We start from the raw sequence: 144,179 nt of genomic DNA on the forward strand, positions 1-144,179 counted from the left end.
GAAAGTAGTGTCCCCTTTTGAATTAGAACAAGATGCCCTTTTTTGGCAGACACAGTTCCACCAGTGTGCAGCTTGGCAGGTGGTTGGCACCTTTATGTGAGAAAGAAGCAGCCCCTTCCTCCAGATGGAACCAAATTCAAGTGGGCATGTGTAGCTTGTTGAAGACAAGGCAACCTGGACGTTAGCCCCTCCTTCTCCTCCTCATGTGGAAGCAGGGTGCAGATCACAATTTGCTAATCCACGCCAGGTAGCCCCCCCGCCCCACGACTGAGTAGTAAGGCTGGGATTTGATTCTATGCTGTCTGAATCCTTATGAACTGAATAGTAACTGAAGAGACTACACTTCTCACCACAACAAATTCCGGTCCTTAGCAATACATAAAAATAACCTGTGCTTTCCTGTGTTTTATACAAGGGGCATGTATGAGAGCTACAGAATGATAAGACTTAGTAAATGTAGAATATAAATGTCTTAGCACAATAACTAAGAAAATGCCAGGAACGCTATGTTAACCAGTGTGATGAAAATATGTCACGTGGTCTATAAAACCAGTGTATGGTGCCCCATGGTCACATTAATGTACACAGCTATGATTTAATAATAAAATAAAATTAAAAAAAGATAAGAGCACTCACCACTCAGGCACCAGGTGACAGGTCACTCGGCAGAACAAGGCTGACCGTCACAGAGTTTCAGACCCTTTGTTGTTCTTTTTCTCAATCAGATATTTCTAAAGTCATATTCATAACACATATTGACTGTTGGTTTGAAACAGGGTATAAAAGGGATCCTGAGGTTGAATTACACATCATGAGAAGCATGATGATTGTGCAAATAAAGCTCAAGACGGTCTTCATCCACGTCCACCGGCAGCATCAATCGGAACAGAATGCTTACCTAACTCACACAGCTGGTATTCCAAAACGAATGTTCAAAAGAGAAGCTTTTATTAAGAACTCTGGAAACTCAGCAGTGAAGAAACAAAAAATTTGATTAGAAAATAGAGCAAAGGCACAAAGAAGAGATGATTCACTGAACAGGAGATACCGGTGGCAGATGAGCTCATGGAAACATGTTTCACATCATTAGCTGGGGGGGAAATGCAAATTAAAGCCATAAAGAGAGTTCATCATACAGAAATGGATAAAATAAAAAAACAGTGGTAACACCAAATGCTGGGAAGGATGCAGAGAAACTGGACTGCTCATACGTCGCTGATGGGAATGTAAAATGGTATAGCCACTCTGGAAAACAGTTTGACAGTTCTTATAAATTAAACATATACTCACCATAGAGCCCTGCCACGGCCACATGGGCCATTATGTCAGAGGAATGAAAACTTATGTCCCTATGAAAACCCATACATGAATGTTCCTATCGATAGAAGTTTTATTTATATCAGCTCCAAACTGGGAATCACCCAAGTTTTCCTCGGTGAATGAATGGCTAAGCAAACTGTGATACATCCATACCAGGGGGTGTTAGTCTATAATGAAAAGGGAAGCAACTATTGAAACACTTGACAAGGTGAATGAATCCTAAGAGGATTATGTTGAGTGAGACAAAGCTGGTCTCAAAAGGTTCTATAAGGTAAGGCTCCATTTATCCAACGCTCTTGAAGTAAAACTGTAGAGATGGAGGTCCGATGGGGGATCACCAAAGGTGAGGGATTTGGTGGGGGCAGCTGTAAAGAGGGAACCTCTAGGAGCCTTGCGAGGAAGGAACAATATAGGGTTTTAATTGGGTGGCGGTGGTGGTTACACGAATCTGCACAAGGGATAAAATTACACAGAAACACCCATGCGCATGCAAATGAGTGCGTATAAATCAGTGAAAACTGAATGGGCTCTCTGGATTCTATCAGTGTCAATTATTTGGTTGTGATACTGTGCTAGTGTTATGCAAGATGCTTCTAGGAGAAACCGGATAAACTCAGATACGGAATGCCTTTCTCTCTGTATAATTAGTTATTTCCTGTGAATCCATAATTAAGTCAAGATAAAAATCACAATTAGGAAATGTTCACACACTACGTAGCATTAGGCCACAGGACATTTATTATGCAGCATGTGAATTGTAGAAATACTATAATAATAATTAGTATGTTGAGAAGTGAAAAAAGATGCATTTTAATCACAATTGTATCTGATTGAGTTTTTCATACACTAAGAACAAATATGACTGACATCCAAGGCAGTCTAAATGTTTGACTCATGTCTCATTGTTTAGAACTGAGACCTGTGCTAGAGGTACACTGTGGCCTCCACTCCACCATGAGGAAGGATGACTTTAGGACTTTATGCAACAATTTGGGTGGAACAGAGCCCGTTATCCTACATGAAGTATCTAAAGAGTGGAATAAGAAACACCACATGTACCCGCTAGTTAATTGGAATGAACCCATGGGCACACCCTCTGGGAGGGAAGTAAAACTCAGAGGAAATGCAGCCAAAGGGGGAGAGAAACACTCCAGGTGATGGGCACACTTACAACCCGGACTCAGGTGTGACACAACTGACACGTGTAACCAGAAACATTTGTACCCCCGTAATATTTTGAAATTAAATAAAAAAAGACCTGTGCTAGAGACAGCGTCTCACGTATGCATAAGAAAGCACACATGAAGAAGCTAATAGCTATGCAGTTTGTAATAGCGACCATCTAGGAACAACCCAAATGTCCATCCCCCCTTATGAAGTTCCTCTGTATGGAGCAGAAGGCAGCCGGTGGCAGGAACGCAGGAGGTATGTGTGCACGTGCACACGTTCATATGTATACATAGTTTTTCTGTAAGAAAAAGAAAAAAACACAGAAATACTTTATATGTTTGTATAAATGAAGAGAGAAATGATCTGGAAAGATGCAGCCCAACGGACAGCAGATATTCAGTGACAGGGTTAAGTGTTTGCTCAGTAGTGAGCCGTGCACTTTACAAACATTATTTTATTCAGTCCTTACAACAGCCCCAGGAGGTAGGCACTGCGGTTGTGAAATTCCGTCTTCCAGGAGGGCAGCTGGAGTTGGGAAGCAGCTGCCCAAGGCCATGCGTTTCAGCTGGGAGTTGACTTCATCTGCCCTATTCCCAAGCCAGGGCAATGTGTCCCACTAGGGACCTTGGATTCTCCTGCGGGGTCCCCCAGGAAGGGTTAATCCGGGCATCTGAGAGAAGAAGACTCACTGCTGGAGACCACAGCTGGTGGTAAAGCTGAGCTGGGGAGGGAAAGGACAGCCAGGCAGAGAAGCCAAGTGGATGTCCAGACCTCACGGTCACTGCATGCTTAGCTCAGAGCCTATGGAGCATCAGGCCACTGTTTGCTCCATGAAACCCAATGACAGCACAGAGCTGCTGCCGTCTCCCTTCCCTGCCTTGGCTGTGCCATTGCTGCTGATCCCTTCTGGAAGCGGGAACCCCATTCACCCCCTCTCTGAAGCGTGGCTCTCCCAATGGGAGAGAAGTGTCTGAGGTGGGGGAGAAAAGAAGACGGGACAGCTGGTAGAAGTGGTCCCTACTCTGACCTGGAAATTGATGAGAGCAGGAGGGTGGAGAAACTGACCCTGGCTGGGCTCCCATCCTATTGCAGACCTGGACTCACAGCCATTACTTCCCTCTACAGATGAGGAGCTTAGGTGATTTTACTTTTTAAATTAAAAAAAAAGCAACACCTATACTGCCCAAAGCAATATATAATTTTAATGCAATTCCTATTAAAGCTCCATTGTCATACTTTAAAGAGCTTGAAAAAATAATAATTTGTTTTATATGGAATCAGAAAAAACCTCGAATAGCCAAAACATTACTGAGCAATAAAAACAAAGCAGGAGGAATCACGCTACCAGACCTGAGACTGTACTATAAATCCATAGTGATCAAACAGCATGGTACTGGCACAAAAGCAGAGAAGTAGATGTCTGGAACAGAATAGAGAACCAAGAGATGGATCCAGCTACTTACCGTTATTTCATCTTTGACAAGCCAATTAAAAACATTCAGTGGGGAAAAGATTCCCTATTTAACAAATGGTGCTGGGTAAACTGGCTGGCAACCTGTAGAAGATTGAAACTGGACCCACACCTTTCACCATTAACTAAGATAGACTCTCACTGGATAAAAGACTTAAACTTAAGACATGAAACTATAAAAATACTTGAAGAAAGTGCAGGGAAAACTCTTGAAGGAATTGGCCTGGGTGAATATTTTATGAGGAGGACTCCCCAGGCAATTGAAGCAGTATCAAAAATACACTACTGGGACCTGATCAAACTAAAAAGCTTCTGCACAGCCAAGAACATAGTGAGGAAAGCAAGCAGACAGCCCTCAGAATGGGAGAAAATATTTGCAGGTTATACCTCTGATAAAGGTCTAATAACCAGAATCCACAGAGAACTCAAACATATTAACAAGAAAAGAACACGTGACCCCATCTCAGGGTGGGCAAGGGACTTGAAGAGAAACTTCTCTAAAGAAGACCGACGCCCTTGGTGTGTGTCACACTTTATGGGGGCAAGACATGATTGCAAGAGGGACTTTACCTAACAATTGCAATCAGTGTAACCTGGCTTATTGTACCCTCAATGAATCCCCAACAATAAAAAAAAAAAAAAGAAGACCGACGCAAGATCTACAAACACATGAAAAAAAGCTCATCATCCTTAATCATCAGAGAAATGCAAATCAAAACTACTCTGAGATATCACCTAACCCCAGTAAGAGTAGCCCACATAACAAAATCCCAAAACCAGAAATGTTGGCGTGGATGTGGAGGAAAGGGCACACTTCTACACTGCTGGTGGGAATGCCCACTAATACTTCCTTCTGGAAGGATGTTTGGAGAACACTTAGAGACCTAAAAATAGACCTGCCATTTGATCCTATAATTCCTTTACTAGGTTTATACCCAGAAGACCAAAAGTCACAATATAACAAAGACAGCTGTACCAGAATGTTTATTGCAGCCCAATTCATAATTGCTAAGTCATGGAAGAAGCCCAAGTGTTCATCGACCCACGAATGGACTAGCAAATTGTGGTACATGTATACCATGGAATATTATGCAGCCTTAAAGAAAGACGGAGACTTTACCTCTTTCATGTTTACATGGATGGAGCTGGAACATATTCTTCTTAGCAAAGTATCTCAGGAATGGAAGAAAAAGTATCCAATGTACTCAGCCCTACTATGAAGCTAAATTATAGCTTTCACATGAAGGCTATAACCCAACTATAGCACAAGACTATGGGGAAAGGGCCAAGTAAGGGGAAGGAAGGGGGGAGGTTATGGTGCAGGGAGGGTAATGGGTGGGGCCACATCTATGGTGCATCTTAGAATGGGTACAGGCGATTGCACTAATGTACACAGCTATGATTTAACAATAAAAAAAAGTTCTAAAATTGAAAAAAAAAAAAAAAGCAACACCTTTTACTCTCCCCCTTTTCTTTCTTTTTTTTTTTTTTTTTATCTCACCTTCACTGATTGCTTTTATAGAAGCCTCCTCCCACTCCCAGCTCCAGGGAACCTTTTTCTGTGACCTGTTGGCTTTCCCAGCAGGTGGGCTTTCCCTGGGTAGCACTTCCCCCACCTGGAGTGGTAATTAAATAATTAGTAGTGCAGCCACTGATTTGATCTCTTTCTTCTCCTCTGGAATGTGAACTTCAAGAAGGCAGAGGCCGAATTCGTGCTAATTACTGAATCTCTCTTATCCAACACAGTGCCCTGCACATAGCAGGTGCCCAATAAACCCAGATACACGGGTGGCATATTAAAAATAAAACAAAGGTTTCATCGTATTACAACTATAATGAATATAATAAAATATTTGTTGATGTGAAATCTTGCTTCATCTTATTTACCCCCTATGAAGTACAAGGCTTTTGCCAAGCACGGGGAATGCAGCATCACAGGACAGATGATAGAACAGACACTGTCCTTGACTTCACAGATAAAGCTCACTGTCTGGGGCTGAGGGCTTTGTAGTGGAGCTCTGGGAGCTGAAACCTTGTATGCATGTCGGTCGAGGTGGGTCTATTGGTCCCTGAGGCTGGTGCCTGGCTCAAGATTCATCTGTAGCTTTTCTAAAGGCTCCCAGGGAAGCCCAAGGTATATTCTGCCACTCTCTCCTGGTACCTGATTATCTGGGCGTTTCACAAATGCCTCAAAGACCCCTTCAAGGGATCCCATGGAACAGTCTTCAGGTTGAAGTCAAGAAAGAATTGGGTTTCTGTCCAGCCTTTGCATCTTAGCACTATGCGACCTTGGGGAAGGCTCTCAGACCCTCGGAGCCTTACTACCTCCGCAAGGAGAGTTGCTTTCCACTCCACAGTAGGAAATGTGATGGTTATGTGAGAAAATGCACATTATGCTCCAGGCTCAGGCTGGGCCCCTGGAACCCGGACCCGGCAGTATAGAGGAGGAGTTCCATCTCTTCCCTTTTCTCCCTGTGCTCTCCCAGGAAGGACTCTGGTGCGTTTCTGGGCTTCCGGGAGAACTTCAGGCATCCTGTGGCCTCCCAGGCAGGTTAGGAGGCTCTAATGAGGCCTTTGAGATTTCTGCCGGACTTCATTCCTGGACCAGCACTCACCTGGTCACGAGAAACAGACAAACCCATCACATTTATCATCTCCAAATTTACACTTCCCCACCCCGCAGGAGGCTGATTTTTCATTAAAGACTAAGAGTCATTTTGCCACTTAAATGTCTAAAAATGGTGTTTGTCACTCTCCCTCCTCTTCCCCGCCTTCTACTCTCCTCCGTTCTCTCCCTTTCTCGTTCTGCCTTTCTTCCCTCCTCTCTCTGTTACCCTCTCTCCCTGAGCTGGTTGCTTTGACTCTCTCCACCATCATCACCATCATCACTGTTCACTCTGCCATTAGATCCCTATTTTCAGGGCGCCACATGACATAATTAAATGCTCTTTACAAAAGGCACATCCAAAATATGGGGCGTGACCTCAATGAATCTGCTGGAGCATTTTTAATTTCCTTCCCTTTCCTTCCTGAGTGTTTATAAGAAGAGAACAAATTACAGCTAGGAACAAAAAGGAAAAGAGCTGGAATATTTTCCAGACTCAGGGACAGCAGTGCCTACTTGGCACCTCCCCTGGGATGTCCGACAGGTGTGTCAGACACAGACGACACCAGACGGGACACCGCACCCCTGCTCGCCCCATCCTTCCTGCCTTTTGTGACAACCTGTCATTCCAGGTGGTTGGACTTGTCCTCGATCTCACGATTTCTTTCCACCTCTATCCAATCTTCCAGCTCTTGGCTCTACCTCAAAACATGCCCAGAGTCCAAACAATTTTCACCATTTCCGCTATTCCCACTGTGATCTCACCCTCCATTAAGTCTCATCTGGATTCCTACGAATCCTCCCGAATGTTTTTCCTGCTTCTTTATTAACCCTTCCCTTTGAGGTCTATTTTCAACACAAGGTAAGTCAAATCACATCTTGATATCATTCTTTTGCCTAAAACCTTGCAATGGTGCCCAATTCACTCCATGCAAAAGCCTAATTTCTTGCAACACCTGGTGCTTCATTCCCTGTAGGACCCCATTTCCCAGTCTTTCCCACTCATTTTCTCTGCCTCAGTCACCCTGGCTTCCTCACTCTCCTTTGAACATACCAGATCTGCTTTCACTGTAGGGCCTGTACCAGACTGTCTGGAATGCTCTGTCTCCAAATACCACTTGGCTCCCTCCTCTCCTCCCTCACCTTGTTGTCTAAATGTCATCTTTATAATAAAATCTACCCCCACCATCCTATTTCATACTGCAAATTGCTTCCCTGGATGACATTCCTCATCCCCCTCATCCTGCTGTTCCTTTTCTTCCTTCTACAGCACTCATCACATTACTAAATGATTAATCAGTGATTTGCTTACCTACTATTTGTCAAGTGTCTGTTGCTCCCTAATAGAATGTAAGCTCTTCAAGAGTAAGAATCTTTGTTTTGCTTTCCAATGTATTGCAAGCACTTAGAATAATGTCTGGCACATAGCAAGCACTCAATCCATATATTTGAATGAATAAAAACATGCACCATTGGCTTGGTGCCCATAGCACAGTGGTTACGGTGCCAGCCACATACACCAAGGCTGGCGGGTTCAAGTCCAGCTAAAACAACAATGGCAACTGCACTAAAAAAAATATCCAGGCATTGTGGTGGGCACCTGTAGTCCCAGCTACTTGGGAGGCTGAGGCAAGAGAATCACTTAAGCCCAAGAGTTGGAGGTTGCCATGACATTCTACCCCAAGCGACACAATGAGACTCTGTCTCAAAAAAACAAAAATAAAAACAAAACATGCCTCATCAACATGTCCCCCATCTGCATTTCGGGAGACTGGAAATGCATCGTCCATCCGTCCATTCACTCAGCACATACCTATAGTTGCCTGCTGTATGTCAGACACTGTGCAAGTTGCTAAAATTTAAGGACGGGTAAAACCAGATGTGGTTCCTGGTCTCATGGAAGTGAATGTAATAAAATGATCTCTGGGGATTTTTCTTTTTTTTTTTTTTGAGACAGTATCACTCTGTCATCTAGGCTAGATGCAGTGGCATCAGCCTAACTCACAGAAACCTCAAACTCCTGGCTTCAAGTGATTAGCTTGAAGTAGCTGGGACTACAAGCACCTGCCAGTATGTCCAGCTAATGTTTTCTGTTTTTGGTAGAGATAGGGTCTCATTCTTGCTCAAGTTGGTCTAGAACTCCTGAGATGGAGTGATCCTAGCACCTCGGCCTTCCAGAGTGCTAGAGCTACAAGTCTGAATCCCTGTGCCTGGCCTGATCCCTGGGGAATTTGAGCTGTGATCAATACTAGTAAGGTGAGATGAATGTGTTGAAGGCCAGAGTAGGGGCTTTGAGATTGTTGTAAGGACAGAAGTTTTCCCCCAAGGAAATGAGAGATGAGCTAAGAAGGATGAAGAGAATTTACCTAGAGGATAGATGGATATGGGTGGGGCAGGGAGATGTTCCAGGCAAAGGGAATGGTCACAACTCAGTGGTGGGGAGAAACATGGTGGTTGGAAGAATCTAGAGAAGGTGAGAATTGGTGGAGTGGCATGAGGAGTCCAAGTGAGGCCTGACATGTGGGCAGGGTCCAAATTGTACAGATCTTCCAGGCCAAGGTCAGGACCTTGGTCTCTGTCATGGAAACAATGGACATCATTGCAGGGTTCGAGAAAGTAGGCTGAGATGGTAAGGACCATGTGTTGCAGAGGCCCCCATGGCTGTAGAGTGATTGGGAAGGACAGAAGTGGGGGCAGAGTCCCGCAAGGAGGCTGCTGGAGGGGCTGGAGGCCTGCGCTGGTACGATGGGGATGCAGATAAAGAGACATAGATGGAGCCATATTCTGTTTTGTAAAATGCACACTTTTTTGCCCAAATTTTTGAGGGAAAATAAGGATGCACATTATACACAGGTAATACTAATTCCATATTTACATGAATGTTTTTAATTCTTTTATTTATGTTTATGCATGAAAAGTGTAACTTGAAAGGGCAATTAGAGTATCCATGTGTAAAATAATACCCCAGAATACAGTAGTCAGTTTTGCTGAATTTAGGGCAAACTTGCAACATAAAAATTTTTGGCCAACAAAGAGCTATGCGTCTCTCTTCGTACACTTGAGGCAGGAGCTAGAAATCTAGCTGACGTTTTTACAAAAATTATTGGAAAATCCCTAGGAAATTGTCAAAATGGTTTTGTACACTGCAAGCTTTAAGCTTTGAATTTGAATTAAATAATTAAAATGAAAAGTTTTTTTTTTTTTTTCTCCCGGAAAGTTTGGACAGAAAAACATGGGTGTGTGTTATACATGGCAAAATGTGGTTGTTGGAAAGATGCATTGGAGAAGTCAGATGGCGCGTTCTGTGCTCCACAGCTGAGCCCTCTTTTAAAAACAGGCAAACTCCCAAGGGTCCCTTCAAGACTGTGTTAATGTGTCTGGAGGTGGCAAAGAGGATTTGTGGGGAGCAGAGGAGGTGAGCTGCCTCTGTCTGCCATGGCAACTTTCATCTCTATCACCTCCGCTCCCTGACCAGCTCCACCTATACTAAAAAGTCCTGCTCTCCCCTGGGCACCCCTCGGGCTCTTACACAGGCTGTCGCCCCATCTGCCAAGCTCTTCCCCTTTTCTCCACTCAGCAAACTCTTAACTCGTCACAACTCTTTAAAATCAACACCTTCAAAAATCACTAACCACCTCAGAAGAGTTTCTCTTTGTCCTCTGTGTTTTTGTAAGTTTTGGCAAGTTTAAATTATTATTACCCACAGGGATGACCGACTTTTTTTCTTCTCTACCACACGTTGGAAGAAGAAGAGTCGTCTTGGGCCACACAGTGAATACACAAATACTAATAAAAGCTGATGAGCAGAAAGATAAAACATGGTCTGTGTATGCCTTTCAGGATAATCCACCACCACAGATAACCAAAAATATCCCCCCATAATCTGCATGTGGCCCTCAGGCCAGGGGTTGGACACCCCTGCATATAGTGAAACAATCTATGTCTATGTTTGTCTTCCCCACCGACTTAATATGGTCTAATTCAGTGTCTTGTAGTCATAATAATAATAAGAATACCTAAAGTTTATCATGTGCTTATTAGGTGCTGGGTGCTAAGGTTTTATGTGTATTACTCCTTCAACCCTGTATCAATCCAAAGAGGTCATCACCCGGCTTTTACACATGAGGAAACTGAGTCACAGAGTGAATAAATGGCTTGCTTACAATCTGCTTGTCTGAATGATGGGCCAAGGGTCCACATCAACACACTTCTGTCACCCACCCTCGTAGGCATTCATTGATGGGTTTTGCCCTCAACAGTTATTGCTGTGTTGTCAAAAGCGTAGGTCTGGAGCCCTAGCTTTCCTGTTCACATATTGTGTGATGCTGGACATGTCACTTCCCCTTTCTGCATCCGTGGTCTTCATGCATTAAATAGGATTAATCACAGGATTGATATTTTCATGAGGGTTAATAGCCCTGGACAAATGCTTGCTACATATTAGGAACTCCATTACTACAAGACCTCTCTTAATCACATCTTTTCCCTCTCACCCCCTAACAAAGTGATAAAATGCTATGTTCATCTAACAGACAAGATATTAAAAACATCATTCTCTTGATACCAGCTGCCAGAGTGTGCAGAGATTTCAAGACCTTCAGCAATGCTGAGCACTCCAGAGTTGCCAGGAGCTGCAGGGTCCTTTTCACAGCACTGACAGGGGGACATTTGGAGCCTCCTGCACATGCCCTGCAATGCACATTTTTTCTATGGGGCACATCAATTATACATTCTCTTGCCTCCATTAATATTTCAGGCTTCATAAGCATAAGTAAAACATACATTAATTAGAAGTTTGCAATCACATTTCTTTTCCAGTCTTCTCTCCCCACCACCCTGATTTCTAAAGCCAATCATACGGGTGTATGCTTCACAACCATAAATCATTCAGAACTACCCTTCCAGGGCAGGGGTGTGCTCCCCTGTCAGGTTGAAACAATTAGTTCAAAGAACCTCGGCATGTAGTTGCTGAGCAACAACACTGACCAAATCCTATTGTTTCTCTCTTTTTTTTTTTTAGAAGAAATTAAAATTATTCATGAGGGTGCCACTCACTGGACACTTAGATCCTTTCCTCCACCGCAGGGACAGATTTCCTGGCCGAACTTGCTGCTGAAGAATTTAACATTGGTTAAGAGTGAACATCTCCTCCAAAGGGGGACACTAATACACTTAATGTTCAGGGAGCATTGGCACACCCTGCTGAGGGGCTACCAAACAAGCTATATTAGGTGAGCACTTTTGCTCTTGATGGGATTAACAAGTGGCCAAAGCACATTGCACATCTTTAGTCACTTGGATCAAGTGAAAGCAGGTGCGTAGCATTTGTGACTCCAAAACATGGATTGACCATTACCTTCAAAAGGTCTTTTGACAATACAGTGTGAGTGACCCAGGTGCAGTGGAACTGGGGCATTGATCTTGCTTAGACTAACCAGCTGAAAGCCTGGGCACTTCTAATAGTTTTCTCTTTGGAATTGGCGGAGGACGGAAAGAAGTCTGATTCTGGGCTTACCCTCAGAATACCCTGATGCCAGGGTCGTGAACTCAAATGCTGACAGGTGCACAAACGTTGACAGCGTTGACGGGCTGACAGGGAATCAGAGACTGAGGCACGGTGACTAGGACACATGGGTTGTAAATGATGAAGTGGAATTTGAACATGAGTTCCTGTGGCTCCCAAGTTTTTAAAAGCCCTTTTGTGAATGACTGAGGTAGTGAGGCAAAGCAAGACAAGCTTCACAAATCAACAAATGGTTGCAGGTTTCTTTTTTTGGTTTGTTTTCTTAATTAGGCCCAGGTGAGGTTTGATCTCACTACCCCTGGGCTGCAGGACTGGTGCTCTAACCACTGACCTGTGTCACCCAGCTATGGTCACAGGTGTCTGCTGCAAATGATTTCATGTTTCCATCTTGCAGTGGATGGAAGAATGGTGGTCCTCTCCATTGTGGAATGAAAAGTCAGGATTTCTGTGGCTACAAGATTCATCCTGTGTTCTTCTATTCCTATTTTTCTTGCTTCTCTCAAACACTTTGGGAATTCAAAGACAGGCGACTTCACCAGATGCCATGAGTTCTCCTTAATGGCATTGTCTTTTGAATTCTTGGACTCCCTTCTCTTCTATTCACAGACCCTGCCTTTAGTAATTCATACAAGGAGGGGATCCCATTGGATAAGCCTGTCAGGTCCCTTGGGACGTGAAGGGTATTGATCTACCTGCAGATGCACAACAACCCTCCTTCCACACACTGCTGAGGGCAGAGTCTTTTACAACAGCCTTGTGCTTGACACTTGTGTTGAAAGTGAAGTATAGTAAGTCCTTTGTCAATTCATAAACCACCCAAGTTCATTTGCCACATAATCTATGGTTTTGGCTTTTGCCATGCCATTGCTCAGTATCCCATGCCAATGATCTGATTAAAATATTTTACGAAAAAGGTGTTGTTATAAATTGTCAGTGGCTATAAAAATTGGTACAGCCCTTCAGGAAAAAAAAATGTAAATCAAAAACACTGAAGGCTGTGGCATGCACTTTTACTTAGTAGATTGACTTCTGGGAATCTGTTGTCATAAAGGAATCCTTCTTATATCCCAATCCAACACCTTCTCAGTGCCAGACACTGTGCTAAACAGTTTACAATCAGAGGTCCTCAAACTTTTTAAACAGGGGCCAGTTCACCGTCCCTCAGACCACTGGAGGGCCAGACTATAGTTAAAAAAAAAAAAAAAACTATGAACAAATTCCTATGCACACTGCACATACCTTATTTTGAAGTAAAAAAAACAAAATGGGAACAAATATAATCACACTGCCTCATGTGGCCTACAGGCCGTAGTTTGAGGACCTCTGGTTTACATAAAAACATCATGTGTCCCCACAACATTGCCTTGAAGTAGATACAAATATACCCATTCAAAGACACAGAAACTATAGTTCAGAGAGGTTGAGTCAGTTGACCAAGTCATTAAGCTGCTGGGCAATAATGGATCCAGGTTTCAGATCAATGCACTTTTCCTTTGGATAAATTACCCATGCAATTGGTCACACTCCATAGCAATGCTATTTTGGAAGCTCCATTTAATAAGTTAAAATGAATTTTATGGACAGCTGAGTAATTATCTGACTTGAACCCAATTAAAAACTGAGTTCCTTCTGCCTGAGTTTGAGTGCTTCTTTTGATTAATGCTGGACAAGTGGATCTTTCCTTTTAAACAGGATTCTGAGGTCCAGATGGGCAGGCTGGCTTCTGCACAGAGCATCCACAATGAGGCTCACAGGGTGGACACACATGCCCACCTGTCCACATCTCTATGGGAAAATGCTATTGACTCAGGCAACCAGACATTTGATTTGCATCTTCTGCAGCCAAGTGGTTAATAATAACCTATATCTTTTTGGAAGTCCAGTGACAATGGTTATGGACTTTAGAATATCTAGGCCTGGGATTGTAAACTGGCCCTGCCACTTAGCAGCTGTGATCCTGAGTAAATTGTTTCACTCCTGGTAAGCATCATTTCTTTTGTCAGTAAGCGACAGTGGGAACGAATGGTCAGGGATTTGGGTTGTAAGCAACAGAAGCTTATCCTGAGTGTTGTAAAGAAGCTTAACCACTAGAGGGCCAGAGAGTCAGGCTCAGGCAGCATCAATAGCTCAAATCTTTCAGCAGAGCTCGTTGCCTGTATGTAGTATCCACAGCACTGCCTTGGACTGTGGGTGTGCTGTTAGTCCGGCAGCCTTTCATGCCCCAGGAATTGGAAAGAGCTGCCACCACATTCATCCATACTCAAAGTGGGTTTCACTTGTCCCCCATTTCTTGGTGTTCATAGTTCCAGTTTCACTCTGGATCAGGCACGACTGATTGGCAGAGCCTGGCAGTCACTGAGGCCTGTGAAAGTGGGTTTTTAGCATCTCCCCCTTCTGTGCTGGAAGGTGAACTCTGCCTGCAAAGTGGGAAAAATGCGCCAGGTAAAGAAAGTAGCATTTTCCAGGTGCTGAGTAGCCAAAAAAGTAAAAATTACAGACATGCATTACAATGAGATAATCTGCTTTCATTCATTCTTCACTTATTCATTCTACAAGTGTGTTTGGGTGCCTGTTATGTACCAGGCACTATGCTAAGTTTGGGGGTGCAGCCATGAAACAAGGACTTACATCGCAAAGACTTACATTCCTACTCATAACAACATCATTAATACGAACTCACGTGTTTTGGGCTTGAGTTCTCTGCAAGGCACGGTGCTAGACACTTGATCCCTTTTCTTCTGACCCTGCCAGTGAATGAAACTTTCTCTGCAAAAGAGAGAAAAGTTTGCCATTTTTCTCTTTGCCAAAAAGACAATGCCATTAGGAAAAATTCATTGCACCGTGCTGTTGTGCCATAATCCCCAATAGCAGGTGGCCAACGAAAGTGAATTTCCTCTCCCCTCAGCCCAACATGCTCAAACTCTGATCCCAAAAGATATGTTTTTTTACCTTTCTTTTAGACATCAGTAAGCTTAAAAGTCAAAACAGAAACCTGACAAGTATTCCTCAATGCATGATGTCAGCTGCTGCAGCTCAATCAAGGGGTTGATGGCTGCGGAGCAGGTGACAAATGGAATTAAGGGCAGCCGTGGCATTGACACGAAGCTTGAAAAGGCTTGCTGTCTGGGGACTCGGATCATCTGTTTCCAAACCCCTCTCTGTGCTGAGTTAACTGACATAATTAAATACACGTTTCTATTTGTGACGGCAAGGACCGATCTGGGTTTCGGGGCTGCAGCATCCATCATCCCAGCCTGTTGCTGCCCTGTGCCTCCTCTGAGTTCAGGGCATCCTGGGGTTGTTGTCACCAGCGCTGGGAGCAGAGCAGAAGCTAAAAAGGTTCACAGTGGGACACTGAAATCCTCTGTGATAAGGAGGAAAATGGGAAAAATGCATTTGTCAAAATGAGCAGGAAAAGAAAAATGAGATGTGTCCTATAGAAACTCATGGGCAGGAAAGAGGCATAGGCTGGCAACTCCCAGGGCAGGCGAGGTGGCCCAGTGACACCGGGCGTGGGCTCTGAGCATGATTCTCTGGTTCCCCTTGATCTCCCAGAGACACAGTCATCTCATGTATACACTTTGTCACAAAAGCCATACCCAATCCCATGGTTGATGAAATATTTAAATGAGTGTGTGCTAGCAAAGTGCCTGGCTTATAATATTGTTGGTAATAGGTCGTAGCTGCTAATTATTATTACTGCTACTATTTCCCCAGCTTTGCCAGCTGCTGTATGACTTTAAGCAAGTTGCTTATCCCCTCCCTGCCTCAGTTTCCTCATCATTGAGCACCTCTCTGGGTCCATCTCATGGGACACAAAGGGGACAGCAGAGAAAGCAGATGCAGAAACATTTTAATAATTACCTTCTGATTCTGGAGATACACTTGCTTGATGAGATAAGAAGGAAAATGCTGTGCTTTACTAGGTGTCTGCTCTAAAGCCTGTCAGGTGGTAACCTAAGATGCTTCCTTTATGAGCAACCCTTGCTCATCTGAGAAGTGGGGCTCCCTGCCTAGCTCCTAGGCTTAGTTACTGTGAAGAGCAGTTAGGGAATGCATGAGAAAGTTCTTGGGGGTCACCCCCTGACACCCAAGGAGAGGCAGGGCGAGGTCTGTGGCCCTGTCCTAGAGCAGCAGTTCCCTGAAGCAGGAGTGAGCACCTCTATCATCTTTGCAGGCTGCCAGCACCTGCTCACTGACTTCTGCATCTGGCCACTGGCCACCTCCAAAGGCTCATTCATCCCCTCCCATTGTCCCTGCCTGGCTGTGTCCCCAAGCCTCATGGGCCCCGTTCTAGACTGTATTTGTGTTACCTTTGCGTCTGTTCCTCCTTCCAGAAGGAAGACTGCTCTTGGCAGATCCTGGATCTTCACTGAGTCACTATACTACCCCCACCGGGTCCTTCCCTTCCTCCCAGCACTTAATTCTCTGCGTGGACGTTTCCTGTTCGTTTCTCTTTCTCCACTTTGAGGCTGTCCAGACCTTGAAGGCAAGGTCCTTGCCTGTTCGTCCAGCCCAGCACCCTGCACACATGTGTGTCAAACCCTGGAATCAGATGGCGGGGGTTCAGACCTCGCCTGTTCCCTTCCTGACCTGTGCTCAAGCAATTTACAGAAGCAGCTGAGGACTCAGCATGGGGAGTGTCTGTTCAGCCCAGTCTTGAGACACCTTACACTATAATGAGCATTTGAGACACCTGTGGGGGGTATGTATAAACCAGATTCTGGTTCAGGAGGTCAGCGTGGCACCAAGGATTCTATATTTCTGACAAGTTCCTAGGCGCAGCTGCTACGGCAGGTCTGTGGACCACAGTGTGAGTAGCAGGTGTGGGAGGGGGTGCAGGGGCAAAGTATGGCGGACTCTAGCACTGGACTGTCAAAGGTGTTTGATTCTCGAAAGCAAGTTGAAAAGCTGATGGGTTGATGTGAGGATCAAAGGACGCCTGCCTTTAAATCCCTGAGTTTGCAACTCTTAGGTCCCATAGCACCCCTCACGTTAGCCATCATTTCATGAGCTCACCTATGAGAATAAAGAAAGCAGTGACTGAGCACTTTCCATGTCTGTCAGTGTGCTGAGGACTTTGGCAAACAAGCGTCTCATTTCAACAGCCTTATGTGAGGTGAGAATGACTATTGGGCCTAGATTGCAAATGGGGAAACTGAGGCTTGTAGAGGTCAAACGTGTTGAATTTTTATCCATCTGACTGTTCTTTTGATTGATGTGCTAAGGGCAGTCCTATTCCCCTTCCTTTTCCTTCCCATCCTCCTCCCTTTTAATAAAATCACCAAGATCTGAGAAGATCAAATCTGTCCTCAGCTCCTGCTGCCTGGAAGCAGACCTGATGACGCTGAGGAATGAGACACGGTATTTGCACTCCTTTGTATTTGTTCCTGAAGCGTCCACTCTTCACAAGGCACTGTGCCTACAATGATGGGGAAAGACTCTGCCCTCCTAGAGCTTACAGTCTGTAATGCTTAATGTCTGTACACGACATTAGCTGAGCAATTCCACAGATAAATCTGATTCCAAAATTACTGAAAGGAGCTGCAGGGGAGAAAGAGATCTGGGAGATAGGGAATTTGATCAAGGGATTGTGTATAAGTTTCCATGTGTGGATGTGCCTCTGAAACACTAGCTTTGTGACAGGTTGAGTAGGAGTCAGCTAATTAAAGTCCATGCAAAGGCCCTGTGGTGGATGAGAGGAGACCACTCAGGGAACAAAAGATAGCAAATGTCTCTGGGGTGGGGGAGGTAAAAGCTGAAACTGCAGAGGCAGAAGGGTCAAGTCACAGGGGGCTTTAGAATGTCCCATCAAGGATTCTGGTCTCTATGTTAGCAGGGTTCAAGCAAAGGAGGAAAGATAAGATCAGGCATTAAATTTGAGATCTCTCAAGGAGATAAATCAAACAAAATTTGAAGGGACTTACTTCAGTGGAGATAGAAGAACAAAGAAGCTACCGTATGGTGGATTCTAGCATGGGATTGTGGCCCAGGCCAGGGAAGTGACTGCACCAATGTAGTTAAGACAGCTTTTGTGAAGTGTTTGTAGGAAGTGAAAAAATGATAGTGCCTTGTAATGGGGTCACTGTAAGGAAAGCAGTAGCAAAGTCAGCCTCTTGCAGGAGGCTTCCTGAGTATCTTCTAATATTGAGCCCTAAGGTTCTTAGTCATCATCTCATTCCACATCTTTTATTTGTACTTGGACAAATAGGCCCAGAGAGGGATCTGGTCAGGGGCTGCACGGCTGGATGGGCAGAGGTGAGGCCAGTGTGGGGCAAGGTTTGAGGTCTTAGTGGTCCTGCACAGTCCTAAGGAGAGGCCTCTTTTGCCTTCTGCCTCTTGTGTTGTTAAACAACCAAGTATAATAATAGTGAGGAGAGGGAATAACTGGAAAAAAGAATTCACTGAAATTGTTTCTGACTTTGTGATTCTGTTAGGCCTATTATATCCTCTGTCTTCAGGAATCCAGGTAATTCATCTGCCCTCGAAAGTGGAACTACCCAAGCCCTTCCAGGTCCCTCAATGGTGGCCTTTTGCTAGAACTACAAACAGAAGCTTGACTTCATACCAAGACTGTCAATCAGGAAGACCCAGGTTCAAATCCCAGCAGTTCTAAGCACCTGTCTGTACACAGTGAGGGCCGTGTATAGGATCTTTACTGAAAAACTGCTGTTTGTGACCAAACAATTGAAATCAACCTGAAAGGTTATTAATAGGGGAAAGAATAAATAGAATATGGTATATTTACATGATGAAAGAAAAAACAGCTATCAAAAGGAATGACTGTCCATCAGCTGGAGAGGTAGATCTCAAAGACAGACTTGAGGAAGAAAAAGTGAATTGCTGAAGACTACATTTGGCATGATACCATGTGTGTAAAAACATCGCAGAAAATTTGAATTTTCTATGCATTTACGGGCAGGTGAAACAATAAAAAAAGACCTGGTAGAATAGGTACAGAGATCCCAGTGCTGCTGGAGATGGAGGTCAAAGGGAATTTGCACTGTTCTAATTTTCTAAAAGGTAAATGGATTCATTTATTATAAGAAGAAAAACTGTGGCAGTGTGACCTCATACAAGTAATATAAATTCTTTTGAGTCTCAATATTATCACCTTATTAATTATTCAAACAGTTATTAATTACTGTGCTTTACCCGTGCAAAGGGCAGGGGACACAAAGGTGAGAAGATAGAGCCCCTACCCTTTAGAGGCGCTGTGGTTTCTTGGGACAGACAGAACACAAATCCCTGGCCAGAGAGCCCAGAACAAGCCAGGGCTCACTGAAGAAGGGTCACTGTCCAGCCTAAGGTGCAGGCAAGACCCCTGAGGAAATTGGCACTGAGCTGAGGTTTGAAAGGCGAGAAGGTATAAGGCAGTTGCAGGGCAAGGGTACAGGTGAGGTAGGCAGAAAAATAGCATGCTCTCCATGTCCAGCTGATTAATTACCATTTCATCTACAATGAGAAAAGGAAAACAAGTGCAGCTGATATTCTCAGCCCATTTTATTTTTTTTAAATGCTGGCATCATCAAGATGTTAGAAATTAGGATGTTTCGCACACAAAGTTGTTTTGAGGAAAGGACCGTGCACTCAGCAGGTGTTTAACAGACTCAGCTTCCCATCTCACCTGCTGCCTCATGTAACCCACCTCAACAGGCAGGTCCGATCTCTGGAACCTGTTAAGTGCGACCTTAACTGGAAAAAGAGCCTTTGCCGAGATGATTAAGTTAAGGATCTTATGACAGGGAGACCACCCTGAATTATCCAGGTGGGCCCTAAATACAATCACAAGTGTCCTCTTAAGGTGAAGTAAGGGGAGATACATGGCAGAGGAGGAGGCCGTGATCACCAAGGCATGGAGAGGTGGGGCAACATTGACACTGAAAATCAGAGTGATGCAGCCACAAGCCAAGGAATGCCAGTGGCCACCAGGCCCTGGATGAGCAAGGATGGCTTCTCCCTGGGAGTCTCTGGAGGGAGCCCAGCCCCGCTCAGCCTTGCCAGGGTGATTTTGGACTTCAGTCCTTCTTAATTGTGACAGAGTATATCTCTGTTGTTTTAAGCAACTACAGGAAACAAATTCACCCCAGTCTATTCTCTATAGCTCTCTTTATTTTTTACCACATTGCAACAAAGATATCTAATAAATGCACTTGCAGCAAAAGTGAGAATTCTTGGCCTTCTGGGGAATGTATGTGTGAGGAGAGAGGGTAATGTTTAACATAAAGAGGGAAGGCTTTCTAATGATCCTTTCAGCCATCAGAGGGCTGTTGTTGGGTTGTGGCAGAAGGGTCAGTTTGGAATTGAAGTTGCATCATCTGTAGGCAATTGGTAGCCATGGGGAAGGGTCCAGGGATCTTGTCCAGGCAACCCAATTCCCTGAGCTGAGAGGCAGAGGCAGAGCCATAACCAAGAGGAAGCTTGAGTTGTTTCTGGAATCCAGAGGCCTGTGTCAGATCTCAGGAGGAAGGCCCAGCAGGACAGAACACGTCTGGCATGTGTGGGGGACACCATGTCATCTCATTCTTAACACTGTAACGCAGTGATTTTCAATCAGTGTGCTGCAAAAAATTTAAAAGATGATTAAATTATTTTGAAAGTGCACAGTAAGTAGATTTATATTTTTCACTCTTTTTTTTTTTTGATCAATGTGTGCCGTGGAAGTTCAACTATAGGTTCAAGTGTGCCGTGAGATAAAAAAAGGTCAAAAAACACTGCTGTCATGGAAGCCTGTTTTATAATTTCAAAGTCTAGGACTCAATGAATCTACCCAAGGTCACAGAGCTGGAAGGGACATGTCCGGTATTTATATGGAGGTCTTTGGATTTCAACCTGTTCTCTCAAAACTGATTGAAGACTGGGCTTTTTCTTCATTCCAGCTGGGTCTGCCTGGGGTTGAGTCTCTTGGATCCTCTCAGTTCGTACCTTGCAGACCTGTTTGCTACTTAGAAACTCAAGTCTGATGCTAAGATCTTCCCATGTTTTCTTACATCACTTTTATTATATTTTCTGAAAGCCCATTTGAGTTAGTTTACAAGACTTTGAGTTGAGGACCAGGAGAGTATGTGCGGGCGTGTGTGCGTACGTGTGTGTGTACATGCACATACACATTTGGTCTTTTTCAAAAATTTATTTATATATTTTAGATCCAGGTTAATGTGAGGGCACAAACAGCTAGGTTACCAAGTTTGCATTTATTAGGTAGAGTCCCTATTGTCACTGTGTCCCCTTCCCCCTGGACGTGTGCCATGTACCCTTACATTGTGACCATTAAGTGGGAGCACACCAATCCTCCCCTTCTCACATTTGGTCTTATCAGCTCACTTATCTAGGGTTGTGCTAAAATACTGTGTTTAGGTTAAAAGAAAAAAAAGGAAACAACCCAACATTGCCCCTGGGTGTCGAGCTCATTAATCCCTGTTGCAGCTATAATGGAAAGCAGAGCACATTTCTGTCCCAATGTTGCTAACATTAAGCATTTTCTGTGATTTTTTTCTTTTTTTACTTAATCTAGCTTCAGAATCTTTTTTTTTTTTTTTATTGTTGGGGATTCATTGAGGGTACAATAAGCCAGATTACACTGATTGCATTTGTTAGGTAAAGTCCCTCGTGCAATTGTGTCTTGCCCCCAGAAGGTGTGTCACACACCAAAGCCCCACACCTCCCTCCTTCTTTCTCTCTCTGCTCTCCCCTTCCCCCACCCCCACCATGACCTTAATGGTCATTAATTATCCTCATATCAAAATTGAGTACATAGGATTCATGCTTCTCCATTCTTGTGATGCTTTACTAAGAATAATGTCTTCCACGTCCATCCAGCTTAATACAAAGGATGTAAAGTCTCTGTTTTTTTTTAATGGCTGAATAGTATTCCATGGTATACACATACCGCAGCTTGTTAATCCATTCCTGGGTTGGTGGGCATTTAGGCTGTTTCCACATTTTGGCGATTGTAAATTGAGCTGCAATAAACAGTCTAGTATAAGTGTCCTTATGATAAAAGGATTTTTTTCCTTCTGGGTAGATGCCCAGTAATGGGATTGCAGGATCAAATGGGAGGTCTAGCTTAAGTGCTTTGAGGTTTCTCCATACTTCCTTCCAGAAAGGTTGTACTAGTTTGCAGTCCCACCAGCAGTGTAAAAGTGTTCCCTTCTCTCCACATCCACGCCAGCATCTGCAGTTTTGAGATTTTGTGATGTGGGCCATTCTCACTGGGGTTAGATGATATCTCAGGGTTGTTTTGATTTGCATTTCTCTAATATATAGAGATGATGAACATTTTTTCATGTGTTTGTTAGCCATTCGTCTGTCGTCTTTAGAGAAGGTTCTATTCATGTCTCTTGCCCATTGATATATGGGATTGTTGGCTTTTTTCGTGTGGATTAATTTGAGTTCTCTATAGATCCTAGTTATCAAGCTTTTGTCTGATTGAAAATATGCAAATATCCTTTCCCATTGTGTAGGTTGTCTCTTTGCTTTGGTTATTGTCTCCTTAGCTGTACAGAAGCTTTTCAGTTTAATGAAGTCCCATTTGTTTATTTTTGTTGTTGTTGCAATTGCCACAGCAGTCTTCTTCATGAAGTCTTTCCCCAGGCCAATATCTTGCAGTGTTTTTCCTATGCTTTCTTGGAGGATTTTTATTGTTTCATGCCTTAAATTTAAGTCCTTTATCCATCTTGAATCAATTTTTGTGAGTGGGGAAAGGTGTGGGTCCAGTTTCAGTCTTTTACATGTGGATATCCAGTTCTCCCAACACCATTTATTGAATAGAGAGTCTTTCCCATAAGGTATATTCTTGTTTGGTTTATCAAAGATTAGGTTGTTGTAAGATGTTAGTTTCATATCCTGGTTTTCTATTCAATTCCAAATGTCTATGTCTCTATTTTTGTGCCAGTACCATGCTGTCTTGAGCACTATGGCTTTGTAGTACAGACTAAAATCTGGTATGCTGATGCCCCCAGCTTTATTTTTCTTACTAAGAACTGCCTTAGCTATATGGGTTTTTTTCTGGTTCCATACAAAATGCAGAATCATTTTTTCCAAATCTTGAAAGTACGATGTTGGTATTTTAATAGGAATGGCATTGAATAGGTAGATTGCTTTGGGAAGTATAGAGATTTTAACAATGTTGATTCTTCCAACCCATAAGCATTTGTGGATTGGAAGACTCCATTTGTTAATATCCTCTGCTATTTCCTTTCTTAGGGCTTCATAATTTTCTTTATAGAGGTCCTTCACTTCCTTTGTTAGGTATATTCCTAGGTATTTCATTTCCTTTGAAACTATGGGGAAGGGAGTTGTGTCCTTAATTAGCTTCTCATCTTGAACTGTTATTGGCATATACAAAGGCTACTGACTTGTGGACATTAATTTTATACCCTGAAACATTACTGTATTTTTTGATGACTTCTAGGAGTCTTGTGGTTCAAACTGGAGTTCTCTAAGTATAAGATCATGTCATCAGCAAAGAGGGAGAGTTTGACATCCTCCGCTCCCATTTGGATTCCCTTTATTTCCTTGTCTTGCCTAATTGTATTGGCTAGAACTTCTAGCACTATGTTGAATAGCGAAGCTGACAGAGGACAACCTTGTCTGGTTCCAGTTCTAAGAGGAAAAGCTTTCAGTTTTACTCCATTCAGTAAAATATTAGCTGTGGGTTTGTCATAGATAGCTTCGATCAGTTTTAGAAATGTGCCAGCTATGCCTGTACTCTTCAGTGTTCTAATTAGAAAAGGATGCTGGATTTTAACGAATGGTTTTTCTGCATCTATTGAGAGGATCGTATGATCTTTATTTTTGCCTGTGTTAATACGCTGGATAACATTTATGGACTTGAGTATGTTAAACCAGCCTTGCATCCCTGGGATGAAACCTACTTGATCATGATGTATGACTTTTTTGATGATAAGCTATAATCTATTGGCTAGGATTTTGTTGAGAATTTTTGCATCTATATTCATGAGTGAAATTGGTCTGAAATTCTCTTTTTTTGTTGGGTCTTTTACTGGTTTTGGTATCAGGGTGATGTTTGCTTCATAGAATGTTTTGGAAGATTCCTTCTTCCGCAATTTTTTGGAATAATTTCTGCAGTACAGGAATAAGCTCTTCCTTGAAGGTTTGATAGAATACTGGTGTGAAGCCATCTGGACAAGGGCATTTTTTGGTTGAAAGCTTTTTTATTGTTTCTTTAATCTCAGTGCTTGAAATTGGTCTGTTCAGGAGCTCTATTTCTTCCTGGCTAAGTCTAGGGAGAGGGTGTGATTCCAAATATTGATCCATTTCCTTCACATTGTCAAATTTCTGGGCATAGAGTTCCTGGTAGTATTCAGAGATGATCTCTTGTATCTCTGTGGGATCAGTTGTTATTTCCCCTTTGTCATTTCTGATTGAGGTTACTAGAGATTTTACTTTTCTATTTCTAGTTAGTCTGGCCAATGGTTGGTCTATTTTATTTATTTTTTCAAAAAACCAACTCCTTGTTTCATTAATTTTCTGAATGATTCTTTTGTTTTCGATTTCATCGATCTCTGATTTGAGGATATTTCTATTCCTCTACTGGGTTTAGGCTTAGATTGTTCTTCTTTTTCCAATTCTATAAGTTGGCTAGTGAGTTTGTTAATCTGTTCTCTTTCTGTTTTTCAAATGTAGGCATCTAAAGCGATAAATTTTGCTCTCAAAACTGCTTTTGCAGTATCGCACAGGTTTTGGTAGCTTGTGTCTTCATTGTTGTTATGCTCAAGGAAGTTAATGATTTCCTGTTTTATTTCTTCCTGCACCCACCTGTTATTCAACACAAGGTTGTTTAATTTCTATGCCTTTGTGTAGGGTTGAACGTTTTTGTTAGAGTTGAGTTCCACCTTTAGTGCCTTATGGTCTGAGAAGATACAGGATAAAATTTCAATTCTTTTTATTCTGTTGTTTTGTGTCCCAGGATATAATTAATTTTGGAGAATGTTCTATGGGGTGATGAGAAGAATGCATATTCTTTATCTTTGGGATGGAGTGTTCTATAAGTGTCTATCAAGCACAGTTGTTCTAGGGTTTCATTTAAATCTCTTATATCTTTGTTTAATTTCTGTTTAGAGGATTTGTCCAGCTCTGTAAGAGGAGTGTTAAAGTTCCCTGTTATTATCGGATATCATATTGCTCAGACTAAGTAAGAATCTGTTTCAAGAATCTGGGAGCATTTAAATTGGGTGCATATATATTTAGAATTGAAACGTCTTCTTGTTGTATTTTTCCCTTGACCAATATAAAGTGACCATCTTTGTCTTTTTTGGCTTTAGTTGCTTTAAATCCACCTGTATCTGAAAATAAGATTGCAGCTCCTCTTTTCTTCTGAATTCCATTTGCCTGAAAAATTGTCTTCCAACCCTTGACTTGGAGCTTTAATTTGTCTTTTGAAGCCAGGTGTGTTTCTTGCAGACAGCAAATGGATGGCTTGTGTTTTTTAATCCAGTCAGGCAATCTATGTCTCTTCAGTGGGGAATTCAAGCCATTAACATTTATTGAGATAATTGATAAGTGTGGTAATATTCTATTCATCTTATTTTGTGAGAGTCCATTGCTTAGTTTTATCTTTTGCATCAGTATGGAGGTTAGGTTCTGTCCTTTGATTTCTGAGTTCTTACTTTGCTACTGATCCATTGTGATGGTCAGTGTGTAGAACAGGTTGAAGTATGTCCTGTAGACTGGTCTTATTGTGGTGAATTTCCTCAATGTTTGTATATCCATAAATGATTTGATTTCTCCATCAATTTTTAAGCTTAGCTTAGCAGGGTGCAGAATTCTGGGCTGGAAATTGTTCTGTTTAAGTAGATTAAAGGTAGATGACCATTGTCTTCTTGCTTGGAAAGTTTCATTAGAGAAGTCCGTGGTCACTCTGATGGATTTGCCCCTGTAGGTCAACTGGCGCTTACTCCTGGCAGCTTGCAGAATCTTTTCTTTTGTCTTGACTTTGGACAGGTTCATCACAATGTGTCTTGGAGAAGCTCGGTTAGAGTTGAGGCGACCTGGGGTCTGATATCCCTCTGAAAGCAGTGTGTCAGAATCTTTGGTGATATTTGGGAAATTTTCTTTTATAATATTCTCTAGTATGGCTTCCATTCCTCTGGGGCATTCTTCTTCCCCTTCTGGGATTCCTATAACTCGTATGTTGGAACGTTTCATAAAGTCCCATAATTCTGACAGTGAACATTCTTCTTTCTCTCTCTTCTTTTCTGCCTCTTTTTAACTATCTGAGTTATCTCAAGAACTTTGTCCTCTACCTCTGAAATTCTTTCTTCTGCATGGTCTAATTTGTTGTGGATACTTTCTGTTGCATCTTTAAGTTCCCTAATTGACTGCTTCAGTTCCTTCAGCTCCGCTATATCCTTTCTATATTCTTCATATCATTCATCTCTTATTTGATTCTGTTTTTGGATTTCCTTTTGGTTATTTTCCACTTCATTAGCAGTTTCCTTCATTGTTTACATCATGTCTTTCATTGTTTTCAACATGTGTATTCTAAATTCCCTTTCTGTCATTCCTAACATTTCTTTATAGGTGGAATCCTCTGCAGTAGGTACCTCACGGTCCCTTGGAGGGGTTGTTCTGGACTGGTTCTTCATGTTACCTGGAGTTTTCTGCTGATTCTTCCTCATGAGTGATTTCTTTTATCTCTTTACTTGCCCTAATTTTCCTTTCACTTCCTCTTGCTCTTTAAGTTCCCATGCCTGTGGACTAAGGTTTCGATGAGTCCTGTTGGTACAGGACCAGAAGGACGAGAAGGTTGAAGAGCAAGAAGGGATAAAAGGAAGAGAATAAAAGAAAGAACAAAAAGAAAATAGAGAAAGGAGAGGGGGTGGGTAAAAGGGAATATTGACAAAGAGAAGAGAGGCACAGAAATAGGGTGACAGAGCAATATAGGTGTACAGTAGGGTACTTTGACACAACCTTAAAAAAAAAAACCCAACCTCTGGGGGGTGCCCATTTGGGTGGTTCTCTTGAGGTCAGCAGCTCTTTGCTAACCTGATCAGACACAGTACCCCACCTCCGCCAAGTAGAGAGGAAAGACAAAAATGCTATAAATCAAACCAAAACAAGCAAACAGAAAACTTTACGGGATAAAATTGGGTGAAAAACCAAATAATAGGGGTAGAAACACTAGCAAAAATGAATTTGTAGTTATTGAAAAAGGCAGCAATGGGAAATTGTATTTGAACTAGAAAAATGGAGAAAGAAAAGAAAGAAAAAAAAGAAAAGTAAAAAGCTGTACAGAAAAGGTTGAAATTAAAAAACAAAACAACAACACCAACAACAAATAACAAACAAACAAGAACAACAAGAACAAGAAGAAGAACAACAACAAAATCACCAAAAACAAAGCAGTATATATATCTTGTTGAATATTGTCTGGGCAACAGGTGGTCTTCTTGGGTATGAGATGTTAATCACAATGCTGATACTACTGGCGGCCTCCGCTGATTTCTTAAACACCACAGGGTGGACACCCTAAATCTCTCTTCAGCCCTCTTAAAAGGCACTTTAAACTTCTAAACTTGGCTAAGCAGAAGCTTTCCCAGGAAAGTGCTTGTCGCTGGGATCACTGCTGAAGTGGCTATCCACTTACCCGGTGTGCCAAAACTGATCTCACTCTGTCCCTGAGGGTTTAGGTTGTAAGGCAGCTCAGTTCCCACCTTTAGGCTGCTCAGTCACTAGGTTACCAGCTCCTGCCAGATCCTTGTTCTGCAACTCTGAGTTCGGAGCTTGCCGGGGCAGTTCTCTCACAGTGGCTCCCTGTGGCCCAGAGCCAAATACTATTAGCTCCGTCTGGCTCAGCGGCTCAGTCTGGGGCCCTAGACAATGCCCAAAGTTCTCCACACTCCTGCTCAACTCTCCCCAAGGTGGTTCAACTCAGTGCCAAGTCCAAAGACACCAAAACAGTTCACAGGTAAGGCCTTTTTGGTTTGCAGTCTCACTGCTGCTGTACTTACAGCTGCCGGCGGGATTAGACCGATTGAACACACATGACCACTTACCAGTTTTCCACTGTTTTTATCCTCCTCTTGGGGTCCAGAAGTCTCCCTGTGTCCTCAAAGGGATGATTATAGGCAGATCCCTCCAGTCAGAGATGCCTGGAGTCTTATCTCCCCAGACTCATGGTGCCCAGTTGCAGGGAAGCTGTTATTCGGCCGCCATCTTGCTCTCACCCTAGCTTCAGAATCTTAACAGCTTCTGTAATCTTCCAAAGATCCAATAGGACTTTCTTATGTGACTTGCTCTGAGAAAATGAGAAACAAAAAATATTACATTTCTCTTGCTTCTCAAAAATTCTCAGAAGTTGTGCATATTTTTTTAACAATGGGGCCATTGAAAGGGTAATCTCACTTTATCATGATTTACTGACTCTTGCACCTAATTTTGGTAGCTCCTGACACATTTCCTGGAAAAGATCAAAACAGCTAACACAGAATTTACCATGTGTCAGTTACCAGTTACTGTTCTGTCCATATATTAATTCGTATAAACTATACACATCACCCAATATGTTCTCCAAGGGTGTTTCATAAAATTGTAAAGCAGCTAACATTATTGAATTTCTATGATGTGCCAAATATTTACACAATGTTTTACATGTGTTTCCCAGCAATTACCCATTGTGGTTGATTATTGCAATTACCTGGGAACTTAAAAAGAAAATCCACATTCTCTGGGATAATCTCCCCAAGCAGTTGTTAGGAATAGACGTGAAGACAGGAATTTACATTTGATTTGCAGCTTGCTCCAGCTGTCAGCAATGTACCAGGAAACTTGGGAGGGGGAGTGAGATAGTATCTCTCCTGATCTCAGGAACAATCATCACGGTACTTCAGTAGCTCCCAATTGTCTCAACTTGAAGAGGCCTTTGGCCAGTGGTGGGGAAGGGACAATAAAACAAATATTTTTTTAACATTTAGTATGAGCTAGACATTTTTCTGTGTCCTTTAGATATGTCTACTCATTTAATGTTCTTAACAATCCCCTTTATAGTTGAGGACACTGAGAAAAGAAGGTCACTTATTTCAAGGTTATACAGCAGGAGAAAAAAAAACTAAGGGAGAGATAGGATAAAAGACACCGGTTATCCTATGAGAGTTAGGAGTCCAGGGACCTCGGCTTGGGCCCAGGGCCAGCAGTGTTCCCCTCTGAGTCTGTCTTCCCACACTGCTCCCCAAGAAAGCTTGGCTGCAACCTTGAGTTTTAATTAAGAATGTAGGGAAGAGGCTGTGCAGGGGATTAGTGCTTACCAAATACACTGCGCCAGGGGCAGGGACACAGTGTTAGATTTTTACACACATCATTTTATTTGATCTTTACCAGCTCATGAAACTGTTCATGCTCATAAGGAGGCCAGAGACTGAAGCAGAGCTAGGAATGAACCACCCAGGACACTCAGATCCATCCATTTCTCTTCACCTTCATTTTTCCTTTGCTTGGATGATTGCAGTAGCTTACTCAGTCCTCTACTCACAGTTTAAGCTGGCTCACCTCGCATCCAATCTCTGTGGAGCAGCCAGAGTGATTACAAATACAGATGGACTTGAGTTCTGCAGTCAAATTAATACCCACGTCGCAGTCTACAGAACTGTCGTGGCGTTTGCAGATAAGGAAACTGAGGAAAACAGGTGATGCCAATTTCCCAGTTATATAAGTCATGTGACACATCACTATGGGGAAAGCCATGTGAAGGGTTCACAGGACTTTATTTATGTACTATTTTGTGACTTTCTGTTAGTCTATAATTATTTCAAAAGTAAAAGTAAATCTATCTATCTTTTATTTAACTATTGCATCCTCAGAGATGGATATCTTTAGATAGATGGATAACTAGACGGTAGACAGACAGACATCTCTGGGGTTCAGAGCTAACTACTCCCCCAGCCTGCATGCTCTGGCCTCTTGCAGCTGGTGTTGCCCTTCTCTTCTGAGGTGCTCCAGCCATACTCGCCTCCTCTCTGCCTTAGGGCCTTTGCCTATGGTGACCCTCTTCCTGGTTCATGTGGGTTATTCCTGACCGGCTTCTGTTCATTCAGGTCTCAGCTTAATGCTGCACCCTCAGAGAAATGCCTCTGACCTCTGCCTGGTTATGCCTCTGCTTTCCCCTTTCTGAACCTGCCAGTGATCAGCCAGCTTTCTTTAAAGGGCCATGCTGTAAATAATTTTAGGTTTTAAGGGGGCAATCAAGCCTGTATTGCATATTATTCTGTATATTTACAACTCTTTAAAATGTGAAATCTCATTCTGAGTTTGCGTCTACTGTCCTCTGATTTAGGCTATGTCAGCATCTAGCTCTCACTCTTTTCAGCACTGCCCCTTCTGAGATTGGTTTTCCCACTGGACTGTGGGCTCCACGAGGTCAGGCTTTTTCTCTGGCACTTTTCTCTGGATCACACCCAGGCCTTAATGCAGTGCAGATATTTAATAGATACTAATTAATTAATGCATGGATGAGGGAAGTTCAGCTGCCTTTTCCTTGAACACTGCCAAGAAGCTTCAGGCTGGGTTGCATTAGAGGGATTCAGAATCTCTGTGACCCCTGACCTTCCATGCTAAGGGAGTTAGACTATTCCTATTAAATTGACCCCAGTCCTGGGACAACTTCCATAAATATAGAGAGAAGTGGGAAAGATGAGTGTAGACACCTGCCCCATCGGGCATGTCAGTTTAGGACTTTGAATACCAACGATAAATGGCCAAATAACTTCCAGCTTCCATTCATTAGAAAAATAACAAACGGTCAACTCATTGGCTTCTCAGCTGGCCTTCCTGGAGTGGGCACCCCCAGATATCAGACCCCACTCCTGCCAAAAATGTGGGAAAATTCAAGCATTATAACAAGACCACTGCCCATTTTGTTTGTGATGGTGGTGATGGTAATGATAATGGTGATGACTTTAGCTCTTTGTAAGTGAGCATAGTTTTATCGCTTCTTTTCTATTGCATAGATCATTGCAGGAATTTTAGAAATCTCAAATAATACAAGGAAGATTAAAAGGAAAAACCTTCGATTCATTTGAATTCCCATCAGCCCTAAGTAACTGTTTAACCACTTTCTGTTTTAAAGAACATCTTTCTCGTGTGTAAAGAAATACGCATCTATGTAATTTACTTAAGCGAGATTATAAGGTATGAAAGGTTTAGTGATTTGCCTTTTTGCTCAGATGACGGTTGTTTTAATGAACAAGTGGAGTGGAATCAGAATAGGAGAAACAATGTCCTCTATCAAAGTGACAAATGCAAGTTCAGGGTTCTCGGCCTAAATGTAAAAGCTAAGCCCAGGGGTAAATGATCTGTGCTAATTCCCAGGATCTTCCTCACATCTGTGCCTCAAACAAATGTGCTCCTAACTGTCATTTTCCATGAACATTCAAGCCCAGATGCTATTTATGTATAGCAGAAGCAATGATCATTTCCTTATCAGGGAAAACAGCTTCCAGAAAGATTATAGGGTGGGGCCATCAAAGTCTGGAATCAGAGATAAAATGGTAGAGGCAATTGGTGTCCATTTGACTCAGGTAGAGATTCCACCTATTAAATTATTTCAAAGTCTAAATCTGAAAGGTCAAAAATGACATTAAGGGGGAATATTCATTTAGGCCAGTTCCTGGATTTTTCTGTCTAATGGAATTCCTCTCTGCACATTGATTAACTCTGGGCGTTGTGGCGGGCACCTGTAGTCCCAGCTACTTGGGAGGCTGAGGCAAGAGAATCGCTTAAGCCCAGGAGTTGGAGGTTGCTGTGAGCTGTGTGAGGCCATGGCACTCTACCGAGGGCCATAAAGCGAAACTCTGTCTCTACAAAAAAAAAAAGAAAAGAAAAAAGTTGGAAAGTCTTGATTGTTGAGGAAACAGGCACTTTTATTGTCTCCTGGAAGTCACCTGGTATAAATATCTAGAGAACTAATATTTATTGCCACTTATCAGGCATTAGGCACTTGGAAAGCCATTTAGCATCTCAGACCCAGGACACCCTGGGGAGGTGGATGCTATCACTGCTCTCTCTGTCCACATTAGGCAGGTTGGGGCGAGGGGCTGGGGATTAGAGCAGGCAGGTAATTTTTCTGGCTCACCCAGCTAGCAAATGACAAAAGCAGGAATTTGGACTCAGGCCTGTTGGTGTCAGAGCTGCCCTCATATTTGCTATGTTGGCACATAGTAGGTGTGCTATAAACGCATTTTCCTTTCTCTCACCCTTACAATAGGGGGCCTTTAATAAAGGGGACTCTCATGTCCTCATCATCTGATTCATTGTGTCTTGAACACTCCTTTATTCATGTATTCATTCAATAAATATTTGTCAAGCTCCCCCTGGGCCAGGCATTGTCTGAGACACTGGGAATGGAGCAGTCAACCAAACAGAGCCAGTCTCCTCCTGTCTTCATGGAGCTTACCTTACAGGTGAGAAGACAATTTAAAAACAGAGGTAAATACCTACTGCATCAGGGATTATGAGGGAGAGAAAAGCACAGTATGGAAGGGGGGGAAGGATGTAGGTTTTTATGCAGGGTGGTCAGGGAAAAGTGTTCTGGTAAGACGGCAGTTGAAGAGAGGCCTGACAGAGTCCTTGAGGTGAGCTGGAAGGCATCTGGAGGATCATTCCAGGGAAGGCTTGTGCAAAGGCCCTGTGGCATGAGAATGTTTTGAGGTCAGGGAGCTGGGGTGTAGGGAGTGAAGAGAGGATTTGGGGGAGCAGATGAGCTCAGAGAGGAGATATAGAATCACATAGGGGTTGTGGACCATTGTTGGGACTTGGGCTTTGCCCTGAGTGAGCTGGAGGTTGAGCAGACAAGTGATACAACCTGGGACCATTTTAATAGGACCATTCTGAGCACTGTGTGTGCTGGGAAGTCAGGTGGGGGACAAGGGTGGAAGCAGATGTACAGTTAGGAGGTTAGTATGATGGTCCAGGTAAGACACAGAGGGATCTTGGGCCAGAGTGTGAGTGCTGGAGGTGGCCAGAAGTGGTTTGATCCTCTATATTAAAAAAAAAAAAAAAAAAGAGTCAATGGGTTTTCTGTGTTTTTTAAAAAATTGTCTTAATTTTATTTTTTTTTAAGTTTCAAATTAATACGAAGGTACAAATATTTAGGTCACATTGTTCTGACTTCAAGGTAAAGTTCCAGTTGTAAAAGAGCCCCTCCTCCAGGGGGCCTGTGATACACCCTCACATTGTGCCCCTTAGGTGAGGTCCCACCAAATGCCTTGCCTCCTTCTACTAGTCGTCCTCCTGTACCTTGTCCATCCCTGCCCCCATGCTAGACTGTATTTGTGATTTATTCTTGTAAGTGCGTAATTATTTATGCATTGGTTTCATGTTAGTATTGAGTATATTAGACGGGGGTTTTTTTTTGATGTGGAGATAAAGAAATGAGAAGGGCACATTCCTTAACAGTTATGCCACCCTTCAGTACTGACGTCCCAACCGCGTCACTGTCTGTTACCCTGGACAAGTCACTTTTCTGCTCAGAACTGTTTCTTCCTCTGCTTAATAGGAGTGATAATTTCAGCAGTGCCCCTGTCAGAGCATCTTGGAGTAGATTAAATGCGATGACCCACACACGTAGTTTGGGGATGTGCATGTGGTGGGCACAGAGCAGGTGTGAGGCCTTGTTCCTCTTGAGAGTCATACAGGCCTGTGCTCTGGTCCTGGGATTGGGGCCCTTCCCTATAGAGCACAGCAACCCTGTGTTTATCCAGCACTGAGACTAGCATTAGAAACTCACTCATCAAGGAAAAGGAAGACATGGTCATGATTGTGCCACCACTTGGTCGAGGCATTCAGGCCCCTCTCTGCCTCAGTTTACTCTTCAGTGAAATGGGGAGGATAAAATCTTCCTTGCAGGGCGGCTGGGAGGATTGGAGGATCAGCAAAGACTCGGAGCACAGAAATGCCCCTGGGTCAAGTCTGCTTCCCTGCGCTTCTTTCTATCTTAACCGTGGTCAGTTGCCAGATACCTGCCTTGGGATTTGCCTTCACACTGCATGCCTGCCCTGGGTTATGGAAAACCGTGCTCCAGCTAGTTTTGGGGCCAGCAATTTAATGTCTTTGCAAACTGCCTGATTCTGATGTTTACTCTTCTCTGCTTGTCCTGGTCTGGTGTCTATAGTAAGAGACATCTCTAGGCACTCTCTTGTCCTGGTCTGGCACCTGTGCAAACAAACAGCCCCAGGGCCCCAGGCTGGCTTTCTTTCTTTCTTTCTTTCCTTCCTTCCTTCCTTCCTTCCTTCCTTCCTTCCTTCCTTCCTTCCTTCCTTCCTTCCTTCCTTCCTTCCTTCCTTCCTTCCTTCCTTCCTTCCTTCCTTCCTTCCTTCCTTCCTTCCTTCCTTCCTTCCTTCCTTCCTTCCTTCCTTCCTTCCTTCCTTCCTTCCTTCCTTCCTTCCTTCCTTCCTTCCTTCCTTCCTTCCTTCCTTCCTTCCTTCCTTCCTTCCTTCCTTCCTTCCTTCCTTCCTTCCTTCCTTCCTTCCTTCCTTCCTTCCTTCCTTCCTTCCTTCCTTCCTTCCTTCCTTCCTTCCTTCCTTCCTTCCTTCCTTCCTTCTTTCTTTCTTTCTTTCTTTTCTTTCTTTCTGTTGGTGATTCATTGAGGGTACAAGAAATCAGGTTACACTGATTACATTTGTTAGGTAAAGTCCCTCTTACAATTGTGCCTTGCCCCCAAAAGGTGTATCACACACTGAGAACCCACCCTCCTCCCTTCTTCCCTCTCTCTGCTCTTTCTTTCCCCCACCCCCCTCCCTCCTTCTCTCTCCCTCTTCTCTCCCCTTCCCCCACCCCCCCACCATGTCATTAATTGTCCTCATATCAAAATTGAATGCATAGGATTTATGCTTCTCCATTCTTGCAATGCTTTCCTAAGAATAATGCTTTCCACTTCCATCCGGGTTAATACAAAGGCTGTAAAGTCTCCATCTTTTTTAAAGGCTGAATAGTATTCCGTGGTGTACACATACCACAGCTTGTTAATCCATTCCTGGGTTGGGGGCATTTAGGCTGTTTTCACGTTTTAGTGATAGTAAATTGAGCTGTGATAAACAGTCTAGTACAAGTGTCCTTATGATAAAAGGATTTTTTTCTTTCTGGGTAGATGCCCAGTAATGGGATTGCGGGATCAAATGGGAGGTCTAGCTTGAGTGCTTTGAGGTTTCTCCATACTTCCTTCCAGAAAGGTTGTACTAGTTTGCAGTCCCACCAGCAGTGTAAAAGTGTTCCCTTCTCTCCACATCCACGCCAGCATCTGCAGTTTTGAGATTTTGTGATGTGGGCCATTCTCACTGGGGTTAGATGATATCTCAGGGTGGTTTTGATTTGCATTTCTCTAATAATTAGGGACAATGGGCCTTTTTTCATATATTTGCTAGCCATTTGTCTGTCTTCTTTAGAGAAGGTTCTATTCATGTCTCTTGCCCATTGATATATGGGCTTGTTGGCTTTTTCATGTGGATTAATTTGAGTTCTCTATAGATCCTAGTTATCAAGCTTTTGTCTGATTCAAAGTATGCAAATATCCTTTCCCATTGTGTAGGTTGTCTATTTGCTTTGGTTGTTGTCTCCTTAGCTGTACAGAAGCTTTTCAGTTTAATGAAGTCCCATTTGTTTATTTTTGTTGTTGCAATTGCCACAGCAGTCTTCTTCATGAAGTCTTTCCCCAGGCCAATATCTTCCAGTGTTTTTCCTATGCATTCTTTGAGGATTTTTATTGTTTCATGCCTTAAATTTAAGTCTTTTATCCATCTTGAATCAATTTTTGTGAGCGGAGAAAGGTGTGGGTCCAGTTTCAGCCTTTTACATGTGGATATCCAGTTCTCCCAGCATCATTTATTGAATAGGGATTCTTTCCCCCAGTGTATGTTCTTGTTTGGTTTATCGAAGATTAGGTAGTTGTAAGATGTTAGTTTCATTTCCTGGTTTTCTATTCGATTCCAAGTGTCTATGTCTCTATTTTTGTGCCAGTACCATGTTGTCTTGACCACTATGGCTTTGTAGTACAGACTAAAATCTGGTATACTAATGTCTCCTTCTCCCGGCCCAGCTTTGTTTTTTTACTAAGAACTGCCTTAGCTATATGGGTTTTTTTCTGGTTCCATTCAAAACGCAGAATCATTTTTTCCAAGTTTCAAAAGTACGATGTTGGTATTTTAATAGGAATGGCACTGAATAGGTAGATTGCTTTGGGAAGTATAGACGTTTTCACAATGTTAATTCTTCCCAGCCATGAGCATGGTACGTTCTTCCATTTGTTAATATTCTCTGCTATTTCCTTTCTTAGGGTTTCATAATTTTCTTTATAGAGGTCCTTCACTTCTTTTGTTAGGTATATTCCTAGGAATTTCATTTTCTTTGAAGCAATGGTGAAGGGGGTTGCGTCCTTAATTAGCCTCTCGTCTTGGCTGTTATTGGCGTATACAAAAGCTACTGACTTGTGGACATTGATTTTATATCCTGAAACATTACTGTATTTTTTGATGACTTCCAGGAGTCTTATGGTTTGGTCTTTGGAGTTTTCTAAGTATAAGATCATATTCTCTGCAAAGAGGGAGAGTTTGACCTCCTCTGTCCCATTTGGATGCCCTTTATTTTCTTCTCTTGCCTAATTGTATTGGCTAGAACTTCTAGTACTATGTTGAATAGTAGGGCCCAGGCTTTCTTCTTCTAAGCGAGGCAGGGCCTACTGTGGCCTGTTTGTGGGGAAGGAGAGAGAGGAAGGGCTAGATTTTATTGTCATTATTCAATCAGATAAGTGTCCGTGGTGAATTCCTTTGTTTTCTCTTGTCTGGGGTGCTGTAGCTCGTTTCCCAGGTCCAAGCTTCTCCCTTCCCATCCTTTCTCCACATGCCTTCCAGAGGTCAGAGGGATCCTTAAAATGCCTGATCACACCATAATTGTCTTGAAACATTCCCTTTCTGCCTCCCCCTAGTCCAGCCACACTAGAGTACCCTCTCCAACTTGATTTTGTTTCTTCTACCAAAGGGCCTTTCCACGTGTTATTCTCTGTCCTGGTGGGGATGTGTTGGGGAACATGGGGCTAGAGAGTGAAGTATAGTCTGTAAGGTATAAGTAGGGCATTTAGGGGCCCAATGCCCTGAAAATGTCACACTGCCGCCATAAGCAATTTAGAATAAAATAACAGTGAGCTGTAATATATAATGTTACTTTTTCAGAATGACATGTAGTTGTGTGTTGAAAATAAATGACTTCTCTTGTTGCTTGCTCTCACTCTCTCCTTCAACATTTTTCTTGTTCATTCTCCTTTTATGCTCCATCTCTCTGAGTTCTTGCTTTTCTGTACTTAACTAATTGGGAATTCCAGAAACGAGAGCCAATGATGAGATTCCTAGAAAAAGGGAATTGAAAGGGGACAGAGTAAAGAAGACAGGCGTTCTCCAGAGCAACAACGGAATCATCACCATCACCATCATCATCATTGTTTTTGGAATAATAGTGACAGTAATGTAAAACTGAGGCATGCGTTGGTTATTTACAATGAGGCAGGCACATCACTGAATCCTTCAAGTGGTATTAGGATCCTTGTTTTATAGGTAAGACAAGCTAAGGCTCAGAGGGGCTTGTTGCTGCCCGTTATAGATCAAATGTTTGTCTCTTCCCTTCCCTCTAACTCATTCCTATGTTGCAGCCCTGACCCCCCAGTGTGACTGTATTTGGAGGAGAGGCCTGTGAGGAGGTGATGTGTCCTAAATGAGGCTTTGAGAGTAGGACACCAATTTCATAGGACAGTTGCCCTTATAAGAGAAAGGAGAGACACCAGAGATCCCTCTGCCATTGAGGACAGAGTGAGAAGGTGGATATCTACAAGATAGAAAGCAAGCCCTCCATGAGCTGAGTCCACTGAGTCCTTGATCTTGGTACTTTGCATGGCAGTCTTAGCTGACCAATTTATTGCCTAAGCAGTTAAAGACACAATTCACATTCAGCTCACTAAAGCCTGGGCCTTCAATCCAAAGCTTACCTTATCATGGACATTTGGGGTCCTATGTCCAGGAGATCCATCTCCTATTACCCCATATGGGAAGACCCCAGGTAGAGCCAGTCAACTGAGGCCTGATTATGCCTGTGAGGGTTTTTCTTCCTCTAACCCTGAAGGCCAGAGAGACGCTTGGACCTGGAGCTGCAGTTAGCAAGGCCAAGAGAATCCTAGCCACCGTGTCTGAGTCGATGGGCTTGCTTATAGCTAGGCAGCAAAGGCTGGGGGACACCAGGGATGTGACAGTTTCCTAGGACTGCCACAACAGATTACCATAAACAGAGTGGCTTAGAACAACAGATCTATTCTCCTACAGTGCTAGAGGTTGGAGGTTTGAAATTAAGGTGTTGGCAAGGTTGGCTTCTCCTAGAGCCTCCGGGGAAGAATCTGTTTCACACCCCTCTCCTAGCTTTCAGTGGCTCCTAGCAATTTTTGGTGTTCCTTGGCTTGTATATGAATCATTTTACTCTTTTCTGCCACCATCCCATGATGTTTTCTTGTGTGTCTTTGTGTCAAAATTTATTCTTCTTATAAGGATACCAGTCACTGGATTAGGACCAACCCTAATGTAGCATGACCTCTTCTTAACTTTATTATATAGGACCAACCCTAATGTAGCATGACCTCTTCTTAACTTTATTATATCTGCAAAGACTTTATTTCTATAAGGTCATATTCAAGACACTAGGGACCACAGTCTAGTATTTTGCAGGACACAATTCATCCCACAGCAAAGGTATTAGGGGTAGATTTAGCATCCTCCCTGAGCCATGTGGGTTGACCACACCACCCAAGTAAAACAGCAGCCAGGACTGTTCTACAAATGCTCTTCAAAACAGTGCTTGCCTCTTGGCAATAAGATGGTCATCCAAAGAAGTCACCAATATATACCTTCCAAGACTCAGGAGGAAGGAAGAGAGTTCAGATAGTTTGGGGGGCAATTTTGCCACTTTAAGGATGAGGTAAGGAGAGGTATAGGAGAGGGACTAGAATTGTAGCCATGGAGGTCACGTCACCTGTTCACATCAAGAAAACCTGTTGTGACTGGAGGGGGGTGATCTAATAGTCTCCAGCTGCTGCACCTTTGACTCCCCCACGGCGTTTGCTATGAGGCCATGTTCTCCTAGCTTTACCCAGCCGGTGACTAAATAGGGTGAAGGAGCCAGAGCCAGCCAATGTATCTGGTGCAGCTGGGTGCTTCGGGGCTCCCCAGGCAGACTGAGAATCTGCACACCACATAGACTCCTTCCTTCCCTGTCTCCTTTCCCAGGTGTCAGACCCACCTCATGGTCTGAAGTTTCTGTCCACCTGCTCCAGTTCCTCTCCCTTTTATCCTTCCTAGACATTTCCCCCAATAAACCCCTTGCATGTCCAATTCCATCTGCTTCCCTGAGAACCTGAGAGACAAGAGCAGAAAATGAGAATAGAGACCTGTAACTGCTGACAGTCTGAGCCTCAGGCACTCCAGCCTTCATACTCAACCTGTCCACAGGGATGGACAGATGTCACCCCATGTGGACAGCAAATGACAGATGGCATGGAGGCGAGACAGCTGAATGAACAGCTTTTCCCATCCCCTCCCTTGCTTCTTTCCATTATAGAGCCTGGAAAGCCTAATATTCATTTCCCAGAGTCTATGTGTTAGAGATTGCCTTCCTGGTTAGAAAAAAACAAAAAACAAAAAAAAAAAAACAAGGTGAAGTCAGTGACACCCTTCCCTCCCTTTTTGTTTGCCTTGGACATAGACAAGATGCACAGCCGATTGAGAATACAAGATAACAATCATGAAGGAAAGATGCAGAGAATCAGAGACAGATGCCAGCCCCGATATAATCATGCCACTGACCGAGCACCAGCAGCTGTTGAACTCCAGACCTACTGGTATGTAAGAAAAATAGGCCTGTATCTGTGTGAGCTCCCGTGTGTCACTTGAATACCTAAGTGATACAGATGACCCAACTTGAAGTATGTGCTCTGTGGATTTAGGGCAAAGGGCTCAGGAAATTCCAGCAGCATCTTTCAGTGCAGGCAGAATATCACAGACAGGAAGGTCGGGAAGCACCCATATCCCCTCTATGGAATATCGTATGGACAGGTGGACTTGGGCTGACAGCCCCTGGATTTATTGTAGGGTTGGGAAACACCCTTCCTCCCTGTGGCTCTCTGCCCTGTTTTTATGGGACATGAGTGAAAGAGCTGGGCTTTCTCCATTATTGGATTAGCAGAAGCCAGTGTAATTGTGAGGGTTTATAGAGAGAGAGATTAAAGATGGCAGCCAAGTAACAGCTTCCCTGCAACTAGGAACAGAGAGTCTGGGGAGACAAGACTCCAGGCATCTCTGGCCAGTGGGATCTGCCTATAATCATCCCTTGGAGGATACAAGGAGCCAGCAAGGGACTTCTGGACCCCAAGAGGAGGACAAAAACAGTGGAAAACTGGCAAGTGGTTGCGTGTGTTTGATCGACCTAATCACACCGGCAACCGTAAGTACAAGCAGCAGTGAGACTGCAAACCGGAAAGGCCTTACCTGTGAACTGTTTCAGTGTTCTTCGACTTGGCACTCAGTTGAACTGCCTTGGGGAGAGCTTGAGCAGGAGTGTGGAGAACTTTGGGCATTGTCTGGGGCCCCAGACTGAGCCACTGAGCTGGGCGTAGGAAGCCATTGTGAAAGAACTGCCCCGGCAAGCTCTGCCCTCAGGGTCTCAGAGCAAGGATTGGGCGGGTCAAAGTAACCTACTGACTGAGCAGCCTAAAGGCGGGGACTGAGCTGCCTTACAGCTTTACTCCTTAGGGGCAGAGTGAGATGGTTTTGGCACACTAGAGCCTTGGGCTGTTGCCCTGGGTAGAGTGCCATGACATCACAGCTCATAGCAACCTCAAACTCCTGGGCTTGGTGCTGCCCAGACCTCCGTAAGAGCTGTGCAGTGACCCCCAACCGAAGACCCGCCTCCACCAGGCCTCCACATTCCTTGACCAGGAACCGCGGGAGCCACGCAACCCTGCGTCCTCCCTCCTGTGTCCTCCCAGCTTCCACACTAGCCCATTCATCTGGACAGGGACTCTGGTAGCTGCATGCCCTTTGGAGCCTTCCCTGCCTCTGTGCAGAGCTCTTCTCCTGGCCAGAGACTGCTGGAGCCTTGGGATCTCTGTGCCAAAGTCAATGGGCACCTGGTACTCGCAGAACTGTGTGCACCACCCCCAGCCCTGTTGCTGGATCCGGGTGTGTCACAAACCAGAGCTGCTTCCACAACCAGAACTCCCTAGCTAGAGTAGCCCCAGAGAAACTACACAGGGTCACTCCCTACAAAGATCCAGCAACAATAAAGTGACCCCGCTGGGGTCTAATCTTGGAGAGACACCTCCCCAACTCTGAGGACAGCCAGAGGCAATGGTGAAAAACAATCATGAGGTGAAATCAACAGAAAAACTCTGGCAATATGAATAATCAGAATAGATCAACTCCCACAAGGATCAATGGGGGCAGAAACAGCACAAGACCCCATGCACAAACAAATAGCTGAGATGTCAGAAATTGAATTCAGGATCTGGATAGCAAATAAGATCGAATTAGAATTCCAAAAGTTATCTCAAGAATTCAATGGATTCAAAGACCAAATGACCAAAGATTTCAACACATTGAGACAAGAAGTTGCATCCCTCAAAGATCTCAGAAACACAGTAGAATCACTCAGTAACAGAATGGAGCAAGCAGAAGAAAGGATTTCTGACATTGAAGACAAAGCTTTCGAACGCTCCCAAACCCTCAAAGAAGAAGAGAAATGGAGAGCAAAAACAGACCACTCTCTCAGAGAGCTCTTGGATAATTTGAAGAAAACCAATATTCGTCTTATAGAGATCCCCGAAAGTGACGAAGTTTTTTCACAAAGCACAGAGTCTCTTCTCCATGAGATTATGAAAGAGAATTTCCAGACATGCCAAGAGATTCCAGAATTCAGATAGCAGACAGTTTCAGAACTCCAGCAGGACTCAACCCAAATAAGACATCCCCGGACACATCATAATCAATTTCACTAAAGTTAATATGAAGGAGAAAATTCTGAAAGCTGCCAGATGAAAGAAAACCATTACCTACAAGGGGAAGAATATCAGAATAACTGCAGATCTCTCTGCTGAAATCTTTCAAGCTAGAAGAGGATGGTCATCGACTTTTAATCTCCTAGAACAAAATAACTTTCAACCCAGGATCCTGTATCCAGCTAAACTGAGCTTCATTTATGACGGAGAAATTAAATACTTCAATGACATTCACATGTTGAAGAAATTTGCGATAACTAAACCAGCTCTCCAGGCCAGGATATTCTCAGACCTATCCTCCATAAAGGACCAGTGTAATCCTCCACCACAAAAGTAAACTTACCCAGAAAATTTTGATCAAATTCCAACTTCCACAGTCGCAAAAGGATTAAAAATGTCCATTGGACTCTCCAAAGGCTTATCAATACTCTCAATTAACGTGAATGGTTTAAACTGTCCTCTAAAGAGGCACAGGTTGGCTGACTGGATACAGAAACTCAAGCCAGATATCTGCTGCCTACAAGAATCCATCTTACATTAAAAGACAAATATAGACTCAAGGTGAAGGGATGGTCATCTATATTCCAGACAAATGGAAAGCAGAAAAAAGCAGGAGTTGCAATCCTGTTCGCAGACGCAATAGGCTTTAAACCAACCAAAATAATTAAGGATAAGGATGGACACTTCATATTTGCTAAAGGTAATACTCAATATGATGAGATCTCTATTATTAATATTTATGCACCCAACCAGAATGCACCTCAAGTTATAAGAGAAATTCTAACAGACATGAGCAACTCAATTTCCTCCACTTCCATAGTAGTTGGAGATTTTAACACTCCTTTAGCAGTGCTGGATAGATCCTCCAAAAAGAAGCTAAGCAAAGAAATTTTAGATTTAAACTCAACCATTCAACATCTGGACTTAATGGACATCTACAGAACATTTCATCCCAACAAAACTGAATACACATTCTCATCAGAGAAATGCAAATCAAAACTACTCTGAGATATCACCTAACCCCAGTAAGAGTAGCCCACATAACAAAATCCAAAACCAGAACTGTTGGTGTGGATGTGGAGGAAAGGGCACACTTCTACACTGCTGGTGGGAATGCCCACTAATACGTTCCTTCTGGAAGGATGTTTGGAGAACACTTAGAGACCTAAAAATAGACCTGCCATTCGATCCTATAATTCCTTTACTAGGTTTATACCCAGAAGACCAAAAGTCACAATATAATAAAGACATCTATACCAGAATGTTTATTGCAGCCCAATTCTTAATTGCTAAGTCATGGAAGAAGCCCAAGTGTCCATCGACCCATGAATGGACTAGCAAACTTTGGTACATGTATACCATGGTATACTATGCAGCCTTAAAGAAAGATGGAGACTTTACCTCTTTCATGTTTACATGGATGGAGCTGGAACATTTTCTTCTTAGCAAAGTATCTCAGGAATGGAAAAAAAGTATCCAATGTACTCAGCCCTACTATGAAGCTAAATTATAGCTTTTACATGAAGACTATAACCTAACTATAGCACAAGACTATGGGGAAAGGGCCAAGGAAGGGGAAGGGAGGGGGGAGGTTTTGGTGGAGGGAGGGTGATGGTTGGGGTCACATCTATGGTGCATCTTAGAATGGGTACAGGCGATTGCACTAATGTACACAGCTATGATTTAACAATAAAAGAAAAGAAAAGAAAAAAAAAGAACAGAAAATAAAAATGGAGAGGATTAGTCATAAGTCCCTTCCCCCCCCCAAAAAAAAAAAAAAAAAACAGTGAGGGTTTGTAGAAGAGAATGGATGGGACACAGAAGTGGAGTACTATTGGAGAAATCTAAGGGAAGTGGTGGGGGAGGGGGAAGACTAAGGGAGACAGATCACAACCACTCACTCGTGTTGTTAAGGAGTTAATTTTTTTTTTTTTCTACTGAGAAAATTCCAAGTCCACTTTTCACATCCCCCAACAAGCCGGCATCTACACCAGCTGAAGGTGAATCACCCTCACTCAGAGCACAATTGATGTCATGTTCTTTACTTATTATCAGCAGTAGTAACATTCCAGCACCAAAAAAACCCAACTAATTATATGTCTGTTTTCTCCGCTGTTATTATTTGCATGTAACAAAGGCACCTGCCATGTTAATTATGCCCTTTTAATAAATGTCTTCTCCAGCCAACCAACCAAAAATGAGTTTTGGGGTGAGGGAAAATGTGTTGGAAAGGAGGTCTTTACATCAGATCTTTAAGTCCATCCATTGACATACTCATTCACACAAGCCCATCATAACCTTCACTTAGGCCATCAAGGAAAATGATTTGCTTAGCTTAAAAGAAAAAAAAAAAAACAGAGACCTCTCCCTACCTGTGTTCAAAGTCAGAATATCATATGGAGGATGAGATTCCCTGAAAAGAAATACACATCGCAGCTGTGTCATCTAGGCATTGGGAAATACTCTTCGACAGGTGACAGGTTTTTTTTTTTTTTTTCTATTCATATATGGAGGTATAACGCAGTAGAGGTCACACATCTCAAATGTATAGCCTGGCTAGTTTTTTGAAATTTTTTTATTGTGGTAATATACATGTAACCTAAAATTCACCATTTTAACCATTTTTAAGTGTAATATTCAGCGATATGAATTACAACCACCATTACCAATACTGTTTCCAAAACTTGTCACCATCCCAAACAGAACCTCTGTAACTCTTACATCTTGATTACTTCTTACATATTCCTATAATGTGTGGCCAAAACCCAGATCAAGACATAGAACATTTCCAGCTTCCAAGGTGCTCTCTGCTGCTCTTTCCCCGTTAATAGCCTTCTAGAGGTAACCTCCATTCTAACTTCTAGCACCATGGATTAGTTTTATCTAAAAAATCCATATGAATGGAACCAAACGCTAGCCACAGCCTTTTCTGTCTGCTTTCTTTCACTCAACAATGCCTGTAAGATCCGTCCATATTGTTGCATATGTCCGTTGTTGTTTTTCATTGCTTCCTGGCATTCCATTGTGCAAACACAGTGCAAGTCTTTTGGTGAACACGGGCATCTCTTTCTCTTGGTCACTGTAGTAGTTTGCGAGGGCCACCACAACAAGAAACCCCCCATAGGCTGGTTTAAATACATTGAATTTGTTCTCTCAGAGTTCTGGAGGCTGCATTCCAAGACCAAGGTATGGGGAGATGGGTTTCTTCTGTGGTCTCTCTCTTCAGCTTGTAAATGCCCATCTTCTTCCTGTGTTCTCACATATTTCTTTTCCTTTCTGTACATGTCTGTGTCCTAATTTCCTTTTGTTATAAGGACACCAGACATACTGGATTAGGGTTCATCCCAATAATCTCATTTAACCTACTGGGATTTAGGACTTGAACACATGAATTTTGAGGGGTCGCAATTCACTGTACAAACAGCCATGTGCTTAGGGTAGGTATGATATCTATGTGTTTAGTGAGAACAGATATTGTTAGTTTTCCAAAGTGGTTATATCAGTGTAAAGTCCCATCCACACTGTAGGAGTTTCAGTTCCACCACATCCTTGACAACACTGACACCTCCACAGGTGTTCAGTCTTATTTTCATTTTAGCCATTTTGGTGGGAGAATGACCGTATTCCCTTGCGTTTTCCCAGGATTTCTTATATTTAATTAATTAATTTTTCTGGAGACAGAGTCTCACTTTGTCACCCTCAGTAGAGTGCTGTAGCTTCACAACTCACAGCAACCTCAAACTCTTGGGCTCAAGTGATTCTCTTGCCTCAGCTTCTCAAGTAGCTGGGACTACAGGAGCCTACCACAATGCCTGGCTATTTTTAGAGATGGGGTTTCACTCTGGCTCAGACTGGTCTCGAACCTGTGAGCTCAGGCAATTTACCCGCCTCAGCCGCCCAGAGTGCCAGCATTATAGGCATGAGTCACCATGCCTGGCCTTCCAGGATTTCTTGAACTCAGTGTCTGATTTGACATTTGCCCTCTGGCCCATATACTGTCGTGTTTTGTGGTCATATCTCAGAAGTTGTTTAGTTCACAAAGATTTTTATTGTGTGTTTTTCTACACAACTCACTACAGTAGGCTTTACCCATGAGCGGATGCAGAAATTGTTGATGATATAAATTACATCTTTGTTTGTATATGAAATTTTTCTTTCTTTTTATGAAGAAATCAAATCATTTATATATTGTTGTTTTGAATGTAAAACAGTACAATTTTTTGGAAGAGTGTGGCTATTTCTTATAAAAAGAAATTGTAAATACCATGTGACCCAACAATTTCACAGAATAGTTGCTGTTCCCAGAGTTGTCTTCTTAGCATATAAAGCATAAATAACTGAAAAATATTGCCCACAAAACATTAAGGCCCATGGAGGTTGAGAATTAGGGACCTCCCATCTTCTTGGGCCTGTTCATTTCTCCTCTCCTCTCTGTATATGAATTTTTTCAAATACTCTTCTATCAGTGTGTACTTCTTTTCTTAAAAAAATGTCTGTGTTCAAAAAAAAAGCTTAAAAACATCAGGAAACATGTCTTCTTGAATATCTGTTGTAGGAGCTCTGGAAAGATGATTCTGGGATACAATTATAAGTGTACTTCTTTTGACTGGTTTCTTTTTTTAAAAGAGCTTACTCACCAGAGAGCCCTGAGATCACCCACATACTGTTGGGAAACTTCTAGAAAAAGATGTAAGCCTGGGCCTGACCATTTAAAATGTGGATATGTACAGTCATATGTATACCTGTTTGGATATATACATACATATCATAATATTTTGGATGATCTGGCCAGGTACTGTGTTAGGGACTTTCTTAGTAATCTTTGTAGCATATTTATTAGGTTGACAGTGGCATATCCATAACTACAGTAACGGCTATAATAATACATTATTATTTTTGATGTTTAGAGAGGTTAAATGATTCACCCAACACTACATAGTTTGTAAACACCAGAGCTAGGTTTCTGGACTCTGATCCAGCTGACTCATACTGTTGACATTTTGCTGCTTTTGTAACAAGTTTGGGCCTTTCACACACTTCATCTGCAGATATCTAAAACTCATTATGCTGCAAGGTGGGTATTTTTTGGAGTCATTTTGTAGATGAAGAAACAGAGGCACTTGCCCAAAGTCACATGCAGAGCCAGGATTCCAATGTAGTTGGTATGATCCCCAACTCCATGATTGGTATTATCATTCTTATTATTTCATACTTGTATCAAGCTATGGTAAGAAGAAAACTGGTTTTGTACTACCTTGAGGGACAGGTCTATCCACCAGAAGGTTTTGCCTTGCGCTGAGCTGAAATTGGCCTCCTTGCAACTTCACTCAATTGCTTCCAGTTCACAGCCCAGGCATTAATTACATCTTGTCTTCTTTTATGCACTAATTGTCTCTTGTGGTTCCTCCCTTTTCCCTGGCTTACTTGCCAACTCCTCGAGGGCAGAAACCAAGTTTTCTAGGCTGAACACCTTCAGAGAGGCAGGGGAAGAGCTTATTAAATAAATACTTGTTGACTGAAAGTTCCCACCAGGATTTTCCCCTAGGGCCTCATCCCAGGTGTGTGGAACACAGGGTAGGAAAGTCTCAAGGGATTTACAATTTAAATATGCATACAATTTGTATATAATTTGCATACTCTCTCAATAAACGGTGCAGTCAACATTCAGCAATTTTACATTTAAAATGATATTGCTCCCTGAAGGGCATCATTTCTTCATATTTCTCTTGCTTCCTCCTTCAAGACTGCATGCATGTCAAATCAGGAACTGGGCCATTTACAACCTAATTCTAAAGTGATAGAGCCTAGGTTGCAAAAAAAGAGGGCGAGGGTGACATTACCTGGTTGAAATTTTGTTTGCCCTTTCAAGGGTTTGCCAGTGTCTTCAGACACAATTAATCCTACATTCTCAGTTCATGACACCTGTATCCTCATAATAACACGGTGTATACTATTTAATAGCTAGAAACTAGTCACCATGCTTTCAGTTGCAAGTAATAGAAGCCATACTCCAAGTAGATTAAACAAAGAAAGGGAACTTGAATTCATTGGCTTCTGTAACTGAAAAATCTGAGAACTACAAATGTGGCTGGATCCTGGGTGGCGCCTGTGGCTCAAAGGAGTAGGGTGCCAGCCCCATATGCCAGAGGTGGTGAGTTCAAGCCCAGCCCCAGCCAAAAACTGAAAAAAAAAAAAAAAAAAAAAACCCAAACAAACAAACAAACAAAAAATGTGGCTGGATCCAGAGATTGAAATGATGTCATCAGGAGCTAACCAGATTCTTTCTTCTCTTTTCCCTACTCTGCATATAGTCTCCATGGAAGGAGCCCCACTGGCCCAAAGAATGAAGTCAAAATCTCAAGACTGTGTCTTATTGGTCTAACACACGTCACATGACCATCTCTAAACCAATCACTATATTTGGAGAAAAAATATGCTGATTAGCTAGTTTGGGGGTGAACCCCACGCAGATGTTGTGGGCCTAGAGTGGGGGAGAAGGGGTTTTCTAAAGAGAAGTCTGGGGTGGGGGATGCCATTAGAGAAAGGGCAGGCAAACCACAGATGCTCATCCTCTGTGTAATAAGTCTGTCCATCTTCCTAGTCTGGGGTTCCTGGAGGGCAAGGCATTGGGTGACTCCTCATAGAACTGAACGAACATTTAAAGGAGTAGTAAAAATAAACCTTTAACACACTAAGCAGTCTTTCATTTCCCAACCGTTTATTGAGTTCTATGTGTTGGGATAGCAATGATGGGCGAACGCAAACACAGTCTCTGCCCACCACCAGACTTACACGTGCCTGACTGTAATGGAGAATGAGTAATGCTCTTCATACTGAATGTATGAACAGAGATTTCTGTTCTCAGCCTAGAACACTTGAGACCACAGACGAGTGAAAACAAGCTCACAACTTCATAAAGTGCCTTTACCTTCACAGCAACTTCTAGTACAAGAGATGTGATGTCACCCCTATTTTACAGATGAGGAAATGGGGACTTTGAATGAGAAGCACACCTGCCACATGCCAGTCACCTGTGTGCTTTCACATGGATGATCCTGTTTTCATGAATCTTCCCAACAGCCCTATGTTCGTTCATAGATGAGCATCTCAGCATCACAAAGGGGGAGAAACTGGTCCACCCACCAAGTGGTGGCACTTGGAGCCTGAGTCAGTGGACACCTGGGTAGCTGAATGTCACATAAAACCTGAGGCTGGGTCAGGACTCTCTGCTTGAGCTCCTGGCTCCAAGTTCAGGGCACACTCCTCAGCCCCACTGGGTGCCACCCTCTGCCCTCAAGCCATGCCCCTTGTTAGAGTTCACTCTGATCAGTCATTAGATGATGACTCTTGCAACTGGGCAAAGAGCTGCCAGCTACCTAGGTCCAGAGGGGAGGACAAGGTGCCCTTGCTGCTGTCCTCGCTAGAGCCTTGCAGCTCTGCCCCAGAAATGCCAACCTCCTTTTCTAGAAGGTATTTCTGTCCCCTTCATCACTCATCACTAACCCTGTTCCAGACTCTGGGCAGTAACAGTGGCAGTACCATACAGCCAGTCCCACCAGGGCTTGGCTGCATGTGGGTGGCAGCCGAGATCTGGCCTATTTTGCTCGTGTGATAAGCAGAGACCTGCTTGCTGTTCTGCTGGTAAGATCCAGGCCATTGTCATAAAAGTAAAGGATTCTCTTGTGTTCCAATTGTAAAAATTGTCAGACTCAGAGTCGGCACAGTGCCTGGTACATGATGGATGTTCAACAGCTATTTCTCTAATTTATTAAATAAATGGAAAAAACAAATCCAATCAGCTGAAATTTCTTCAATGGCACAGGAAGTTCTGGGGAGACTGCCCTCCTACTGCCCTCACAAAACAGGCAAACCAATGATTGGACTCCGGTGTCCAAATCCACAGTGGGTCTTTTCTCCCTCGTTAATGATAGCTAAACAGTAATAGCACCTGTGTTTGTTTGTTTGTTTTAAGTGCTTCTTTTGCACATGTTACTGTGGCCTTCCTCTTGACATTTAACATATTTTATTGATATACTTTACAACAATTCTCTAAGGTACATACTATCATCCCCATTTCTCAGTTAAAAAAACTGAGGCTCAGAAAAGATGAACTTGAGCAACACAGCTGCTAAGCACAATCAGAATTCAAACCATATCTGACTTTCATTTATTTGTTCAAAAACATTCACTGAATGCTTACGACATGCATTCACTGTGTTGTGCTCTGGGGATATAGCAGTGAATGAAACAGAAAAATTCCTATTCTCCACAAGATGTAAATACTTGTCAGGTGGTGGCAGGTACTATAAAAAAGTAAGCAGGCTTGTGAAACATGGTGGCGGCCCTATTGATCTTTGGTGATTAAAGAAGGCCTCTTTTATAAGGTGACATTTGAGCAGAGACCTGCAGGGACGAAGGGGGCGGGGTGAGTCATGCAAATACCTGAGGGAACAGTGTTCCAGGAAGAGGGAACAGCATAATGGAAAGAACTTGCAGTGGGAGGTCTTGCTGAGGGGGAGAAGTAATGTCAGAGGGGCAGAGGGAGCATATGCACAGTGTTTTTAGTTATCATAAAGATGTTGGATGATATATTCAGAGAGAGCTGAGAAGTCACAGAAGTGTTTGGGGGAGAGCTATGCTAATCTGACTTATGTTTTTGGTTACTTAGTTTTTTTTGTTTTTGTTTTTGTTTTGCAGGTATATGTGTGGAGAATAGACTGTAGAGGGGCAAGGATGGGATCTAGAGCCCACTTAGAAAGCCAAGGTAGTGAGTGACCCAAGGAGAGAAAGGTGGGGTCTTAGGCTGGAAAGTGAGATGGACATTGACTTCAAATGCATTTTGATGAAGTGGTGCAGGACTTGTTGATGGCTCAGATGTGTGCTGTGAGAGAAAGTGAGGAGTCAGAATGACTCCAACATTTCTTTGTCAGAACAACCAAAAGTTGGCATTCACTAAGATGGAGCCACACTGGTCAATGCAGATTTGAGCAGAATGGGGTCAAGAGTTCAGTTGGAGGTACTTACTAGACACTCAAGGAGAGATATGAAGAGGCACTGAACTATGGAAAGAGGATGGAGCTGGAGATGAAGGATTCGTCACCATAGGGGTGGAGTTAGATGCCTTGGGATGACTGAAACAGCCACGGAAAGTGGTGCAGAGATGAGAGCAAGTTAGAGGGCAGCCCTGGGCATGCCACCCTCAGAGGACAGGAAGATAAAGACCAGCAAAGAAGACTGAGAAGCCATAGTCAGCAAGAAGGATGATAACCAAGGTTTAGACCATGGAAGCCAAGCGAAGAAGGTATTTCCAGAATGGGGTAATTAAATGCATCAAATGCACTGCTGAACTGAGTTAGATTAGGACGGAAGACTCTCCATTGGTTTAAGTGCATCAGAGTATCATCAATGACCTTGACAGAAGTACTTTTCTGGGTGATGAGAAGAAAACAGGAGAAAATAGGAAGAGCACAAATAAAGACAAACATTTTTATGCATTTGCAGTAAAGGAGAGCAAAGAAATGGAACAGTGGCTGAACAGACCAGGGATGATTTTTTCTAAGATGAGACATACTGCAGCACGCTTGTGTTCTGATAGAAATGATACTGCAGAGAGGGACAATTCCATGATGCAAGAAAAGTACGGTGACTACAGGCATGGCATCCCTGAGCCGGATGGAGGGGATGGGAGTCAGTGGACATCTGGGGTGTTTGGCCTTCGATCCCAAACCCGGGCTCTCTCTGCTCTGCATGGGGCTTCTCTCAATACCATGTATTCTTGATTTCTACCCTCAGAACCCCTTCCAACTTCCTGAAGACAGGACTTCCTCTTCCATCTGAGACAACAAAGCCCAGGACAGAACGGTTGCTATTTCTGCTACCGACAACCATGAATTAGAGAGAAGAAATAGAAGGTGACAGAGACTTTGTCTGAAGCAACCGAATTTAGGTGTGTGAACTGTAAGCGTGCTCATCCAATCACCTTGCTGGGGATGTTTTCAAGGTTGGAAGCAGTTTTAGAAGGACGTGGAGACAAAATTACCAAACACCACTAAAATACAAGTGACAAAGTGATGTAAGGAGGAGGTGGCATTAAGCATTGTTCCTCCAACCTAAAGGCTTGGTATTTACTAGATACCTTTCAAGGTCATTCATACAACTAATGTAAATTGAGGACCTGGGAGAGGCTTTGGAGCTAAAGAGAGGATGGGGCTCTTGTCCTCAAGGAGCTGGAAGTCCAGAATGGTTTAAGGGAACACAAGGTATTCATGGATGGCATCCCATGTTAAGCACTCGGAAAGAGTTCTGACTGAATGCTGTGGAGGCCCAGTGCAGGGGTGGGTAAACCAGGTAAGACTGAAGGAGGCAAGGCTTGAGCTAGTCTTCAAGCAAGAATGGACTCTGTGCAGGGAAGTGTAAGGATACGTGTTTCTGATACAGGGAACAAAACCTCGGTGTTGCGAAATAGCAAGGCACACCAAATACAAAGACTGGAGATGGAACTTTATCCTCAGCACTGTGGGGCCCCATTGAAGGATTCTAATAGAAGGACATTTGGGGTGGACCAGGTCAGAATTCAGAACACAACAGGAGTGTAGAAGAAGTGATCTGGCTCCAGGGCATTCCCTCAGTGAGTAAATAGGCTCACCTGTCTATCCCATGGCAGAGTTGAATGATGTCGCTATCCAGGGTTTGGGGATCTAGAAGCAGGTTTGGAAAAGAGAGAACCAGTCTTCCATTCCAAGCCTATGTGCCAAGCCAGGGTCTTGCGCATTATTGTAGAATGACTGTTTTTTAAGATGTAGAGTTAAGAATTAAAGTTTTCTGAGCTACAGCTCTAATTCCAGTGACACTCATTTTTAGACCTACTACTGATAAAGTAAATACCCACCCGGGGTGATCTGAGCATCCCCTAACAATGTGGGAGGCACCCCTCTGATGACACCGAGTTTGTTTGAAGTGGTACCCATGTGAGCATAAAATTAATAATAGAATGAGGGAATTATCCCCTTTTTGATTATCTTTTGAGTTGTGGAATAACTTGTGTTCACACGAGCATTTCCCATGTGACCACTTCCATGAGATACGCTCAGTTTGTGGCTGAGGAGTCTTAAATCCTTCTTTGACACTTACTAATCTCTCCTTTTTACATATTGAAAGCAACTCAGACATCAATAAACAGCCAGAGTTAAATAACAGAGTTTTCTTTGTTTGCCTATGTTTTTATTGAGCTATAATTCACAGCAGCACTTTTTTCTTGCTTTTATTTACTTTATGTTACCTTCCATTACCGTTAGTAGCACTGGTTTTTCTCTTATAGTTCTAATGTCAAGTTTTTTTTTTTAACACAGCTTTTTAAAAAGTGAGTGATTTTTGTTAATAGTAAGTAAAGAATAGTGTAAGTGGTACTTAAACATGGCAAAAATTGTGAGGGCGGGACTATAAAAGAATGAAATACTGATTCATGGCATGGCATGGATAAGCCTTGAAAACATTATGATAAACATAATGCCACATATTGTATCAATCCATTCATATGAAATGTCCAGAAAAGACAAAGCTAAATAAACAGATCAATGATTGCCCAGGGAAAAGAGGAACTGGATACGAGGGTTCCTTTTATGGTGATGAAAATATTCTGAAGTACATTTGTGGTGATGGCACGACTCTAAATCTACTAAAACTTACTAAATAGTTTACTTAAAATGATATCATAGTATATAAATGATGCCTCAGTAAAGCTGTTTGAAAACTGTGAGGGTGGCCCATGAATGCCTGAAGTTTTGGAACCATTTGACAATAATAATAGGATGTCAGTCCTGCCTATGGGGCTACTTTGAAGGAGAAGATGTAAGGACCACTAATCACTGCTGGTTTAGGACGACCCTAATCTATTCTTGCTTGTTTTACAAACAGTTTACCTTAGAAACATGGGCATGGCTAGAAATAAGCAAAGCTGGCCTTCAGAACAGAAGTATGTCCACTCTGCCCAGCACTAGCTGATGGCATGAGAAGTGTGTGGGGGATGTTTACCCTTTAGGTGTAACGGTTTCTTCATTAAGGTGACTCATGTCTTATTAACCACATAAAGAAGAAGGAACCATAGATGCTGGCATGGGTGTGGAGAGAGAGGAATGTGTATACGCTATGGGTGAGACTGAAAATTAACACAACTTCTATGGAAAACTATATGGAGAATCTTCAGAGAACTAAAAGTAGACCTACTGTTTGATCTAGCAATCCCTCTACTAGGTATCTACTCAAAGGAAAAGAAATTATTTTACCAAAAGACACCTACATGTGAATGTTTATTGAAGCACAATTCACGATTGCAATCAACCCAAATGCCCATCCATCCCACAGCAGATTCACAAAATGTGGTGTATACACAGCCATGAAGAAGGATGAGGTAAGGCCTTTTGCCACCATTTGAGTGGAACTGGATACCATTATCCTAAGTGAATTATCTAAAGAATGGAAAAACTAACACCTTTGTGCACTCACCCTTAAATTGGCACTAACCAATGAACACACACGTGCACAGGGGCAAGTAAAACTCAGTGAAATTCAAGCAGGGGGGGAATGAAGGAAGGGGGTGGGCGAAAACCTACTTAATGGTACAATGACCATATCTGGGTGATGGCCACACTTAGAACCTTGACTCAAGCATGACAACATTGATACACATAACCAAAAGCAGTTGTGCCCCCTTAATATTTTGAAATAATAATAAATAATAAAATAGAAGAAGGTCAACATGTAAGCATCTTTGAATAAAACTTTGTGGGCACAGAACAGGATGAGAGGGGTCGGCACACAGAACTTGGCTTTATGTTGACACGTGTGTCTCTGTCATTGCTGCGGAGTCTTGGGACCTATGTACAGAGAGCTTGATGAAAAACTTAACTCATCTCATTTTCAGGTGGAGGAGCGTCTGCCAGTGATTCAGCAAACAATTTCAGTGGCAGACAAGATCCTTAAGCTAAAAATGCCTGGCAGTGGTGCCCACCACCACTGCAGAATTTGGTCTGGTTTTCTATGCTTTGCACAAATTGAAGTAATTACCACTTGTGATTTCCTTTATGGGCAGGCAAATGAAGACTCTGAGACGAAGACAGCTGAGCAAAATGACAGGGCAGGCCAGCCTCCCTTATGGAAATCCCATCTGCGTGAGGCCAGCCCCTCCAGAGCAGGTGGAGGGATGGACCAGGAATGAACCTTGGGAAACTCATCCCAGCTGTGACTCTAGACACCTCTGCGTTTGAAGACTGGGGTTATTTCCTAACGCTTGCTGCCACTCAAGGGTAGCCTCTTAAATGGTCTCTCTGCCTCCCCCCTTGATGTCTACAGAAGAAAAATATCCCCTAAAAGCCACTGCAATCCTTTTACAAACAAATGCAAGGAAGCCACACGCCTGCCCCAAACTCTCCAGTAGCTTTCCATCTTTTAAAGAACCCAAAGAGTGAAAACCTTATACCTACGTTCAATCTGATCTCAATCCTCACAGCCCACGCATGGCTACTCAGCACTTAAAATATGGCGAATTGGAACCAACTATGAGTGCGAAACACACCCTGGGTGTGCATTCCCATCTTTGAAATATTTGAAGACAGTATGAAAACATTGTATGAACTATCTCCTTAATACTTTTTTATATTGTTACTGTTAAAATAATAATATTTTGATTATGTAAAATACATCGCTAACTCTAACTTCGCCTGATTTTTTAAAATGTGGCTACTAGAAAAAAAATGTAAGTTACATTTCTGGCTACATTCCGTTTCTATTGGGCAGCATTAAACTTGCACCTACTCATTTTTTAATAGCTATGTTGGCCTTCGTATTTCCCCTTGAACAAGGCAATCATGCTCTGGGTTTTTGCACCTGCTCTCTGCTAATGCTGGAGAGCACTTCACGGAGATAGCACAGCACGGGGCTTCCTCTTGTGCCTTCTCCAGATCTCTGTTCAAATGTGACTTTAGCAGAGAGGCCTTCCCTGACCAGACTCTCTAAAGAAGCACTGTGATCACTCCCGATCACCTTTTCTGGCTTTATTTCTGTTCGGAGGACTTAACCACCACTGATGTTATACCGTGCATTGACTTGTCTGTTTATTTTTGTCTCTCCTACCAGAATGTAAACACCCAGGAACAGAGGCTTCGTTTTATTCATCATTGGATCTTCCAGTGCCCAAACAGTGCTTGGCATCAAGTTGGAAGAGTCCCTGCTTGCCCAGAGCACTGTGTCGTGAGGGAGGTGGAAGTGTTGGCAGATCTGTTCACTGCATCAGAACCGATGCTCTTACCGGGGAGGTTTGGCCTGCAATGGCGATGCTGCTGCTGTTCTTGTGGCCTGCCTTCCATCCACTCACCCTCTTTACTAACAAAATCCCAATATTTCTCTGGTAGCCATCCATCCCCAGTGGTCAAGTTCCTCTTGGGGAGGAGGCCCCACCCCTGTGGGGGAGGGGCTTGATTCTCCTTGGCAGTGATTGGTTTAGAAATGGGCATGTGACCCAACTGGGGCCAATGAGACTGTGAGGGTTTACTGAGGGGATTCTGAGAAAATCGTGCACTTTCCTATAAGAAGACATGGGCTCTCTTTTTCTTCTGGATGTTGTTATGCTTGTGTGTAATGCCTGGAGCTAAATATAGCCACCTTGAGATAGCCTGAGGATGAATCTAGTGCTAAGATCAGTTGAGAGAGAAGAGAAACATCCAAGTCTCTAGGCTGTCGCTGAGCAGGTGAGTAGGCCAGCCATGAGGTCTATACTACCTTAGCGTTCTCCATGGGAGATGATAAGTTTATTTTTTAAGCGATTTTGAGTACAGGTTTTGGTGACTTTCAGCTGAAAGTTTCCTGGTTCTGACATGTGACCTAGTCTTATGGGGTGTCAAGGACAGCTTCTGTCTTAGATCAGGTTCCCCAGGAAGTAGGCTCTGAGACGGAGGTTTTCACGCAGAACACTCTTCAGAGAGTGACCTTGAGATGGACACCTGTTGGGAAGGAGGGAGATGAGACCCAGTGAAAGAGTGAAGCTGAACTGTGATGCACTTGCACCAAAACCTCTGGTCATCCCACGGCAAGCTCTGGAGCTGGAGTGGCCTCAAGAGTTGTACTTCTTTAGGACAGCCACATGGAACAGTAATTTCATATGGGCTGGCCCCAGGTATGTGAGTGGGGAAGTTCTCTTTGGCTGAAGGCATTGTCTGTGGAGAGACAGGTGGGAGCTATTAGCCACTGACATTCCCGATAGTGGAGGTGAATCTGGGTAGCTCACTTTACCCTTGATTATAGCCTAATAGAGGAGGAGCTAGCTCTCAGCTGTGCTCTAAAAAGGTAAGGAAGAGTTATCCCAGGGGAGGGCTGGGAAAGTGAAGACTATCTCAAGTACAGGGAAAAAAAGAAAAGCCTGTAGATAACAAAGGGCCTGATGCATTCTCCGCACTGAGAGGTGACAGAGAGGTGATCCTTTTTCTCCCCATGCTAAGTCAGCTACATTTGAGTTTTCTGTCACCTGCACCAAAGAGGTCCTGATTAGTACATACAGGTCCAAGGTGGCAGGGAAAGATTTGAAGTCTGTTCTCTGTAACTCAAGAGTCCAAGACCTTGATCAGCATGTCACAATGCCTCTTTCCCCTACACATTTCCCCGGATCTGAGTCACTTTAAAGTGTCTCTAGACAAGACCTTCAAATGGCCACAAGTTTGAAAATAAGGTTGGAAAGGTCAAAAGCGTTGCGTCCCAAATGTTTTTGTTCCATGTGTTTCTAAAGCAGCTTCCATTTCACCTCTTCTAGATTCAATTTCTTTTATGAAATTTCCTTTGTGTCCCTTCCCTGTGCAACAGGAGCCACAGGAAGGAGCAAGTGCTGGACCACGGAAAAGGCTAGAAATTCAGGCACTTAATCATAGCAGGAGTCCCATAAACCAAGTCCTAAAGATGGAAAGAGATTATTTCATTCACTGTAAATCAGTCACTCACAGGCAGAGCTTTTGTCACCACTGAAGGCCAAATGTGCTTCTGAAGTGAGTTTATCACGTCAAAGTGGCGTCTAGAGGGCAATCAACATAATGTTGAGGGAAGCAAACAGCCTGGCTCTCAGACTCTGCCTCTGCAGCAAAAGTGTCACCATGAGCTGCAGAATTTTTTGTAGGCTCATTAGCTGAGCTCTGCTTCCCTAAGCAGCTGCACTCCCAGGTCAAAACAAGTCAGGTTGTAACTGAGGGGAGAAAAAGCTGGTATCTTCAATAAATCCATCTCTGATATTTCCCCACATCTGGGCTCCTGCACTTGCTGTTTCATCTACTTAGAATGTTTATCCCTCTCTTGTGCCGACAAAATTCCTGGTCGTCCTGCAAGACCCAGCTCAAATGTCATTTCCTTGGGAAGCATTCCCTATGTCTCCCAAGGATGAGGCCCCTTGGGATCTTCTCTGAAATTTGCATGACCTTTCTATATCACTTTCCTGTGGTACTGAAGACAGTGTATTATAGTTCTTATTCTCATCTAGGCTACATTTACCCTTCAGGGGAGGGACATGGCCCATTCATCTCTCAACCTCTAGGTGCCAGACACATTATATGTACTCAGTAAGGGTTTGAAGAATGAATAAATGATTGCATGAGTGTGTGATGGGGAGAATGAGTGTGAATGGGGGTGAGCAAGTGTGTGTTGCATGACGGGTGAGTGGACGAGACAGTGAGTGGGTCAAGATGTGCACGGATCTGAACAAGTATGCTGGCCGCTGAGGGTTTGGAGGATGAGTGAGCGGATGAAGGCAGGTGTGCAAGTGAGCATCAGACTGTCAAATCCGTCTTCTTTTCTGAACGTTGAATGCTTTAATTTCTTTTTTTTTTTTTTGTAGAGACAGAGTCTCACTTTATGGCCCTCAGTAGAGTGCCGTGGCCTCACACAGCTCACAGCAACCTCCGACTCCTGGGCTTAAGGGATTCTCTTGCCTCAGGCTCCCGAGTAGCTGGGACTACAGGCACCCGCCACAACGCCCGGCTATGAATGCTTTAATTTCTTTGCCACCAAATGTGGGCATCTCCTGTAGCCACAAATCACTGCATTGGCATAAGAATGGCAAAAATAAGTATTTTCTCTAAGATTGGGAAGAGTTAGTTTCCAGGAGTCAAGCAGGAGGCAGAAGGTGGCAATGTAGTTGCAGAAAGGCAAGAGCTTTGTGGGGGCTGAGATGATAAAAATCCTGAAAATGGCTTCTCAAATCCTCAAAGTGAGGGTGGATACACCATTACTCCTGGGATTCATCAATTCTTAAGTTTTCTTTTCTGGTGGTGGCAGGTGAAATCTTTGGCAATAGGATAAACTCTGTGGGCCTTCTCCCCAAAAAGTATCTCCCACACAAACATGAATGCATCCAGGCACAGTTGTACATGTAATTTTAGGGTGTTAAGGGAAAACTTCGAATCCATCTAAGAATACAGGGGCCCCAGGTTAAGGACCCCTTGGGCATGGCAGTGTCTCCTTTAGCACCACTATATCCACCAGATGTATCACAGAGATTAACATAAACATTAGGGCTTCACTCATTTCTACTGGACTGAGTTGATCTCCTGTTGAATTGGATTGAACTGAAATTTCATAATTTAAGAAACAGGAGCATGGACCAGTTGACTTTCACAAAATTTTGTATCCCTTGAGAATCCTGAAATATATATGTATATACCCCCAAGAACTGACTCTATACTGATAAAATAATTTTTCCAGATACCTCCTCTCTCCAGCCCTCACTAGGACACTCAAGTCTTTCCTTCCAAAAAGAAACAGGAGAAAATATGAAAGTGTAAACTATGATTCACATCTGGATGAGCAAACAGAGCTCTGTGTTGGAACAACTTAATCAGTGGTGATGCCAAGCCCTTGGCCTTATTTCCTCAGTATGCTGTGCAAATAACACCCAGTCTCTGCTCTGAGTGGGACTCACTAAACTCCAATCTAGAGAGGGCAGCCCAGATTAGTGGAAAAAAACAAACAAACAGCTGAGATGGAACAGAAATAAAATTTAATTTTTCCGGAAACTTGCACTTAATGAAGAGTGTTTAATCTCTCCTGAACAGAAGGGCAAGATGAATGACTGCAAAATCACTAGGGGGACAGGGGTTGGGCCTGGGGTGTGGGGAAATAGATATTTTTACATTCTGTTGGAAGGAGTGTGAAATATACAAATCTCTTGGAGAGCTGTTTGGTAATATCCATCAAAACAAACACCAAAAGCTTGAATCTTCTGACCCAGGTACTGAATAGTTTTGCTACAAATGTTTTTATTTCTGTGCATGAATAAAGATGTTTAGTGTTTGTAATAGCACAGACTGGAAACAAGTGTCTAACAATGGAGGATTGGCTAAATAATAAACTCCTCTGTGCCAGGACACAGACTGTGAGATCTGGGAAAGAGGAAATAGCCCTGTGTACATCCTAGTGAGAAGTCACTGCAGAAAAAGTGAAGTGCTAAATAGTGCTTAGAGAATACTTCTCATGATAGTGATAGGATTAATAAGGAAATGTGGATTCTTGGGATATCTTTGGGAGGCTAAACACAGGCTTACACAGGCTCACTTTATAATAATGGTTACCTCTGCACAGAATTGGGAAAGGAGATCAGGGATGGGATTAATATTTAGTTTTCATTGTATATACATTGTACCATTCAAATTTTTTACGATGTGCTTATGTAAATTTTTCTAATCAAAATTATTATTTTAAAAAAAATTTAAGAAATTCCTTTTAAAAACAAGCAATCACTTGTTTAAGTGTTTTTAAGTCCATTTGTTCATTTACTCACTTAAATACTTACTAAGCATATGCTAAGAGCTGAAATTTGATGACCCAGCCTTTATTTTTTTAATGTCTATCTTTTTTTATTATTAAATCACAAACACATAGATCATGTATACATTAATGCATTTATGGGGTGAAATGTGCTGATTTCATATAGAATTAGGAATGCTTACATCACTCTGATTAATACATACCTCATCTCATTTACTCAATTATTGTGTTAAGACATTTATACTCTACATAAATAGATCTGCCATGTACCCTTGCATTATGCACCATTGGTGTGATCTCACCATTCACCCTCCCTCATATGACTTCCCCCATCCCCTCCCATCCCCCCTCCTTCATCTTGAGCCATAGTTGTGATCTATTCTTTATATGAAAGTGTGAGTGATTATAAATTGGTTTCATAATAGTACTGAGTACATTGGATATTTTTTTTCCATTCTTGAGATACTTTACTAAGTAGGATATGTTCCAGCTCCATCCATGTAAATGTAAAAGAGGTAAAGTCTCCATCTTTTTTAAGGCTGCATAATATTCCAATATTCCAAATATGACCCAATATTTATCCACTGAGGGTTTTGAACCCAGTGACACACCCTCTATAGAGCTGCTCAGCCACAACCCTGAGGCACGTTTGTTTGGGGAAGAGGAGAGGAAGAGAAAGGGTAATAATCCTTGAGCTTCGGCTGTTTTCTAGTCACTGTGCGGGGCGCTGTTTACTGTCTCATCCAATCTGGTCTTCTGATCACTGAAATCCTAGCACCTAAATCAGGGTTTGATCTGAGCACATAGATGATTGCATGGATGAACAGAGGAGTGCCCTGAGGTGCAGGGGCCCTGCTGAGAGGAAGCAAGTGCCCGAGGGGGGCAGACTCCAGTGGGGGTGCTGGAGGCCCGACTTAGACAATTCATGGGCTTTTCAGTGGCTGCCTCCGGGTTGTGTGTGGCTAACCCGGGTTGCCATGCCCAGGGTGGGACCCAGGAAGCAGCAGACAGTGTGTCCCTAAGAGGCTTGTTTAATGTTTTGATAGTATGTATTTTAAAAATGTATCTCCAGGGTACACTACCCAGTTTGTCTTCACTCCTATTATGATTTTTGAAACCTGTGGATTTTGTCTATTTTCTAGAATAGTTGTCTCTGTGAAAAAAGTCTTGATTCTTTCAACAAATAGTTTCTAGATACCTTTAATAAGGATATTGTTTGAGAGGTCACAACTGACCCTTTCTTTTTTTTTTTTTTTTTTTTTTTTTTAACAAGTAAAATTTTTCTTTAATTTTTTTTTGGAGAAGTAAAATTTTTGAAGGTTTAAAATGAAAGAAAATAAAATCAGCATTACAAAAAGATTTCACATTTTCCCCAGTAAAAAGTAATCGGACCCTTTCTTTCTTTAAGGAATATTCCTCCCACCACTCCCCCCACCAAAGCTTTTAGTGCTCATTCTGTATAAATACCGAGGTCTGACAGCTACATTCATGGACTCATCCTAGAAAAAGTGCTAAATACCCACTGCTGAGTATCACTGCGGTCCCCTTGGGAACCTGTGCTTCGACACCAGCGCCTAGTCCAACGTTCAGAGCAATTTTGGAGGCCTTTTTCTGGAATGACCATCACAACTGTCATTGTACGGCACATACAAAAACACACAACAATAATGAGCACCACTCAGCAAGACACCACCACACATCAAGACAAACACTGCTGTGAGACACGGATACACCAACGCATGGTGGCAAGTTCAGCAACTTAATTGTCAGACCTTGTATGACAACAGCTCTGACGGTCATTCCAGGCAGGAAGAAAGCCTTGGCTGGCTGGCATCCTGATCTAAGACTTCTAGCCTCCAGAACTGTGAGAAAATAAGTTTCTGTTGCTGAAACTTATTTTCAGTTGGGCATTTTCTTATGGCAGCCCGAGCTGGCTGACACACTGGCCATCACCTGACCCTATGGATTCATGTTTCAGAAGCAGTCAGAGGCGGACTGGGGAGAGACATTTAGATCAGACACGGATTGTGGGGCAGGGCAAGGTGGCCTGCGTGGCCAAGGGACAGGGGTCACGGTAAGCAGAATGAGGAGAGAGGGGACACATGGTCATAAACAGCAATGCCCTTGACATTCTTTCCAAGGGCTTCTCAAGTTTGAGGGAGTCCCAGAGAAGCACAGAACTTAAAACTTCCAAGGACTGGGATGATGTCTCTGTGTCCCTCACTGTTGAGCCATGGAGCAGGATTTCAACAGCACGTATGGACTGTCTGGGCAAGCACGTACCGATCTGGGTCAAACTCTGACTTTGCCTCTTAGGCAGGAAATGCTTTGAGGTTCATGTACCACATCTGTAAAGTGGGTACCATGGTCGCTGCCCTGCCAAACTGGTGAAGCCTCACATATGGTCGGCGGTTAGGGGTTCAGGTTCTGAGGTTGGATGGTACAAGTTCAAATCTTACCTCTTGGACTTATTAGATGTTGGATTTTAAGCAAGACTCCTGAACTTTCTGTGCCTCAGGTTTTTTTTTTTTTTAATCTGCAAAAAGGATATAATATGTAGGCCCACTCCATGAGGTGCAAAGAGGATCAAATGAGCTGTAAGTGTAATGTGTTTGGCACTGAGCCTGGCACATAGTAAGTGCTCAGTAAACAGTAACTGTCTTCTATTTTTAGTACCTCTGCTAAGCTGCAGCACGTGTAAACATTTAACTCTGCAGTTAACTCAAGCAGAGGAGGTGCGCTTCTCCTGCAGCCCCTGCAGACTCAGGAGTCCCCACTGCAGCCAGTCACCATCCTGCCGCAGCGGGGCTGCTGGGTAACACCTTTTCTCATAAAAAAAATGGAAAAAGAAAGATTTTTCTTAGATGGGCCCACTTGCTGAAGAATTCTCAGAAATCCATTAACTCTAGTATTACTGAACATCTGAATGCAATTTGCGAACTATAATAACATCTCTTCAGTTAGCAAATGTTTATGCCTCTCTATAATTTTCTTTTCCATATGAAAATAGACCTGTCATCCTAATGCGGTTGGCCAGCTGCCTCTGTAATATCGTTAATAAGCAGGAAGGAGGGTAGGTCCTGCAGGCTGACGGGCTTGAGACGCATTTCTGTTCCTGGGTGGGCTCAAGGAAGGACGGACTTTCAGCTCTGGGGTCTACTTTATATGTGCCACTTAGTAGGTAGAAAATGTGAGACCCTAGAAGAAAAGAGTTAGGAGACACCAGGCCTTCTTTCATCCAGCAGGGAAGGGAGTAGAACAAACATTTTTAGTGTCCCTGCCTTGTGCCAAGCGGAGGCTGGGCTTTATGTGTGTTTCAGGGGCATTCCAAGTGGGGTTTCAAAGTCCCCTGCAGAAATGTTTATAAATGCAGATTACTGGGCCTCACCTGAAACTTGCTGAATTAGAATCCCAGTGGGTAGTGACTGGGCATCTGAATGTTTAATGTGTCTCTTTAACCACCAGGGGTCTCCACACAATTCAGGTTATGGGGTGGGGGCTAAATTCTTACAGCACAGAGGAAAATTATATTTCAGGAGAAGTGCTCCTTTTACATAATGGATGTGGATCATTTAAGCTTCCCCCAAAGTTTTATTTTCCCTTCAAATAATCAGATAATTTAGATCCTCCCACCAAAGCCAGCCTCCTTGTTGAGTTATCTGGTGCAACAATTCAGCAAATATTTACTAAGTGCCTACTCAGCACAGTGGTGTTTGGGGCTGGAATATAAGATGACGCTGCCCTGTCCCTATTACTGTCACTGGGAGAGTGGGTGCGAGCACAGATGACTATAACTGAGAATAAATAGTCTAGTAAATAAGGAAAGGGGAGTGGAAGAGCCCTGGCAAGGGACCCTGGCTTAGCCGAGAGGATCCAGGGAGGGCCACTGAGCAGGAATGACAGCCAAGCTAAGTCTAGAGGGACAGCAGGACTCACCTGGGGGAAGAGGCATATGCTGGGCAGGAGAAACGTGACCGGCCTGGACCCCAGGGAAGAGGAGCTCCAGAAGTTTCTGCACCACTGCAATATAGAGTGAGGGATGAAAAATGCTGAAAATGAGACCAGGCTAGAGAGGGCAGTTGGGTTTTGACTTTATGGAGTTGTGACTTTATCCTGAGAGCTACAGGAGCCATTGGAGGGCTTAGGCGAGGGCTGACATGGTCACGTTCATGTGTTATAAAGATCACTCTGGCCATTATGGAGATGCGATTGGAGGCAGGGAGCAGACCTCAGGTCTGGAAGAGTAGTTGGGAGGCTGTTGCTGTCATCCAAGTGAAAGGGGAGGGTCATCTGGGCAGAGGAGTTGGCAGTAGAGATGGAAACAGGTGGACAGGCTGAAGACACTGCGTCAGGCGAGTGATTGGACACTGGACAGCATGGGAAGTAATTACGATACAGAAGGAACAATTCACCCGGAAGCCTAACCCCTAATGCAATTAGTCTTAGCTGCTACTAGCCTGAGGCCTGATTTTTTCATTTAACATTTTTCCGGCATCACGATTAACTGCATGATATTCTGTTGTCTGGATTCACCATGATGTCTTTAAACAATCCTTAATGCTGAGCACTGAAGTTGTTCACATCGTTTTTTACCATTATTAAAAATGCTACTACTGTTATTGTATTTTGACTTAATGCTTTTACTATATTTTAGAACTTGTTTTTAAAAGAATAACTTATTAGAGAATATTGGAGGATTTTTTTTTTCTTTTAAAGAGAGATAACCTCAAGGGAAGACTCAGCACTGGTTCCAATGGACATGTCCCTTCTCCTCTCTGTTCAGTTCCCTCATTGTGGAATGAGTTCCAGCTAGGAGGACCTCAGAGCATGCCCCACTGTGATAATTCTGAGTCTGCTCAGACTTTGAGCAAAGTGCAGTGCCTATCTTGACCATGACCTTTGACCCTTGTGAGGTCATTCCAGCTCATCCTCCTCTGGCCAGCAGTTCCTCCACTGCCCTGGATTCAAAATAACAGAGTGGTTGAGAACGCGGGCTCTAAACTCAGAAAAATGTGGATCTGAATCCACTTACCAGTTGCATAGCCTGGATCAGGCTGCTTATCCTCCCTGTATCACAGGTGTCTCATAACACAAACTGGTAAGATGGGTCATGTAAGGTGCCTGGCAGATCTCAAGAAGCATGACAATATTTGGCCTTATTACTATGTATCCGGGCTCTAAGTACGTGCAATTTTAAACAATAGAGTCACTATGGTGTTGTAATACAGAGCACAGACACTGGGACCTGACCGTCTGGGTTGTTCCACCGTTGTTAAACCACTGCTACCTCTGGGACCTGGACAACCTCTCTAAGCCTCAGTTTTCTCACTCGTAAAATGGAGATAACAGTAGGCCCATATTAAAAGGTTACTGTGTGTTTGCAAATGACATAATACAGGCGAAGTGCTTGGAAGAGTGCCGGGCATGTAGTGAATTCCAGAGCAGTGCCAGCTAAAAAGGAATGTGTGTTTCCTCCAGCTGGTGTGGCTGTTACCTCCCTGACTCTACTCTTTGCTGAGAGCCTACTATGTGTCAGGTACATCCCAGGACACCTCACACATACCATGCTCAGAACCCCCTTTACCAGGGGTCAAGGCAGGAGTTGTGATTCATACCAATTTACAGATTGGGAGGGTGAGGCTCAAGGTGATTGCCTGATATGCCCAAGGTGCTAGTTTCAGAGGAGCGAGCTCTGTCTGGCTGCACACTCCATGCCTTACCCATAACACCACGTGATGTGCTCCTGGTCACTTTCTGCCATTTCCCATGAAGGAGGTTGGACGGCTGCCAGAAAAATGGTGTCCTTGATCCATTTGTGGATCGATGGGCACTTGGGCTTTTTCCATGACTTAGCAATTATGAATAGGGCTGCAATAAATATTCTGATACAAATATCTTTGTTATGGTGTGATTTTTGGTCTTCTGGGTATATGCCCAGTAGGGAGATTACAGGATTGAATGGCAGATCTATTTTTAGATCTCTAAGTGTTCTCCATATCTCTTTCCAAAAGGAATGTATTAATTTGCATTCCCACCAGCAGTGCAAAAGTGTTCCCTTTTCTCCACATCCACGCCAACATCTCTGGTCTTGGGATTTTGTGATATAGGCTAGTCTCACTGGAGTTAGGTGATATCTCAAAGTAGTTTTGATTTGCATTTCTCTGATGATTAAAGATGATGAGCACACCATGGAATATTATGCAGCCTTAAAGAAAGATGGAGACTTTACCTCTTTCATGTTTACATGGATGGAGCTGGAACATATTCTTCTTAGTAAAGTGTCTCAAGAATGGAAGAAAAAGTACCCAATGTACTCACCCTTATTATGAAACTAATGTAGGACCTTCACATGAAAGCTATATCCCAGTTATAACCTAAGAATAGGGAGAAGGGGGAAAGGGAGGGGAAGGAGTGGGGAGGGAGGGGGAGGGAGAGGGATTAATGGGATTACACCTGCGGTGCATCTTGCAAGGGTATATGTGAATCCTAGTAAATGTGGAATGTAAAGGTCTTGGCAAAATAACTAAGAAAATGCTACAAAAGCTATGTTAACTAATGTGATGAAAATGTGTCAAACGATCTATGAACCAAGTGTATGGTGCCCCACGATCATACTAATGTACACAGCTATGGTTAATAAAAATAAATAAAAACAAATGGTGTCCTTGAAGCTGTGATGAAAAATGATCACTTGTCATAGTCAGAGGAGCTTCTAATTGAATTAACATCTTCCTTTGCCCAAGGCTGGCCCAGAGAATATTGCCTTGATAAGGAACCTTCTCTACTGGAGGGTCAATTCTGGGGCTTGGAATCTGTTATTTATTTATTTATTTTTTTTGAAACAGCTCCAAGGGTCTGGTTCGCTGTTATGAACCTTCTAATAAATGAGCCAGTTTACTCAATTTCCCATGAGCTTGCCAGGATTGTGATAAGGAGAATTACAGAATGGACCCCTCTCTCCTATAAAGTAAGAGGCAGGCTCTTTAGTACAACTTTTGTGGGTACAGGCTGTTTACAGCAAGAGGGAGACAACCCAGCAGAAACAGGTGAAAGAGGAGCGTAGAAGGGACTCTGTGGCACTGCGTAAGCCAGTTTGAGGTTTGTTTATCCCTTCCCCAAATTTGCCACTGAAAAATCCCAGATGAAATTTCATGAGAAGAGTTTTTGCAGGGAGAGGTCTGCACTTTGTAATTAATGAGATGAAAACAGCCTCTCACCTGCCTCCCTTTAGTTCAGCACTGGGTGTCTGAACCAAGTTGAGACTCAAAATTAAGCAGGTGGAGGAGTAAAGATTCAGGAAGGAGGATGCCTTGCAAAGACTGTGGCTTTAGGGTTAAACAGTCCCAGAGTGGGGGTCTCAGATCCCAGCTCTGTTACTTACCAGCTGTGTGGCTTCAGGTATTGTGTTTGCATTTATATTCTCTCCTTTATAAACTGCATATACTAATAGCAATTCTTTGGAGTTGACTTGAGAATTGCATGAGTTAATGTGAACATGTGTGGCATCGTCCCTGCCATACAGCAGGTGACCAATAAACATTAACTAACATCAAGCGATGTGCAGTGTCCCAGGTTCTAGTTTAAAACTGTAGGAGAGGGTCCAGAAACCCTCTGCAGGCTGGCTGTTTCAGGCTCCATAAATCTTATAACTTGAAAGACTCCTAGCCTAGGGACTTTATGAGGTATTTGTAAAAAGGTGGAAAGTCTGTTTCCCATCTTCTGCTCATCCCACCGCTGAATCTCTCTAAATATTTCTCCATCATCTTTAGGCTGGGGTCCAGGGCTAAAAGGTCAGAGGATGGCTGTTCCTGCCAAGAGCAGTTCATGAACAGACCTGTTCAAAGGAGAGAACATCTCTGGTTAACTGTTATTTATCTCTGAGGACCCAGCTCACACATCACTTCTTAAAGCTGTGTCCACAGAGCAGCAATGCCAGCAAGCCGTAACGTGCATGTTACCAAGGTCCCGCCTGCTGCACACACGCACGTTCAAGTTGGAGAGACGCTGCCCAAGCAGGCAGGGCCAAGCCTCCTTCCTTATGACAGCCTCGCCGGTCCTGGGCATTGCTCTCTCCCACAAACAATTAACTATCTGTATGCTTTCTGCTTCATTTCTGTGTTTCCCTTCTGTACAGTTGACTCCATGAAGTCTGTCCATTTATCTTGTTCACCTCTATAAACTCTAGATTGTAGTATAGTTCCTAGAACACAAAAGGAGTCACCTCATCAGTACTGTGGAATGAATGAGGAAATAATGTATGTAGAGCTTCCTGAAGCAACTGAGGCTTTCATGCTCCAGGGCTTCTAAGTCTCCACAAGTGGCCAAAAAGTAGCCACTAAGACAAAAAAGGGTGTAGAAGTCAGGTGTAGCCTGTAGTTCCAGTTACTCGAAAGGCAGAGGCAGGAGGATTGCTTGGGCCTAGGAGTTCAATGTCAGCTTGGACATCACAGTGAGACCCCCCTCTCTAAAAAATAAAAAATAAAGGTCAAAAGTCTGGCCCATCTTCAGCCCCAACACATGCATTGCTAAGAACCTGGAGAGTCAGTCTGAGCTTTCTTTGGGTGTTACGGAAACAAAATGAAGGGAAGTGTTCCCCAAATTATAGGAAAAGTTTATTTGTTGAGTTTGGCCAAGGCAGGATCATGTAGTGATAGGACAACCAGCTTAGGAAATGGAGTAGACTAGCTTTGGGGGGATTTGGGGCATATCACATGCTCTGAGTTTCTCACCTGTCAAGATGTAAATTCAAACGTGTCCTCCAACACACCAAACCCTCACAGGGCAGTTGTCAGGGTTGGTGTCTAACTGTGATTCTCCCTGTGCTGCACTATTTGACCTCACAAAGGAACGAAGTACTGATTCATGTCTATTGTGGGTGAAGCTGGAAGACGAGGTGAAAGGAAACAGACATGAAGGTCACGTATGAAGGGTCCATCGTGTGAAACGCACAGAAGGGGAGAGGAATGGGAATGACTGCTTGATGGGCAAAGGGTCCTCGCTGGGAGTGATGAAATGTTTTGAAACTAGACAGAAGTGAATGTACTAAACACCACTGAATTGTCCACTTTACAACTGTTTGATTTATGTTAGGTGGATTTTATCTCTGTTAAAAGCAAAAATCAAATGAAGGGCTTGACGAGTGCCAGATGACCAACCACCCACCTTCCTCATCGATTCTGACTCATTTGATCTGAAAAGGGGTTGGGACATAGGTTATTTTTAAATTTTCCCCGGGTGTGTGTGTGGGGGGGGTTATATGAAGTGGTGGACTACCAATGTTGAGATCTACAAGCTTAAAGAAATGTGTTGTAGGGGACAGTGCCTGTCTTTGGAGCCCAGCCGACCAGGGTGTGGGTTCCGTCTCCACCTCTGGATTGTTAATTCCCTGGACCTGTTTCACCTGCAAAAATGCAAGTTACAATATTTACCACATCAGGGCTGCTGTTAAAATCACATTAGATCATGTGAGTAGATGCATGTGGGTTTGCCATTTATTAGCTGATAAATTATCATTATTATTTTTATTAAGAGTAGATGTCAAAATTGATTATAAAAGTTGAAAAGAGCCATTCAACTATAAGGTAATGAGATTTCGAAACTTTTACTCCAGGACACTGGGCTTTGTGGGGGTGGCGAGGGGAAAGAGAAATAAGGGTGCAAAGTTACCCAAATAATACTTTTGTCTGTGTGTCAATGTGTTTATATAACCAAGTCTGAAATAAAAATTGGTTGGGATTACAGTAGGTGACAAAAAAGAAAAAGGTAACTACTCATTGCCTAAGGGCCTTGAAGCTTTCTTTTGTGTCTTTGGAAAATAAAATACCAAACAAAGTGATCTAGGACTCCTTAGCACCTGGTTGGATTTTATGTTATGGCATTGAATCTAGTTGTTCTGCTTACTTGTCGATGGTTCTTTTTTTTTTTTTTTTCCTCCACATCGGTTGTTTCATCAACCCATGCATTCATTTGCCCATATCTGTGTATTTATTCCCTTCTTCCCTTGCGTGATTTGCCGTAAGCTGTCCGGACGTGGCACTGCTATCATCTGGGGCTCTGGAGTCAGACCTTTTGTCTTCTCCCCCAGCTCTGTCCCTTCCCAGATGTGCAGCACCAGGCAAGGTTTTTTTCTTTTTGAAAATTTCTCTGTGCTTTGGTTTCCTCATCTCTATGATGGGGGATTTTAACAATGTACGCCTCATGGGATAGTTAGAGGATTTAATGAGACAGTATATTTACAAAAAAGCTTAGCACAGTCATGAAATTAACTGAGAAATGATAGCATTTCATCCGCAGATAGGATCAAATCCTTTGGGCTCTGGGAGTCTGTGAACACTTTCCCTGGGCATACGTCCTGGTCTCGGTCATTTGGGGATAATATGTATGTGGATATTTGCCACACTAAGCATCATTCCTTCCTCTGAAAATATGAGGTTAGTATCCTGAATTCACTGGCTTCCAATCTCTCCTGCCCAGGGAACACATTGTTTCCACGTCAGGGACCCTGCCCATCTGGCCTGGGTGTGAATGACCCTGCTCTGTTGGTATCTTCTTGCCCTGGCCTTCTGAATGTCACCCTCCCAACTTTGGTTTTCCTAAACACCTGCTCTTTCCCTATGCTTTCGGCTGGATGAGTTTGGTGGCAAATCATTCTCTCCTTCCTTTTAATGCCAAGTGCTCAGAACCATTCTCCAAGTGGTGCACAAGGCAAATATAATTTGAGGTTTATCTTTGTGTAAAGTTGGTACTCAAACATACTCAGGGATGTGTTTCTTAGGTAATGAATATAATAAGATTCTGTTGTCCCTCTCTAAGCCCCTTTCAGGGGAGCAGGGCCTTTTTTAGGCACAGGAGTGAGGGCCTTTTTTAGGCACAGGAGTGAGGGAATGTGCCTAAAAAGGGTAAACAGCTATAGGGGGATTCTTGTAGTGAATCTTACATCTGGCCTGTTTGTTGATTCCCCTTTTATACTGACAATTATTCGTTAATAATAACAGCAGGTGACATTTATCAAGCACACACAATGGTGGGGTCATGTGAAGTATTTCATGTTGAGCATCTTGTTTAAACCTCATGACATGGACACTTCTATTAATTCTGTTTTTTAAAGATAAGGACATGAAATCATAAGGAGTTACGAAACTTTTCCAAAAGGCAGTGAGTTAATATGTGTTATATAAAATTGGAGCCAAGGCATCTCACCCAGAACCCAGCTTCTTAACTACGCCAAACTGCCTCTTCATAATGATCATCTCTGCGTCCATCCTCCTGGTATAAAAAGAGGTGACAGCTTTTCAGAGAGGGGGTGTGTCCTGCCTGAGTCATAGAGAAAGAGAGAGATACAAAGCCCAAACCGGAGCCAAGATCTCACGATTGTGCATTTTCACCCGTGATGTGAATTGGTAGCCATGTTTTAAAGTGATCACCTTCTGTTTACATCTTGTGCAATTTTCCCAGCTTACTCCAGATCACAATGAGCTCCCTTCCTTCTGTGATGAGTTCCCCATGTGCCAGAATAGGGCGGATCTCTATCAGAGATCCATGACCTCATCCTTGGGATAAGCTCATTTTTCTGGAACTTTCTTCATGGCAGTCGACCTCCACATTTGTTGAGCATCTGTTGGATACAGGGCTCTAGCTGGATCCAAGCTTCTGTTGGACAGAAGATGCAGCCTAGATGAGCTTTAAGATTTTTCTCTTCTGTGAGGGTTCCTCTGAATTCCTCCAGGACAGAGCATTTTTAGGGCAGTGCTAGCTGCTGTAGCAAATAGATCTAAATATTATTTGCAACTCAAGACAAGTTTTTGTTTGTTTGTTTATTTGTTTATATCTGAAGAGATTCCAAATCAGTGAAGTAGACTATGTTCCATGCTGTGACTCAGGGATTCAGGCCACAGAAGTTCCCCTGTTTTAATATAGTATTCCAAAGTAATTTTTAATGAAATTCAGCTGATGGAAGAGAAAAGACTATGGATAATTACACATCAAAACTTTTGGTTTGGGTCTGAAAAAAGTCCATGCCCTTCACTGCTGCCCCCATTCTGTAGTTCAGAGCTCAGCCCCAAGGTTAGATTCATCTGTAAGAGAGGTTAGGAGACATATTCAGAAAGAAGAAAAAAATGGGTTTAGATGGACGGGACTCTGTCTCTGCTATAGGGGGCTAATATCTTTCTTCTCTTCTGAATCATAATGCCCTTTTGTGTATTCTGAAAATCTCTGTCTTATAATGTCCCCATCTCTACCCCCAGGATCCTGGGTGGGCAGTCAGAATTATGATCTTCTGATTCATCTTTGCTGACTTCTTTCTTATCATGAGCATTTGATTTTCTTTTTTTTTTTTTTCTTTTTTTTTTTATTGTTGGGGATTCATTGAGGGTACAATAAGCCAGTTACACTGATTGCAATTGCTAGGTAAAGTCCCTCTTGCAATCATGTCCTGCCCCCATAAAGTGTGACACACACTAAGGCCCCACCCCACTCCCTCCCTCTCTCTTTCTGCTTCCCCCCCCATAACCTTAATTGTCATTAATTGTCCTCATATCAAGATTGAGTACATAGGATTCATGCTTCTCCATTCTTGTGATGCTTTACTAAGAATAATGTCTTCCACTTCCATCCAGGTTAATACGAAGGATGTAAAGTCTCCATTTTTTTTAATGGCTGAATAGTATTCCATGGTATACATATACCACAGCTTGTTAATCTATTCCTGGGTTGGTGGGCATTTAGGCTGTTTCCACATTTTGGCGATTGTAAATTGAGCTGCAATAAACAGTCTAGTACAAGTGTCCTTATGATAAAAGGATTTTTTTCCTTCTGGGTAGATGCCCAGTAATGGGATTGCAGGATCGAATGGGAGGTCTAGGTTGAGTGCTTTGAGGTTTCTCCATACTTCCTTCCAGAAAGGTTGTACTAGTTTGCAGTCCCACCAGCAGTGTAAAAGTGTTCCCTTCTCTCCACATCCACGCCAGCATCTGCAGTTTTGAGATTTTGTGATGTGGGCCATTCTCTCTGGGGTTAGATGATATCTCAGGGATGTTTTGATTTGCATTTCTCTAATATATAGAGATGATGAACATTTTTTCATGTGTTTGTTAGCCATTCGTCTGTCGTCTTTAGAGAAAGTTCTATTCATGTCTCTTGCCCATTGATAAGCATTTGATTTTCAAATGATAACAGAAGCAAGATTATGTGAGAATGGTGGAGGTGGGGAGAGACCTTCAAAGATTTTTGGGCTAAGCCATGTGTATCAGCTATACACATGGGGGCCTAGCCTATACACAGGGAGGCTATTGAGTCCCTCAGAGAGTTGCCTGGTGTTTTAGAGGAGGATTTGGGAATCCCACATTTCTACCATTCACCATAGATGAGAGAGTAATTAGCAGACTGACCACCAGCCTGAGCTCCTGGGTTGACATGCCAGTCGTATCATTTGAGAGATGTGAGAATTTGGACAAGACATGACCTTCATTACACTTTGGCTTCTCTAATTGACCATGGGGATAATAGTGGTACCTACCTTTTAGGATTGTGCAGAGAATTTAGTAAGACTAAACTTAATGTTGGGCTTTGTATGTGATAAGTATGAAACACTGTCTATTTTCACACTAGCAGGAAACATCTACAGACTTAGGAGGATCTAAACATAAAATCAGCTTGGGGAGTTGGGCTGTGTCTTCTTTTTCTCTGTATCTTTCCAGCACCCAGTCCTCGACAGCACGGAGCTATGGGAAACTGATCGTTCTTTCGTGTATTTAAAAACTACATTTTTCTGAAGAGTAACTTTATGAGAAGCATGTGCATCCTTGCATTTTACGATTTGGACTTTTTTCTCCTGCCTGCTGCCTGGGTTTAATAAAAGCATGGCTATAATAGGGCAGCATCTGGACAAGCTGAGGAGGAGTTTAACTTTTGAGAACAAAGCTAGCATCACTGAGCATCGGCCCTGGAGGACAAACGGGCAGCAGCTGCTGTGGTTGATCCTCCACTTCCTCCAACCTGCACCTGTCTCAGAGGAACACCCAGGTGAAACACAACTTCCCAGGTAACTCCAAGCACCAGGGCAGAGAAACGATAATACAAGTTCAGGGGATGGGCTGAGCATCCAGAGGGCCGTCTATAAAACAGAATTAGAAATAATTTCATACTGAAAACCTCAAATCCATCAGGGTCCCCAGTCTTTAGCAAGCCTGATGAATTTATTGCCTGTGCCTCCATGTGATACATTTTTTTGTTGTTTTCTCTACTGCCCACATGAATAGTTTTAGGGTCCCCTGCTCTGACAAGTGTCTTCCTGAAAGAACCCAATGCACTGATTTGTAAATTTTAGATAATGTATCTCTTCAAAGACCACTTCAATCTTGGGAAAAAAAAAATCACAAGATGGATGAGAAAAGAACCACTGGTGGGTAAGACGTCATCAGAAATCTGTCCCCTTATTCCCTGTGTTCTATGGTGCCAGGATGAGGTGGAATTACATGTTGTTATAGTTTTTGTGTTTATTCAACTTTGATAAATCTTTTCAGTCTCAGTTTAGGACTTGGGATGTCTGACCCCCACAGGCTGGGGGACACCCTAGGCCTCTAAAACCTACTCCAGGGTAGTAATGGGATGGGGGTGTTTTGGTCACTGTAACATCCAAGGGCCACAGCACCAAGGGCCCCGGACTACATCTCCTGTCGTTTACAAAACTCATCTTGGCAGAATTTTGAGGATTAGTAGAGCATTTGGGGATGTCACCTGCACACTCACCTCAAATTCCCAGCAAACCCACGGTGCATTATAGCCAGAGCCTAACACTCTGTTAGATGCAGGAGGCAGGAGTACCCATCTGCTTTTCTTCTAACTGGAACATTCTTAATTCTCCTTCAAGATTAAGCTCAGGCCAAGAATGTTTTTTTGGAAACCACAAGTCATCCTCTCTTCTTACTAGACCATTCATTTTCATCTATCTGTTGCCCAGAGACTGATTATTATTTACAATTAAATAAGTCATAATCAAACAAAATTTCACCTAACTGTACCTAGAAAAGTTCCCTTTGAAGTTATTTTCTGTTTATTCACATATTTTTACTAAAAAATGAAAACATAGATTCAACTTAAGTTTCACGTCTACATAAATCCTTCCCTGCTTCCCCGTCTGGGGCATGCCACACAAGTCGTTACCTACAGCATACATCATGGTATATTATATTTTTATTTCCCCACTTTCATCTCTTCTAATTTCTATGAACTTCAGTGTAGATCCTGAACTAATTGCTTTACTAGAATGATTTATCTTAGCTACTCTCATCAATCATGAGAGCACACAGGTGAAGACCTTACCTGTCTCTGGGGCTTTCTATGAAGGAGAAACCTGGGAGGGATGTAGTTTAGATTCCAGCAAAGGCTATGGAATTAGGCTGTGTGATTCAAATCCTAGTCCCATCACTGACAAGCTGTGTGATCTTGGGCAAGCTACCTAACCTCTCTTACCTATATAATAGGGATAATAACAGTATTTACCTTTTTTGCCTATGAAAATTAAATGAGATAATACATTAGGGTTTGGATATTAATCAGAATCTGGTTCATGTAAGTATTTGAAGTATTTGTAAGTATTAGATGCAAGTATTAGATGTAAATATTAGACCCCTCAAATATTTGCAATTGTTGTCACCATTTATGTTGAATAAATAAATGGGTGGGGTGATTAGATTATCTTTATTCCTAAACCAGAAATTAGAAGACGTCACTTATCTTCCCTATAGAAAATTTCTAGGCAGTGTCTCATAGCCAAGACCCAAATTTATTCATTCTTTGATGTCAAATTATTGCCCCCCAAAGGAGTATATCCAAAATACCAAAAATCATTTTGCAAAAAAGATATTTGCACCAGACTATTCATTGTAGCTCAATTTGTAATAGCCAAGTCATGGAAGAAGCCCAAGTGCCTATCGACCCATGAATGGATTAATAAATTGTGGTACATGTATACCACGGAATACTATACAGCCTTGAAAAAGATGGAGCCTTTACCTCTTTTGTATTTACATGGAGGGACCTGGAACATATTCTCCTGAGTAAAGTATCTCAAGAATGGAGGAAAATTTATCCAATGTAGTCAGTACTTCTATGAAACCAACTTATATTTACTCACTCTTTTTTAGGAAAGATAGAACACAACTATAGCCCAAGATGAAGGAGAGAAATGGAGTGGGAAGGGATGGGAGGAGGGAGGTTTGATAGAGGGAGTGTAAAAGGCGGGACCACACCTATGGAGCATATTGCAAGGACACAAGTCAAATCTGTCAAGTGTAGAACATAAATGTCTTAACACAATAATCAAGTAAATGAGGCGAAAGCTATATTAATTATTTTGATGTAAGCACTACCAATTGTATAAAAGAAAATCAACACATTGTACCCCACATATGCGTAAATGTATTCATGATCTATGTGTATATGACTTTATAACTAAATAAAAACAAAACATCAATTCTGGTGCATTTTAACTCCAGAAGACACTCAACAGACATCAATGAGAATCTTCAATCATCTTTGGATGTTTGGGTGGGACCCTAAAGGTCACTTGTTTCTGCTCCCTATCCTCTTTTCCATGGAGCCCTGTTGTCTGTCGGTCCCCATTCTAAACAATAGCAGCGTTAATACAAATGACTACGTTCCCCTGGATGAGAACTAAAACTTCCTATTGTCCACTCTGCGACTGGCACTCTACTGGGTACTTCTGAATTCTTTGTCTCATTAAATATCCACCAGTGGCATGAATAGCAGGCCTTACTGTTATCTTATTGCCAAGAAGGACCCAGAGGCACAGAGAGGTTAAACAGTTTTCCAAAGGTCACACAGCTTTTAAGCAGCATGTCTGAGACCAAACCCCAGGCCTCTCTGCCCTCAAAGCCCTGGTGTTTTTCATCATATCTCACTGCCTTCAGAAAAGTTAAATGAGTTTTGCTAAGATGAATAATAGCATTTCTTCCCTCTGGAAATGGAGGTGCAATAATCAGAGCCTGGCTATCAGTAGAATGCCATTTTTAATGTCCTGTTATAACCCCATTTAAAGCCTTTTTCCTATACTCTCCACTTTCCTGAAGGCCAGAGGAGCAGTTCATAAAGAAGCATTATTCCACGTGACACCTTCCTCAATGTCGGGGTCAACATTCTTGGTCCCAAGAAAATAATCTCATAAAGTGAGTCCTCCTCTAAAACCCAGCGGATAAATAGCCTTTCATTCTTTCTTTGCAGCTCCTGCCTCCTCAGTTTAAGTCAGCTGGCAACAGCTCCAGACAAGGAGATTCTTGAGCCTGCTCTAAGCTTCCCCACACCTTTCAAAAGGAGATGAGGCTACCAGGAGAAGAGAGTATAGATGTCAGGGCCATGAGGACATCAGTCCCAGCTCTGCTGTTTTCTGGCTATGCAACCTTGGAAAAGTCACTCGTATTTTCTGAGCCTCATCTGTAACTTCAGGAATAATTTTATTCATTCAGCATAGGCTTATGAAGATTTAATAGGTTTCAGTGCTCTAGAGCACAGAGACTCGGTGATGGGTAAATAGAATCCTTGTCCCATTTGAAAGATCCTTTTTGCACATTATAGTAAAATTATGAAGAAGAAGAGTCACACTTCGGAGCACATGAAATTACAACACGGCTAAGTCCCACAGACACAGTAACAACGTGCTATGAGACTGTATAAACAGGAAGGCTTGATTAGCTTTACAGGAATAGTTAAGATCCAAGGATGGATAAGCGTTATCCAGGACAAGCACAAAGCACTCTGAGTCAGGGAAATGACATGCTTAAAGGCCCTTCCTTGCAGGGTTATCTGTGAAAGAAATGAAATGACCCCCAGAGCAGATCTAGGGCATCACAGGCTTGTCTTTGTCAGATTTCCCTTGGTCCAAGGCCTTCCCTTCCTCTGTGTCAGAACAAACAGAAGTCCGCTTGATGCTATGCCACTCAGAGGAGCAATTCGTGTTGGAGGCCATATAGACATTTAGGTAAATTAAGGTTTTTATTTTTTGTCACCTTCCCATCATGCAAAAAAATGGAGAAATACTTTTTTAGCCATGTGGTTTCGGAGAGTATGCTTTGAATGCATCTAACTTCAAACATAGGTGATGTGACATACAGGGAATTTTCTATGGAGGATATGAAGGGAGAGCTCAAAGAGACAGTCAGTCAACCGTCTGAGAAGCAGAGACTGAAATATAGCCAGAGACAAACGTTTCTGCTGGTTGCGGGAGACGCACCATATATTCTAAGGTGCCAGGCACCAAGCACAGAAATGTGGCTTCCAACAGGAGCCTCTAGTTGTAAGTTAGGAAGGCAGGCATCTACCCTTGCAGGAGCTAATGTGTGAGTCAGCTGCTTCTCACTAGGAAAGCTCTACACAGCTGATTTCAAGATGTGGGGTAACAGGTATTTATGTTTTTCATTATCATTTGCTTTAAGCTATGTAGCTTTTTATGAGTGTGCCATAACTAGCAATATATTAACTCATTTACCTAAAAAAACCTTTGACTGTCTACAATAGGACAACCCTTGTGTTGGATATGAAGTTTTCAGAAATAAAAAGCAACTGTCCCTCTTCTGGACGAGACAGTCTAATATAAATACTGAGAGCATTTGGGAGATTCATCACCTATAAAATCTCAGTGTCAGATTAGAAAAGAACAAATGCTGTTCACACAATGGAAGAAAGTGATTTCACTTACCAGTGTGGTTCCTGTGTCTCTGGGCTGGTGGCATGCCACATTAGTCCTACTAGAATTAACTGGAGACTTTACTAAAAACCAACAGTAAAGATTCCTTGAGATGACTGCCCAGCAATCGTCATTCAGTAGGATTGAGATGGAATCCAGAAATCCATACTTTTGACAAGTCCCATGGGATGTTTATACATAACTAGGTTTGGTAATCATGGTTAAGTCTTCGTCCCGTAGACTTGGAATCAGATTGACCAGAGTTCAAATCTCACTCTACCATGTGCACAGCCAGGGAACAGTCCACAAGATTACCCTCACTCTGACACCAACTGCAGTGTTCAGGAGTCCCTACGGCCAACCTTATTTTTGGCATCAATTGCTATTTTGGGGGTCCCCAAGACTGTTGTCAGATGGGACAATTTGCTAGAAGGACTCAGAGGACTCTGCAAAAATTATTATACTCACAGCTTTGGTTACAGTGAGAAAACATGGGTTAAGATCAGCTAAGGGAAGAGTTGTGTGGGGCAGAGTCCAGGATAGTTTCAGCAGTATGGGTTCCAGTTATCTTCTCCTGGGCGGATTATGGGCAGAATTACTTTTCTCAGCAACAAAGTGTCACCGTACAGGGAGTATTGCCAACCAGGGAAGCTCATCTGAGCTGTGGTGTGCAGGGTTTTTAGTGGAGGCTCAGTGGCATAGGTTTGGTTGACTGTCCATATGACTGACCTCAGTTTCCAGCCCCAGCTAGAGGTTGAGCTGATACTGTGTGACTCAGATCCCCTAACCCTAAATCACATCATGTGACTGAAGCCCCCCAGGCAGACAAAGACACACCCATCAGAGATGATTTTCTAAGGACCCAGGATTTCACCTCCCAGAAGCCAAGGAAAAAGACAAGGTCTCTTTCAGAAATTTTCAATTCTTTACTACATACCATAGGACTAATGGTAATTTCCCTATGCCCATTTCAACTTTAGTTTTCTTACCTATAAAATAGAAATGAAGATAACACTTCATATGACTGTAATAATATGAGAGGTGGATGTGAATTTCCCGCACATCATAAATGCCTCACACGTGGTACCCACAATGAGGATGATAATGATGACAATGTGAGGAGGAAGGGTGCTGAAAGTGTTAATGACACTGCTCAGAAAGTTTACCAAGAGGTGGGATACTGGAAAGAAGTCACATTTTCACCAGCCCATTACCACCCTTCTTATGCAACATTCTAAAACCCTTTCTCATGGCCAAATGCCAGGAGGCTATTCAGAAAGCCTCCCCTTTATCTTCACTTCACAAAACTCCAGAACCATTTGCTTATCATGGTCACCCTCCCCCAGTCCCATATTTCAATTAGGGCTCATCCAACAGAGGCTGTCCCAGGGAAACACCTTCTTGTACTTCTCACGGAAATTGTGTTCTTTCACCAGCCTGAGTTATCACAGCCCATTGTTCAGGCCCACACAAAGGAAGGCTTCATGGGCAGCACAGTTGGCAGAGGGCTTTTCCTCTGGTGTATTTCTTTGTTTTAAATGGATCTCAGGAGTGGTTTCAAAGCTTCTCATTTCCTGACATGAGCAGGCTCTGAGACAGTCCTTATCTCAGCTGTTTCCAGAGTTGTCTCTCCCGTAGTAGTGAAGCCCTATCAGCCCCCAACATCCTCGCCTGGTGGCTCAGAGGAAGTATAGAGACCTGGCCGGGGAGCTGAGGCTGAGACACAGATGAACACTTCGCATGGTGCCCTTGCTCTGCACACCGCCGGAGAGAAAGAAGAAGTGGAAATCCGAAGGGCGCACAGGAGACGTGACCAGCACCGGAGGGCAACAGGGCGGGCTTCCCAGCCAGGTTCTACAAATAACTTGCTGGGTAGCATGGCCAGGTCCAAGGTCCAAGACTCAGTTTCTCCATCTATCAAACAGCATGGCTCATAGCACTATGCTCAATGCTTTGCAGAGATTATTTCATTCGATCTTTACACTAATCTATGATGGAGTAGGTGCTATTGCTAGTCTGATTTATGATGAAGGCTGAGACATTAAGTGACTTCCCCAAAGTCACAGCTGGTTTCTGGTGGAATCAAAACTTGAACACAGGACTGTGAGCCTCAATACCCAATGCCTGTTAGTTTCCAACTAGACCCATCTTTCCTTATCATCTATGACTTTTGCTAATTCCTAAAGTAGGGATTGCACTGTTGGACCAAGCAGCCACCAACTGGAATGCACAACTCAAACCTCATTTTAGGCTCTGAGCCTGCAGGGCTTTTGGACAAGACCAGTAAGAATATCAAAAACAAGCCAAAGAAATATTTTGTTATTAACCAACATATCCAAACAGAAGTTTCTTAATATGCTTCTATATTGATCAGGGCAATTAAAGTTAACTATCACATCAGATAAACCCTGAGATTGCAGTGGCTTAATGCAATAATATTGTATTTCTTATTTATAAAACAAGACGCATCAAGACACAACAGCTTCCATCTACTGAGGCAAGAAAATATACCATTACAAGGGCCAGTTTGCACTTAAATGCCTCAGCCGGGAAGTGACATGTGTCTGAATTACAACACTGGTCGTCATTCTTACATTTCATTGGCTGGCACTAGTCACATGATCCCACAGGTTGCAAAAACAGGAGGGAAATACAGTGAAATGCACAGATACTTGAGGAACACTAGCAGATTCTGCCCCAGACTCCAGAAAGGTCAGATTCAGTCATAATCTCACGTATCTTAAGCCCTCCACTCAGCTAGCATTTTTTGTCTCTGTACTATCTGGAACCTGGTTGATCAAGCTGCTGTGCTGAGATGTTCTTCTAGAACTAAGTTACACATAAGGGTGCTACAGTGGGTTAATTAAAGCTTCCAGCAGAGAAGTTCAGTCAGAAAGAGCAAACTCAGCTGGGATTTCTGTGGGAAGTGGCTCATCTAAGAGTGAGTCCCAACAGCATGTCCCCTCACCCGCGCACCCTTAGCTACATGCCTCTCATTCAGCTTCTGCATTCTGGGTGGGGGTAACAGAATGAGAAAGTGAACTGAAAATAGGAAGGGAGGTGGGAACTTCTACTAGAAATGAGTTGCATGCATCTTTACTCACTACTTGTGAGAAATGAATCTTGTTTTCTTGTAGACCACCAGGAAGAAGAGATTCCCACTCTCCCAACCCCCTGCATGACCTGTCCTAGGACTCACAACTGTACCAAAGCTGACAGAATTCATTAAGGAAATTACAAGGCCAAGGTGAGAGTCCAATGTTACTTGTCAAGTCCATGTCAGAGTTTCTCTCTTCTCCAGCAAAGGTAGGGAAAGGACTGGGAAAGCCATCTAGAGACAACTTGGGGAATTTGGTCTTATACTTTTGAAGAAAAAAATCCAAGGAAATAAGGGATAGGAGCATGCCAGCTGGGGTTCTATGGTCAGGAACTGACAACTGGGGAAGCCTTTTGATTTCCCCAATTTCTCAAATTCTTTCTTTTGGCCAAAGCGAAATGATTCCCTTTGAAAGTAGGGAAAAATAAGAAAATATCACTTACAGACACTATCACTTTTTGTCCCACAGGGGCAAAAAGTTTGACAAAATTTCTGGAAAGCAGTTTACAATATGTATCCTGAGCTCTAGGAATTTCTTACCTGTTGGTACAGTAATTCCACTTCCAGGAATTTATCATGCAGAAATAATCACAAATGAAAACAAATTAAGCCTATATGAGGGTGTTCAAGCAAGCATTATTTACAATAGGGAGATTTTGGAAATAATATACACATCCCTTAGGAGAATAAAATGATAATAATGGTATATCCTTTTTTTTTTCCTTTTTATAGTATTATGTAGTTATTGAAAATAATGTTTGGATCCTTTTTATGATGTAGGCAATGCTCACCCAAGCTCTGCAACTTATGAGCTGTGTAAAAAAATGCATACGCTAATAAAACAGGATGGCAGTAACAGCATTCAAATTATGCAAAATTATAACAACAATACATGGAGGGATTATGGTTTATGTTTTGTTTTATTTCTTATGTTTGTCCTTGTCTTTTGCTTTTTCTCCAATAAACTCATATTGCTTTTATAACTTCAAAAACAAAAAAAAAAACCACACGTGTTTTGGGATTAGATGAATCTCTTTAACTGGAAAAGACAAATTCTTATTTTAGATCTTTAAGTGGCAAAAGTAATGGATGCATCTGTATCCACAGGGCTGATTCCACAAAAGAAGCTTTCCTTTGAGACTGATCCTAAGACTTTTTGGCAAGAGTGGCTGGGAGCAGTGACTGGGTACGGGATTTGCCACGGCTTTTCTTCTGTGTAACAGACAAGCCCGGCTGGGTTTAAGTTTCCTTTTGTCCATGCACCCAGCATCCACTAACAAATTCAGCAGCATATATTGAGCACCTACTGTGTGCCATATATTACAAAAGCCCCTTAATTTCAACAGTAAGCCGTAAAGAGGTTGCTTTTGTCCCTAACATCAAAGTGACTTGTGAATTTTCCACGAGGCTCTGTTATCAGCTCCATGACCAGGCACAATTATTTTGAAGCACTTGGTTTAGTCAACCAATGTTCATTGAACACACACAGTTTGGAACTGTCTGGCACAGTGTTCTCAAATGTTAGAGCTCACAAAAGCTCACTTAGTGATTGCTAAAAATCCATATTTCTGGGCCCATTTTTTGGAGGTTTTTCATTTAATAGCTGTGAGTAGTCTAGGATGCTACCTTTTAAACATGTGTCTCTGGTGGTCTTGAACCACACCTGAGAAATTCTACCCTGCATAAGCTGAAAAATCAAAAACAACAATAACAACAACAACAAAAAATAGAAGCTTCTCTTTTGGAGCTTACAGAACTATGGGGTGATACAAACGCCTATTAATTTAATAGAAAAATTTTAATAATATGAAAATAACCATAACATAAAGACAACATTAAATAATAGCTATCTTTAATTTAGGACTTACTATACCAGCGATTATATGAAACACTTTAATTATCCTATTTAATCCTTATAACTGCTCTTCAGGTTAGGTATAATGGCTCTCATTAAAAAAATAAAGTCTAAGGCTTGGTGCCCGTAGCACAGTGGTTAAAGCACTAGCCACATACACCGAAGTTGGCAGGTTCAAACCCAGCCCGGGCCAGCTAACCAACAATAACAACTGCAACTAAAAAATAGCCAAATAGCTGGGCATTGTGGCGGGCACCTGTAGTCCCAGCTACATGGAAGGCTGAGGCAAGAGCACAGCCCAAGAGTTTGAGGTTGCTGTGAGCTGTGACACCACGGCACTCTACCGAGGGTGATATAGTGAGACTCTGTCTAAAAAAAAAAAAAAAAAGAATAAATTAACTCTTCCATGGGATACAGGCAATAAATGGTATATCCAAGTACAAAGTCAAGGTTTCTAACACCAAAGTTTGTGTTCTTGACTGCACTACAGATTACTATGGTGATGACTGATTGTCCCTGGGCCTTCTAGGAGCAAGGGGGGACTCTGAGGGCCTTGGGGAAGATTTCAGTAGGATTCTCAAATATCCAAGCCAAGACCTGAAGATGAATCAAGGTTACAGAGGCAAAGAAGGGAGATGCCAGGTATAAACAGAGCCTGGGCTACGTTTGGGAGGCTGCCAGAATTTGAAAATGGCTGTCAACAGTAAATGCTGCAAAGATCCAGGGCGCAGGCCATAGAAGACACGGCAAGATCACAAAGTGTTTTCTAATCCCTCTTAGAAGATTTGGATTTCATACTACAGACAATGGGACCAGAGGAGTGGAAATCATTCAGTTTATGTTTTCTGAGGGATCAGTTTATTTGGAAAGAAGACATGGAACTGTCATGTTTTATGGGTAATGTGATTATCCAGCCCCAGAAAGCCATCTGAAAACATCTTAATGTCCAACGAGAAAGGGCAGGAAAAGGGGCTACACTAAAAATAAATATGCAAAAATCAGTAACTTTCTTACATGTTATCAATAAGCCATTAGAAGTACAATGGAAAACAATTCCATTCCCCCATAGTAGCAAAAGTAATTTTTTAAACCCTTAAGAAATAACCTTCATGATAGGAAGAAAATTACAAAACTTAACTAAGGAAAATTTTAAAATATCTTGGTTTAATGTAGAAACATCTCACGTTCTTAAATGGCAAAACACAATATTACAAATAGATTCTCTCTTAATTAATTTACTGCCATTACGGTATAAACCCGGTAGGACATTTTTTTGGAAACTCGACAAAGCGATTCTAAAATGTATTTGGAGAAATAAATGGGTGAAAAGAGCCAAGAAAAAAAATTTAAGGAAGTTAACAAAGTGAGATTATAATGTTTAATTTCTATGAGTGCTGGGGGGGGGGAGCGGCAATAAATTTTAAAATGTGGCTTTGCCAGAAAAAGACAGATTAATGGAACAGCAAAGAGAGAGACGCGTAGTAGATGTTAATTTCTCTCTCTCTCTCTGTCTCTCTCTCTCACACACACACACTGTGTGATAAAGGCACTATTTCAAATTGGTAAGGAACATAAGGATTATTTAGCCTATGGTGCTTGAACAGCTGATAACTTGGGGAATAATACATAGTTCTCTAGCTTAAGCAATACACCCAGAAAAATCCTTAGTGGCTAAACTTAACCCACTTCCTCCAGCCATTCTATTCCTTCCCTTAACATAACATTCCCCTGGCAGTGACGAGTGATTTCCTGTCTATCTGTCTTCACAATAGACTATGAACTCTCAGGAGGATAACGACTTTGTCTTATTCATATCAACATCCCCTAAAATATGGTAAGGGCTCAATGAATGTTGTGCAAATGGGTAAATGGGCCTTTTACGTCTGCCTCCCTCTGTCCATTAATTCTATGAGAGCAGAATGGCTTAACTTTGCAATCCCCAAACCCCTTAAACCATGCTTCCAATATAACCCTCAACAAATGTTGGTGGGGGGGTGAGAATAACTATCACATCAACAGCTGTTTCCATTTTCCCCAATTTGTTTTATGCTTCTGTGTGTCCCCACCTTCCCTGATCTTCTCAGCTGTTGCTCTTTTGTCTCTCGGGTGCAATTTAAATATATCATGGGTGTGAGAGGCCCTGGAAAGAGAAAGCCATTTCAGTATCTCAGAAACATTTATTTATTTTTTCATTCAACAAATATATATTGAATACCTATTATGTGCCGAGAAGGGCTCCAAATATCTATAGGTTGTCTAAGCTTGGGCAGCTTTCTGTGTATTATTTTAACTCTTTCTTTATTTTCTGACTTAAGACAATTGTTAGTATTCTTTTTTTTTTTTTTTTTTAAGAGACAGAGTCTCACTTTGTTGCCCTTGGTAGAGTGCTGTGGTGTCACAGCTCACAGCAACCTCCAGCTCTTGGGCTTAGGCGATTCTCTTACCTCAGCCTCCTGAGTAGCTGGGACTACAGGTGCCCACCACAAACCTGGCTATTTTTTGTTGCAGTTTGTCTGGGGCTGGGTTCAAATCCACCACCCTCTGCATATGGGGCTGGCACCCTACTCACTGAGCCAGAGGTGCTGCCCAGACAATTGTTAGTATTCTTGAATTATTTCTATGTGTTTCTTTTTTTTTTTTTCTCTTGGGGCCATGAGAAAGAAGATGATCACTGAGGAAGTTCTTTGTGCAACAATAATATCTACTTGAAATCACCTCTTTTGGAATCTGCCTTGGTGAGTCTAAAGAAAACAATTTTCTTTTAGCTTGGGGAAATGTTGATCAAAGCTTAAAACTCATGGGGGAGATGTTGGTCAGGACAAAGCAAGATTGATCCCCACTTTTTCCTCTTACGTTAACAGATTTCTTTAATCATTTTAGTTGGTTCCCATCTGATACAGCCCAATCCCTCCAGCCAACATGACAGTCCCCCTCTTCACTTCTGATCAAAACTCCCCTTTGATGTCTTCCTTTGCCACTGACTCTGCATCTCACAGTCTTTAATCAAGTTATAGTGGCTGATTTGCTGGACATGGGCACCTGCAGGGCCTCCTTTGGTAATCCTCTAACTGGGCTGGAGTCACCATAACACCAGGAGCCATTAAATCTGAATTCTTCCTGAGTGTACACAACACCAGCATGTCAACTACTACTTCTTTTAGCACCTCCAGGGACATAACACAGAACCTAAGACTCACTCTTGGACATTTTCCTTCATTACCATCACCATCACCACCATCACTACCATTAATTGAGCACTTACCATGGGCTAAGCATTGTGCATATGTTGTGTTCTTTAATCTGTTTAATCTCAACAGTACAGTTTCAGGAAACAGGGATTGTTCTTGAGACTAATAATTTGAGCCAATTTAGTTTTTAATCTATTAATATCGTCTATGTTACAAAACAGTAATTTCATATCCTCCTATTTTAATTTTAATTTCACTACATTAATTTTCATCGAGAACAATTCTTTGCACATAAATATTGATGAAAAATGCTTTAAACCCCACTGTGTTGATGCCACTTTTTGATCTCGTGAAGATTTAACACCCCCACTCCCATCTGTAAATATTTGATAATTTTGATTTGGGGGCCTTTTAAAATATAGACTCTTAATTAGAATTATTCCTAAATGATATGCTTTTTTACATTGATATAGAATGTATATAATATATCTGATATAAATTCTATCAAGTCAATTTATGTCATCAGTTTTCCATACATTGTAGTTCTTTTTTTCTCCTAAAATTAATTTGACATCTTTTCTTTCCCTTCCTTCCCTCCCTTCCTTCTTTCTCTCCTTCCCTTACCCCATCTCTGCCACTTTCCCCCCTTCTCCCGTCTTCCCTAGCTCTTTTATCTTCCCTCTCTCTCTTCTATTAGTTTGGACCAAGAAAGATAGATATGTAGGTGTTGAGGGCCAGCTGCCCTGTGTGAGTCAGAGTCTGGATGGGGAGGGAGAGAGAAATGGTGGGACAGCAGTTACAGGACATGGTTAAGACAAATGGCAACATGTGACGGGGTCTGTGGACTAGAGAGCAGAACGGCAGCAATGTTAATTTCTTTTTTTTTTTTTTTTTTTGTAGAGACAGAGTCTCACTTTATGGCCCTCGGTAGAGTGCCATGGCATCACACAGCTCACAGCAACCTCCAACTCCTGGGCTTAAGAGATTCTCTTGCCTCAGCCTCCCAAGTAGCTGGGACTACAGGTGCCCACCACAACGCCCAGCTATTTTTTTTTGGTTGCAGTTCAGCCGGGGCCGGGTTTGAACCCACCACCCTCGGTATATGGGGCCGGCGCCCTACTGACTGAGCCACAGGAGCCGCCCCCGCAATGTTAATTTCTTAATCTGATGGTTGTTATCTAGTTATTTAAGATAATATCTTTGATGTGGAAAATACAGAAATATTTGAGAATAATGAGGCATCACGTCTGCAACTCATTCACACATAAATGGTTCAGAAAGTTTATTAGATAATTCCTGCAATTTTTTTCTATGCATACATTTATTTAAAAATACAAAGTTCAAAAATATTTCATTTTAATTGTTCAATATAAAGTGTTTTATATAAACCAAAGAGGTGCAGAAAATAATTTCACAGAAAAGACAAATAAGGGAACTGAATGAAAAGCATGGTGAAATAAAATATAAATACTGAACAGCACAAACTTTATAGCTAAATTCCAGGATTCAGTTCCACCATCTACCTTTCTTAGGTACGTGATCCATCTGGGCAAATTCCATAACCTTTCTTTACCTCAGTTTTATCAATTATAAATAAGAATAATATTGATATTCTCAATCTGGTTTGAGAATCAAATAAAAGAAGCTACAGATTAGCTTCTTTTAGCATATTGGCTGATCCATAAAAACCTCTTATTAGCATGAGCCATTTAAAAGACATAATTACTGAAATTTTTTCAAATTTTCTCAGGTAAGACTTTTCATGTCTAAAGTTTGCCGAGAATATCTTAGTCTTTCAAGGATTTTTAGTCAACAACAGATTTTTATCATGTACAGTGTTAGCCGTTGTCAGTTTTACTTACCATTAATCATTCTACCAAATCTAATTTTTTCCTCAGGTCAATTTTTTTTTTCCTTGCAGATTTCTGTATTATCAAAAAGCTGTGATTTTTCAGTCAGTTTTTCAGCTATAACAAATTTTACCCTGTGCAAATTTAGCAGTTGTCAGTTTTAGTTTGTGCTGTGTATTTGTATGAGTAATAAGTATTCTGAATTAGGTAAGGGACCCATGATGACTTACCCATCTCTTGCACTGGAAAACACTCATCTGAAAACCAGGCAGGTAGACACGGTTGTACGTAGGAACCCAAAAGAGAAAGCGTGAAACTTGCCCTCTGCCAACTACTCATCTATGATGTTGAACAGAGGACTCTAACAAAGAGTGAGATACTCACCTTTAAGTTTCCTTTAATCCAAGGATTTCAGATGTCTAAATTCTATACACACACAGCAATGCTTCAGTGAGAAGCAGATGTTTACTGCGCACAGGACCATGGTTTTGAATCTAATAGCCTTGGTGTTAGATGCTAGCTCTACCAAGCCGAAAGTGGCACTGGGTCAGTCACTTCACCTTTCAAAGCTTGAATCCCCTTGGTTAAAAAATGGGAAAAGCTCTGTTCATCTCTAGGATTTTGAAGATTGGGGTGGGGGGTGTGTCTTTTCTGGTGGTAGACAATTGGTGTTCAACAACTGAAAAGTCCTTGAATAAGGAAAAGCCCTTGGACAGTCACAGGGATGGGGCTAAGTGACCAAATATTGCTGACAAGAAGCTCTGCACATGTTCTATCCAATAGCACTTTTTATGTGGATAGAAATGTTGTGTGTTACCTACCATTTTCTAATATGCCTGCCAGCCATGTACAGAGCTATTAAGCCCTTGAAATGTGGCTACTGTGAACTAGAAACTAAGTTTTTAATTTAATTCAATTTAAATATAAGTAGCTACATAGGAGTTGACTTCAGCATGAAACCACGTAGTCATAGAACTGTACATTTCCAAACTTCCCTCCAACACTCTTATGTAAATACCCTCAAATCTATTCATGCCAAACCCTACTGAGATAAATGCAAAGTTTCTATAGTCGGACAGCAAAATTTCAGGACTCAAATGATTTCATGAAATACCACGAAATACCTACAATACCACTTTTCTGTTATCCATAAGCAGCAATAGTTCATGTTCTTCTCACCATATTCCAGGATATTATAGTAGAAATAATTTGCCCAGATAGGTCTTTGCAACCCTTGAAGACTGACTTTCTCCAATCTTAGACAAGTTTCTTTTTCACTCATGGCTTCAAACGCCATTTGCTGATTAATGATTGACTGACCATTCATTGGTCAAACATTTACTGAGGGTATACTATGTCTCAAACACAGCAATGGGCCCATCAAAACCACAGATGACAGTCCCTCCATCGTTACTTACAGTCCTTGGATGGCACCTATGGCTCAGTGAGTAGGGTGCTGGCCCCATATACCAAGGGTGGTGGGTTCAAACCTGACCCTTCCAATTTCACTTGGAAATTTCAAGTGAAGGTAGTATAGTGTCAACTTCACATCTAAGAAGAACATGTGGAATTGGATGTATTTTGTTGAATATGGCTTGCTACAGCTCCTTATTTCAGCCACAACTGTGATAGACAGCTCCCTGTGACTTGGACCTCCTTTTCATTGATGGAATCCCACCTCCAGCATTCACCATGTAATTTTCTGATGTCTGTCCCAGGTGCCTCTCTGATGTTAAAGGAAGCCATTTGGCCCACATGCTTGGAAGTATGGGGAGTCAACACTCCTAGGGGAAGCCCGCAACCAGTGGAAAATGGCAGGTGAAGGATGAATGCCCCATCTTTCTTTCTGAAAAGCATTTTCTGAAGCCCTCAGAAGGTCCTGTTGGAACTATGACCTTCTTTTTCTCTGTCGTAGCTCAATAGTTTATTCTCTCTCTCTCCTTTAAAATTGTCTCCAATTTTTTTAAAAAATGTATTTTTTAAATTTAGGGTTAATATGGCTACTCACACCTAGGTTACATTGTTTGCATTGGTGAGGTAAAGTCCGAGGGGTGGTTGTGTTCTTCACCCAGAGAGTGTGCCGTATACTTGTGCAGTGCTCCTTTTGGGTGGGAACTTCCGAAACCCTCTCCCCTCATTTTTGAATTTAACTAAGTTTTTCTCCCCAGTGAACACATAGTTGTTAATCTACTAGTTTCAACTTAGTATGGAGAACATGTAATGCTCGATTTTCCATTGCTGTGATACTTAAGAGAGTGCTCTCTAAATCCATCTGGGTTGTTATAAAAGGTACAAAGTCTCCCTCTTTTTATGGCTGAGTAGTATTCCATGGTGTACATATACCACAGTTTATTAATCATTCCTTGTGTTGAAGGGCTTTTGGGTTGTTTCCACATTTTTGTAATTGTTATTGGGGAGCTATAAACATTTGAGTGCAAATGTTCTTATGTAAAAACCACTTAACTGAGGTATGTTTGACACATAGAAAGTTTTTAATATGTTTACCACATACAACATGATGTGGTTGGAGATAAGTGTTTACCTGAGCACATTATCACCATCAGCGCCATAAACAGATCCATCACCTCCAAGAGTTTCCTCTGGCCCTGGTCCTTGTTTTGTTTTGTTTTGTTTTGTGGTAAGGGCACTAAACATAATCTCTGCCATCTTAGCCGGTGTTTATACATACAATATAGTATGGTGAATTATATGCCCTATAGAGTAAGATCTCTGGAACTTATCTATATTGTATGACATTCTTATGTTAGATTGGATTTTCTTTTTTTCTTTATTATTATTATTCTTAAATCATAGCTGTGTACATTAATGTGATCATGGGGCACCATACACTGGTTTTAAAGTGTTTGACACATTTTCATTATACTGGTTAACATAACCTTCCTGGCAATTTCTTAGTTATTGTGTTAAGACATTTATATTCTACATTTACTAAGTTTCACATGTACCCTTGTAAGATGCACTGCAGGTGTAATCCCACCAATCACCGTCCCTCTGCCCATCCTCTCCCCTTCCTCCCCTCGTTCTCCCCCTTCCCCCTATTCTTGGGTTATAACTGGGTTATAGCTTTCATATGAAAGCCATAAATTAGTTTCATAGTAGGGCTGAGTACATTGGATACTTTTTCTTCCATTCTTGAGATACTTTACTAAGAAGAATATGTTCCAGCTCCATCCATGTAAACATGAAAGAGGTAAAGTCTCCATCTTTCTTTAAGGCTGCATAATATTCCATGGTGTACATATACCACAATTTATTAATCCATTTGTGGATCGATGGGCACTTGGGCTTTTTCCATGACTTAGCAATTATGAATTGGGCTGAAATAAACATTCTGGTACAAATATCTTTGTTATAATGTGATTTTTGGTCTTCTGGGTATATACCTAGTAGAGGAATTATAGGATTGAATGGCAGGTCCATTTTTAGATCTCTAAGTGTTCTCCAAACATCTTTCCAAAAGGAATGTATTAATTTGCATTCCCACCAGCAGTGTAGAAGTGTTCCCTTTTCCCCACATCCACGCCAACATCTCTGGTCTTTAGCCACCACAATTAGGGATTTTGTGATATGGGCTAATCTTACTGGAGTTAGATGATATCTCAAAGTAGTTTTGATTTGCATTTCTCTGATGATTAAAGATGATGAGCATTTTTTCATATGTCTGTAGGCCTTGTGCCTGTCTTCTTCAGAGAAATTTCTCTTCAAGTACCTTGCCCAGCCTGCAATGGGATCACTTGTTTTTTTCTTGCTTATACATTTGAGTTCTCTGTGGACTCTGGTTATTAAACGTTTGTCGGAGACATAACCTGCAAATATCTTCTCCCATTCTGAGGGCCGTTTGCTTGCTTTATTTACTGTGTTCTTGGCTGTGCAGAAGCTTTTTTGTTTGATCAGGTCCCAGTAGTATATATATATATTTTATTTATTTATTTTTTTGTAGAGACAGAGTCTCACTGTACCGCCCTCGGGTAGAGTGCCGTGGCGTCACACGGCTCACAGCAACCTCTAACTCTTGGGTTTACGCGATTCTCTTGCCTCAGCCTCCCGAGCAGCTGGGACTACAGGCGCCCGCCACAACGCCCGGCTATTTTTCTGTTGCAGTTTGGCCGGGGCTGGGTCCGAACCTGCCACCCTCAGCATATGGGGCCAGCGCCCTACTCACTGAGCCACAGGCGCTGCCCCCAGTAGTATATTTTTGAAGCTGCTTCAATTGCCTGGGGGGTCCTCCTCATAAGATACTTGCTCAGACCGATTTCTTCAAGGGTTTTCCCTGCACTCTCTTCTAGTATTTTTATAGTTTCATGTCTTAAGTTTAAATCTTTAATCCAGTGAGAGTCTATCTTAGTTAATGGTGAAAGGTGTGGGTCCAGTTTCAGGCTTCTACAGGTTGCCAGCCAGTTCACCCAGCACCATTTGTTAAATAGGGGATCTTTTCCCCACTGAATGTTTTTAATTGGCTTGTCAAAGATCAAATAACAGTAAGTAGCTGGATTCATCTCTTGGTTCTCTATTCTGTTCCATACATCTACCTCTCTGTTTTTATGCCAGTACCATGCTGTTTTGATCACTATCGATTTATAGTATAGTCTGAGGTCCGGTAGCATGATTCCTCCTGCTTTGTTTTTATTTCTGAGTAATGTCTTGGCTATTTGAGTTTTTTTTTATATATAAAGGCTATCGATTTATGAATGTTGATTTTGTAACCTGAGATGCTGCTGTATTACTTGATCACTTTTAGGGGTTTTGTAGTAGAATCCCTGGTGTTTTCCAGATATACAATCATATCATCTGCGAAGAGTGAAAGTTTGATCTCTTCTGGATACCCTTGATCGCCTTTTCTTCCCTAATTGCGGTGGCTAAAACTTCCATTACAATGTTAAAGAGCAGTGGAGACAATGGGCAGCCTTGTCTGTTTCCTGATCTGAGTGGAAATGATTTCAGTTTAACTCTATTCAATACGATATTGGCTGTGGGTTTGCTGTAGATGGCTTTTATGAGTTTAAGAAATGTCCCTTCTATACCAATTTTCTTAAGTGTTCTGATCATGAAGGGATGCTGGATATTATCAAAAACTTTATCTGCATCAATTGAGAGAATCAGATGGTCTTTGTTTTTTAATTTGTTTATGTGCTGAATTATATTTATAGATTTACGTATATTGAACCAGCCTTGAGACCCTGGGATAAAACGGACTTGGTCATGATGTATAATTTGTTTGATGTGTTGCTGGATTCTGTTTGTTAGGATCTTGTTGAATATTTTTGCATCTATATTCATTAGTGATATTGGTCTATAATTTTCTTTTCTTGTTGGGTCTTTCCCTGGTTTAGGGATCAGGGTTATGTTTGCTTCATAGAACATGTTGTGTAGTCTTCCTTCTTTTTCTGTATTTTGGAACAGGTTGAGTAATATAGGTACTAATTCCTCTTTAAAGTTTTGGTAGAATTCTGACGTGAAGCCATCTGGTCCTGGGCTTTTCTTTTTAGGGAGATTTTGTATGGTTGATGCTATTTCAGAACTTGATATTGGTGTTAGATTGGATTTTCATTCTTCCCTTTCTTACTCTTCCCATTTCCTTACTCCTGAGTCCTGGGATTATCTCCTAAATAAACCAGCTATCATCATGTCCTTGTCTTAGACTCTAATTTTAAGGGAACTTATACTAAGACACAGATATTAAACAACTAATTAGTTAATAAAAATTAATTAAAACTGTGGGATGAACTAATAAGAAAATGTGCTTGGTATCCTCAAAACATATGGCTAGGAGTCTGAATAGCAGAGAAAGCTAAAATCTAAAGGATAAAGAGGCAGGGGAATTATGTTACAAGATGAGGGGAAGCATGTGAAAAGGCCCTGGGGTCAGGTCAGTAAGAACTTAACGCCTCTGGGAGCTGTAAGAAGCCCAGCATGATGGGGGTAGAGTGCCAAGGTAAGAATGGGGAGGATGGTAGGACCAAGATTCCACCTTCATCCTGTGAGACATGGGAAGTCATGGGTAAGCAGAATAATGACATGAGTAGATTTTTATAATAAAATATGATCTCAAAGAAAGATCTAGATTTGGCCCTGCACAGTGATAAAGAATTGTTCCCCAAATGGAACAATTTTTAGCTAATGGAGCCATGACAAATTTGGTGTAAAAGTATTTATTGAATGAATGGATGCATGCATGTATGGTTAAAGCCACTCTATTTTGCTGACCACACAGAACCATGACAACCAAGCAAACCTCCAGAGTCTTCCCACTGAATCCAGAATAGATCTCATTCAAATAGTGTCCAATGGGCAAAAACGTGGAAGATGAACAGGGTACCTGATAAGACTCTTTTTCCCCCTAATGTCTGGAACAGCAGGCAGACCCTTCCAGGGGGTGGGAACATTCTGTTGCTCCCGGGATCCTTAAGCAAAGAGGTAGTTGCTGACCCAGCCAGGCCATGTGTTTAGAAGCCTGTGGACACCATCAAGTTACCCATTTAAGTGTTTAGGAATTCTTCGGCCCACTGTCATTCCAGGATGCCAACAGCATGAACTTTGATGGAGCGTCTTTAAAAACAATTCTATTAATCTTACTAAAACATTATATCAGTAGTTCCCATATAATGGTAGGATGAATACTCCATCATTCACATAAACAATAGCTGGAATTTATTGAGTATTCATTGTACGTCCAATTGTGGTTGGTTAATACTTAGTACTTACTGTGCTAAGTACTATCACAACAACTATAAGTGAGCTACTTTTCTTATCTTTATTTTACGATTGAGACAGACTCAGAGATGTGAGTTAACTTGCCCAAAGCCACACAGTTGGTCAGAGTAGAGTTGGGATTGAATTAGGTCTTGTGAATCAAGCCATGTTACCTCTTTAAGCCTCAGTTTCCTCATCTGTAAAATGGAGATAACAACATTATCTACCTCACAGGGTTTGTAGTAGATCAAAAAGGATGTGACATTGAAAGCCCTCTGCATAGTGCTTGGCACATAATAGTTCTACAAGTTGTTGCTGCTGGGATATTGATCATCCTTGCCAGAATCTCTCACAGTAAGTGAAGGTCATCATATGTGAACACTAGGAAAAAGTAAACTCTCTTTCCTGGTCCCTAGAGTGACATCCTCAGAGCTCCGAGAGGCAGGGAGGGGGCAGCTGGCTTCTAGGAATGACCTCTAAATCAGATCAGAAACTTCAGAGAGGCAACATCAGCCCTCACTTCCACTCTGGTGCTCTTCTTTTGGCTAAGAAGGAAAAACATTTCTAGAAAGATAAGAGAAAGGGAATTTAGTATCCACACTGATATGCTTTCTATCATGGTTTTATAAATATATTCTCTTATGGTAAGCAGTAGTTTATCACAATGCCTAGATTTGACAAACTCTAAAGTAGCTGGTTTATCGGATGATGCCTTTTGCATGAGCAACATTTAATATTCTGCTATGGGAACGAGGAGCTTGCATTTCAAGTGTCTGTATAACTTGAGCAGATTATAACACCGTATATTTCAGAAGGCTTTGCTATCGACCCATCACTGAAGTGGTTGAGGGCTAGTGGGCAGGGTTGCATCCAAATCCTAGATGTTCTCTATGAGCTCTGTGACCTTGGATAGGTCAGGGTTGCATCCAAATCCCAGATGTTCTGTACGAGCTCTGTGACCTTGAATAGATCAGAGTTGCATCCAAATCCCAGATGTTCTCTATGAGCTCTGTGACCTTGAATAGATCAGAGTTGCATCCAAATCCCAGATGTTCTCTATGAGCTCTGTGACCTTGGATAGATCACAGGGTAGCTAAGTCACTTGATTTAGTGACATGAACAAAATAGTCTTTGCAAACAGGAAGGTCCAGTTCAAGTCTTGAATTTACTGCATTCCAAGTGTACGGTTCTTGGGAAATTATCCAGCCTTTGTTGAACCTCACATTTGTCACTGGTAAATGGAGAATAAGAGCACCACTCTGGTGAGATTGCCTTGTGGATCTGCTGAAATAGTACAGGCAGAGTGCTACAGCATTTGGCATCAGGAAGGTGCTCAATTAATGCCCATAAATGTCAATTCTCTTTCTCTTTGTCCATATCTCATCTTAAAAGTGAGGCCATTGAATTTAATGGCTTCTGAGTTTTCTTCCAGCTCAAAATAATTCTGGTCAATGCTTGGGGCTAAGCATTAAGACGTGGATGAGTCGTGTAGACATGAAGCCACCCAGAGACCAACACAAGGGGGCAGTGGGCAGGCAGGTACAGACATGAAGGTGAAATTTGCCAGGAAAATCAGAGAAGTGGCTCATAAGCAAATGGGCTCAAACATAGTGACAGGTCTTTTGTGGGACATAATGAGTTCCTCAGCTGAGGAATTTCAGAGCTAGAGAAACCAGCACAAGAGTGTGTCCGATGGATTTGCAATTATAGGCTGAATAAAGGCCTTGTGCCTAGTGAGATATGAGATGTGCTGAGTATGAGCAGAGCCGGGAAAAGTCTACATCCTTCCTTGACAGAGTGCTGCAAATGGAGGGATCACAAGGGTAAAAACATGCATGAGAACAGCTAGCTTTTCTGCGTGCTTGTGTGAGACCCTGTTCTAAGTATGTTTTGTGTTAACTTATTCCTGACGGCCACGTTAAAAGGCAAACACCAATACTATGTAGAGTATAGGAAATTAAGGTGTCCAAGATCTCAGGGCTAAAAAAGGCAAAGAGGGTAGAGATTCAGATCTATCAGCTCCAGGGACCTTTAAATCCTTGTTTCTGCAAAGCTGGGGGAGGGACTTGTGCATATATTAGAACCACACCAGGCTTAGGCTCAAAAAAGGCTTGCTTAGGTACCCAGAGGTACTCAGTAACTGGGCCAGGAAAGGTGTAGCTGATACATAAAGACCTCTTCTCTCTGGATCTTTTGGGGCATTGAGGTTGTATCCTGTTACCAGGTAAGTGACTCTCCTCCTTAGGTCAGCCCTTGAGGCCAATGGACGAAACATCTGTGAAGCTATCTCACCACTGACCACATTCTGTGGAGGGGAAAATTGTTCACGGTACCCTGTTCATGGTAGTTAGTACTAGATAGGGGGCCATTCTCAACAAAACCAGAGATAGGGATTCACTCCCCATGTGTGTCCAGTTTCCAAAAAGGAAAAAAAAAGTCATTAGTGTGAGACCATAAATTATACCAGTATTTGGATGCTAACCCTCATCCTGATAGAACTCAAAATTCTCACCGGTGATTAAAGGTAATGATCTTTCTTGAAGTTTCACATCTTTTGCCGAACAAAAGAATGTATAGGATTACAGAAAGAAAATTATGACTTTAAAAGGCAAAATAAGAAGTCCTCAGAAGTGGGTTTGAGTTCCGGTTCCATTATTTTCACAGCAGCACGGCCTTGTTACTCCCTAGGAGTGGCTCCTGAATCACACGATAATAGGCAAGTCGCAGGTAAAACCAGGCAGGCACTTCAGTGGCCGAGCTCTGCAGTGAGAAGCAAGGTGGCTCTTCCCTAGGCTCTTCCCCAGCTTCCCCCATCAGCCCCAACTATAGCAGAGCCCTGTCACTCCCCTTGGTTTAGTTTAAAAGTGGCCCTACTCCTCCTTACAATGGATTGGAAACAGGGATAGGTGTCAATGCACATGCAATGGTCAAACAGTGCTTCCTACATGTTAATTTGCATATGGATTACCTGGGGATTTGTTACAATGTAGATTCTGATTTAGTAAGTGAATTAATTTCCTAGGCCTGCCATAACAAATTACCACAAACCAGGTGGCTTAAAACAAAAGAAATTCATTCTCGTGAAGTTTTGGAGGCCAAAAATCTAAAATAAAGGTGTCAGCAGGGTGGGTTCCTTCTGCAGCATCTGGGAGAGAATCTGTTCCGTGGCTCCATCAGCTGCTGGGACATGTCAGCCTTGGCTTCCAGACACATCACTCCAACCTCTGCCTCTGTCTTCACATGACTTCCTCTGTGTTCTCTGTTACACTATGAGGACACATATGTATAAATTCATCTTGAGATTCCTAAGTTAATTACACCTGCAAAGACCCTTATTCCAAATAAGGTCACCTTCAGTGTTACGAAGTGGATGTGTCTTTTGCAGGTACACAATTCTACCCACTGCAGGAGGTCTGGGAGGGGGTTAAGAATCTACATTTCTAATAAGCTTCCTGGTGGTCCATGTACCACACTTTAAGAATAGAATCAAGGTTCTGAAAGACCCATGAGATTGAAGATTTGCAGCATTTGGGGTGGGTTGTATGTTATACTACTGCACGCCCACAGTGAGTGTAGATGACAAGGCTTATTAGCTAAAATTCTGAAGCTCTTCAAGAGTGCTGTGTAACCACATCGGCAGGAGCAGTGGATAGGAATTTATCAGGCCCCTGGTCCCCTATTGTGATATTTGGCTATAATGACAAAGTCTGCACAGGTAGGTCACTACCAGAACATGAAAACAGTGTAATAATTTCTGTGCCATTCTCTTTTCATTCTTGGGGCATGCAGAACTCCCCCTAACACTGAGAATAACTCACTAATAATTTATATACTTCTATTTCCGGGGATGTTTATAAATATAGCGCCTCCTTGTTATTTAACTAAACTCACATTAGCAACACCCCATTTTCATCCTAGAGTGAAGTCAGAGTCAGGGCCCTGCTATGTTTATGTTCATGTTAACTGTCTGGGTTCAAATCCAGGCTCTTCTAACTTACTAGCTATGTGACCTTGGACACGTTTTTTGCCTTCTTTATTTCCATTTCCTCATTTGAAAAAAAATCTGGAAAATAACAGTTCTTATTTCATAGAGTTGTTTTGGAGATTTAAGAGCTGATATATGGAAAGCATGTGAAATATTGCCTAGTACATAATAAACCCTCAAAACCCAGAGACGTTGCTAATGTTACATTTATTATTGTTGTTATTATTTCCTTACGGTCCATTCAGGATTCTGATTTAGTGCCTCCTTCTTATCTGGACATTTTAAAATAAAGAGTTTGGTCAAGGGATAGTAATAACAAAATCCATTTCCCCAAACCTTTTACTACTTCATTTTATTTTTCATTTCTAGTTTCATCCTCAGAAGGATGTGGGACTATTTTGGACATTCTCTTCATTGTTTTCTAACTTATTCCTTTGCATGTGTGAAATGCTCACGGATGTTTCATCCTGAAAAGTGCTACACAGATGAGATTATAATGTTTCTGAGTCTTTAGGAAGACAGCAAGAAATGGAAGAAAAATGACCACCAGTCCTCTGAGAGTTGGTATAGAAGAGGATGTTATTATATTGAGAGGAGCATGCTGTCAGTGACAACCAGCGTGTAAGAGACCACATTGCAATATGAAGTACTCAAAGATACCCCCATGTCTTGGCCCAAATCTCTCTTTCCTTCTCTGAAAAAGTCTACATAAAATCATAAAGTTTTCTATTTACCCTAAATTCTTCTTTCCAGATACAGCTCTTGGGGGAACAAAGTGATGGTTCATTTACTAAAGCTTAAACATTTATAGACAGAAATATTTTTGTCATCATAAAATATTTAATTTGCAGAGCTCAGATTGTTTATTAGGCACAATACCAGGCAACTCGTGAATAGTTTCACATTTAATCCTCAAAATACTTCTGTTATATTAATGTTATTATCCCCATCTCACAATGAGATAAATGAATTTTTAGAAGGATAAAATAGATACATTTTCTAAGGTCACAGAATTAGCTACACCTATATTTTTACCCCATGCTGTCTGACTCAAAAATCTTTACCTGGTAATGCATAATATAATACTTAACTTCCAAACCGACAGCCAATGTCATATTGAACGGAGTTAAATTGGAATCATTTCCACTTAGATCAGGAACCAGACAAGGCTGCCCATTGTCTCCATTGGTTTTTAACATTGTAATGGAAGTTTTAGCCACCACAATTAGGGAAGAAAAGGCGATCAAGGGTATCCACATAGGGTCAGAAGAGATCAAACTTTCGCTCTTCACAGATGATATGATTGTATATCTGGAAAACACTAGAGACTCTACTACAAAACTCTTAGAAGTGATCAAGGAATACAGCAACGTCTCAGGTTACAAAATCAACATTCATAAATCAGTAGCCTTTATATATACCAACAATAGTCAAGCTAAAAAAACAATTAAGGACTCTATCCCATTCATAGTAATGCCAAAGAAGATGAAATATTTGGGAGTTTATCTAACAAAGGACGTGAAAGACCTATATAAAGAGAATTATGAAACTCTAAGAAAAGAGATAGCTGAGAATGTTAATAAATGGAAAAACATACCATGCTCATGGCTGGGAAGAATCAACATTGTTAAAATGTCCATACTACCCAAAGCAATATATAACTTCAACGCAATCCCTATTAAAGTTCCACGATCATACTTTAAAGATCTTGAAAAAACAATACTTCATTTTATATGGAATCATAAAAAACCTTGAATAGCCAAGACATTACTCAAAAATAAAAACAAAGCAGGAGGAATCACGCTACCAGACCTCAGACCATACTACAAATCGATAGTGATCAAAACAGCATGGTATTGGCACAAAAACAGAGAAGTAGATGTCTGGAACAGAATAGAGAACCAAGAGATGAATCCACCTACTTACCGTTATTTAATCTTTGACAAGCCAATTAAAAACATTCAGTGGGGAAAAGATTCCCTATTTAACAAATGGTGCTGGGTGAACTGGCTGGCAACCTGTAGAAGACTAAAACTGGACCCACACCTTTCACCATTAACCAAGATAGACTCTTACTGGATTAAAGATTTAAACTTAAGACATGAAACTATAAAAATACTAGAAGAGAGTGCAGGGAAAACCATTGAAGAAATTGGGTTGGGGGAGTTTTTTATGAGAAAGACCCCCCAGGCAATTGAAAGCAGCTTCAAAAATACACTAGTGGGACTTGATCAAACTAAAAACTTCTGCACAGCCAAGAACACAGTAAGTAAAGCAAGCAAACAGCCTACAGAATGGGAGAAGATATTTGCAGGGTATATCTCTGACAAAGGTTTAATAACCAGAATCCACAGAGAACTCAAGCACATTAGCAAGAAAAAAAACAAGGGATACCATTGCAGGTTGGGCAAAGGATTTGAAGAGAAACTTCTCTGAAGAACACAGGCGTGCGGCCTTCAGACATATGAAAAAATGCTCATCATCTTTAATCATCAGAGAAATGCAAATCAAAACTACTTTGAGATATCATGTAACTTCAGTGAGACTAGCCTATATCACAAAATCTCAAGACCAGAGATGTTGGTGTGGATGTGGAGAAAAGGGAAAACTTTTGCACTTCTGGTGGGAATGCAAATTAATACATTCCTTTTGGAAAGATATATGGATAACACTTAGAGATCTAAAAATAGATCTGCCATTCAATCCTGTAATTCCTCTGCTGGGCATATACCCAGAAGACCAAAAATCACATCATAACAAAGGTATTTGTACCAGAATGTTTATTGCAGCCCTATTCATAATTGCTAAGTCATGGAAAAAACCCAAGTGCCCATCAATCCACGAATGGATTAATAAATTGTGGTATATGTACACCATGGAATACTATGCAGCCTTGAAGAAAGATGGAGACTTTACCTCTTTCATGTTTACATGGATGGAGCTGGGAACATATTCTTCTCAGTAAAGTGTCTCGAGAATGGAAGAAAAAGTATCCAATGTACTCACCCCTACTATGAAACTAATTTAGGGCCTTCACACGAAATCTATAACCCAGTTACAACCTAAGAATAGGGGGAAGGGGGAAAGGGTGGGGAGGGAGGGGCGTGGTGGGTAGAGGGAGGGGGATTGAAAGGATCACACCTGTGGTGCATCTTACAAGGGTATATGTGAGGCTTGGTAAATGTGGAATGTAAATGTCTTAGCAAAGTAACTAAGAAAATGCCAGGAGGGCTATGTCAACTAACGTGATGAAAATGTGTCAAATGGTCTATGAACCAAGTGTATGGTGCCCCATGATCATATTGATGTGCACAGCTATGATTTAATAAAAATAAAATAAAATAAAAAATAAAAAAATAAAAATAGAATAAAATTTAGAAGAGTTAAAAAAACAACAAAAATACTTAACTTCCAATATTTACTGTATAATGTATAAAACACTATATATGTACGTACATATGTACATATTTGTATATGTACGTACATATATAGTGTTTTATACATATATAATGTTTATAAAACACTATAGATATATAGTGTTTTTTAAATTAAATAATAGCTGTGTACATTAATGCAATCATGGGATACAATGTGCTGGTTTTATATACAATTTGAAATATTTTCATACAACTGGTTAACATAGCCTTCCCGGCATTTTCTTAGCTATTGTGTTAAGGCATTTATATTCTACATTTAGTAAGTTTCACATGTACCCTTGTAAGATGCACCATAGGTGTGGTCCCACCAATCACCCTCCCTCCACCCATGCTTCCCTCGCCCCCCTTCCCTGCTATAACCCAATTATAGCCCAAGACTATGGGGAAAGGGCATATATAGTGTTTTGAGGCCAGGAGAATTGCAGATAAACGTCAAGTATTCTATATGATTGTGATTGATCTACATCTGCAGTCGTCTACATTTGTGATTTTTCTAATTGCATTTTAAATATAATATACTCATACCCATAATTACATATTTTTCAAAACTTTAAAAAAAACTAACACAAGGCCAACTTGACAGGAGATGATGATAAAAGATGAGCTTTTCTTAAAATCCGAAGCAAATGAATCTGAATTCATTTACGGATTCCAGAAGTAATCTGAACAGATCATTGAGTTTCATGGTCTGCTTAACGTCAGTCTCACAATGTGTGATGGATACTTTCATCTATCTGTTGCATAGCGAAATCAATACCTAACTGGTGAGAAAATTAGCTGTCAGTTTCCAGAAGGAACAGAAGTCAATAAGCAAACCATACTGTTGTACAAAGGGTACCAAGTAGAACTTATTGGACAGAGTTTTCACAGTTGCCTTCTCTTGCAACTACAAGTTTTTATTCAAGCAATTTTTTGATTAGTTCAATCGGGTGGAAAAGAAGGCAGAAAAGAAACAAGGTCACTTCCATTATTGAGGTTTTGTTCTGGACACTGCATTTACTTCCCACGAAACACCCTAAGGGTGGTATCAGCCTAATCTCTGTTTTATACATGCAAAAACTAAGGCATAAGTTGTATACCAGATATTCTTCCCCTGTCCCTCCAGATTCATTTCCACCTTTATCCACTATGCTCTGTGGTATGGAGACAGGCACTGTGGACTGCTTTATCAGGTTTCCTGGACATCTGGTGTCTGATTAGGTTCACCCATGAGAGGTGTCAGCAAGAAATTGGGGTGTGGGAGCGAAGGGTGATTTGTGCCTTTCTTCTCCTGCCTCCTTGTCTGGTAGGCCATGACTTGTCAGGGACTGGGTTCTTCTGCTGAACACGATAGTTCATGTCAGATGACACTCTCCTATAGCTCTTGATGAATTCTGGTAAACTCTCTGTCTTCCTATGCCTGGGAGCTGTGACAATTCTCTGTAGCTGCTAGCCCAGTAGTTTCCTTGTCAGTTTTCCTAAATCTGCCAACATCTTTGCACAGAATTGCATCATTAAACTTTCCTCACCTGCCTTTTTCTGGCCAAGTAAGGTAGGGTTCAGAAACCTTCCCAAGGCAACACAGATAGTAAATAAAATAGTGACTGTGAGGGGATTCCAGGGAATATTAGAGGATGAGCAGATTTGAAGGAAGTGAGAGGAATGTTGAGTTGGGTTTTGGACATGTTGAACTTGAGATACCTTCTAAACAACCTCACAAGACGCCAGAGAGACAGCTAAAATAAGGATCTCGAGCTCACAAGAATGGGTGGGGTGGAGGGTACAGGCTGAGGGTACCCTGTACGGGGTACAGGTGGAAATGGAAGAGGGAAGCCATGAGATTGGGTGAGTGATACAAAGGAATATGGTCAGAAAAAGACAAGAAAAGAAGAAAAGAAAAATAAGAATAGAGCTGACCCTTGAGGAAAACTAAGGCTCAAGGAGATGAATGGGAAAGACAAGGGGCCCGGTGGGGGTGGGGCGGGAGATGGACACCTTTATTGTCCCAGAAATCCTTAGAAGGAGTAGACAATTGAGTACAATCACCCAGAGAGGCTAAGTACAATAGGAATTGAAAGTTTCATTACGTTTTCTTTTTATTGTGATAAAAATACACACAACATAAAATTGATGATTTTAGCCATGTTAAAATATACAATTCAATGGTATTAAGTATATTTATGATATTGTTCAGCTATCACCACTGTCTAGTTCCAGATCTTTTTTCATCACCCTATACAGAATGCTGTATGCACTGAGCAGCCATGCCCAATTCTCTCCTCTCCTTGCCAACTACTGGTCAGCTTTCTGTCTCTGGGAGTCACCTATTCTGGATATTTCATATGAGTTAAATCATACAATAAATGCACAGCAAGGAAGCTATCAGAGGGGAGTGTTAACAGGTCTTAAGTTTGGTTAGAGACAGCAAGTAAGCATATTTACAACTCCCTCTCGGTCCCATCACTCTCAGGGGCTTAACAGTTGCAGAATCATGTAAATGCCCAGATATCTGAATACACCTTTTTGTTCTTTCTATTAGGGAAACTAATTGCTTCAGGATATTTTTGTATGGGTCTTTCTCTCTAATCTCCTGTGTCTCCAGGAAAATCTAGAGTTCCCTCAGGACTCAATGAGTAAGAAAAATCACTGGGCAAAAAGAAAGGAATCACCTATGGACATTCAGAGCACTGGAGAAAGGTCTTACAAAACAGTGCTTCTTAAAATATCTCCGATACCTCATAGACAAATGTTTGTTAATAATAATAATAACAATTACTAGAAAATGAAATTAAAACAAAATGAAGCAAGTCCTTTTATTAGATTCATTAGGCACAAAACTATTCTGTACATTTCTATGAAAAGCTTTTAAATAAGGCAGCACCTGTGGCTCAAAGGAGTAGGGTGCTGGTCCCATATACCGGAGGTGGTGGGTTCAAACCCGGCCCGAGCCAAGAACTGCAAAAAAAAAAAAAGAAAAGAAAGAAGCTTTTAAATAGCTGCTCTTAATTTCTGTGCTCATCTCTTTGTGGTCCACTATTTTATGTTTAATGTGACTTAAACATTATAGGATTATAAGAAATACAGACACCAAAGCCTATCTCCTTGTTTTAATTATCTTTTTTTGAATTTAATTTTAATTAAATCATAACTGTATACATTTATGTGATACAATATGATGATTTGAAATAGAATATGGAATGTTTAAATCAAACTGATTAACATAACCATCATCTCACTTACTTATTTTTTTGTGGTAAGGGATTTATAATTTACTGTTAGTTATTTTGAAATATACCCTTGAACTGTGCACATTAGGTGAGATCCCACCAAATGCCCTCCCTCGTCCCAACAATCGCTCTCTCCCTCCCTTCGCACTCCCTTCCCTTCCCACTTGCTAGACTATGTTTGTGTTTTATCATTCATATGAAAGTGTGTTTATATATTGGCCTCATAATAGTATTGAGTACATTGGATACTTTTTTTTTCTATTTTTGAGGTATTTTACTAAGAAGAATATGTTCCAACTCCATCTAGGTAAGCACAAAAGATGTAAAGTCTCCATCATTTTTATGGCTGAATAGTATTTCATGGTACATATACCACAACTTGTTAATTCATTCATGGGCTGATGGGTATTTGGGCTACTTCCATGACCTGGCAATTATGAATTGAGCTGTGACAAACATTTTGGTGCAAATGTCTTTGTTGTAAAATGTCTTTTCTTCTTCTGAGTAGATACCTAGTAATAGAATTGTGGGATCAAATGGTAGATCAAGGTTTACTTCTTCAAGTATGGAGAATTCTCCATACTTCTTTCCAAAAAGCCTGTATTAGTTTGCAATCCCACCGGCAGTGTAGAAGTGTTCTCTTCTCTCTATACCATGCCAACATCTGCAGTTTGGGGACTTTGTGGTGTGGGCTAATTTTACTGGAGTTAGGTGATATCTCAAAGTAATTTTAATTTGCATTTCTCTGATGATTAAAGATGATGATCTTCTTGATATAACCTGAATTTCCATGATCAATACAAGCGCAGGTCAAAGTAATTCCTCTGAGACTAGCCTAAGACATTGCATCTTTTTCCTCCATGGGATTTCTTGAGTTCACAAATACAATAAAGAGGGAAGTTATTTAGAATCTGATTTGCCTTTTCCTTTTCAAGGTTGCAGTGGGACTAGAAGAATTTTGGGGGAGTCTTGGATGAGAGAATCCCTAAACTATAGAAAATGGCAGAATCTCATAGAAGTAGTGGAACAGACGTCAGATTATTAGCCAGTAGTAGATGAGTGAACAGATATAGGGAATTAAAGATTTTGAGATTGGCTTGGCACCTGTGGCTCAAGTCGCTAAGGTGCCAGCCACATATACCTGAACTGACAGGTTCAAATCTAGCCCGGACCCACCAAACAACAATGCCGGCTGCAACCAAAAAATAGCCGGGCATTGTGGTGGGTGCCTGTAGTCCCAGCTACTTGGGAGGCTGAGGCAGGAGAATCACTTGAGCCCAGGAGTTGGAGGATGCTGTGAGCTGTGATGCCACGGCACTCTACCCAGGGCGACAGCTTGAGAGTCTGTCTCAAAATAAATAAATAAATAAATAAAAATAAATAAAGACTCTGAGATTGCTGCAATCTACTATTAAGCAGTAAGAGAAGGGATGATTGTGACATTCAAGGAATTTGAGAGATTTTGTTTTGTTTGCTCTCATGTCTTGTTTATTTTGTTATTGCTATTTTAATATGAGAGAGACTTGACATGATTTTAAAACAATACAAAGGACCATACGAGAAAGAGAGAGACTGAAGGAAAAGGAGAAAGCAGGAATAGTGGATGCAGGTGGCAGATAATAAGATACTAAGCATGGAAGACAGATGAGACAGGAAGAGGAAGGTTACACAAGCAGTCCAGTCAGGAGTCAATCGGGAGATAAACATTTGATGTTGGAGCCTGAAGTCCATGGCACAGGAAGCAGGGAAGGGAAAACGGACATAAAAAGGTAGAAATAAAAAACAAGCTGGAACATAAAAGTGTGAGGGGAGTCCTCACAAGGATAGACTGAGACCAGGCATTTTTAAAAATTTTATTTTATTTTATTATTTATTTATTTATTTATTCCTTAGTCAGGAATAAATACCTAATCCAAGAGCCAGAGAAACTGAATGAAGATTTAGAGGAGGGAGCGGTTGTTGACACAGAGAATCAACAGATTGTGAGCTAAGAAGTAGCTGATTCCTTACCTCTGCCTTCCATCTCTTTCCTGAGGCCCACCCTCACTGGGAACATACAGGGAAGAGAATCCTAGGAAATGTAAATCTTCAGGGTTTTCTCATTTGCTTCTAATTTCTCTTTAAGGGGCTAATTTTTCCATGTGCTGGGAGTTAAGGGCCTGCTGGTGGGAATGGTGACATTGTTACTGGACGAAATAGAGCATAGAAATTTGAAACAGCATAGTGAATAATGGGGCTGGAGTCTGCTTTAGTCATTCCTATTCAACTTTGCACTGGAGCTGCTGGCCAGTGCAATAAGACAAGAAAAATCAATGAAATGCAGGAATTAAAATGTAAGAATATATCTATTTTCAGACGGCATGAGTAGTTAGGAGAAAATTGGTAGGCATCAATAAAACAGCTATCAGAACTAATAAATGAATTCACCATGATCATATGATACAAAGTCAGTATACAAAAATCGATTATAATTTCACATTCTGACAGCAATAAGAAACTGAAATAAGAATATTCCACTTACAGTTGCACCTAAAATCTAAACTATCTCAGTCTAAATTTAGTGGGAAAATGTGAAAGACCCTTCGCTGAAAGCCATAAAACATTGCTAATAAAAACTAAAAGGTATCTAAATAAGTGGAAAAACATATTTATAGATTGGAGGACTTTATTGTTAAAATATCAGTGACTGTAATTTGATCTATAGATTCAATTTACTTCCAATCACAAAAAAAGAAAAATTGACAAAATATGTGTATTCTTTTAAAATGTAAATGGAAGAGCAAAGGATGTAGATATCTAGGCAATTTTGATAAAGTGAATGAATTTGGAAAACTAATACTATCTGACTTATTATAAAGCTACTTTATCAAGAAACTGTGACATGACCACAATGAAATACAATTGAATCAATGGGATAATCAATAGGATAGCAATAGACTCAAACTTAAATGGTCAAATGATTTTGGACAAAGATATCAAAAGCAATTCACTGGGGGAAAGAAAAATGAACTTGATCTCTTTTCTTACACTACACATATTTGACAAAATTTGTGTAGTATTTATCATTTTGAGATGGATCATGAAACTATGTGTAAAAGTTCTTCTATATTAGAAGAAAACCTAGGTGAAAAACCATAGAATCTCGGAGTAGTTACAGATTTCTTAGGTATGACACAAATAAAAAAAAAGGAAAAGGAAAAAAATTGATAAATTAAACTTGAATAAAATTAAATATTTTCCTCATCAGACGTCACCTTCAAGAAAATATACCAAGAAGCCACAGCTTCTAAGAAAATATCTGCAAAACATGTATCTGACAAATGATTCTATCAGGATATATACAAAATTCCTACAGATCAATAATAAAAAGACAAGCAATACAATTAAAAAGGCCTGAACACCCATTACAAAGATACATACATTTTTAATAAGTATATAGAATGTGCTCAACATCATTAGTCATCAGGGAAATGCAGAAAGCCACAATTACATATCACTGTACCTCATCTGAGTTACCGAAACTAATAGACGGATGGCACCTGATGTTAGCAAGGATGTGGAGCAACCAGAACATTCCTCCATTGCTGGTGGGTGTGTAAATGGTACAACGACATTGGAAAAAGAATTGGCAGCTTCTTTCCAATAACCTAGCTATCTACAATAGAGAAATGAAAATATATGTCCAGAAATGAAAAAATATGTCCAGAAATGAAAAAAGCCTGTATAAGAATGCTGATAACAGCTTTTTTATAGTAGCCCAGATTGAAAACAACCCTAATAGTCATTAATGGAAAAAATATGTATAAGCAATTGGTAGCATATTTATACAACACAGTAACAACTCAGAAACAAACAGGAATAAACTATTTATATATGTGACAACATGGATAAATCATTTAGTGTGTTTAGCGCATTGGGTGAAAGAAGGCAGACACAGAGGAGAGCTTACTGCATGATTCCATTTACATAAAATTTTAAAACAGATAAAACTTGGATACAGTGGAAAACATCAGAAAGATAGTTGTCCCTTGTGGAGAATTGACTGGGATCTGGGTGTAAGGGAACTTTTTGGAGTGATAGAAATGCTGCTTTCTATATTGACAAGATTGTGATTTACACAGACATATGCATTTTCTAAAACTCGTGAATTATACATTTAAGATTTATGTGTTTCATTTTATGTACTTTTTACCTCAAAAAAGAATTAAAAACGAAATTCAAACGCTAGTAAATTGGTTTGCTTTTCACAGTGGAATGCAGTGGAATGGAATCAATTCTGAAACTGCATTTTGTGTATCCTGGGCTTCAGCAAAAGAGTAAATATTTTGTATATGTGCTGCCAAAGAGAACATGAGAGCAAATATTTTGAAGATAATGAGATCCAGGTTTCTCGCTGTTAGAAAAGGCAGTTACAAATATAGAAAGGGGAAAAACTAGAATGTTTTCTGTGCTGTTGGATTGGAATTAAAGGTATCAGTATAAATTTATGGTTTTAAATATAGGTGTGTGTGTATGTGTGTGTTTGTGTGTGCATGAATGTGTCTGTGTGTATAGACATACATCAGACATTTAGTCATGCGGGGCTGTCCTCCAGCTTGAGGCCCATGGGTCAGATGCTGATTTTGTAGGGGACTTTTTTTAACTTATCTGTGGTGTCGGATATCATGAAAAGTATGAATGGGCCCTTTTGTTGCTGGTCAGCTTTCATTAGTGTTTGTGTATTTAATGTGTGGCCCAAGACAGCTATTATTCTTCCAGTGTGTGGCAGAGAAAAACAAAAAAAAATTGGACATCCTATTAGCTCTATCCTCTGGGAGCGTCTAGAAGCAATAACATAGTAACAAGTGCCTTTAGACCCAGTCCCTATTTCTAAATATCGGTCTCTGCTGAAGGAATTTGCGATTCCTTGGAGAAAAGGCCAAATTCAGAGCTGGAGAAGGGAGACGAGAAGGTGAGCCTGGATCTCTTTTTGTGTGTCAGAAAGTCGAGATCAATGTGGATATATGAAAAGGACACAGCCTCAACCTGGAGGGGTTCCCACTGGCTTCGTCTGGTGCAGTCTGAGTACAGAAATAAATAACAATCGTGCGCTATACCTCATTAACTAAAATAAGAATCTATGAGTTTTAGTGATATGAATGATAAATGAGAAAGTAAATGCAGAGGGGAGGAAAGTCCTTCCTATGGTAAAATGGCAACTGGTAACCACAGAAGTTTTTTTTTTTTATTGTTGGGGATTCATGGCACATAAGGATTAATGGATTTAGAAAAGCATCGATGAATGTTAAACCATGCTGTGAACGTTTGATTAAGGGACAGGATATGTACACATTATTACATGAGCACAGATTTATTAATTACAAAGGGATAGTCTTCGTTTTACAGTGAAGAATGCTGATAGACGCTACATTAACCAGATGATTTTGAGGAACATTCTACAAAATAACCAACCAGTACTCTTTAGAAGTATCGAGGTTAAGAAAAAACAAGAAAAGGCTTAAGAGCATTCTAGATGAAAGATGACCAGAACACAGCCACGAAAGGCTAGGTATGGTTCTGGACTGATGCGGGGAATGAAGTGGGTGGGGCAGCTTAAGAGTCACTTCTGGGAAAACTGACAACATTTGGATATAAACTATGAATTTCATGGTAGTATCATGAATACCTCAATGTTAACTTTCTCAGATATGATACTTATACCGTGTTTATGAAATACACATCAAAATTAATGATCAAGAGATAGGGTATATCCAACTTCTCAAACGTTTCAGGAAAAAATGATATAGGTAGAATGATAAAGTAAATGAGGCAAAATATTGATTAATTGGTGAAAGTGGATGAACAGTATTGAGATTTCCTTGCGCTCATCTTGTACCTTTTCTATAGGTTTGGAATTATTATAAAAATCGAAAGTTGAGAGAGACAGAGAGAGGGAGAGTGAGAGAGAAGGGGGTTAACTGAGAGAAAGAGAGCAAACCAGGATGTGAAGAACAGGACCTCAGGCCAGGCTATTAAGGTTTGTAAGTTCTTGGCTAAACAAGCAGAGGCATTGACAGGCAGAAAGTGATGATTACAAGTCTGTAAATTAGAGAGCCAGTTTAGACCGTAAAATTGGAAGTTAAAAAAAATGCATGTTGAGCTGCAGGCAATTTAATTCCTTTGCATATATTATTCTGAAAGTTACTTTATAATTACAAGCATAACCAATACAAAGTTACACACTTTGTAATTACACATCTTGTGGGGTAAAGGAAAAGACATTAGGAACTGGGGCTGGCATTTCTTTCCCTTGTGTGTGCCAGGCACCGGCCACGCAGGGGTTCCCTGGGCCTTTCCAGTAACCTGCCCCCCAGGTAGATGTGGTCATCTGCATTTTACAGAGGAGGGGAGTGACGTATTGAAAACTTGCCCGTCCAAAGGCACACAGCAAGAAATTGTTTTGGGAAGGAGAGGTCCTGCAGAAAGAATGTAAAAAAAAAAAAGACAACTTTCTACCTCACTGCTCTCCTCTCCTCACTGCATGAGGGCAGGGTCTTTGCCTCTTTCTTTTTATTATTATTATTATTCCAATAAAACTTTATTTATTTAAAAATATTTGTTTTCCTTTTATTAAGTCATATACACATAGATCAGGAATACATTTATGCAGTTGTGAGGTAAAATGTGTTGATTTTTTATACAATTTGGACTGCTACATCAAACTAATCAACATAGCTTTCACCTCAATTACTTAATTATTGTGTTAAGACATTGATTTGTACCCTGCAATGTGCTCCGTAGGTGTGGTCCCACCATTTACCCTCCCTCTCTTAAGCCTCCATCCCCACCCCTCTCCATTTCTCTCCTTCATCCTGGGCTATAGTTGTGATCTATCTTTCATAGGAAAGTGTGAGTAATTATTAATTGGTTTCATAAATGTACTGAGTAATTGAATACTTTTTCTTCCATACTTGAGATACTTTACTAAGAAGAATATGTTCCAGCTTCATCCATGTAAACATGAAAGAGGTAAAGTCTCCATCTTTTTTTAAGGCTGCATAGTATTGACGGTATACGTATACCACAACTTACTAATCCATTCGTGGGTTATTGGGCACTTGGGCTTCTTTCATGACTTGGCAATTATGAATTGAGCTGCAATAAACAATCTGGTGCAAATATCTTTCTTGCAAAGTGATTTTTGATCTTTTGGATATATACCTAATAGAGGAACTGCAGGATCAAACAAATAGCAGATCTACTTTTAGATCCCTGAGTGTTCTCCAAACTTCTTTCCAAAAGGAACACATTAATTTACATTCCCACCAGCAATGCAGAAGTGTTCACTTTTCTCCACATCCATGCCAACATCTATAGTTTTGGGATTTTGTTATGTGGGCTACTCTTACTGGTAATAGATGATATCTCAAAGTGGTTTTGATATGCATTTCTCTGATGATTAAAGATGATAAGCATTTTTTCATATGTCTGTAGACCATGTGCCTGTCTTTGTCAGAGAAGCTTCTGTTCAAGTCTCTTGCCCACAATGAAATAGGATCACTTGTTCTTTTCTTATTAAGAAGTTTGAGTTCTCTGCGGATTCTGGTTATCAGATCCTTGTCAGAAACATAACCTGAAAATATCCTCTCCCATTCTGAGGGATGTCTACTTGCTTTACTTACTGTATTGTTGGCAGTGCAGAAGCTTTTTAGTTTGATCAGATCCCAGTAATGTATTTTTGGTGTTGCTTCAATTGCTCCAGGGGTCCTCATAAAATTTTCTACCAGGCCAATTTCTTCAAGTGTTTCTCCTGCACTATCTCCAAGAATCTTTATAGTTTCATGTCCTAAGTTTAAGTCTTTATCCAGTGAAAGTCAATTTTTTTTAGAGGTGAAAGGCGTGGGTCCAGTTTCAGTCTTCTACAAGTCACCAGCCAATTCACCCAGCACCATTTGTTGAATAGGGAATCTTTCCCCCAATTTATATTTTTGATAGGCTTATCAAAGATCAGATGGCAATAAGTATCTAGGTTCATCTCTTGATTCTCAATTCTCTTCCATACATCTACCTATCCTTTTTTGTGCCAGTGCCATGCTGTTTTGATCACTGTCAATTTATAGTATAGTCTGAAGTCTGGTATTGTGGTTCCTCCTGATTTGTTTTGTTTCTGAGTTTGGCTATTCAAGCTTTATTCTGTTTTCATACAAAATGAAGTAATAATTTTTCCAGATTTTTAAAGTATGACAGAGGTGCTTTAATAGGGATTGCATTAAAATTGTATATTGCTTTGGGTAGTATGGACATTTTACCAATGTTGATTCTTCCCAGCCATGAGCATGGTATGTTTTTCCATTTGTTAACATCTTCAGCTATTTCTTCTCTCCGAGTTTCATAGTTCTCTTTATAGAGATCTTTCACGTCCTTTGTTAAGTACTCTCCCAAATATTTCATCTTCTTTGGCACTGCAAGTAAAAGGAATAGAGTCCTTGAGTGTTTTTTCACCTTGACTATTGTTGGTATAGACAAATGTTACTGATTTGTGAATATTGATTTTGTATCCTGAGATGCTGCTGTATTGCTTGATCACTTCTAAGAGTTTTGTAGTTGAGTCCTTGGGGGTTTTCCAGGTATACAATCATATTTTCTGCGAAGAGTGGAAGTTTGATCTCCTCTGACCCTACATGGATACCCTTGATTGCTTTTTCTTGCCTGATCACGATGGCTAATACTTCCATTACAATGTTTAAAAAGCAGTGGATACAGTGGGCAACCTTGCCTGGTTCCTGATCTGAATGGAAATGTTGTCATACTCCATTCAATGTAATATTGGCTGTGGGTTTGCTGTAGATGGCCTCTATCATTTTAAGATATGTCCCTTCTATACCTATTTTTTTTAAGTGTTCTGATCATGAAAGGATGCTGGATATTATCAAAAGCTTTTTCTGCATCAATTGAGAGAATCATATGGTCTTTGTTTTTTACTTTGTTAATGTGATGTATTGTATTTATAGATTTACATATATTGAACCAGCCTTGAGACCCTGGAATAAAACCCACCTGGTCATGGTGTATAATTTGTTTGATGTGTTGCTGGATTCTGTTTGTTAGGATCTTATTGAATATTTTTGCATTAGACATATTGGTCTATAATTTTCTTTTCTTGTTGGGTCTTTTCCTGGTTTGGGGATCAGGGTGATGTTTGCTTCATAGAATGTATTGGGATGTATTCCTTCTTTTTCTATGTTTTGGAAAAGGTTAAGTAATATAGGTACTAGTTCCTCTTTTAAGGTTTGGTAGAATTCTGATGTGAAGCCATCTGGTCCTGGACTTTTCTTTGGGGGGAGATTTCATAATTGATGCTATTTCAGAACTTGACATAGGCCTGTTCAACATTTCCACTTCTCTCTGGGTAAGTCTAGGAAGGTGGCATGCTTCCAAGTATTGGTCTATTTCCTTCAGATTTTCATATTTCTGAGAATAGAGGGTTTTTTTTATAATAGTCATTAAGGATTTTTTGAATTTCTGAGGAGTCTGTTGTATTTCATCTTTACCATTTCTGATTGATGAAATTAGAGATTTTACTCTTTTGTTTCTGATTAGGTTAGCCAAAGGATTATCTATTTTCTTGACCTCAAAAAACCAACTTTTTGATATAATGATCTGTCTGATATATTGATCTGTGTTTTCAATTTCATTTACTTCTGCTCTAATTTTTATTATTTCTTTTCTTCTCCTGGGTTTGGGATTGGAATGGTCTTCCTTTGTTTGAGATGTCTCATTAAGTTGTTGACTTCCTCTCTTTCCATTATCCTGAGGAAGGCTTGCAACGCTATAAATTTTCCTCTTAGGACTGCCTTTGCACTATTCCAGAGGTTCTGGTAATTTGTGTCTTCATTATCATTTTGTTCCCCAAATTTGGTAATTTTCTTCTTAATCTCATCTATGACCCAGCTATCATTCAGCATAAAGTTATTTAGTTTCCAAGTTTTTGTATAAGTATACAGATTCCTGTTGTTACTGAGTTCAACTTTTATTTCATGATGGTCTGAGAAGATATAAGGAATAATTTCTATTCTTTTAAACTTGCTGAAGTTAGACTTGTGACCTAAGATGTGATCAATTTTGAAGGATGTTCCATGGGCTGATGAGAATAATGTGTATTCAGTTTTGTTGGAACTAAATGTTCTGTAGATGTCTGTTAAATCCAATTGTTGAATAGTTAAGTTTGAGTCTAAAATTTCTTTGCTTAGCTCCTTATTGGAGGATCTATCCAACACACCAGATAGTTAAAATCTCCAACTATTATGGTGCTGGAGGATATCATGTTGCTCATGTATATTAGGGTCTGTCCAATAAATTGAGGTGAATTCTGGTTGGGTGCATAAATTGAAATCTCATCATGTTGAGTGTTTCTCTTAACAAATATGAAGTGACCGTCTTTATTTTTCTTTACTTTTGTTGGTTTAAAGACTATTGTATCTGCAAATAAAATTGCAACACCTGCTTTTTTCTGATCCATTTGCCTGAATTATAAATGTTCATCCCTTCACCCTGAGTCAATATTTATCTTTTAAGGTAAGATGAGATTCTTGTATGCAGCAGATATCTGGCCTGAGTTTTTGTATCCAGTCAGTCAAACTGTGCCTCTTTATAGTACAATTTCAGCCATTCACATTGAGAGTATTGCTAAGCCTGGTAGTATTTTGGGTATTGAGTTTTTCAAAAGTCCAGTGGACATTTTTAATCCTTTTGCCACTGTGGAAGTTGGAATTTGATCAAAAATTTCTGAGTGAGTTTACTGTGGTGGTAGAGCATTGTGCTGGTCATTGTGGAGGATGGGTCTGAGAATATCCTGGAGAGCTGGTTTAGTTATGGAAAATTTCTTCAACATGTGAATGTCATTAAAGTATTTAATTTCTCTATCATAAATGAAACTCAGTTTAGCTGGATACAGGATCCTGGGTTGAAAGTTGTCTTGTTTTAGGAGGCTGAAGGTCGATGACCATCCTCTACTGGCTTGAAAAGTTTCAACAGAAAGATCTGCAGTCATTCTTATATTCTTCCCCTTGTAGGTTATGGTTTTCTTACATCTGGCTGCTTGCATAATTTTCTCCTTCATATTAACTTTGGCAAAGTTAAATATAACGTGTCTGGGAGATGTTTTATTTGGATTGAGTCGTGCTGAGGTTCTGAAACTGTCTGCTATCTGAATTTAAGTGTCTCTTGCCATTTTTGGGAAGTTCTCCTTGATTATCTCTTGGAGTAGAGCATCTGAGCCTTTCAGAACAACCTTGTCACCTTTAGGAATTCCTATAAGGCAAACGTTTTTGGAGTTCTCCCACAGCTCTCTGAGACAATGATCCATTTCTGTTCTCCACTTCTCTTCCTCTTTTAGTGTTTGGAAGCATTTTTTTTTTTTTTTTTTTTTTTGTAGAGACAGAGTCTCACTTTATGGCCCTTGGTAGAGTGCCGTGGCATCACACAGCTCACAGCAACCTCCAGCTCCTGGGCTTAAGCGATTCTCTTGCCTCAGCCTCCCGAGTAGCTGGGACTACAGGCGCCCACCACAGCACCCGGCTATTTTTTTGTTGCAGTTTGGCCGGGGCTGGGCCTGAACCTGCCACCCTCGGCATATGGGGCCAGCGCCCTACTCACTGAGCCACAGGCGCTGCCCTGTTTGGAAGCATTTTAAAGCTCTGTCTTCAATGTCAGAAATCCTTTCTTCTGCCTACTCCATTCTGTTACTGAGGGATTTTACTATATTTTTCATATCTTGGAGGGCTGCAAATTCTTTTCCAATGTGTCAAAATCTTTGGTGATTTTGTTTTTGAATTCATTGACTTCTTTGATTCTTTCATTGACAACTTTGAATTATTCCTGGAATTTCTAATTCCAGCTTTATTTCCATTCTGTTAATCTTATTTGCCATCCAAATTCCAAACTTGATTTCTGACATCTCAGCCATTTGTTTATGAATGAGATCTTCTGCTGTGTCATTCTTGTCGTTCCTTGGGGGGGCGGGGGGTTGATCTACTCTGATTATTCATGCTGCCATAGTTTTTTCATCGATTCTGCCCCATGATTATTTTTTGCTGTTTGGGTAGGAAAGAGGAAAGTCAAACCTTCCCACTATAACACAACCAGAGTTCTACCTTGAAAAGTCCTTGGGTGATTAGCCCAGGTCAAGAGTTCTAAACCAATTGGCCTGGTCAGTACCCACTCTCAAGTGGTTGAGTTCAAAAGGCCTCCAGCTGGCAGAGGTCTACTGGCAGCTCAAGTGTGGCTTACTTGGATGCTCTATGGAGTTAGAAAGGCCCAACTAAGATGAGTTAGTCTGGGGAATCTGGTGTCTCTTTCTCTACCTTGCACCTCTGTCACACCCAGTCACTGGTAACCCCATGGGGCTCTGGCCCAGTTCCCTCCAATGAGTGAATGCAACAGGGGTTTGTGCCTACCAGAGGGAGATCTCACAGGGAGATCTATGCCTCTTCGGCCAGGCCACCACTCTCTGCCACCAGCCGGCAGGGAGAGTTAAGCCTGACTACCTTGGGTGCTCAGTGGAAGCTGGGGATAGCACTCAGTTCTGACCCTGCCCCAGAATTTGTGATTCTCAGAATTTGTGATTCTGTCTCACTGTGCTCCACTGCAAGAGTTCATAGAAGCTGTGACTCAGCTCTGCCCTTTGCTGCCTCACTTCCAAGTCCATTCTTGAGGAGCTAGTGTCTCTTTCTCCCCTGCATTCTGTGTTGGGACAGGTGCAATTGGAGCTCACAAAGGGCTCTCAGTTCTTGTCCTGCCTTGGGCTGGTGCCAGTGCCGTGTGCACCCTTGTCCTGGCTAAGCTTCACTGGGAGCTGGATTCATCTTGGACTCTCAACAGCAGCAATTATGATTCAACCCCACCCAGGAGGATTCAATACCTCTGTGCATGCATATTCTTGTCTCAGTCCCTGCCATGCCCCACCCAGACAGGTACTGTCGCAGACATGCCCCTTTCTCATGGGGCCTGCATTTCTGTCCCAGATATGCTCCACCTGTGACTGCCCACAGAGTAGAGGTCCAGTTTCCTCTGATTGCTTGACAGACAGGAAGTGTTTCTCCAAAATACACATGGGGTGTGAGGCTTATTGTTCCTACCACCACCACTGCGCTCTGCTGTGGGGCCCCATTTCTCCTTCTGCCACTTGGCTCCCTCGCTTCACAGTCCCCACCTTACGCCCATGCCACTGATTCAGCACAGACTTGTAGCAGCCCACGCCTTGCCTGTACCTCTCCAGAAATTGCTCAAGAATCTGGGCTCCGCAGAAGGCAGGCTTCCAGACCTTGGGGTGGGGGTAGAATATATGTTCAGTTTTATGTCTGGCGGGAGAATGCTAGGGCATCCAGGTGAGGTCTCTCTGGGAAAGGAGATCTGTTTTTTAGCAGCTCTCACCTGTGGGATAAAATAGGAGGAGATCTAAACTCTGCTCGCTTGTTTGTAGAAAATTCACTTTGAGCTGTTTTCATTGGGGGTGAACTCCCGTCCATGTGGCAATGGTTTTGTACCTATTGTTTCTTTCCTTGGGGTTGCAGCTTGCCTTGGCAGGTGTGATGTGCGGTCTTCAATCTTCTCTCTTGGCTCAGCTCCAAAACATCAGCTTCCTTGAGAAACTTCTGTCCTTTAACTTTCCTTCTGGACTGGAGCCTCTGTGGAAAGCTGGCTCCAGTCGGCTGTCTTCTTCTTCTTCTTCTTTTTTTAAATTTTACTTTAAATTAGCTTTCAATTGTCTTAGCTTGAAGATTTTTTTTTAATTTTCTTTTATTTATTTATTTATTATTTTTTATTGAGACAGAGTCTCACTTTGTGGCTCTTGGTAGAGTGCTGTGGCATCATAGCTCTTGGCATCATAGCTCACAGCAATCTCCAACTCTTGGGCTTAAGTGATTCTCTTGCCTCAGCCTCCCAAGTAGCTGGGACTACAGACACCTGGCACAATGCTCAGCTTTTTTTTTTTTTTGGTGGAGATGGCATCTCACTCTGGCTCAGGCTGGTCTCGAACCTCTGAGCTCAGGGCAATCCACCTGCCTTGGCTTCCTAGAGTGCTAGTATTACAGGCATGAGCCACCTTTTATTCAAACACCTGTCCCAGAACGTGGACCAAACACTGTTGCAATGGAATGTTCACTAAGTAGCTGTTGAATGAATCAATGGGTTTTCCATTGGCTTTTACTGTCAACTTCTGGTAACAGTGGTGCCTGTAGAGGGGCTGTAGGTAAAAAGCAGAGGGGAGTGAGATAAGGTGAGCAAAGGGGAACAGGGAGCAGTCAACCCTTCTAAGGAGCTTGGTGGGAAGAAAGTAGAGATTGGACTTTACCTGAGAGTATGAACCTACAGTTAAGGTGGAGGAGTGTTCCAAGAGAGTTCCACAGAGTATGAGTCTAGCCAGAAGGACAGAATGAAGGCCGAGAGTTGAAAACGCCAAATACAAGCTTCGGTGGAGTGGGAGTATTTTGCTGGTGCCTCATCTTGCAGAGGAGATGAACAATAGCCATGACTTTTCAAGTTCTAGGGAGAATGTTCAAGGTCCCTGTGTTAACATGTGTCATCAAATCCTTCCCTTAAAGTCAAAATGTTCCTTTCTATATTTTCCCCCTGAGGAGAAAAACCTCACATAAATCTCATTTCTCTAAGAAACTTCTGGAAATCTCAGCCTAAGAGGCGGTTTCTTTTTGAATATGCTTTCCCCCCCATGTGTCAGGGCACCTGTCACAATGATATCAGGAAGTCCGTAGTATAGAACTCACTTTATAGTGTGAAATTAGAGGGCAACAACTTTTACATAGCTATAAAGAGTAACTTTCTGGAAATGGACCCAGAAGCTGATTTGAGTTGGGTCAATGTTTTTCTACTGTATCTTGGTACATTTTATTTCTTATTTGTTGACAGCATTTGCTTGTTTCCTTGGACGTGGAGAGTCCAGCCTGGAAGGAGAGCAGCATCCAGCAGTGTGGATTTGATACTTCTTACCAGCTCATTTCGCCAGGAAGAATCCCAGAGAGATGGTCTGCTTTTCCAGTGACATGTATTAGATAAATACTCTCCTATAATAGTGTTCTGCTGATAGATGCTTCTAAAGTGCTTATAAGAGGGAATAGCATGCACTTTGCAACCTCTTTTTCATTGCTGATTTGATAAGCTTCCTCCAGCTTCCATTCCAACATATCACAGATTCCAGTTTTAATGAAACTTAATGTGATTTGGCTATAAATATGCAAAGGTAACTACTTGTGTAACATTGTAATATTCCCAGAATATTTACTTTATTTATTACAATTTCTGGAGAGGAAACCACTTCACTCTCTTTAAAAGAGCAAAAAAAAGAGAAAAAGATGAAAACCTCAGGCTATCTCATCTTACAGTTCCTGGAAGCTGAAGTGAATGACCCACTTTTGTTTAATTTAAAACCCCCTCTCTCAATACATACTGAGCACTTCCTTGTGTTCACAAATGTTAATTGATTATCTATTGTGTACAGAATTCTGATATGTTCCACTATGGAGAAGCATAAAATAAATAAAAAGAGTGAATACATGTATATCAGTTATAAAAATAAGTATAAATGAGATATAATTCTTTATTAAAAAGCAAAAACTCCTTATAAAATCTGTCTCAAAAATCCAAGTTACTTTGCTTGTAATCTCTTAAATGGCAAAGGCTATAAATTTTAAAAGTCAGCAAATAAATAGCGGGAAAAAGAGTTTAAGAGAGAAAAGAACAGAGTTAGCCATATTACAGTCATAGAAAATCAAAGCAGTATAACATAGTGGAAAGAAAATGGGCTGTGGACTTAGAACCAAGTTTACATTCTATCATCAACTACCTAATTGAAAAATTATGGATTAAATAATATATTACAGAAAGATTGTGATAATTAAAATAAACAATATAGCATAAGTTCATCATTCATCAAATACCTTGGATCATGGTAGGTAGCTCAGTATAGAGTAACAGGTTTTGAATTCTTATTATCACTCTATTACTATAGACATCTGTGCTATAAAAGGAAGGTAAAATTGGCAGTTTAAAGATATAAATCCTGACATGCTTATGAGTCCATAAATTAACATACAGCACAACCAAATGACTGGTTCTTAGTGGCAATAGACCTCCCTAATTACTCACAAGTGGACCAGACCTTATATTGACAAGACCTCTCACTGATATTGGGCTATTAAAATTGCTTATCTGAACCAGTGTCTGAAAAATCAAATCGATACAGTGATGATGATGGAAATGAAAGTCAGTGAAGCAGGCTGGGTGTCCTAAGATGTATTTTTTTTTAATTATTATTTTTATTTTTTTGCAGTTTTTGGCCGGGGCCAGGTTTGAACCCACCACCTCTGGTATATGGGGCCAGCCCTCTACTCCTTTGAGCCACAGGCACCTCCCTAAGATGTATGTTTTTGACATGGACACACTGTATTTGTATATTAAACAGAATATTTTTCAATTCCACAATTCCAAATTTTCTTGAAATATATGGTCCTCTCAAGTCTATATTTGGTTTTCCTGCTTTTGATACTGATGGATGTAATTAATATTTCACCTTTTTCTTAATTATCCCCAAAGGAAAATAAACCTAATGCAATTATAAGTGCCATGGAGTATTTGGACTCAGAATCAGAGAGGCAATAGAAATTGGTGGGGAGTGCTACAAATCAGACTGCAGATGTTGTCAGCTTCACCAGATGGTTGCCAAGGGGACCTGACATTGCAAGATTTCCCAGTCTTTCCAGAGACAAAGGAAACCTGAATTTTTATGTGGAGTATTCCAATATTTAAATTGTGGCAATGTAAATAGAAAACATGATATAAGCTGATATTCCGTGAGCCAAACAAAGCACATGTGTGGACATCTGACGAGCAAGAGCTCCTAAGGTGAAATCACATAATCATCTCATAAAAATCACACAGTGATGAACTTATTCCACACATATCCACTGCCTACTGTGTCCAAAGCATTTATGTTGAACACTGGAGGAAATCCAGGAAGAATGTAGTGTTTGCAACTGAAGGTTTGAAAGCAGACATCTTTGTGCCAGCGCTTCTGCCTTCTGTCTGCATACAATTCATCCATAGGATGGGGATTATTCCTAACTCTCAGGGGTGTTATAAGAATTAAATGCAGTAACACATTGATTGTTCATAGCCAACATATGTTTGTTGAGCATCTGCTAGCACAAATGAAATCCCGCTTTTATAATTATTACTGCCCATGGCTGTGATCTTGGCATTTTGTTCTCATGTTTGAGGTCTCCTTCCCTGGCCAGCATCCTGTAAGCTTTGCTCTTTTCTTGACAATGTCCTGTTACAGGTCTACCCACATTAACACAACCGATATGGACACAGGTGCCTCTTCTTCTGACATTTCAGTCATCACATTGAATTATGGGGCTTTCCCTTTATTGTGCCACTGTGCCTTGTAACGCAGTGTTATATCTGATACCAAGAATCACCAGTCCTGTTAGACCAGATTTATGTCCAGCTGCAGAGCAGTATTTTCTTGTCCCATGTTTTGTTAGACACACCCTGACTGAGGCAGTGGTTGCAAAGTTCCCTGAATTCAGAGACTTGGATTGTGCTGCAGTCTCAGAGAGCCTCATGGTGCCATGCGAGACTTCCTTCCTAGCTCTGAGTGTCTTTTTGCATCCTCTCTGGAAGACTCCACTCCATTCCTACAAAAACGTTCACTTCTGATTCTGACAATTGGCCTTTTCTGCTTTCAGTCTTCTCCAAATACTCATCAAATATACTTATTTGCCTCTGAGAAAGGATCTATGCTGGCTGCAGTCTGGATTATATAGGCCACTATATACCTCTCAAATCCTTTCTTCTGCCATTGTGCAGTTTTTCCTCTAGTCCTATTCAATGTTGAGAATTTCTAAAACTTTTATTTTATGACATATTTCACAGCTGCATTAATTATAATTTTTTTATTGAGATATTTAATTTATTGTAGTTGTATTGGAACAAAATCCACAAATCTCTGATGTATGCCTTACATAGAAAGGGTCTTTGATTATGTATTAAAAGTATAATTTATTTAAAAAATTAAGTTTTAAATAAATTATACTTTTAAGTATAAATGTCTTAGCACAATCTCTAAGTAAATGAGATGAGGTATATATCAACCAGTGTGATGTAAGCGTTCCTAATTCTATATTAAATCAGCACATTGTACCCCATAAATCCATTAATATATACATGATCTATGTGTTTATGATTTAATAAAAAATAAAAAAATAAATTAAGTTTTATTAAATTTAGAAAATGTCTGAATCACTCCTATTGATAGGATATATTTAATGAAAATTATAATAATTATGAATTACAAACACAATCTTCTAGGTAAGTTAGGTCTTTGAAAACCTTAGAAATAAATCACTACTGGGCGGCGCCTGTGGCTCAGTCGGTAAGGCGCTGGCCCCATATACCGAGGGTGGCGGGTTCAAACCCGGCCCCCGGCTGAACTGCAACCAAAAAATAGCCGGGCGTTGTGGCGGGCGCCTGTAGTCCCAGCTACTCGGGAGGCTGAGGCAAGAGAATCGCTTAAGCCCAGGAGTTGGAGGTTGCTGTGAGCTGTGTGAGGCCACGGCACTCTACCGAGGGCCATAAAGTGAGACTCTGTCTCTACAAAAAAAAAAAAAAAAAAAAGAAATAAACCACTACAAATACTCATGGCATATAGTACAAAGTTCATTTTGATTTCTTTATTTTGCTCTCATAACTTCTGCCATGTACAAATAAATTCCCCAAATGGCACCTTTAATAATTAATTCAGGAAATCAGACTTCTACAATCTTTAGACCCACTATCTCAACACAAGGTATCCTCCAAGATTGTCACAAAGTGGAAGAGGAAATAAAAGTATTTGCAGACTTCCCACTGCCTTGGCCTAAAAGTAACATATGAAACCTCCTCTCTGATTTTATTAAGAATGAGTCAGTTGGCCCTGTTTGCAAGGGGCTGAGGAAGGGAGTCTCCCATGGGCCTGAAGTGGGTGACAAAGCAGTAAATGGTGAGCTCTAGTCCTTTCAGATAAATCCTGATGGCATTTTAAAACATCACAATATTAATTACGTAAATGTAATGACAGGAACAGACAAGATGACGTTGGGACTTCCTTTCTAAGAAAATAGCTAACCTTCCTCTTGTTCATCCCTTTCATTGTCTCATTCAGGAATCTTTATTATTATCATTATTTTTATTAAGTCTTTCATACATAGATCATAAATACATTTATGCCAATTTCAGTGTGTTCATTATTTGTACAAATTGGGGTGCTTACATCATACTAATCAGCATAGCTTTCACCTCATTTACCTAATTTAGCATTAGGACATTTGTGTTCTACACATGATAGAACCAACTTGTACTTGCAATGTGCTCCATAGTTGTGGTCCCCCTAATCTCTCTTACTATCCCTCCCACCCCCGTCCCATCCCCCTCCCTCCCCTTCCCTCCTTCATCATAGGCTAAAGTTGTGTTTCATTTTTCATATGCAAGTGTGAGTTATTATAAATTAGTTTCACAGTAGTGCTGAGTACAATGGATACTTTTTTTTCCATTCCTGAGATACTTTAGTAAGAAGAATACTTTCCAGCTCCATCATGTAAACATAAAGGAAGTAAAGTCTCCTTTTCTTTTTTACTGCTGCATAATATTCCGTGGTATACATATACCACAATTTATTAATCCATTCATGGGTCGATGGGCACTTGGGCTTCTTCCATGACTTGGCAATTATGAATTGAGCTGCAATGAACAATCTGGTGCAAATATCTCTATTGCAAATGATTTTTTTGGTCCTTTGGATATACACCTAGAAGAGGAATTGCAGGATCAAATCGCAGGTCTACATTTAGATCCCTGAGTGTTCTCCAAAATTCCTTCCAAAAGGAATGTAATAACTTGCATTCCCACCAGCAGTGCAGAAGTATTCCCTTTTCTCCACATCCACACCAACATCTGTTGTTTGGGGATTTTGTGATGTGGGCTACTCTTACTGGAGTTAGATGGTATCTCAGAGTAGTTTTGGTTTGCATTTCTCTGATGATTAAAGATGATGAGCATTTTTTTATGTGTCAGTAGGCCATGTGCCTGTCTTCTTCAGAAAAGCTTCTGTTCATGTCTCTTGCCCACAATGAAATGGGATCACTCGTTTTTTGCTTAGTAATAAGTTTGAGTTCTCTGTGGATTCTGGTTATTAGACCTTTGTCAGTAGTATAACTTGCAAAAATCTTCTCCCTTTCTGAGGGCTGTCTATTTGCTTTACTTAGTGTGTTCTTGGCAGTGCAGAAGCTTTTTAATTTAATCAGATCCCAGCAATATATTTTTGATGTTGCTTCAATTGCCTGGGGTGTCTTCCTCATGAAGTATTCTCCCAGGTCAATTTTCTCAAGCATTTCCCCTGCATTCTCTCTAACAATATTTATAGTTTCATGTCTTTAGTTTAAGTCCTTTAACCAGTGAGTCAATTTTTGTTAAAGAAAGGTGTGGATCCAGTTTCAGTCTTCTACAGGTTGCCAGCCAATTCATCCAGCACCGCTTATTGAATAGGGAATCTTTCCCCCACTTTATGTTTTTAAGAGGCTTATTGAAAATCAAATGACGATAGGTGTCTGGGTTCACCTCTTGGTCTTCAATTCTGTTCCATACATCTACATTTCTATTTTTGTGCCAGTACCATGCTGTTTTGATCACTATCGATTTATAATATAGTCTGAAGTCTGGACACATGATTCCTCCTGATTTGTTTTTATTTCTGAGTAATGTCTTGGCTATTCGAGGTTTTTTCTGTTTCCATATAAAATGAAGTACTAATTTTTCCAGGTCTTTAAAATACGAGAGAGGTGCTTTAATAGGGATTGCGTTAAATTCTGTAAATTGCTTTAGGTAGTATAGACATTTTAACAATGTTGATTCTTCCCAGCCATGAGCATGGTATATTTTTTCCATTTGTTAACATCTTCAGCTATTTCTTTTCTCAGAGTTTCATAGTTCTCTATATAGAGATCTTTCATGTCCTTAGTTAGATTCACTCCCAGATATTTCATCTTCTTTGGCACTATTGTAAAGGGAATAGAATCCTTGATTGTTTTTTCCCCTTGACTATTGTTGGTGTATATAAAGGCTACAAATTTATGAGTGTTAATTTTGTATCCTGAGATGTTACTATATTCCTTGATCACTTCTAGGAGTTTTGTAGTTGATTCCCTGGGGTTTTCCAGATATATAATCATCTGGAAAGAGTGACAGTTTGATCTCCTCTGGTCCTATTTGGATCCCCTTGATTGCCTTCGCTTGCCTGATTGTGGTGGCTAAGTCTTCCATTACAATGTTAAAAAGCACTGGAGACAGTGGGCATCCTTGCCTGGTTCCTGATCTGAGTGGAAATGATTTCAATTTTACTCCATTCACTATGATATTGGCTGTGGATTTGCTGTAGATGGCCTCTATCAGTTTAAGAAATGGTCCTTCTATACCTATTTTCTTAAGTGTTCTGATCAAGAGAGGATGCTGGATATTGTCAATAGCTTTTTCTGCATCAATTGAGAGAATCATATGGTCTTTGTTTTTTATTTTGTTAATGTGATGTATTATATTTATGGATTTACATATATTGAACCACCCTTTGGACCCTGGGATGAAACCCACTTGGTCATGGTGTAAAATTTGTTTGATGTGCGGGTGGCACCTGTGGCTCAGTCGGTAGGGCACTGGCCCCATATACCGAGGGTGGCGGGTTCAAACCCGGCCCCGGCCAAACTGCAACCAAAAAATGGCCGGGCGTTGTGGCGGGCGCCTGTAGTTCCAGCTACTAGGGAGGCTGAGGCAAGAGAATCGCTTAAGCCCAGGAGTTGGAGGTTGCTGTGAGCTGTGTGAGGCCACGGCACTCTACCGAGGGCCATAAAGTGAGACTCTGTCTCTACAAAAAATAATAATAATAATAATAATAATAATAATTTGTTTGATGTGTTGTTGGATTCTGCTTGCTAGGATCTTACTGAATATTTTTGCATCAATATTCATTAGAGATATTGGTCTATAATTTTTCTTTTCTTGTTGGGTCCTTTCCTGGTTTGGGTATCACGGTGATATTTGCTTCATAGAATGAGTTGGGAAGTATTGCTTCTTTTTCTATGTTTTGGGAAAGACCAAGTAATATAGGTACTAGTTCCTCTTTAAAGGTTCCTCTTCATCTGATGTGAAGCCATCTGGTCCTGGGCTTTTCTTTTTGGGGAGATTTCTTATAGTTGATGCTATTTCAGAGCTTGTTATAGGCTTGTTCAACATTTCCACTTCTTTCTTGCTAAGTCTAGGAGGGTGGCATGTTTCCAAGTATTGATCTATTTTCTTCAGATTTTCATACTTCTGAGAGTAGAGTTTTATGTAGTATTCATTAAGGATTTGTTGAATTTCTGAGGAGTCTGTTGTTATTTGGCCTTTATCATTTCTGATTGATGAAATTAGGGATTTTACTCTTCTACTTCCGGTTAGGTTAGCCAATGGTTTATCTACTTTATTGACCTTTTCAAAAAACCAACTCTTTGGTTGATCTGTTGTATGATTTTTTTGTTTTCGATTTCATTTAGTTCTGCTCTAATTTTAGTTATTTCTTTTCTTCTGCTGGGTTTAGGGTTGGAAAGTTTTTCCTTTTCCAGTTGCTTGAGATGACCCATTAAGTTATTAACTTCCTCTTTTTCCGTTCTCTTGAGGAAGGCTTGCACACTACAAATTTTCCTCTTAGAAATGCCTTTGCTGTATCCCAGAGGTTCTGATAGTTCATTTCTTCATTAGTGTTTTGTTCCAAAAATTTGGTAATTTCCTTCTTAATCTTGTGTATGACCCAGCTATCGTTCAGCATGAGGTTATTTAGTTTCCATGTTTTTGTATGCGTGTGGAGATTCCTGTTGTTACTGAGTTCAACTTTTATTCCGTGATGGTCCGAGAAAATACAAGGAATGATTTCTATTCTTTCAGATTTGCTGAGGTTAGACTTATGACCTAAGATGTGATCAATTTTGGAGGATGATCCATGAGCTGATGAGAACAATGTGTATTCAGTTTTGTTAGGATGAAATGCTCTATAGATGTCTATTAGATGCAAATGTTGAATGGTTAAGTTTAATTCTAAAATTTCTTTGCTTAGCTTCTTTTTTGAGGATCTATCCAACACTGCCAGAGGAGTGTTAAAGACTCCAACAATTATGGTGCTGGGGAAATCAAGTTTCTCATGGCAGTTAGAGTTTCTCTTATAAATTGAGGTGCATTCTGGTTGGATGTATAAATGTTGATAATTGAAATCTCATCATGTTGAGATTTCAAAATGAAAAAAATTATAATTTATATACAACATGATTATTAGGGACTGAATACCCCAAATTTATTAATTTCCAAGGTGATGGTATTAGGAGGCAGGGCCTTTGGGAGGTGATCAGTTCATGAGGCTGGAGCCCTCACAGAAGAGATTAGCGACCTTGTAAGGGGCTTGACAGACTACAGTTCACCCCTTCCACAGGTGCTGACACTGAGAAGACATTGTCAATGAACCAGGAAGCTGGCCCCCACCAGACATAGAAATTGCTGGCACCTTACTGTGCACTTCCCAGCCTCCAGAACTGTGAGAAATAAATTTATGTTGTTTATATGCCACCTGGTCTATGGTATTTTGTTACAGAAGCCTCAATTGTCTAAGGCAAAAAGATGCAGGTGGTTGTGCATCTGAGTGCCTCTTACCTGCCAGCTGTGTGACTCTTGGCCAGATCTTTTCCCCGGGGAGTTAAAATCCTCCATCTGCCAAATGAGGTCACTGATGATATATGGCTCAGACAGCAGTACAGAATGAGTAGATAATGAAAGAGGCCATCACCACTTTTGGCACATAGTCAGCAATCAGCAAATGTCCGTTCCTTCATCATCACAGCAGGAAAAAAAAGCTCAGTAATAAAATGCCACAGAGTTGAACTCCCAAGGTAAGGACCATGTCTTAATCATTCCTGAACCTGTAGGGGTGTCACAAAAGGACTGAGATGTCCATCTGGAGAAGAGGCACTTCTAGAAGACCTGAGCTTGAGCTATATGCTCCTTTTTTCCTGAAGTGAGTAGACCTCTCAAACCCTCTCACCAACATCTAAGCACTTTCCCTCTGGAGTGAGTCCTTGTAACAGACTGGAGGGAGCCTAGCCACTTGGCAATCACCAGCATGGGCTGGAAGGCTTGTTAAAACACAGGTGGATGGGCTCCACCTTTACCTTCCTGATTCCAAATGTTTTGGGTGTGGCCTAATAATTTGCATTTCTAACACTTCCCTACGTGATGCTGTTGCTGCTGGTCTGGGGACCACACTTTGATAACTGTTGACTTCAGGTATGTATATTATAATGCTGCTCTATCTCAGCAGTTCTCAATGGGAGAGGTCAGTTTTGTGCCTCCCAGGGGTCATTTGGCAAAGTCTGGAGACACTTTAGGTCATCACAACTGAGTTGGGGAGGATGCTACTAGCATCAAGCAGGGGGGAAGTTAGGGACCAAGCATGTTGTCAAACATCCTACATTACACAGGATAGCTCTCCACACAAAAGAGCCAGGTGGCCCCAAATGTCAAGAGTGTCCAGGCTGAGAAAACCTGATCCATCTCCCATCAGAGCAAGGTCCGAAGGATGACACATCTGTCCATCAGGAAGTCAGCTGACCTCCACTGCTCCCTCCCCTCCTGCTTTCCAGAATCAGCCAAATGTTCTCTTCCTTTCTGTGTTCTGGAAGCCCCTCCTTTCTCCTGAATCCACCCCACTGACCCACAGTCAGCTCCCCAGATCTGCCTCCAGCTTCCTAACAGTGCCAAGCTCTTTCTCACTCTGGACTTGTTGGTTCTGTTGGTCTAGAAGGTCCTTCCCCATCTCTTGGTAGACAAGTCTTCTAGGGCTTGCCATAGAAAATACCATGGACTGAGCAGTTTAAACAACAGAGTTGCATCTCCTCACAGCTCTGGAGGCTGAAAGTCTGAGATCAAGCTGTCACATGTTTGGTTTCTTCTGAGAACTCCCCACTTGGCTTGCAGACAGCAGCCTTCTCCATGATCTCCCCCTCCCCCAAGATGGTCTTTTTCTGTGTGCACACATATCTGGGTCCAAATTTCATCTTCTTTGAGGACACCAGTAATATTGGATTTGGGCTCATCCTAAAAAAAAAAATTTAATTTAAAATTAAATTTTAATTTAATTGCCTTATCTTCGCATACAGTTCCATTCTCAGGTTCTAGGAGATAGAACATATGAATTTGGGTGGGGTACACAATCCAGCCAATAATCCCTGGGAAATTCCTATGCTGCCTTCAGGTATCAGGCTGGATGTTGCCCACTCTGAGAAGGCTTTTCTGGCCACTTCCTTGATCCTCATATGTCCCCACAGACCACCTGCACTCACACTGCCTGTATCAACTCACCTGTCAGCAGCCCATGGTAGGTCAAGCCCTGGAGGGGCAGGAACCAGAGTCACCTCACTGAATCCTACCTCCCTGAAGCTAACACCATCTCTTGACAAAAAGAGATGTCAAACATCTCTTTTGTTTTATATTCAGTACATATTGGGTGAGCCGCTAGAGAGTCATGTGTGATATCTGTCCTAAGTTTTAGACACAACATATAACATCATGTGATACCTTGTTCACTAAACAAAATTCACTGCATCACTAAATTAATTTTTTTCTGAGCTTGGTCCTACCAATACATTTACAGCACAGATTTTTTTTGACCCTCATGAGGGAGTGCATTCCATAGTGTTACAAACAGAATTGCAAACTTTGATATACAACTACCACTTTCCAAAGATGCTCTTCTATTCTTCTTGTCATTTCTCTTTCCAGGGAAAACTCGCTTGAAAAAAGCAACAGTCAGAATACATAGCAAGATGAGGCTGGTCAGAGTTAGGCTGGCATGTTTCCTACCTAATCCCAGCTTGGCAGTTATGGATTTCAGGTTTCTGTCGTTCTGTATTACCAGGGCCACTGCCAAAGGTCGTTTAGGTTGTATCCTGCATGATCATGGGCTCCAACCCTGCTTGCTACCTCAGACTTAAAGGACTTTGGCTTTTGAGGGGTTATCCAAGACTCTGGGAGAGAGTGCAGATGCTTCAGGAGATGCCTTTCTTTAATTTCTTACCTCTAGCGAGAGCAGTTTGGTGGATGAATCAATTCTACTTTCTCACTGTGTGACCCAGGCATCTACAAAGAGGTTTGAGCTGGCCTGGAAGGGTTTGTTTCACTTTGGAAAAATAAGAGTTTGACTACCTGGCTACATATGCTCACAGTTCTTAGATTAGTTCAACGTATTGAGCCTCCACTGCATTCATGGCACCTTGCCCACTGTTGAAATATAACCTAAAGGTTGTCATTTCTTATTTACAGCTGGGACACAGTAGGTGGGTGTACTAATTTGCTGGGGCTTCCACAATAGAATACCTCAGGTTGAGTGGCTTAAACAACAAAAATTTACTTTCTCACAGTTCTGGAGGCCAGAAGTCTGAGATGAAGGCCTTGGCAGGGTTAGTATTTTAGTTCTGGGGCTTTTTTCTTTTCCTTTTGAGGCCTTTCTCATTGGCTTGTAGAAGGCCATCTTTTTCTGGGGTCTTCTCATGGTTTTTCCCCTGTGCATGTCTCTGTCCTAATTCCTTCTTCTTATGAGGATACCACATTGAATTAGCCGAATAACTATACCACAGCTGGTAATAATATACCGAATAATATACCACAGCTGAATAACTTTATTTCTCTTAATCTTCTCTTTAAAGACCCCATCTTCGACTGCACTTACTTCTGAGTATTGGGATTGGAACTTTCACATATTAATTTGGGGAGGAGAGATGCAATTCACCCATAACAGTAAATCACCACAGTTCTCCCTGAGCTACATTTTCCTCATCTCTCAAATAGGAAAGATAGTAGCTACCCCCACACAGGGAAAGCCCTTAACACTGAATAGGGTTTTGACAAATAAAAATGTCTTTCTTGAACCAATTCGATGACTTACCGTTTATCTAGCTTCTGTTCTGAGGGAAGGAAAGATGAATCACTCATGCATTATCCTAATTGGAAATCTTGTTCCTCCAAGTGTGATCCCCCACTCATCATCCCAGAACTTTGGGCCCCAGACTGACCTATCCTAGGTCCAAAACTCAGGTCCTTTGGTGATTTTTGTCCATGTTAAAGTAGAGAAGGACCAGTTTAGATTAAACACAGAGTGACTCCATTGTTCCCTTCCACCACCTGCCTCTCCAGCCCACACAGCATGTCTAAGACACAGACAGTCTGTCCCAACACTCCTTACCAGGCTTCCCAAAGCTTTATGCTCTGTCCTGGTGTCATTTTCACCAACAGACCAGAGGAAGAAGCATTGTGTCAGAAAGACAAGTTTTAGTCTTGACATTAAACCTCTGTAGTTTGTAAGCTGTCAGTCAAGAGAAGAGAGAAAGTCATGTACCTGACCGTCGTGCAGTTTCCCTGCCTGCCCATAAGAAGGTCACCAGGTCCAGCTCTGAATTTGTGCAGTGGAGAAGCAAAACCTTTGTGAAGGGTCATTAACAAGCACAAAGCAGACAGCATGGGTGGGAAATCATGGCCTGGAATGTCAAATGGCTCTTAGACCTACCAGGAGAAATACTCAGTGAATTCTGTCCTTTAACACCTTCCTGAAAAGTTCTGCCCGTAAGAGCCTTATTAGTTCTTGGAGCTCATCTGTGTGCACCTAGCTTTATTTTCAGCTCCTCCCAAATGTGAGGACACGTGGTCCAAACAAACCAAACATATCCCTCTGTGGGCCAAATGCTCTCAGCTGTGTCCATGCATTTGGAACAGTGAAAAATGTCTGCATTATTTTCTACCATGGCTTCTGCCCTACTGTTCACCAGGGCTGCTTAACTCTCTCAAACACAGTGAATACCACGAAGCCCATTAGCATCTCAGCCTGCTACCTTCTGCTTCCCAGATGACTGTCTGCAATGCAGACCTAGCCTTGGCTACAGCAGCTGCAGATGGAGCCACTTAGGAGACAGTGGAACCATTTCATGCTCCTATCCGTGGGATTCTTACCAGTCTGGATGAATGGCTGAACAATTTTCTAGGCTCTTTGGTCTATTGCTCAGACACATGGGAGTCCCATCCCTGTGTCCTCTGCAATGCCTCATTTCTGCCAGTTTATAACACATTCACCCTTAAATGAAATGTCAGCCAGGCCTGTGCCTAAGATCCACTTCTCAGTGTTTCATTCTGTGCATCTCTTCAGGAACAAAAATAGCCCCTGACCCAGGGGAAGCAGTCCGATGTTTGCCTGTGGTTTTTGTGAGATGCTGGCATTGGTGAGTGATACTGCAAGTATCCACTGGTGAACTACTTGTGTACCACAGATTTTGATATGATGTACCTTTATTTTATTTAGTTCAATGTATTATATAAAAAATTTCCTTGATACTTTCTCTTTGAACCATGGATTATTTAGAAATAGGTTGTTTAGTTTCCAAATGTTCGGAGATTTTTCCAAATATCTTTTGTTATTGATTTCTCCTTCGATTCTGTTATGGTTGAAGACCACACTGCATGATTCTAATTATTCTGGATTTCTTGAGAAGGTCATTTTATGGCCCAGGACATTATCTTCTTGAAATATGTTCTGTGGATGCTTGAAAAGAATGTGGATTCTGTTGTTTTGGGTGGAGTGGTCAATAGGTGTTGATTAGATTCTAATGGTAGATACTGTTGTGTTTTTCTGTATCCTTGCTGGTTTTCTGTCTGGTTGTTCTATCAGTTATGGAGAGAAAGGTATTGAAGTCTCCAGGTGTAATTTTGGATTTGTCTACTTATTTCCTTTTTGCCAGTTTCTGCTTCACATATTTTACAGATTTAATTTTTGATACATATACATTTAGAATTACTATGTCTTCTCATTAATAGATTTTCATTTTTATGTAATGTTTATCATTGTTTCTGGTATTTTTCCTTTGAAGTCTACTTTATTGGACATTAATATTGCCATTCCTCCTTTTTACTTTTGCTTGTGTTTACATAATATATGTTTTCCAACCTTTTGCTTTTAACTCATCTATATCGACATTTGAAATGAATTTATGCATTGTACATTTCACTTGAGTTATGTTTTCTTAGTCCATTCTAAAGTAAGTGTTTTAATTAGTATATTTAGACTATTTACATTTAATGTAATTATTGATGTGTTAGCACTTAAGTCTGTGTAGTTTTCACTTGTTCTCTCTTTTTCTTTTTTCTTTTCTTTCTCTTTTTTATTTTATTTTATTTTTTATTAAATCATAGCTGTGTACATTAATGCATTTATGGGGTACAACGTGCTGGTATATACAATGTGCTGGTACAATGTGTTAGTATATATAAATGCTACTGATTTGTGAGTATTGATTTTGTACGCTGAAACGCTGCTGTATTCCTTGATCACCTGAAAGAGTTTAGTAGTTGAGTTCTTGGGGTTTTCCAGGTATATCATCATATCATCTGTGAAGAGTGAAAGTTTGATCTCCTCTGACCCCACATGAATACCCTTGATTGCATTTTCTTGCCTGATCACGATGGCTAAGACTTCCATTACAATGTGAAAAAGCAGTGGAGACAGTGGGCAACCTTGCCTGTTTCCTGATCTAAGTGGGAATGTTGTCAATCTTACTCCATTCAATATAACATTGGCCATGGGTTTGCTATAGATGGCCTCTATCAGTTTAAGAAATGTACCTTATATACCTATTTTCTTAAGTGTTCTGATCATGGATATTGATCAAAAGCTTTTTCGGCGTCAATTGAGAGAATCATATGGTCTTTGTTTTTTATTTTGTTAATGTGATGTATTATATTTATAGATTTACACATATTGAACCAGCCTGGAGACCTTGGAATAAAACCCACTTGGTCATGGTGTATAATTTGTTTGATATGTTGCTGGATTCTGTTTGCTAGGATCTTATTGAATATTTTTGCATTAATATTTATTAGAGATATTGGTCTATAATTTTCTTTTCTTGTTGGGTCTTTTCCTGGTTTTGGTATCCAGGTGATGTTTGCTTCATCAAATGTGTTGGGTAGTATTCCTTCTTTTTCTATATTTTGGAAAAGGTTAAGTAATATAGGTACTAGTTCCTCTTTAAATGTTTGGTAGAATTTTGATGTGAAGCCATCTGGTCCTGGACTTTTCTTTTTGGGGAGATTTCATATAGTTGATGCTATTTCAGAACTTGATGTAGTCCTGTTCAACATTTCCACTTCATTCTGGCTAAGTCTAGGAAGGTGGTATGCTTTGAAGTATTGGTCTATGTCCTTCATATTTTCATATTTCTGAGAATAGAGTTTTTTTGTAATACTCATTAATGGCTTCTTGAATTTCTGAGGAGTCTTTTATTATTGCATCTTCATCATTTCTGATTGATGAAATTAGAGATTTTACTCTTGTTCCTGGTTAGGTTAGCCAAAGGTTTGTCTATTTTACTGACCTTCTCAAAAACCAACTTTTGATTTCTTGATCTGTTGTATAATTCTACTGTTTTCAATTTCATTTACTTCTGCTCTAATTTTGGTTATTTCTTTTCTTCTTCTGGGTTTGGGAATGGAATGGTCTTCTTTTTCCAGTTGCTTGAGATGTCCCATTAAGTTGTTGATTTCCTCTCTTTTTGTTCTCTTGAGGAAGTCTTGCAATGCTACAAATTTTCCTCTTAGGACTGCCTTTGCAGTATGCTACAGGTTCTGGTAATTTGTGTCTTCATTATCACTTTGTTCCAAAAATTTGGTAATTTCCTTCTTAATCTCATCTATGACCCAGCTATCATGAGGTTATTTAGTTTCCATGTCTGTGTGAGTATGTACATTCCTATTGTTACTGAGTTCAACTATTATTCCATGATTGTCTGAGAAGATATAAGGAAGAATTTCTATTCTTTTAAATTTGCTGAGGTCAAACTTGAGAAGAATGTGTGTTCAGTTTTGTTAGGATGAAATGTTCTGTAGATTTCTGTTAAATCCAATTGTTGAATGGTTAATTTTAAGCCTAAAATTTCTTCACTTAGTTTCTTATTGGAGGGTCCATCCAAAACTGCCAAAGGGGTGTTAAAATTTCCAACTATTATGGTGCTGGAGGAAATCAAGTTGCTCATGTCTTTTAGGGTCCTCTTATAAACGAAGGAGCATTCTGGTTGGGTGCATAAAGGTTTAATTGAAATTTCATCATGTTGAGTGTTTCCCTTAACAAATATGTAGTGACCATCCTTATATTACCTTACTTTTGTTGGTTTAAAGGCTATTGTATCTGCAAATAAAATTGCAACACCTGCCTTTTTCTGATTTCCATTTGTCTGAGTTATAGATGACCATCTCTTCACCCTGAGTCTATATTTATCCTTTAAGGTAAGATGACATTTTTGTATGTAGCAGATATCTGGCCTGAGTTTTAGTATCTAGTCAGCCAATCTGTGCCTCTTTAGAGGGCAATTTAAGCCATTCACATTAATTGAGAGTATTGGTAAACCTGGTAGTATTTGGGGTGTTCAGTTTTTCAAAAGTCCAGTGGACATTTTTAATCCTTTAGCCACTGTGGAAGTTGGGATTTGATGAAAAGTTTCTGAGTGAGTTTACTTTGGTAGTAGAGCATTGTGCTGGTCATTGTGGAGGATGGGTTTCAGAATATTCTGGAGAGCTGGTTTAGTTGTGGCAAATTCAACATGTGAATGTCATTAAGGTATTTAATTTCTCCATCATAAATCATACTTGGTTTAGCTGGATACAGGATCCTGGGTTGAAAGTTATTTTGTTTTAAGAGGTTAAAGGTAGATGACTATCCTCTTCTGGCTTGAAAAGTTTCAGGAGAGATATCTGCAGTCATTCTAATATTCTTCCCCTTGTAGGTTATGGTTTACTTACGTCTGGCTGCTTTTATGAATTTTCTCCTTCATATTAACTTTGGCAAAGTTAATTACAATGTGTCTGGGAGATGCTTCATTTGGATTGAGTCGTGCTGGGGTTCTGAAACTGTCTGCTATCTGAATTTCAAAATCTCTTGCCATGTTTGAGAAGTTCTCCTCGATCATCTCTTTGAGTAGAGCATCTTGACCTTTCAAAACAACCTTATCGCCTTCAGGAATTCTTATAAGGTGAATCTTTGTTTTCTTGGAATTATCTCACAGCTCTCTGAGAGAATGATCTGTTTTTGCTCTCCACTTCTCTTCCTCTCTGAGCATTTGGGAGCATTAAAAAGCTTTGTCTTCAGTGTCAGAAATCCTTTATTCTGCTTGCTCCATTCTATTACTGAGGGTTTCTACTGCAAATTCTTTTCTCAATGTGTCAAGATTTTGTCTTTTAATTCATTGAATTCTTGAGCCAACTTTTGAATTATTCCTAGAATTTCTAATTCCAATTTTACTTCCATTCTGTTAATCTCATTTGCCATCCAAATTCTAAACTCGATTTCTGACATCTCAGCCATTTGTTTATGAATGGGATCTTCTGGTGTGTTCGCCTTGTCATTCCTTAGGAGAGTTGATCTACTTTGATTATTCATGTTGCCAGAGTTTTTCTGCTGATTCTGTCCCATGATTATTTTTCACCATTTGGGTAGATGATCAGGTAAGGTGAAATTGGATTTGGGGATCCTGGAGTAGTGATTAATCAGCCCTTTCCCTTTACCATGGAGCTGGGACTGGTGACTGCAGCTTTTCCCCTGTAGCTTTGCAAAGGACCTGTACAGTAGTATAGTCTATGACTTTTGGGGGATCTGCTTGGTGTGGTGGGGCTAGGTGGCTCTGTCTTGTATTCAGCTGGTCTCTGTCCAATCCTAGTGAATCAGTAACTCTGGGTTGAAGTCTCAGCTGTAGAGAAGTACAAGCAACTAAGACACCTCGGGTGATTGGCCCAGGTCAAGAGTTGCAAACTATTTGTCCCACTCAGCACCCAGTCTCAAGTGGGAGAGTTCAAAAGGTCTCCAGCAACTAGATGGTAGGGGTCTACTGAAAGCTCAAGTGTGGCTCTCTCTGGTGCTCTGTGGCGTCAGAAATGCCCACTCAGCAAATGAGTTAGTCTGGGGATATTGATGCCTCCTTCCCTACCTTGCACCTCTGTTACACCCAGTCACTGGTAAACAGGGCTGTGGCCCAGTTCCCTCTAATGAGCAAATTTGCCAGTGGGTTGATCCTGCCAGTGTCACAGGGAGATCAATGCCTCCTCAGCCAGACTGATGCACTCTGTCACCACCTGGCAGCGGGAGTTGAAGCCTGACTACTTCAGGTGCTCAATGGAAGATGGGGAGTGTCACTCAGTTCCAGATCAGCCCCAGGCTGATACTGCTGCCATTTATATTCTTGCAGAATTTGCATTTCTGTCCTGGTTGTGTTCCACTATGGGCCAGGGGTGTTTTGAGTTCACAGAAGCTGTGACTCAGCCCCACCCTGTGCCACGACTGCCTCACAAATTCTCACAGAACTGGTGTCTCTTTCTCCCCTGCACTCTTTGTTGGGGAAGGTGTGATTATAGCTCACAAAGGGCTCTCAGTTCCTGCCCTGCCCTGGGCTGATGCTGCTGCCATGTGCCTTTTTGTCCTGGCTATGCTTCAATGGGGACGGGGTGCATCTTGGGTTCACAAAAGCAGAAATTGTGACTAAGCTCTGCCCTGGGAGTATGCCTCCTCTGTGCACTTGTATTCTAGTCTCAGTCCCCTCCGAGTTCCTCCAAGGCAGGAATCCCCACAGGCATACCCTTTGCTCACAGGGCCTGGGTTTCCATCCCAGATCTGCTCCACCCATGGCTGTCCCCAGAGTAGAGGCTGGGCTCCCTCTGGTTGCTAAGAGAGATGGGAAGTGTTTCTCCAAAATGCCAACAGGGGTGTGAGCCCTGTTCTTCCTAACGGTGCTACTGCTACTGCTGCACTCTGCTGCTGGGCACCATTTCTCCTTCTCCATTTAGCTCCCTCACTCCACAGTTCCTGCTTTACACCTGTGCTGCTGATTTAGCACAGACTTGTGGCAGCCCATGAGTGCCAAGAACATGCCTTGCCCATACCTCTTGAAAAATTGCCCAAGAGTCTGGACTCCACGGGGGACAGGCTTCCAGACCTTGGGAGTGGAGGGGAGTGCTGGGAGTTCAGAATTGTGGGTAGAGTATATGTTCAGTTTATGCCTAGTGGGAGAATGCCAAGGCCCACTAGTGGGTCCTCTCTGGGGAAGGAGTTCTGTTTTTAGTGGGTCTCTCCCATGGGATAAAAGAAGAGGAGATCTGAACTCTGCTCACTTGTTTGTAGAAAGTACACTGTGAGCTGTTCTCATGGGGGAGGGGACTCCTGTCCGCTTGGTGATGGGTTTTGCACCTATTGTTTGTTTCCTTGGGGTCACCTCAGCAGGGGTTATGTGCAGTCTTCAATCTTCTCTCTTGGCTCAGTTCCAAACCATCAGCTTACTTGATAAGCTTCTGTTTATTAACTCTCCTCTGGATGGGAGCCTCTGTGGAAAGCTGGCTCCAATCGGCCATCTTGCCTCTCCTCTCTTTTTTTTTTTCTTGAGACAGAGTCTCACTTGGTCACACTGGGTAGAGTAGAGTGCCGTAGACTCATTGCTCACAGCAACCTCAAACTCTTGGGTTTAAATGATCCTCTTGCCTCAGTCTCCCAAGTAGCTGGAACTACAGCTACTCACCATAACTCTTGGCTATTTTTTAGAGACGGGGTCTTGCACTACCTCAAGCTGATCTTGAACTCATGAGCTCAGTCAATCACCCACCTCGGCCTCCCAGAGTGCTGGAATTATAGGTATGAGCCACCATGCCCAGCCCTTCTTTTCTTTTTTATTGCATTTGGTGGGTTACTTGAACATTTATAATTTCATTTTAATTCATCTATGGAAATATGTAAAAATGCTCCTTGACTTATAATGGGGTTACATCCTGATAAGCTCATTGTAGGTTGAAAATATTGTTAAGTCAAAAATGTAGGTAATACATTTAACCTATTGAGCATCATAATTTAGCCTACCTTAAACATGTTCAGAACACTTACATTAGCATACCGCTGGGCCAAATCACCTAACACAATTTATTATCAAGTATGGAATATTTCATGTCACTTGTTGAATACAGTACTGAAAGTGGAAAATGGAATGGTTATATTTACTAAATGTATATTGCTTTCACCTCATAGTAAAGTTGAAAAATCATTAAGTTGAACCCTTATAAGTGGGAGATTTTCTGTATCTTTTTGTGTAGTTTTTTAAGTTGTTGCTTTGTAATCTATTATACATACAAAACTTGTGGCAGTCTACCGGTGCCATCATTTTACCAGTTTCAGTGAAGTATAACTGGCACCTTACTCTCCTCATTTATAAATAATTGTCCTTTTCTCAGGGATTTTAGGGCCTGTGCCTGTTGGTCTTTCTGGGTTTCCAGCTTCTTTGGGTACATACCTGGAAAATGAGACAAAAGGAGCCCACTGTGAACCCACCAGTGTACCTTTCTTCAGGCATCAGCGTCTCTAGCTGACCTGCCTTCTTCCTCCACCTTTCAGAATCTTTGTAACTTCTACAGTTTTTAGTTGTACTTAACAAGAGGAAGATAGAAATGAATGTTCACCCTCATTATTTGGTCATACCATATTTCATCAATTCTAAGATGACTTTTTAATAAAATATATTTTATAGCAGCCTCATTGAGAACTTTATTTACATCCCATGAAAATTATCTTTTAAAAGATAGTTAGATGCACAACTAGCTCACCTGGTATAGCAAGAGACTCTTAAAATGTACGAGCAGTGGTTTTTACTATGTTCAGAGAGTTGTGCAATCATAATTAATACATAATTTTAGACTATTTTCATCACTCCAAAAAGAAACCCTATGTCAATGAGCAGTCATATTCTATTCCCCTTACTCCTACCACTGACAACCACTGATCTGTTTTCTGTCTGTGGATTTTCTTACTTTTGACATTTCACATAAATGGAACCATACAATACATGATCTTTTGTAACTGGCTTCTTTCGCTTACCATAATACTTTCAACACTCATCAATGTTGTAGCATGTGTGAGTACATGATTACCTTTTATGGTTTAATAATTCCATTGTATGAATGGACCACATTTTGTTTATCAGTTCATTAGTTGATGAATGTTTAGTTTATTTTCTTTCCTGGATATTATTAATAATGCTGCTATGAACATTCATGTACAAGATTTTTGTATGGACACAGATTTTCATTTTTCTTGGGTAAATATCGGGTATTTAGCAGTGGCATTGCTAGCTTATATGATAACTCTATGTTTCATATTTTGAGGACTCACCAAACTGTTTTCCAAAGCAGCTGCACCATTTCACAACACTATCAGTGATGTCTGAGTGTTTTTATTCTATATTTTGTTAACATCTCTGAAATTAAAATGTGTCTTTGATGGTACTTTGCAATTGCAAATGGCTGTTTCTTTTTCTATCCTTGTGGCATATAAAATTGATGCAGTTTGCAATTCTTAGTGTCTTCGATTTAATTATATGCCGTTATTGTTCCCCACCATATAAATACTCTCAGATTTGACAATCATATAAAAGCACGGATGACAGGAATTGAGAAGTAGAACAAGAAGGGTGAGTTTGAAGGGTGGAGTTTAGCTCATGTCTAAAGAAACATGTAAGGAATATTTACAATAGAGGAATTTATAACTAAGATGTATTTGATAGGAGGAAAGAGGCAGAGTGGTTTAAGTGATCTAAGTGCTCATCTATCATATATAGTAGGCAATTGATAATGTATTAAACTCACTGATACACGAATGGCAGAATAATCACGTTATTTAGAACTATGGAATTAAGTATCAAAAGAAACGATGGAAGAAGATAAGCATGGTCACTTTTGTTTTTTATTTTTATTTATATTTATCTATTTATTTATTTATTTATTGAGACAAAAATCTCACTATGTTGCCCTGGGTAGAGTGCTGTGGCATCACAGCTCACAGCAACCTCAAACTCCTGGGCTTAAGCAATTCTCTTGCCTCAGCCTCCCAAGTAGCTAGGACTACAGGTGCCTGCCACAATGCCTGGCTATTTTGTTGTTGTTGTTGTCATTGCTGTTTAGCAGGCCCAGGAAGGGTTTGAACCTGCCAGCCCCAGTGCATGTTGTTGGTGCCCTAACCACTGAGCTATGGGCACCAAGCCACTTTTGTTAATGTGTTTTCTGAAGAGTGAGAAAGACA

Source organism: Nycticebus coucang, chromosome 12 (assembly GCF_027406575.1).
Source record: "Nycticebus coucang isolate mNycCou1 chromosome 12, mNycCou1.pri, whole genome shotgun sequence".
NCBI classification, from domain to species: Eukaryota; Metazoa; Chordata; class Mammalia; order Primates; family Lorisidae; genus Nycticebus; species Nycticebus coucang.